The 138,041-nt window shown below is 46.9% G+C and overlaps 15 protein-coding genes, 3 long non-coding RNA genes, 5 other non-coding genes and 2 pseudogenes across 27 annotated transcripts in view; 15 read left to right on the top strand and 10 right to left on the bottom strand.

Moving 5' to 3' along the window:
- Positions 1–12,876: 12,876 nt before the first annotated feature.
- Positions 12,877–13,392, bottom strand: LOC104582297. The gene has a single exon (XM_010231750.1). The coding sequence runs from the start codon at positions 13,390–13,392 to the stop codon at positions 12,877–12,879; it is 516 nt and encodes a 171-aa protein (XP_010230052.1).
- Positions 13,393–20,506: 7,114 nt separating this feature from the next.
- On the bottom strand, positions 20,507–20,580 carry TRNAD-GUC. The gene has a single exon. It is a non-coding gene; the product is annotated as a tRNA-Asp (tRNA).
- A 160-nt stretch (positions 20,581–20,740) lies between these two features.
- Positions 20,741–20,820, top strand: TRNAL-UAG. The gene has a single exon. It is a non-coding gene; the product is annotated as a tRNA-Leu (tRNA).
- A 3,475-nt stretch (positions 20,821–24,295) lies between these two features.
- On the top strand, positions 24,296–28,127 carry LOC104581712. Of its 2 annotated transcripts, XR_002964822.1 has the most exons (5): positions 24,296–24,720; positions 25,336–25,470; positions 25,533–25,595; positions 26,571–27,638; positions 27,730–28,127. XR_002964822.1 is itself a non-coding variant. In XM_010230023.2 (4 exons), the coding sequence occupies exons 1-4, from the start codon at positions 24,460–24,462 to the stop codon at positions 26,793–26,795; spliced, it is 684 nt and encodes a 227-aa protein (XP_010228325.1). In that variant the 5' UTR covers positions 24,296–24,459; the 3' UTR covers positions 26,796–28,127. The 2 variants fall into 2 exon arrangements, 1 of the variants encoding a protein (XP_010228325.1); XM_010230023.2 differs by having other exon boundaries at positions 26,571–28,127.
- An 834-nt stretch (positions 28,128–28,961) lies between these two features.
- LOC100828625 lies at positions 28,962–36,701 on the bottom strand. The gene is made up of 12 exons (XM_003557500.4): positions 36,438–36,701; positions 34,542–34,900; positions 34,170–34,463; positions 33,548–33,725; positions 33,181–33,403; positions 32,788–32,930; positions 32,343–32,632; positions 32,036–32,248; positions 31,466–31,954; positions 30,668–31,324; positions 29,618–30,148; positions 28,962–29,495 (listed from the first exon to the last, which is right to left on the bottom strand). Exons 3-12 carry the CDS (start codon positions 34,437–34,439, stop codon positions 29,253–29,255), a joined length of 3,237 nt encoding a protein of 1,078 aa, XP_003557548.1. The 5' UTR covers positions 34,440–34,463; positions 34,542–34,900; positions 36,438–36,701; the 3' UTR covers positions 28,962–29,252.
- Positions 36,702–47,120: 10,419 nt separating this feature from the next.
- LOC100828321 (anti-sigma-I factor RsgI6) lies at positions 47,121–50,018 on the bottom strand. Its single transcript, XM_010230022.2, has 3 exons — positions 49,972–50,018; positions 48,635–48,857; positions 47,121–48,541 (listed from the first exon to the last, which is right to left on the bottom strand). Exons 1-3 carry the CDS (start codon positions 50,011–50,013, stop codon positions 47,121–47,123), a joined length of 1,686 nt encoding a protein of 561 aa, XP_010228324.1. The 5' UTR covers positions 50,014–50,018.
- A 3,792-nt stretch (positions 50,019–53,810) lies between these two features.
- On the top strand, positions 53,811–54,519 carry LOC106865691. The gene is made up of 3 exons (XM_014896300.2): positions 53,811–53,879; positions 53,937–54,033; positions 54,272–54,519. Exons 1-3 carry the CDS (start codon positions 53,811–53,813, stop codon positions 54,517–54,519), a joined length of 414 nt encoding a protein of 137 aa, XP_014751786.1.
- Positions 54,520–58,112: 3,593 nt separating this feature from the next.
- LOC100827507 (oxygen-evolving enhancer protein 1, chloroplastic) lies at positions 58,113–59,495 on the top strand. The gene is made up of 2 exons (XM_003557496.2): positions 58,113–58,425; positions 58,519–59,495. Exons 1-2 carry the CDS (start codon positions 58,195–58,197, stop codon positions 59,278–59,280), a joined length of 993 nt encoding a protein of 330 aa, XP_003557544.1. The 5' UTR covers positions 58,113–58,194; the 3' UTR covers positions 59,281–59,495.
- Positions 59,342–60,936, bottom strand: LOC112269690. The gene is made up of 2 exons (XR_002961547.1): positions 60,215–60,936; positions 59,342–59,547 (listed from the first exon to the last, which is right to left on the bottom strand). It is a non-coding gene; the product is annotated as an uncharacterized LOC112269690 (long non-coding RNA).
- A 1,533-nt stretch (positions 60,937–62,469) lies between these two features.
- LOC100825783 (basic blue protein) lies at positions 62,470–63,451 on the top strand. Its single transcript, XM_003561340.2, has 2 exons — positions 62,470–62,713; positions 62,903–63,451. The coding sequence occupies exons 1-2, from the start codon at positions 62,542–62,544 to the stop codon at positions 63,211–63,213; spliced, it is 483 nt and encodes a 160-aa protein (XP_003561388.1). The 5' UTR covers positions 62,470–62,541; the 3' UTR covers positions 63,214–63,451.
- Positions 63,452–64,026: 575 nt separating this feature from the next.
- On the top strand, positions 64,027–64,861 carry LOC100825475 (basic blue protein). The gene is made up of 2 exons (XM_003561339.2): positions 64,027–64,255; positions 64,366–64,861. The coding sequence occupies exons 1-2, from the start codon at positions 64,081–64,083 to the stop codon at positions 64,683–64,685; spliced, it is 495 nt and encodes a 164-aa protein (XP_003561387.1). The 5' UTR covers positions 64,027–64,080; the 3' UTR covers positions 64,686–64,861.
- Positions 64,862–67,968: 3,107 nt separating this feature from the next.
- On the top strand, positions 67,969–68,898 carry LOC112269990 (mavicyanin-like). The gene is made up of 2 exons (XM_024457583.1): positions 67,969–68,218; positions 68,426–68,898. Exons 1-2 carry the CDS (start codon positions 68,044–68,046, stop codon positions 68,725–68,727), a joined length of 477 nt encoding a protein of 158 aa, XP_024313351.1. The 5' UTR covers positions 67,969–68,043; the 3' UTR covers positions 68,728–68,898.
- Positions 68,899–69,608: 710 nt separating this feature from the next.
- Positions 69,609–72,736, top strand: LOC106865937 (small nuclear ribonucleoprotein-associated protein B'). Its single transcript, XM_014897980.2, has 2 exons — positions 69,609–70,550; positions 72,398–72,736. Exon 1 carries the CDS (start codon positions 69,749–69,751, stop codon positions 70,538–70,540), a length of 792 nt encoding a protein of 263 aa, XP_014753466.1. The 5' UTR covers positions 69,609–69,748; the 3' UTR covers positions 70,541–70,550; positions 72,398–72,736.
- A 3,654-nt stretch (positions 72,737–76,390) lies between these two features.
- On the top strand, positions 76,391–81,178 carry LOC100827194 (probable inactive leucine-rich repeat receptor-like protein kinase At3g03770). Of its 2 annotated transcripts, none has more exons than XM_010230020.3 (9): positions 76,391–76,650; positions 76,737–78,554; positions 78,639–78,772; positions 79,320–79,560; positions 79,650–79,861; positions 79,951–79,982; positions 80,095–80,206; positions 80,324–80,615; positions 80,751–81,178. In XM_010230020.3, the coding sequence occupies exons 2-8, from the start codon at positions 77,171–77,173 to the stop codon at positions 80,600–80,602; spliced, it is 2,394 nt and encodes a 797-aa protein (XP_010228322.1). In that variant the 5' UTR covers positions 76,391–76,650; positions 76,737–77,170; the 3' UTR covers positions 80,603–80,615; positions 80,751–81,178. The 2 variants fall into 2 exon arrangements, with proteins under 2 accessions (XP_010228322.1, XP_003557543.1); XM_003557495.4 differs by having other exon boundaries at positions 76,393–76,650; positions 80,697–81,178.
- A 14,474-nt stretch (positions 81,179–95,652) lies between these two features.
- LOC100825170 lies at positions 95,653–96,700 on the top strand (annotated as a pseudogene).
- A 199-nt stretch (positions 96,701–96,899) lies between these two features.
- LOC104581710 lies at positions 96,900–97,840 on the top strand. The gene is made up of 2 exons (XR_729819.3): positions 96,900–97,242; positions 97,447–97,840. It is a non-coding gene; the product is annotated as an uncharacterized LOC104581710 (long non-coding RNA).
- Positions 97,841–100,194: 2,354 nt separating this feature from the next.
- On the bottom strand, positions 100,195–101,357 carry LOC100824350 (annotated as a pseudogene).
- A 1,853-nt stretch (positions 101,358–103,210) lies between these two features.
- Positions 103,211–104,185, bottom strand: LOC112269853 (zinc finger A20 and AN1 domain-containing stress-associated protein 7-like). The gene has a single exon (XM_024457231.1). It carries the CDS (start codon positions 104,004–104,006, stop codon positions 103,509–103,511), a length of 498 nt encoding a protein of 165 aa, XP_024312999.1. The 5' UTR covers positions 104,007–104,185; the 3' UTR covers positions 103,211–103,508.
- A 196-nt stretch (positions 104,186–104,381) lies between these two features.
- Positions 104,382–109,841, top strand: LOC100826690 (ubiquitin-conjugating enzyme E2 2). 2 transcript variants are annotated; one of them, XM_003557493.4, is made up of 5 exons: positions 104,385–104,669; positions 104,863–104,888; positions 108,488–108,577; positions 108,653–108,741; positions 109,374–109,841. In XM_003557493.4, the coding sequence occupies exons 1-5, from the start codon at positions 104,545–104,547 to the stop codon at positions 109,500–109,502; spliced, it is 459 nt and encodes a 152-aa protein (XP_003557541.1). In that variant the 5' UTR covers positions 104,385–104,544; the 3' UTR covers positions 109,503–109,841. The 2 variants fall into 2 exon arrangements, with proteins under 2 accessions (XP_010228320.1, XP_003557541.1); XM_010230018.3 differs by lacking the exon at positions 108,488–108,577 and having other exon boundaries at positions 104,382–104,669.
- On the top strand, positions 106,813–107,011 carry MIR7723B (microRNA MIR7723b). Its single transcript, NR_127044.1, has one exon. It is a non-coding gene; the product is annotated as a microRNA MIR7723b (primary transcript).
- MIR7723A (microRNA MIR7723a) lies at positions 107,408–107,642 on the top strand. The gene has a single exon (NR_127005.1). It is a non-coding gene; the product is annotated as a microRNA MIR7723a (primary transcript).
- LOC112269854 lies at positions 108,748–109,359 on the top strand. The gene is made up of 2 exons (XR_002962034.1): positions 108,748–108,972; positions 109,063–109,359. It is a non-coding gene; the product is annotated as an uncharacterized LOC112269854 (long non-coding RNA).
- A 1,827-nt stretch (positions 109,842–111,668) lies between the features above and the next one.
- Positions 111,669–117,412, bottom strand: LOC100826375 (BTB/POZ and MATH domain-containing protein 5). Of its 2 annotated transcripts, none has more exons than XM_014897874.2 (4): positions 116,850–117,412; positions 113,695–114,070; positions 113,339–113,612; positions 111,669–112,093 (listed from the first exon to the last, which is right to left on the bottom strand). In XM_014897874.2, the coding sequence occupies exons 1-4, from the start codon at positions 117,287–117,289 to the stop codon at positions 111,909–111,911; spliced, it is 1,275 nt and encodes a 424-aa protein (XP_014753360.1). In that variant the 5' UTR covers positions 117,290–117,412; the 3' UTR covers positions 111,669–111,908. The 2 variants fall into 2 exon arrangements, with proteins under 2 accessions (XP_014753360.1, XP_014753359.1); XM_014897873.2 differs by having other exon boundaries at positions 111,669–112,113; positions 116,850–117,405.
- Positions 117,413–137,648: 20,236 nt separating this feature from the next.
- MIR5059 (microRNA MIR5059) lies at positions 137,649–137,724 on the bottom strand. The gene has a single exon (NR_126842.1). It is a non-coding gene; the product is annotated as a microRNA MIR5059 (primary transcript).
- Positions 137,725–137,900: 176 nt separating this feature from the next.
- The window catches only part of LOC112269967, a 1,122-nt gene continuing 981 nt past the window's right edge, over positions 137,901–138,041 (bottom strand). The window contains exon 2 of the mRNA XM_024457537.1: positions 137,901–138,041. This exon is cut by the window's right edge and continues 174 nt beyond it. Coding sequence (XP_024313305.1) covers positions 138,012–138,041 — 30 coding nt within the window. The 3' untranslated portion in view covers positions 137,901–138,011.

Genomic DNA, 138,041 nt, shown 5'->3' with positions numbered 1-138,041 from the left:
ATTTTCAGTTGAAAATCCGAGAGATGGATATACCCAAGACGGCATTCACCACTAGGTATGGACTGTTTGAGTACACCGTGATGCCTTTTGGTTTGACCAATGCACCCGCATACTTCATGAACATGATGAACAAGGTGTTCATGGAATTCTTGTGCAAGTTTTTCGTGGTATTCATAGACGACATCTTGATTTACTCCAAGAGCAAGGAAGAACATGAGCAGCATCTGCGCATGATATTGGAGAAGTTGAGAGCACACAAGCTGTACGCCAAATTCAGCAAGTGCGAGTTTTGGTTATCAGAAGTCAGCTTTCTAGGACACACACATAGTGTCAGGAGCCGGAGTAGTTGTTGACCCAGCTAAGGTTGCAGCAGTTACAGAATGGGAGGCACCGAAGAACGTCGGAGAAGTCCGCAGTTTCCTTGGACTTGCTGGTTACTATCGAAGATTCATTGAGAACTTCTCCAAAATAGCTAAACCTATGACGGAACTCTTAAAGAAGGAGAAGAAGTTTACCTGGAATGAGAGTTGTGAAGAGAGCTTCCAGGAATTGAAGAAAAGACTAGTGTCTGCGCCCATCCTTATTTTACCTGACCTGCAGGAGGATTTTCAAGTTTACTGTGACGCCTCAGGTCAAGGTTTGGGAGGAGTGTTGATGCAAGGAGGAAGAGTTGTAGCGTACGCTTCGCGGCAACTCAAGAGCCACGAAGGCAACTATCTCACTCATGACTTGGAGTTAGCATCGGTAGTGCACGCCCTGAAGACTTGGAGACACTATCTGATGGGAAAGCATTGTGAGCTGTTTACTAATCACAAGAGTCTGAAGTACATTTTCACCCAAAAGGAGCTAAATCTGAGGCAGAGAAGATGGTTAGAGCTGATAAAAGATTATAATCTGAATTTGCAATACCATCCAGGCAAGGCTAACGTGGTAGCCGACGCTTTGAGCTGTAAGGGCTATATAAATGGACTAACAGCTGGAGAGTTACCGCCAGATTTGTGCGAACAGTTCAAAGACCTCAGACTGGAAATAGTACCGGAAGGTTACTTAGCCACTTTGGAAGTACAGCCCACACTGCTAGATAAGATTAGAGAAGCACAGAAAGATGACTCAGAAATAAAGGAAATAAAAGAGAATATGCTTATCGAAAAGGCCAAAGATTTTCGTGAGGATGACCAGGGTAACATATGGTTCGGTAAACGCATTTGCGTACCGCAGGATCCGGAAATTAGAAAGTTGATTCTGCAAGAAGCCCATGATTCACCTTACTCAATCCACCCTGGAAACACGAAGATGTACATGGACCTCAAGGAAACATTTTGGTGGTCCAGATTGAAGCGTGACATCGCCGAGTTTATTGCCTTGTGCGATGTGTATAGCAGAGTTAAGGTAGAGCACCAGAAGCCAGTAGGATTGCTAAGACCGCTGCCTACACCGGATTGGAAATGGGATAAAGTTGGCATGGATTTTATCACCGGTTTGCCAAGGACCAGATCAGGATATGATTCCATTTGGGTAGTTGTTGACCGTTTAACCAAGGTTGCCCACTTTATACGGGTAAAGAACACCTACACCAGTGCACAGTTAGCGAAACGCTACATTTCCAGAATAGTGTGTTTACATGGAGTACCCAAGGAAATAGTTTCAGACAGAGGTACCCAATTCACCTCAAGATTTTGGGAACAACTGCATGAGTCTCTAGGAACGAGACTAGAGTTCAGCACAGCTTTTCATCCGCAGACGGATGGACAGACCGAGCGTGTAAATCAGATCCATGAGGATATGTTGAGAGCCTGCGCTCTAGATTATGGATCCAGTTGGGATGACAACCTGCCGTATGCGGAATTCTCATACAACAACAGCTTCCAAGCCAGCATAGGAATGTCACCGTTTGAGGCTTTGTATGGAAGGAAGTGCAGAACACCATTGTTATGGGATGGTGTAGGAGATCGTAGCCTATTCGGCCCGGATATGATAAGGGATGCCGAGGAAAAGGTCAGACTAATTCGAGACAGACCAAAAGTAGCTCTGTCGAGGCAGAAGAGCTATGCTGATTCCAAACATAGGGAAGTTACCTGCGAGGTTAACGACAGAGCGTATCTTAGAGTCTCACCGATACGCGGAGTTAAGAGGTTCGGAATAAAAGGAAAATTGGCACCCCGTTTTATTGGACCTTTCAAGATCTTGTCATGCCAAGGAGAGGTAGCCTACAAGTTGGAGTTGCCAGAAGCATTGGAAAGCGTCCACAATGTGTTCAACGTTTCACAACTAAAGAAGTGTCGCCCGGAGATGGCTGATACACCACTGAGGGATACAGTTTCACCTGAGGAAGTCCAGATACAGAGTGACCTCACCTATGAGGAGAAACCGATCAGAATCTTGGATACAGCTGAGCGACAAACCCGAAACAAGACCATCAGGTTTTGCAAAGTTCAGTGGGACCATCACACTGAAGAGGAAGTCACTTGGGAACGCGAAGATGATCTTCGACAAGACAACCACACCTCTTTGCTAGCCACACCAAATCTCGAGGACGAGATTCATCTTAAGGGGGTTAGGTTTGTAACATCCCAAAATTTCAAACCTTTACATGTGCATTGCATCCATGAGCATCATGCCACAATTGCATATTTGAATTCAAATTTGAATCTCAAAAAGGCTTTAAAAGATTTTATTTTAATTTAAACCCTAGGGTTTACACCCATTTGATGATTGGATCTTCAAACCAATAGGGTTTATTTATAAAACGGATTTATTGCATAAATGAGCTATCCCATAATTTTTGGATAATTATTTGGAGTTGAAAAACTATTTTATTTAAATAATTATATAGCCCTAAAGGCATTTATAGGGCAAATGTATTTTTATATATATTTTATTTTGAGGGGAAACTACTCCCAAAAGTTGTATCATGATAGAACATGATTTTACAAATTTTCTGGAATTTATTTGGACCAATTTGGAGTTCAAAATCAAAAGTTATCAAAGGAATAAGAAACACAGAAAAAGAAAAGGGCGAAAAGAAAAAAGAAAAAAACCGGACCGGTCCGGCCCACTTGGACCGAACCGGCCCAGCCCGCGCGAACCGCGCCCGCGCGGGGTCATCGACAGGTGGGCCCCACCTGTCGGGCCATCCCCTTCTATGGGCAGGCGCTGGAATCACGCCGCCATCGCCGCCCGCGACCTTCGCGCCGTCTCCGCTGGGACTTCCGTCCCCGTGATCTCCGCATGCCGCCCGAGCACGCCGCTATAAAGCTCTTGCTCCCCTCTTCTCTTTTCCCCTTTTCCCTGCTCCCAATTTCGCCTGCAGGCCGCGGAATTGCTCGCCGAAGCCTCTTCGCGCCGTCGCCGCTGCCCCGGTGAAGGGTTCGCGCCGCTGTCTCCGCCCGTCGCCGACTGTGCCGCCGTCTCCGCCTCGCGCCCCCGAGCCGCCCGCCACCCCGAACTGCTCCTCGCCGCCGCCACCGTGCCCGCCGGCCGCCGCCCGTTGACCGCCGCGCGTCTCGCGTCCACCGCCCGAGCACCCGTCGTCCCTGACCGCGCCGCTCGCGCCGACGCCCGCAGCCCAAACGGCCCCGTCCACGCCGCCACCAGCCGCCGCCGCCGCCGTCTCCCTCAGCTCCGGCCGACCGCGCCACCCCAGGGTAAACCCTAGCCCCCGCCCACTCATGTCGCGCCACGTGGCAGAGTGATTATCTTTTTCTTTTTCGACTAAGATTTAAAACTGCTCTTTTACAGAAAAGTCCTGTAGTTCAAACGTTCATAACTTTCAAACCGTTTGTCCAAAAATTATGAACCACACCTTTCTGGAATCCTTAGGAAATGCAGAATCTTTTTGCACTATCCAATTTCAAATCTGAATATTTGAATCACATTCTAATTGCAGAATAGAGTTTTATTCCATTTAATTCATAAATAATTTTAGAAGTCCTTTTTAATTGAAACCAGGGCCTAAAATCTTGTTTAATCATCCTCTGTCCATTGGGACAGAGAAATAAATATTTTGAATTAAATTGTTTTGCAAATGCAAATAAAACCTTATTTTAGGGTTTAACCCTAGCTTTTGCTTTTGTTTAAACCCTAATGCTTTTGTCTTAATTACTTATGCTTAGGATCAGTAGATCACCCGAATAAAACCAACCCACTCATGTCACATGTTTTGCTTTGCTTCATGGCATACATATTCTTTTGTTTGTATGGTGTGTTTATGTATGCATTGTTTGTATTGATTAGTTTTCTCGGAGAGCGAACTGTGTGACTGTGAAGAGTGTCTGAATACCAACTACTATCAAGGCAAGTTCACTTTGATCATTTACCCATTATTTTATTGTGCATTAAGTTTTATTAGTTGCATTGTCAGGATTATTATTGTATCTATGCTAGCTATGATCTGTCCTAGTAGTACAGGATACCTTTGCCATGACTTCACCACCAATTGCCATCGTAGTAGTAAAATGCTATGCTATGATAATATACGAGGGTGGTATTATTACAATGTGATACTATTGAAATTACAATATAATTTTCCTAGTGTATGGCAAAACAAGTAATTCAATGAACCGTCCTGGGTGGGCTACTTTGAGTTTTCGGATGTCGTGACGTTAGGTCCTTTTCTATGGGGCCCGCTGAGTCATCTCTCCGTGTGATTCGGGAGCGTCCATGGTCGTCTCCTCGTGCGATTCGGGGAGCGCCTGCGTCACAATGTGGGATGCCACCCGGGGTAACCAGAGACTGGAGTAGTTTTCCTGTTTAGTCGCTTCCAGTACAACCACATGGTAATATGGGCTCTGCCAGGATGGATGTAAGACATATGATCCTGGATCCGAGGGATTGTGTAGATGTAGCCGTATAGGTGGGAACGTAGGTCCCTCAGGTGGTCTGGGTGATTATGGTCTGAAAATTCCTGTAATCGATGCCGTTGCTACTCTACCCTGAGGACAGCAAGGGATTAACACGTCGATTTCTGTGGGGAATGTGTACAACCTCTCGAGAGTGTCAAACTAAGTACTTAGCCATGTCCCCGGTTACGGACAATTAGGAGCAACTAGATATGGGGGCTGTAAGGAAAGTCTCACTCATTCCAATTTGTTAAATAAAATGAATGGTTGAATAGGGTAGGTGCACTTGATGTATCTACTCAATGTGCTCTAGGTTAATAGGAGCATGGGTGTTTCTACCCCGTGTCCAATAGTGATAAAAGTATTTAATAAAATGATAGGATGTTACATTGATGCTTTTATGCAATTAGCCAAACCCCACCTAGCCAAATACTGCATATAATTGACAGGATCTGTTATAACCCTTTTGTGAACTTGCCAATACATTCAATGTATTGACCCCCTAGTGGCTGCAACGTTTAAATGTTGCAGGTTAACCAGGTGAAGAGTGAGGTGCGAATTGTTAGGATTACGAGTTTACATTCCAACATGTTTCGACTGTGGAGCTGTTATGGGACTCCTACATCTTCTGTTTTCCGCTGCAAGATTTTATCTTCTCCTAAGCTAACCCACGAGGTTATGCAATATGTAAGGTTCTGGATCAATGCGATGTAATATACTTTTGACCTTTGTATCTTGATATTACATCTTGAAACTTTGTGTGCTAGCGAGTCGATCCAGGGACTAGCACTGTAAGCACAGAGATCGAACCCAGTATGGGGGCGGTCGCTTCATAAAACGTGAGATCTAATCTCGGCCGTTCATGAAGATTGGACGGCTGTGATCGAGCATGGGGGCTTACCGGCGGCGCTAGGGTTCCGGCGGAACTCCGGCGAGTGCAGGGACGCGGCGGCGGGCGGTTCCGGCAAGATTTCGGGTCGTGGAAGCGCGCGGGGGGGCGTGGCGCGTCGAGACGGAGATGGGGACGGGGTCGGCGAGGCTCGGGGTGGCCGGAGATGACGCCTAGGACGGCGGAGACGCGGCGGCGGCGGCGGAGCTCCGGGTGGGGTCGGGCGAGGTGCTGCGGTGCGCGAAAAACGAAACGGAGCGCGTCAGTTTGTCCGCAAGGAAGAGAGGAGAAGGAGAGATGAGGTCGCGTCGACCATGACATACCGAGCGGTCGGCGGTGAGCTCGGGACGGCGGCGGGCGACGGCGAGTGACGGTGACAAATTCCGGCAGCGTGGGCGCACAATCGAGGGGGAGCAGAGGGGGAAAGAGAGAGGAGGCCAGGGGCTTTAGAGTGACGCGCGGGCAAAGTCCACTAAGGCTTGGAATCGCCTGGGAACGGTGATGGCGCGCGGGGACGGCGGCCGGGATGCGCGGCGTGACGCGCGGGCACCTTCCCTACGGGGAAGACGACCCTGACAGGCAGGGCCCGCCTGTCAGCGGCTCGGGCGCGCGCGTGCGGGCGCTCGGCCGGCTCTGGTGCGGGGGGCGCTGGACTGGGCCCGTTCGGCCCAATTCGGCCGGGCCGGTCCGTTTCTTCTTTTTTTCTTTTAGCCTTTTCTCTTTTTCTTTTTCTGATTTCTTTGATATCTTTTGATTTTGAACTTCAAATTGATCCAAATAAATTCCAGAAAATTTGTAAAATCATGTTCTATCATGATTCATCCTTTGGGAGTAATTTCCCCTCAAAATAAAATATATAAAAATACATTTGGCCTATAAATGCCTTTAGGGCTATACAACTATTTAAATAAAATAGTTTTTCAACTCCAATAAATATCCAAAAAATATGGGATAGCTTATTTATGCAATAAACCCCATTTATAGATAAACCTTATTGGTTTTAAGATCCAAAGCTCAAGTGGGTGAAATACTAGGGTTTAAAATGAAATAAATTTTTTTAAAGCCTTTTGAGATTCAAATTTGAATTCAAATATGTTATTGTGGCGTGATGCTCATGGATGCAATGCATATGAAAGGTTTTGGAATTTTTGGATGTTACATAGCCACTAAGGGGATTGCACGGGAAACGCGCACCCCATTACTGCGGCTCGGGTATAAAAGGAGAAGGAGGCGTGGGCGAAAAAATCCTTCGCACTCATTGCTCTCCTCGCCTCTTCGTGTTCCTTGCCCCTTCGTGCTCCTTGCGCACCTCGTCTCTCGCCTTCGAGCTCGCAGGCCGTGTCGCTTCGCTCGCAACCGCTTAGGCTTTCTCTTCATCCGCCCGCTCGAGTCCACCACAGCCACCATTTTCACCGAAACCCCCAAACCCTATATCTACTTTCCTTTCATGGCGTCTTCTTCTCCCGCTCCGGCCTCTGAACCTGCTGCTCAGGCGAAGGAGAAGACCAGCCCCGAGCGTGCCGCCTGGGAAGGTTTCGATGTGACCTCGGCGGACATCGAGTGGCTCCGCCGCTCTCGACGAGTCTCGGAGGGGGTCCTGTGCCGGATTCCCGGCAAGGAAATCGTTCCGACTCCAGAAGACGGTGAGTGCGTCGTCTTCCTCTCTCATTTTGAGCGCGGCTTCGCTCTTCCGGCCAGTGATTTCTTCCGCACTTTCCTCGATTTCTTCGGCCTTCAGCCGCATCATCTCCCGGGGAACGCCATTCTCACCCTCTCAGCCTTCGTCACCTGTTGTGAGGGTTATCTCGGCCTCTGGCCATCCGTTGACCTGTGGTCCCGGTACTTCATGTTCCGGCCACAGGTTCTCCCAGACAAAGATAATCCCGGCGCCGCAAAACCGATGACCCAATGCGGCGCCGCCACCATCGTCCCTCACTGTAACTCGGCCTTCCCAAGGATCCAAGGTCTTGAGTCATGTAAGAAGTGGCTCAAGACCTTTTTCTATGTCAAAACTCCTCCTTGGATGACAAGATCAACCTGCCAGGTTTCGAAGTCGGCCCGCCAGAGGAGAAGAGGAATTGGTCCTTCGACCCGAAGGACAGCAACCCGGAGGTCAACGAGATCCATGCCATCATCCTCGAGCTCAAGGAGGAGGGCATGACAGCTGACGATCTCCTGGCAACTTTTGTGTACCGGCGGCTGTGCCCGCTCCAGTGCCGGTTGCACAAAATGTGCTTCTACAGCGGTCAGCTCGACCCGGAACGAGTATCAACCGTCCGGCTTGACCAGATCGACATCCAGCGCCGGGTCAAAGCGATCGCAAAGACCAGCCTATCGGAGCGGTGGAGCTGGGGTATGCCGGCATACAGCCAGAAGCACCGAGCGCCTTCGATAAGTTCCTCGTTTAAATGTAATTTCTGCTCTCGTCCGATATAAAGTTATACCGGCCTTGCTTTAAATTAACCCGGCGGCACCTGACTTTCTTCTGCAGAGGTTCGCCCGTCAAGAGAATGAAGACGGGAGATCCCCGGACAAACGCTTTGCTGCCCCGCGCCTGACCGTCGACCATGAAGATCCGGACTCGGAGGACTTCATGCCGATTGCTCATGCCGGCGCTCGCCATACGGAACGTAAGAGTTTCTACCATCTTCTTGTAACTGTTATAATTCTCGAAATCAAAACGCTTATTCCTCCCTTATCCCTGAAATAGCTGACTCGGATGAGCATGCCGCTGAGGTGCCGGAGACGGCTGCTGCCGCTGCTCTGGCTCGGGAGAGGCACGCGGTTGCAAAGCGCCACGCCGAGAAGAGTCTTCATGGTCCTAAGCCGAAACCCCTGCGTCGTGTATGGTTCCTACTACCTCTACCCTTGATGCCGGCTTCCTTCTTCAAAATCATGAGAAAGACTGAGCTTTTATTTCTGCAGGGAGGCTTTAACGGCCACGCTGTCTCAGACGTGTATCGCGTCCGAGATTCCGGTAGCTCCCGCTTCCTGCGCCGAGGTTTCCAACCCGGCTGCGGGCGGGACTGAGGCTGCCGGGAACCCGACATCGCCCACCCGGGATGTCGGCCCAAGTGCCGATGCCGCGGTCGTCGGTGAGACCGAGACTCCTGCGGCCGGGGTCTCGGCAGGCGATGCCGAGACTCCTGCGACCGGGGTCTCGACAGGCGAGGCCGCTACCGAGACCGCTCCTACCTCAGCTACAGTCGAGACGTCGACGGAGCCACCAGCTTCGGAGACCCCGCAGCAGCCGGCTACGGGTCCACAAGGACCTCAAGGGCCGCAGCCGACACTGATGCCCCCTCCGTCTCCATCGCGGCCGGTGGACGCCCAACCTGCCGCCGCCCGGGCCGAGAAGGTGAAAGGCCCTACTGCGGCAGCAGGGTTGGCAGCTCAGGGCTCCGTTGCCCCGCGGTCTTCTGTCAGGCCATAGGAACTGCCCCTTCGGATGACCAACGGGCACAGCTGGGGGTCGTTGGGCCAGTCCATCATGGACTGGAACTGCACCGACCACTGCGAGGTGACTTCCAACTCTTTGCAGTTGGCTCGGCAAAGCCCGCTGGTGGGACCTTCGCTCGCAGCAACTCCGGAGTCAATCTCGGCCCAGATGTACCAAGCCCGGGTGGCTCTATTCGAGGCCGGCCGAGCCACGGAGGTATGAACAAGCCTTCATAAAACTTCAACTTCTAAATTCAACATAATAACCATATTCCTAGGTCCCCGAGGTTTAGGGCGAGTAGGAAATAGTCGGCCTGAAGCTTGTCCTGAAGAACTTCAAACACTTATTCCCCGAGGTTCGGGCTGGGTTTAGAATAGTCGGCCTGAAGCTTAGAATCCTTCAAACACTTATTCCTCGAGAATCTGACCGGGTTTAGAATAGTCGGCCTACAGCTTAGAATACTTCAAAGACTTATTCCCCGAGATTCTGGCCGGGTTTAGAATAGTCGGCCTGAAGCTTAGAATACTTCAAACACTTATTCCCCGAGATTCTGGCCGGGTTTAGAATAGTCGGCCTGAAGCTTAGAATACTTCAAACACTTATTCCCCGAGATTCTGGGCATTAACTTCCGTTTGCAGTAACCCTAACTGTGAACCACCTGTTTTGCAGCTCTGCATGAACAAGCGCACCTCCATCTTCAAGACTTTGCTAGCAAAGTATAAGAAGTTGGAGGCGGAGCACGAGGCGCTCAAAACTGAGCGCGAAAACCAGGGTAAGTACCTTTGACCAGAAAAGAATTTTTGTCCGAGTATCAATATTCTGCAAGTACTAACACCTGCTCCTGTTCACAGCCGGGGACGGCGCCAAAGTAGCGGAGCTATTGACGCGCGTCGCCGAAGTCCAAGGTAATTCGTCATTCGTATTCCGAGTTCCATCCATATTAGATATCAAGCTCTGTAATATGTGTCTGTTAAATAGATGAGAAGACTCGGTAGGCCGAACTGCACCGGGAAGAGGTGACCCGGCTGCAGGCGCAGGTCGCAGCACAGGCCGACACGCACCGAACCGAGGTGAATCAACTCACCTCGGCCCTATCTTCCCAAGCCGAGGAGAAGACCCGGCTGAAAGGCGAGGTGAAGAAGGGCAAAGACCTAGCTGCCCAGCTAGAGACTCGCGCCACCGTTGCGGAGTTGGAGGACGCCGAGAAGACCGCACTGCTCAAGGTCGTCCAGCGTGAACTCGCCAAGATCGACAACATGTTGACGAGTAAGTTCTCTCGACTTAAATTCCTCATCCGATTCCTTGTCTGAGTACAATGTGCCGAGACTCACTGCTATTTTTGTCTCTGCCAAAGTTCTTCCCCACATCCCTCCAGCATGCTCAAGAGGCCGTGAGGGTCGCCCGTCGGAAGAGGGAGCCGGCAGCAGCGGCGGGAGAGCCGTTTGAGTACGACTTGGAGGACTACCTGGTGAGCATCGCTAGCCAGGTTAGACCGCTCAAGTCGTTCGGCGTCGACATGCTGAACTCCGTCATCCGGGCCTTCCGCGCGCTATGGCCGGGAGAGGAAGCTCCGACAGACATCCCGACTCTGGCGAAACGCTTGCTGGAGACGGAGTCCCGGCTAAGCGACTAGTGGGAGTCTGCCGCTCGCATCAGCACCGACGAGGCGTTGTCGTTTGTACTATCATGGTACAACGGCATCAACCTTGATGTGCTGCAATCGATGCACGCCGACTCCCTCTACCTCACGGACCCGGAGCTGGTGGCGAAGCGTAAAGAGCGGGCTTACTCCTTCATCCAGTATGCCGACATGCATACGTTTGTGGAGGGCCCGACCTCTGAAGCTGACGCCGAGATGACCGACGGCGGAGAGGAGGAAGCTGCGGCCGAGGACGACGTTGTGGAGTCAGCCTCCGCCGGGAATGCTGCGCCGAGTTCCGGCACCAACCCCTCCGTCTCCTCTTAGCTTAGTCATCAAAAACCTTAGAAATATTAGATCCCTGGAATGCCGGGCGCATATGTAATCCAGATAATTTTGCTTGTAAGACATCTTGCTTTTAATTCAATTAAGTCTTTTGCTTATCGAATTCCTGACCGAGTCCCCGAGTTCATTTTTTCTTTTAGTGAAAATTTACAACTTTCGTTCTTTTGTCTGCCTTGCCGGCGTTCGACGTATGAATTGCAAAGCCATAAAACCACCCTTTCGAAAAAAGATAACTCGGAAAACTTGCTCGGCAACAGACGAATTAGTGTAAAATGCCGAGCTAAAATGACAGATATCTCGGATCGCCTCTTTGCTTATTTCCTTAGTCGTTTTTCGTGTGCACGGTTATCTTATACCCATTTCTAACTTGCCATGAAGCCGGGTTGCGGACAACAACGAAGTCATAGAGGGGTGTTGTCAAGACCGACACAGTACTAGATCAACGTAAGATTACACAACTAAGCCATGCCGACATACAAAAGAAAATTGTAACAGAGCAAATTAATGGCACAGAAGTCCCCGAGTTTCTTTTAAGAACCCGGTGGATAATTTCATTGTCTTAATTTTAACATTCAACATAAGGAAAAAATGATACAAATACTCAGCTTTTAGGTATAGAACGGACGGAGCAACGCTACATTCCATGGCCTCTTGGTCTCCTCGCCCGACAGATCCATCATGTTCGCCTTAGGATCTTGTGCATCTATAAGATAATAAGAATCATTGTGGAGTGCTTTGCTCACAACAAAGGGTCCTTCCCATGGAGGTGATAACTTGTGCATGCCGGCTGTGCGTTGCACAAGTCGGAGGACAAGATCTCCTTCCTGGAGAACTCGCGGGTTGACCTTTCGGCCGTACGCCTTAGGTGCTGTTGGTAGATGGCCGACTGAGATAGAGCCAATTCCCGTGCTTCTTCGAGCAGGTCGACATCATTTTCTCGGGCCTCTTTCACCTCGGCCTCCGTATACATGGTTACTCATGGAGAGTCATGCTCAATGTCAGCGGGTAAGACAGCTTCTGCCCCGTATATGAGGAAAAATGGCATGTAGCCTGTAGAATGATTGAGAGTCGTCCTGAGACTCCATAGCACAGCCGGGAGTTCATCTATCCAGCATCCTGGAGTGCGCTCCAATGGCTCGATTAGTCAGGGTTTTATGCCGGCCAAAACCATGCCGTTTGCCCTTTCAACCTGCCCATTGGACCGAGGATGTGCCACGGAAGCAACATCCAGCCGGATTTTCTTTTCAGCACAAAATCGCGCGAAAGGTCCCTCCGCGAAGTTCGTTCCATTATCCGTGATGATAATGTGCGGGTACCCATATCTTAATATGATATCCTTCAGATACGATACCACGGTCTTGCCGTCGCATTTCTTTATCGGCTTGACTTCGATCCATTTGGTGAACTTGTCGACCATAACCAGGATATGCGTTATGCCTCCTCGCGCTCGCTTGAACGGTCCTACCATATCCAAACACCAGACAGCAAACGGCGAAGTGATTGGGATGGTTTTGAGTTCGGATGCCGGCATATGGATCTTGCCGGCATATCTCTGGCAGCCATTGCACTTCCTGACTATGTCTTCCGCTTCCTGTAGCGCACTCGGCCAATAGAAACCATGTCAGAAAGCCTTGCCCACTAGCATTCTTGAAGACGCGTGATGCCCACACCCTAATTGATGAATATCCTGGAGTATCTCCTGCCCTTCTTCCAGCTCGATGCATCGCTACAGGATGTTGGTAACGCTCCTTTTGTAAAGCTCGCCATTGATGATGGTGTATGCTTTCGCTCTTCTCTGGATTTGCCTTGCCAACAGTTCCTCTTCCGGGAGACTCCCATCTTTGAGGTAGGACATTATCGGTTCCGCCCAGGCCGGCACAAGACGAGTGGTGAAGATCGGCTCATCCGGCTCGTCCATCTCCATTGGCTCAATTGCCATTGTTTCTGCTGAGTTAAGGCGCTCGGTACTCGGGTTACCGGAACCGCTGCCACTATCAATGTCCATGGGAGCGGCGCGGAGTTCTGAACTCGCCGGGATAAATATAGACTCTGATTCTGGTGATGGTTTGATAGATGGCTTTCGTAAATGCTCTAGTGCCACCCTAGCCGGAATGGCTTGTCGTGTTGAACCGAGTTTCGACAATGCGTCGGCTGCTTCATTTTCTGCCCGAGGTATGTGGTGAAATTCGCATCCGTCAAAATGGCCACTGATCTTCTGAACATGGAACCAGTACAGCGCCATGTTGGCATCCAATGCGTCCCAGTTGCTGGAAGCTTGTTGGACGACTAGATCGGAATCACCAAAACATTGGATCCAGTGAAGTACAATTTCCTTTGCCATTTTCAGACCGTGCACCAGCGCTTCATACTCGGCAACATTGTTAGATGCTGCAAAGTGAATCTGCAGTACGTACCTGAGCTGATCTCGCTTGGGCGAAGTCAGAACTATGCCGGCACCCAGCCCGCTTTTCATCTTAGAGCCATCAAAATGCATCTTCCAGTAATTGGTTTCCGGGGGCGGTGGCTCATATTCCATCTCTGTCCAATCCACCAGAAAATCCGCCAAAGCCTGAGATTTCACGGCATCCCGTCTGTCATACTGCAGCGCATAGGGTGCCAACTTGACAGCCCATCTTGCAACTCGGCCACTTGCGTCTTTGTTACTCATGATTTCTGAGACGGGTACCTCACATATAACTCGGATCTGATGTGCCTCAAAGTAGTGCTTTAACTTCTTTGCCGCGATATAAACGCCATACGCCATTTTCTGATAATGGGGATAGTTCTGCTTGGACAATGACAGCACCTCGCTTAAGTAATACACCGGACTTTGCACCGATTTTCCATCTTCAACTCTTTCCACCACAATGACGGCACTAACAACTCGGTTGGTTGCCGCGATGTATAATAACATCGGCTCCTTTTCCATTGGCGAGGCTAATATCGGTGCCGTAGCAATCATTTTCTTCAGCTCCTGGAAAGCTAGGTCTGTCTGTGGTGTCCACACAAATTTGTCGGTTTTCTTCATCAACTGGTATAGGGGCATAGCCTTTTCACCGAGCTGACTCACGAAACGACTTAGCGACGCTAGCCATCCCGTGAATTTCTGCACATTTTTTAGGCACTTTGGCAGTTTCATTCTTTCTATAGCAGCGATTTTCACGTGGTTCGTTTCTATTCCTCGGCTTGATACCAGGAAACCGAGCAATTTTCCTGCCGGCACACCGAATGTGCACTTGGCCGGGTTCAGTTTCATTCGAAATCTCCGCAGATTTGTGAATGTTTCCCGGCTATCATCCAGGAGCGTGGCGCTCTGTTTGGTTTTTATGACGACATCGTCGACATATACATGTATGTTTTTGCCGAGTTGATCATGTAAGCACTTCTTCATGCACCTTTGATAGGTAGCTCCTGCATTTCTCAAACCAAACGGCATAGTGCGATAGCAATAAGCCCCGAACGGGGTGATAAATGATGTCTTTCTTTGATCATTAGGGTTCAGTGGTATCTGATGAAAACCAGAATACGCATCCACAAAATACAACAACTCACACCCGGCAGTGGAATCAATCACTTGATCGATCCGAGGTAACGGAAACGGGTCTTTGGGACATGCCTTGTTCGGGCTGGTGTAGTCGATACACATGCGCCATACCTTGGCAGCAGTTGGGTTGTCTTTCTTCTTCTCGACCATGACCGGGTTTGCCAGCCAGTCTGGATGCAACACCTACATGATAAAGCCGGCAGCTAGAAGCCGAGATACCTCTTCTGATATGACTTTCCTTCTGTCGTCCGCGAAGCGTCGAAGGGGCTGCTTCACCGGTCTTGCGTCTGGTCTGACATGTAATGAGTGCTCATCTAACTCCCTCGGCACACCCGGCAGGTCTTGAGTTGACCATGCAAAGATATCCCGATTCTCACGGAGGAAGCTCCTGAGCTCGCCTTCCTATTTGTCCCCTAAGCCGGCACCAATGATGACGGTGCGGTCCGGGAACTCGCTGTCGACCTGTACCTTTTTTGTCTCTTTGGATGCCTGAAAAGCTACGCTTCCATGAGGATTGGTCATCGCCGGCATACCGACTTGTGCCGCTTGTGCCATTGCGACAGCTTCCTGCAATTTCTTTTTCTCGCCAGCGATGACCAGTGATTCGGCCAAAGCAGACCCGGCCACCGCGCATTCCATTGAGCGTTTGTAGTTGCCCGTGATAATTATGGTACCATTTGGTCCCGACATCTTCATCTTGAGATAATCAATGTGAGTTGTAGCCATGAATTTGGCAAGTGCCGGCTGAAAGATCGAGTATGTCACAGAGGGGGGGTGAATGTGACCAGTTTTAATTCTTTTTCAAAATGAAGACTGAAGATAGTCACAGTACTTCAACAATAGAGATTACACGTCAATTTTAGAGTTGCAGCGGAAAGAAGAAAGATGAACAGGTTTAGTAGCAGCAATGAAGACAGAACACAATGAATCAGTTATACTTCACAGAGAGTAAAAGTTGAGGAACGAAATCACCAAGACTGAAGACACAGGGATTTGTTTCCGAAGTTCAGATTGTTGGCACAATCCTACGTCTCCGTTGAGGGGGCTGAGTCACACAAGACTCGCGGACACACAAGTCCACCCAATCCTCTTGAGCTAAGACCGAAGTCTCGCCTAGTTACTCGTGGTAGATCTTGAGGTGACCTCCGGACCTTCACAGACTGGTTGATGGCCAATCACAATCTTCGATTGCTCTTCAACACTGACTCCTAGCCGTCTAGGTGATGCCAATCACCAAGAGTAACAAGCTTCAAGTGTTCGGCTAGAGAGGGGATCCCATTCTTCACGCTCAGTTCAGCTCTAAGGGTTTTATCGGGTGTTCTTCAAAACAACTCAATCGGGATCACCACCGAATTCCTTCGGGGTGGGTCATCTTATATAGCCTTGGCCACGGCTGATCTAGCCGTTGTGACCCGTTGGATAAAGTGAACTTTGAGCCTCCAGCTCACAGTTTATCACTTTATCTCACAACGGTTAGATTAGGTGGTCAAGCACGAAAGCGACAGATTTTCAAACACATTTGAACTTAGAGTGAAGACTTCACGCGAAAGTTTTTGTGAAGCCTGAAATGCTTCATTCTTCACTCCGACGAAAAACACACACACAGAAAATGGTTTTCGCCTAAGCTGAACGTGAAGAATAAGGTTTCACCTAAACCAGCTCCACACTTCAAACCCCCCTTAATAGTACGGCGTTCCTATACTCAAGTGAAAGAAAAAGCTAGGGAAAGACCTATGAAGAATACTATGCTTCACATTCTTCACCGTTCTTCACTGAGTTCTTCATACTTCGTGCCAGTACATGTACTTCAATTTTTAGGAGTCATCGATGCTGGTTAAACCAACTCTAACACTCCGTGTAACTCATTAGTTCCTCAACCATGTTATCATCATTCATCAAAACCCATACAGGGGCAAGGTTCCCTTTCACCGGCCTACCCAACAGTGCATGGTACGGGCTGCTAAGGTCCACCACCTCGAACACTAGGTTCTCGGTCCAACAGTTCTCCCTGGTGCCGAACAAGACATCCACGCGGATCTTGCCTACCGGGGCACAAGACACTCCCGACATGATACCATCAAAGGTAGTCCGGCTGGGCTCGAGCATGTTATCTGTAATGCTGAGCTTAAGCATCGTGTCCCAATATAAGATATTGATGCTGCTCCCATTGTCAATCAGAACCCGAGTGAACTTGACGTTAATGTCGGGCCCAATGAGCGTCGGATCGACCACCAGGGCATAACCACCAGGGTTGGGCATCACCTTGGGATGGTCTGCCCGGTTCCAGTTGACCTCCTGCTCCGACCAATACATGAATTTCGGAACCGCCGGCATAACAGCATTGACTTCCATTTCTCGCCTGCGCTGACTTTGCTTGTCAGTGGGCTCAGTGATGAAAATCATGTAGCTCTGGTGAGGCTCCTTGTACTCGTTTCTCCCGGCATACCCTGGGATTTCCTGTCCCTCCACCTGGTTGACCGCATTGTTTGCCTGAGAGGGTCCTTGGACCTGTGCATTTGCGCCTGTGAGGGGTGGAGGTGGGGGTAAACGACTTGCCTCACCCTTCTCGGCCCGCTGCATCCAGCTGCATTGCCGGGTTGTGTGGTTTGCCGGCTTGTTGGGGTTAGTTGTGTGAAAACGACAAGGCTGATCCAACATTACTTCGAAAGTATACTTCGGCTTATCTTGCCAGGGTTTCTTCTGTTCTCCCTTTTTGGCCCACTGCCCGTCTTCTGGCGCTGACTAAAGCCCGCATCTGGCTGATCCTGAATTGCGGCGACATGGGCTGGCCCATACCGATAGTCCGGCCTATCATCCCTTCTCTTGTTGCGATGATCTTGATGATCATTCCTCCGGAACGCCCCAGCGGGATTGTACATCGGCTGCTCCCTTTGCGGTTCTGCGGGCATCAGCAATGGCTGAGTCGGATCGCCAAGCGCGTACATGTCGGCTATCCTGATCATTTCAGATAGAATGACCGGCATCTCTCTTTCCAGCTTCTGTCACAACATGCTGCCATGCCGACATCCCTGGGCAAACCATGCTATGGCCTGCGATTCCACTATTCCTTCACAGGAGTTGCGGAGATTGTTCCACCTGGTCAGGTAATCCCGGTCAGTCTCGTTGTCTCTTTGCTTGCACATGGACAACTGCTGAGGACGATTCGGCCTCTTGTAAGTGCTGGTAAAGTTGCTGACAAAGGCTTCCTCAAAGTCAATTCAGCAGTTGATGCTGCCCTCCGGCAAGTTGTTCAGCCATATCCTTGCCGGTTCTACAAGCATCTGGGGTACGTAACGCACCGCCCATCTGCGATTGCCACCTGCCACGCTTACCGCCATGACATAATCTTCCAACCAATCTTCCGGCTTAGTACTGCCGTCATACGTTCTCGTACCCCTGGGGAGCTGGAAACCCGGGGTTGGTCTTTCCCTCATAACTCGGTTCGCAAAGCAACGCGGTCCTAGAGGACCTTGCTCTTCCAAGAGTTCGGATAGATATATTCGATCAAGTCGGTGCCGAGCGTCCAGAGGTGATACCTGCCTGTTGCCGACTCTGCCGCCGAGCGGGCCGAGGTTGTCGTGTTCTCGCCTGATATAACCCTCATCAGCCAAGGCCGAGTATGCGTCATCGTGACGATCATATCGGCGATCCTCATCTCGGTATAGGGGGTTGCGCCACGCACCCTGCTGTCTTGCAGCAGTATTGGGTGCCAGACCCCGAGGTCGGTGTCCGTGATTGAACGAGTAATGCTCCTGCTGATCTCGGCGACCACCGCCGGGACGCAGACCGCTTCGGCTATCATCAACCCTCCTGACTATTTGTCTCTCAGCCAAATCTGGATCACAACGTTCAAGCTGTTTATCCCGGCCTGAGTTGACACTTTTGTCTCGTTTTCCACCAGGCGAGGATGCTTGTTTGTCTACCCGGCCACCTGCGTCTGCAGCCGAGTGAATGACATGCGATGCACCGGCTTTGCCGTGCGTTCTCATGTATGCCTCGTTCTGCTCGTTAGCCGTTTGGAGCAGCTCTTTCACACGCAGTTGCTGCTACCGAAGTGCCTCTCCCGTGAGATTCGGCAACTCCTCAGCTGCAACCTTGGCAGCCTGGAGGTTTTTGACAGGGGTATTGTATTTCGACTTCAGTGCCGAGGCAAAACTCGCCGACACAGCTGGCACACCCCTGCCATCTCTTGTCATCTCGGCATTCAAGTTCTTGCCATAGTTACGGACCTCCCCAACTCTGCTAGGGTTAGTAAACGCAGTAGAACTAAGACCATGAGCTTTGTTATACTCACGAAGCGAGATCTTGAGCTGTTGTCGAGCGTTGGCGACGTCGACTGCTTCCTTTAGTAGCTTTTGCCTTTCCACCTCCAAATCAGCCTGTAGCTGAGCCGTGTTAACGTTCGACGCTACCGGCGTGGTCAGCCGCTCGATGGAGGCCTGGATCTGAGTCGGCTTCGGCGGCAGCGCCGACACGCCGGCTTGAGCAGCGACGTTCTCCGGCTTCTCCAAGGGGAGTTTCGCCATTTTGCCGGACTTGGCTGGGACCGCGCCACTGCCTGCGGCGTCCCTTCCCGTATCAGCACCATGAGAGGTCACCAAAACCTCCACACGGTCAGCGGAGCAGTCGGCGTGCCAGCCGCGAACCGTGCAGATGGCGGGTGGATCTTCGGCCATCACCACCTGCTCCGGGTACCTGCAAGGGCGGTCAGTAGCCACATAAACCTCGTGCATGCCGAAGTCGATGAAGCGGCCAGCGCAGGGGAGCGGTGCGCCGTTGAAGCAGCCCGCGTTGTTGTCGACCTTCCCAACCACGATTTTTTTTCTACTCCCTTCAGTTATTTCTATGCGAAATAACAAATTAATTCTAATGATACTAAAAAAATAGTGGGTTCCATCGTTTCTATGGTTCCCTTTTAAACGGCGAGGCCCTCTCTATACACCGGAGCCCCTTCTTTTATCAAAAGGTATTGTGAACTTGCATAGTTCACATTCTTTGGCTCTACCTATCCAAGACGAACTGGTGCAGGTAGTTTATTGAAACCCTTGAATTCGGAATATGGGAAAGTAGCTCCAGGTTGGGGGACTACTCCTTTTATGGGGGTCGCAATGGCTTTATTCGCGATATTCCTATCTATCATTTTAGAAATTTATAATTCTTCTGTTTTATTGGACGGAATTTTAACCTATTAGGTTTCTACTAACTAAAAGTACGAAGTCGTAGTTTTTCCATCCAAAAAAAGCCTTTCTAGTTTAAGTTCTACATTTCTAGACATTCTGGTAGTTCGACCGCGGAATTTTTTTGTTTCGGTATCTCTGGAATATGAGTGTGTGACTTGTTAAAATTGATCCTATTGATAATACATAGAAAGGGCCTGTTATCTAAATTTTCGTCGCATATGGGCTTTTCCTAGTGTTTTACTCTTAAGTATAGCTATGGTATTCTGAGTTCAATTGTCTATTCAACAAATAAATGGAAGTTCTATCTATCAATATCTATGGTCTTGGACCATCAATAATGATTTTTCCTTAGAATTTGGATACTTGATTGACCCGCTTACTTCGATTATGTTAATGCTAATTACTACTGTAGGAATCCTGGTTCTTATTTATAGTGATGGTATACGCTCATTCCAATCCTCAATTCTCCTTTCCAGATTCGGAGATAATGAATCGATTGGACGCGCTTCAAAGATTTGTTCCACTTTTGGAAGACCTTGCGTTATGTCACTCGATCTCGATTTTTCATATATAAACGTAACTAACCTATCTCCCTTGTAAAGGTTAATTTCTCCATTCATTGAACCCTAGTTCGGGACTGACGGGGCTCGAACCCGCAGCTTCCGCCTTGACAGGGCGGTGCTCTGACCAATTGAACTACAATCCCCGCGGGGTGTATGGCATACCTATCCTATCCTTAAATAGAAGAATAAGAAGATTCGATTCGTGTAGTTCGAATGTATATAGAACAGATTTCCTTTTTTCTATTTCCCACTATTAGATAGTGAGCATAAATCTCATGATAAGTCCCCTATTATTTGAAGTTAGCCGCCATGGTGAAATTGGTAGACACGCTGCTCTTAGGAAGCAGTGCTCAAGCATCTCGGTTCGAATCCGAGTGGCGGCATTCTCGAAAAAGAATACAATAGATTATAAAATGGATTCAATTCGAAATTTACAATTTTGTAATGGGACCTCTTGGCTATATGGTTCATCTGGGGGGGAGATCGAGCTTCAAGAAATTGTGAACGGTCTTATCAATACACAAATGTATAACTCCCCAGGAATTTCAATTGCGCTTATATCCATCACTGTAGGACTTGGGTTCAAGCTTTCCCCAGCCCCTTTTCATCAATGGACTCCTGACGTCTACGAAGGAGTGTGGTTCGTTCGACAAATTCATTCCTACCTCTATATCTATCTCCGAGGTGTTTGGGTTTTGCAAAACTCCATAGACATGCAGAAGAGAAATGCTATCCCCACTCCGACCAAGACAGAACTTTTACCAAAAGTTTATTGTGATCTTTTTGTTCAAATAACAATTAAGGTGAAGCAGGGTCAGGAACAACGAATCTCTTTATGATAAACAGATCCATTTTGCAAGTTCGTTATTACGGGTAGTTCCTACAAAGAATCGGACTAATGACGTATACAATGCTTGAATTATCGTGCAAAATGGATCTGTTTATCATAAAGAGATTCGTTCGATGTGGACTCTTGGGGAAGATCAGCCTGTTATCCCTAGAGTAACTTTTATCCGTTGAGCGACGGCCCTTCCACTCGGCACCGTCGGATCACTAAGGCCGACTTTCGTCTCTGCTGACCAAACTGGAGACCACGCGCTCTCCGGTGACGAGGAAGCTTCCCGTCCGGATGAAAACTCCAGCCAGAGCCGCTGCTGGCCTCACGGTGGGCGCCAACTGTCATGGTGGTGTCACCGCAGATGCCATAGGATGGCTTAACTTGGGGTCGATGGACGATGGTGGATCCGGAGGAGGAGGACGTGAAGAAGAACACGCACGAAATACGCAAGAACACCCAGATCTACCCAGGTTCAGAGCCCTCTTGTAGAGGTAAGACTCCTACTCCTGCTTTGTCGTATTAGCCGGGATAGAGAAGCTCTACAATGGTGCTCCTTGAGCTGTGTTCTTAGGGAAGAAGAAGAAGAAGAAAGGGGAAAAACCCTAGGATCCTCTCGCCCTCTACAGAGGGGTAAGGTTCTATTTATAGGCTGCACATGGTACACTGCCATGTGGGCCGAGTCTAACGTCACCTTCCTTGGGCCCCATGGGGCACGCGGCTTGGTTCCCTCCAGGCAGCACCACACGGGACAAGACAGCTTTACTTTTCCTGCCAGCCGACAGCGGGTACAACTATCCTCTGCCGGCTTCCGTCATAGATTCCCTTTCGGTGCTTCTTTTGTGTGGTCGCCTGGTACCGGCGTGCAGGCGCTGACCGCTTTTCCTCAAGTGATGATGGCACTGCTTTACTTTGTACCGCGTGGTCAGGATAAGACCGTTGAGGGATCTCAGCTGCTGCCAAGACCAACATTCTCATCCTTATCCTGCAAACTCATAAGATAAGATAGCCCTGTCGGCACACGCTCGGCGTGCCGGCTTAGCACTAGTTGTACTCCGCGATGCTGGCATACGTAACTATGCCGGCCTTATATCCTTTGTCTCGGCTTAAGTTATGTCGTCATGACCCTACCCGGGGTCATCCCCCCGACAGGGACGTTTTTGAAAAAGACAGCGGCGCCAACCTTTTCGGCACGGAGGGAGTAGTATAGTGTGTCAGGTACATGTACACCAAATGAAGGTACATAAACAAATATACTAATTTTATTCCCTAGTACATAGTATGTCGTGTACATGGACTTATGAGACGAGTACATGGTGTGGTACATCACATGTATTAGAAAAATAAACCTGTCAAAATTTGGTACCTCTTTTGAGACTAGTACATCGTATGGGTACATCACATGTACCTTAACAATTTTTAAGTACCTAACATATCAAGACTGTGTACATCATGTACCAATATAAAATCACAACACAAAAATTCATAAAATATAAGTACGTTGTCATGTACCCAAGGCACATGATGGTACTCAAAAATCACAGCACAAAAATTCACTACCCAGTGACTAACTACCTTCTCAACTAATTTTTAAAGATGAAACCACAAATTCACATGGTACGCCAAAATAACAGCACAAAATCATGGTACATGATGGATCCAAAATAAAAAATCACATGGTACTCCAAAATCATAGCGCAAAATCATGGTACACGATGGATCAAAAATAAAAAATCACATGGTACATGATGGAGACCGAGAGGGGCTGCAAGAGCGGCGGCTCGCAGGAGAGATGGCTGCTAGCGCCCTCGATCTTGGTCGGCGAGGGGACCATGGGCAGGCGCCGATAGCCGCGGACAGGAACAACGTCGGAGAGGAGGCTGAGGAGCAGCTTGGCGACCATGGGAAGGTTGGGGGACGCCTGGAGGATCTGCAGCGAGACGGCGGAGGCACCCATGCCGTCCTTGAGGAAGGAGTTCACGCCCAGCCATGGGAACACGGGGCACGGGGTCAGCCACATCCATGGCCGGTGAGAGAGAGAGAGAGAGAGGAAAATGACTCGTGTGAGAGAAGATGGACTTTAGAGTGGGGAGAGGAACGTGGGATCCATCTGCTAGTCGGCGTCACCCGGAGGTTTGGCCAGAAGCCTGGACAGAGGAATCTTTTTTTTTTATCGGTTGATTGGGCGCTCAACTTTAAATATAACACACAACATTAGCTCTACTACCAAATCAGGAGTTAAAAGCTCGTAGCTTGAAGTAAAAAACCCAGGTGCAAGCTAGCTGAGTCAACAAAAGACTTGCATCATATCTGCACAACCCAACCACCAAAGATATATCTTGTTTGCATGTGGATGATGGAGGCCACAAATTAATGTGATTTAATTAGGGCATCCATGAAGATCGACTCTTAATCTGAAATGTGCAGATGTGCACGAAAGCGACATAATAGAGAAAAGAGAACTGCGTCTTAGCCAAGAGTCGAGCAAGAGTCAACTAAGAATCGATCTTTTTATAGTTGTACACCTCGTATTTAATGCTAACAAATCATGTAAATCCGATTTAAGAACACAACCCATTATGTGTTAGTTTATCATAAACTTTACATAACACGTTGAGAGTCAATACTAAGATAAGTGGAAAACTGATACGGACTCTACCACTTTTTATGTCGTAAGTATAATGCAAATTAATTGGCAGTTGCATGTGCGCACGGTAATGGCAGACAAGAGATGTCCCCATGATTCCTCCAGCTCAGCTGGCAGAAAATTGGGAGTCGTCGCCCGTGCCAAGCAGTGCATGGCTCATGCTGGGGCCACTTTGCCTTCCGCCGGCTAGCGGCATCCTTTGCCAATTGGCGTAAGGTCCTTTCCGCCTTGGGTTGATCCAAGGCTCTTTCCGCCAAGTTAGATGGCACAAGCTAACACGAGTCGCTCCGTGGGTTTCCGTTAGACCATTTTGACTTCTTCTTTTTGAGTGAATTGTTTCTATCAATTCCATTCAGTGAGGGCCAGCCTGGGTTTTTGTTTTGGAAAGCAGGCGATTTTCTCACCGTTGGATCGTACGTTGATATCGGTGAAATTTGGTCGTGGGCTTTTCCTCTCTCTCTTGGGTCGGACAGCCATTTGCATCTCCTTCTCTCGTCACCCTCTCCCATTCTCCCGTCCCAGCCTCTCATCTGCAGCACGATGCCGCCCCCGCCCCTGCTGCGGGCTCGTCGCCGCAGCCCCTCCTACACCCTTGCGCCATCCCCAGCCCCTTATACTATGTTGCGCCGCCACGCGCTTGCCGCCGCCGCCCCTGCTGCGACTAGCTGCGCCCCTCCTGCTCCTCCTGTACGCCTCTCCGGCCTCCGCCGTCGACGCCCTTGCTGCTACCCTGCCGCCGAGCACTCGAGGCTTCTCTGCCCCTCCTGCTCCCCCGCAGCCGAGCACTCGAGGCTTCGATGCGTATGTTGTTTCATCTGGTTTAGTTTTGGGTTGTTTTGGCCGATTTTGAGCTCTGCTATTAGAACCTGGGGATGTTGTTCCATATGTTTGGCCTCGTTTCTGCATGTGTAATGTGTTTAGATAATGAAATTACCCCTGAAATTATGTACAGCGAGGACTAAGTACTAAGTCTAACTGTACTGTACTCGATTCATTTTTGCTTGTTTATGTGCATTTGATTTTATCTAATCTAGGTGAATCAACCATTTTCATTTAATCGTTTTTGACTAAACTGTAAGTGGGTGTCCCCCCACTTGATTTTGATTTTTTATTTGCATTTCTGAAGTCAATGTGCTCTGCATCTATGTGGTAATAGTCTGGTTTGCTAGTCAACTCCTTTTATTTTTTATTTTCTGCTTATATGGTGGTTTGCTAGTTTAAATCACAGTTAGATCACTATCATTTTGGCATAGGATTCATGTTTTCTATTGAAGTTGCATGTAGCTATTTCGGTCATGAGGTGTGTATCCATTTTTTTCAGGGATTTTGCGATTAACGTTTTGGTTTCGTGCCTGCTTGTTGTTTCTAAGTCTTTATCATTGATCTTTTTCTCAAGGTTGTGTATTCAATGCTCAGGAGTTTATAGGGGGCAGCGATGTTCGATCTGACCGGAATGATTGTAGTGTGCATTCAGACTCTGATTACTGTCCTTTTGGGGATGAGGGTGAACAGGCTGCTGCTAATGCGGGCGGACCCGCGGCCTGTGATTTTGTGAGTGTATGAAATAAGTTTATTGTATACCTTTTGTCCATCTCTCACTTTGTTGAGTGCAGGATGGTTATTCATCCGAAGATTATTCAGAGACCGACTTGATCATTGACAATATTAGCGATCTGGTATTTACATTGATACATGTATCTGAAAAATTCTTAATTATGATTTTTTTCTCTTTTTTTCTTATTAATTTCTTGTTTCTTAATAGTTGAAATCTTGCTTTCTGTCTAAAAGGAAACACATGGCTGCTGGTTGTTATGTTTCAAAATCATTTCAGTGGTTATTTCTCTCTATTGTTTCATCGTATGCCTCGGTAAATTTGTGTACACTGGGTTGTTCATCTCATTTTTCCTCATATCCCTGCCGAGCATTAAATTGATTATATGTGGAAGTGAGTACTTCAATAAACCATACCGTGGATAATCCCTGCATTTTGTAGAAGTAAAGTTTCAAACCTATAAACATTTCTAAAGGCTCACAATCTTAACTGTTTGTATATAGATCTTATATGGTCTCAGATTTTTCTTTCACTCATCAACTTGCATTTACAAAGCTTTTTTGTAGGAGTATATTGCACTTGCTAGATATATTAATGGCACTTGCACCATATAACCAATGCAATCATGTTGATACTTCTGTCAAGCTGCAACTCCCCACATTTAGCACTTTTTGCCCAACATTTTGCTAAACCTTTTGGCCATCATTTTCGTTATTAAACCCTGTAATTGTTCGATTTGCACAAAACAAGTTTGTCCAGTGATTTACCCGTAGCTTAAGCAAATTGCAGTTTTTGCTAATTTAATTGGGATTGCATCCAATTTATATTTTTATTGCACCTGTAGGATGTAGCTTACGCAAATTGCAGTCCATACAAGTGCAATTGCAGCGATTTTTATTGGGATTGCACTGCAATTGTTTAGTCACCAAATTGCAATTGCACTGCACTTAAATTAAATTGCACCAACTTCTAAATTAAATTGCATCCATATTTAAATAAATTTCTCTACCTCTAGGAATACTCTCTTTTTTCCATCTTCTTTTATGTCATAAGTTGCATATGAATTCATCCTATTGAGCATTTTGTTTTGCTTTTGCAGGGAAAAGGATCTCATGGCCAATCTGAAGGCCCGCTGCAAGTTGTCGATTTAGATGGCCTCAATAACCAAGAGAACATCAACGTTTGTCCCTTTATTCATTACGTTCTCTGTTCAAGTTGCTATGTTTTTTTCCAAATTAAGTTGATGTCTTCTATTGAACTGCAATTGTTCATTCGTCAAATTGCAATTGCACTGCCACTTAAATTAAATTGCACCCCTTTCTAAAATATATTGCATTACATCTACTGTTGTAATTAACAATCTTGTTGAAAGCAAAATCTGATCCCTTGCACCTTTCTTATCATTTTTCTCATTATCAGATGTTTTCTGCAGACAGAGGCCCAGGGCCTTCCCTTCTTTTCAGAAAAAAGATGTTTTCTGCGAATCTCACCTTTTGTATTCATAAGTGAAAGGCAAAAGCAATGTGGATGGAATTGCACTGCATTTAAATTTCAGCTGCATTGTTCATACTTCAGTAATTAGAAGTTTTGCAGAGTGGAATTGCAAATGATTTAGCTTAAGTTATTTTTCTCTACTTTTGTTTTGTCGGTAGGTCCTTAAGTAGAGTTAGAAAGTTGAATGTCACAAAGTTTATGTGTTCTGATATTCAAATTTTATTCTTTAGAATCTGAAACTTATGAAAATAAGATATGAAACTTTGATCTAGCTGTTTTATTGTGGATGGAAAATATCATTATTGCAATTGCATAAGGTTTCTGTTTCAATTGCACTATGCTTAATTTTGCAATTGCATGTACTAATGTCCTTGTTCCAATTGTACTTGTACAAAATTTGAATTCTGCTATCGATCTGCTATATGGGATTGTTTTCTTTAAGATTTTTATGATCGCTACCCTTTTCAATCTGTTCTTGTGGCTGTTACATGTTGGCATATTTGGGAGGCTCGTAAGGAGGACAAGAATTCTATTTCTCTAACTTGCCGTACAGCTACAGTGTGAAAAAATCAGTCTTATGAGGAGATGATTCAAGAGCATGTTTTGAAGCCTTGTCAGTCACCAAGGTGTGCAGTTCCAAGAGTTGTTCAGATGTGGACTCCACAGCTGGCTGGTAAGGTTTTCTTTAATGTTGATGTTGTAGTCTTCTCCGCCAACTCGAGTTCGGACATTGGTGTAATGGTACGAGAACATCTGGGACACAGACTCATGCCATGCCGTCAGTCTTTTCAAGATTCTACCTCAGCAGAATTAGCTGAAGCACAGGCTCTTCGATGTGCTACGGTTCTAGCTCGAGAAGAGAATTTCCACAATATTCTGGTGCAGATTATCTGTTCCTAGTTTGGAAGGTAAATGCTCCGGGTAGAGATTGTTCTTCCATTGGTCCTATTGTTGCTGACATTAAATTTCTAGTGCTATGTGTATTTTCTGTTTCTTTTGTTCATGTAAGCCGTTGTGCTAATGAGGTGGCTCATATGTTGGCTGACTCGAGTGACTTCGCTGCTTATTCTGTCTTTTGGCACTGCGTCCCTGGTTGCATCCAGGATGTTGTAAACAGTGAATGCTTCTCTATTTGAATAAATGAGCCAGCCTTCTCTCTCTCTCAAAAAAGGACCAGTAGTCGAAGCACACAAAGTTTTGGAACAAAAAGAACAGGCCCAGGACAGAAACTTTGGGTGCAAAAGTGACTGGTTTTTCTCAAAATTTCAGGCGCCTAGTTTCAGCACAGAAAACAGGCAACTGTTTTGGATCAAAAACCAAGCGTCTGGTAAATAGACAGACCCTTAATGGGAAATTGATTATTGGCAAAATGATGACCGATTGGTTCTCTGAAAATTTATTGACCAAAATTTTTGGTGGACTTGCATTTTTAGCCGAACAGAACCGATGTAGACTGACAACATAGATTTTCAAAAATAATAATAAAGGGAGCTAATCAGGGGAGAAGGCGGGACGGACGGGATGGAGTGCTTCTGACTAGGACCGAATTACTCGATCCAAATTCAGACAATCCAATTGTATTCGGTACTAGTAGTTCTTTCGGTTCTCGGTTAATATGTCCACACCTACTAATATGCAGTGTTTGATCAAGGTTAGGATAATGAACCGTAGTAGATCGTGGCAGCAAATGTTGACCTTGTTATTGTGAGGAATGACAAGGCTGTAGAGATTATAACAAAATTAAGAAAAATTGCTGGCAAGTCTCAACTTTTATAGGTGAGGTGACACGATCATCGATTGGAAGGAGACACGTACCACCAACTGGAATTTCAGAAGTTCACTTTGTTATTTTTATTTTACTCCAACAAATACACTTCTTCAAGATTTTATTTGATCCTAATTTTTGTAAAATCAGGTGCTAATTATACATACGAATGAAGATATTATATAAAGATCTAAAGATTTTTGCACCAACTAACCAATCAGAGGAGCATGGTAACCCAGGTAAAAAGGCTTCAAATAAATGAAACGGCAAGTGCCAACTGGCAGCCTGATTGCACATCAGCACCAGTTTATGACCATTAGTAGAAGTTACACAAAGCAGGGTGGTCTCATAGCTAGATGAGTCCATTTCTGCGATAAACAACAGCACAGGCTTTCAGAGTTTATTCGATGGAAGGGGCCTACAGTTAACAGGAACTGACTGTACACTTGAATGTACATTGGGTAGGGTGAGCCTAAACAAGATCAGTAGCTCTTCGGAGTTTGAGGCGGCAGCGGTTCATCGCTAGACCTGCGGTTTCATGATCCTCACGCTGGTGTAGAAGCGCTTGAAGTCCTTCATCGCTTGCTCCTCAATCTGGATCGAGCGGATGGAGGACGGAGCATCGATCTCTGGTTTGAACCAGCGGCTGGGAACGTTGTTGTCCTTCACGCAAGAGACCTCTGGTGCTGCACTCTGGGATGGTATGGCGAAGCCTGATGTCCGGGTTTTTGGACTCTGGGAAATGATGCCATGGTGCCGTTTCTCCTGCTCAAAAGATTATTGGTTCGGGATCAGATAAGTGATAGAAAATAATAGCGACATTGCAAATTTTGCATCTCTATATACAATAAAAATATCGTTTCAGTGCTAGGTAGCAAGAGATCAACCTGCTGCGTCTGTATGTCCCTGAGTGAAGGCCGTGATACATTGGGGGAGGTAGCTGAAGAAGACCAAGGTGGTGTGCTCTTATCCCCATCATGAGCAGGAACAGCACGAGCAGACGTAACAGATATAGGACTTGAACACGTATCTGGCATGAATGAGGAAAGCCGCATACGCCCAGCACTGTCAGGTGAATCCCCATGGCGGTCTTTTCCCTTGGTTGTGATCAGCTCGTTTGTTTTTGACTTCTGCTCGCTTTGAATATCACGAAGGGAAGCAGGTCCTTTTGTTATCTTAGCACCACCCCAGGCAGGACCTTCCTGTTTTGGTATGACAGGCACAACAGGGATAGGCGGGCTTGGTTTTGGGGTGTCATCAAGAGCACCACTCAGAAACAATGACAAGCCACCTTTCTTATTCTTCTTCTTTGATGAAGTTGGCCGGGAAGCTTTGTTCCCTGATGTACAAGAGATGGTTTTTGTGCTATTTAAAGTGACATCCTCCGATGTTTTCATTGGCCCAGTAGCGCTTGCTTCCTGCATGAGCATAGTATTTTATCAGTAATATTGCTTTCTTTAATATACTAGACAAATGATGGATAAGCAAAGAAAAGCACATATCTACAATTTAAAAAGAGTAACTTGTCACATCACGGATGGATGTACATCATGTTAAGCATGACTAAAGCTAAGAACTATAACGAAATACCAACAAAAACAGGGTCCTACTTCAAATTATATAAAGAAACAAGATACTCTGCGGGATCAAATACTTAGACTGCCATGGAAACAACACACAACAGGCAAACGTTGGCATGGCCACTCAGCGGGATCAAATACTTAGACTGCCATGGAAACAACACACAACGGGATCAAATACTTATACTACTACACTAGATCTTAATAGGGCAACAGAACATAAGGTTGGTATCAAGAGAAGCAAAGATACAACATCTTGATCAACCAAACCCACTAACATAATGCCTAACACAATATTTGATTCTGAAAGAACCTACGGATGAAGACATAGAAATCATGAGATAGGAGCAAGCAAACCTTTTCTGAAGAACCACGGATTGGTAAGACATCTGGAAGCTCCTTAATATGGTTTTGCTCCTTGGCCTCATGTTTTATAGGGGGGATATCAGATTGTGCTGCCTGCTTGCTGTTCTTCCTCTGTTTCTTAGATCCCTCAGGTTTTTTGTTTGCCCTTCCTTCTGGAAGATTAAGCAAAGGTATTGAAAATGCGTCTGATGGAAAGCCAAGCTCTGCAAGTTCACTTTCAAGGGCGACCCTAGACTCAAGCTTTGCCAGCTGTTGATCATCAAGCTGATGACCATCCAGTTGTTTAGCCTCAAGCATTTCAATCTGCTGCAGTTTCTTGCGAAGTGCCCTAATCTGCTTAGAGACAGCTTGTTCAGCATTGCTTTCTTTCTGAAAGAAGGTACCATAACTTGACGTTCCATATGATTTTGATGCAGGCTTCTGACTGTCCCTGAGCCTAGAGAACCCTCCTGCGTCATCTCCCTCTCCATCACTATCAACGACAGCAGGATAAGTAGCCGTCATTGTAGGAAGACGGCGGTGACTCCAGGGCTCTGAGGATTTTTCGTCCAGTAATCTCTCTAAGTTTGCAAGAATTTCAGGAGAAGCATTCATAATTGAAGGGGCTGCCACAGTGAAAATGTAATCAAGGTTGCGAACAGCTGTATCCTGCATCACATTGAATAACAGAGTACCAGAAGTCACTAAATGAAAATTAATTAGGCATGGACAAAGGATGACTGGCCAGAATACATATCAGTATGTGGCAAAAATGTAGTACATGTTAACTGCAGCACACCAATGCATTACCTCACAGTGCTTCTTGAGCTCCTTGGCTTCCAAGGAATCGGCAACTTCAAGAAGTTGTATAGCATTCTTTGGTTCCAATATATGCTGAATTGCAACTTTCTCACATAGGCTTTTCAGACTGGGTATGCCTCTACTCATTTCACTGCTGCTTCCAGATAGGTCAGTTTCAGGCTGGACATCATTAAAAAGAATGTCTTCATCGAGCTCTTCCATCGCACTGCTCCATTCTAACGATGGCTTTTTGCCTTGAGTTTTAGTTTTGGGAGGATACTCGGGATGATAAATACTAGAAAGAACAAGCATATGGGTTTCACCAACACAAACTGACGATGCTCGCTTAACACCATTCACTCGAGTAAACATTCGAGTCTCATCCTTGCGTGGTTTCTTTGCGTCCAACATAAACACATCACCAGTTGACGTAGCTAGTGCAGTCCAGTACTTTCCCGCCGAGATGCTTACAACATTCCTCCCACACATTGAGAATACCTGTGCAGAAATAGTTTAAATGTAAACATGAAACACACAGCTTCACTGTATAGATAGTACCACAACAATTAACAACCAAACCTGTTGGCATCTTAAATCAGGATCTGACGAAACCCAGCTGAAAATAGCACCATCAGCTGTTAGAGCAGTACTGTGCATCACTCCAGCAGCCACTGAGATCACATGAAGTCGCTGCATACGATGGAACTTCACGCTTGTATTTCCACCCTTTTTAAGACATCTAGCTATTACAACACGGCGAGGGGTCACAAGGCGATGCCCCCAAGTGAACACCTGCCAAAGAGGATGAGATGACCAGGTCTGTTAAACTTTCTTGGTGTCAGAATAATGTGTAACAAATATACAGTTCCAACCAGTATCAACTTACTTCACTATCAGCCCCTAACACTAGTGTATGATATTTTGCTGCAGATACACCTTTCAATACTTTTCCTTTCAAATACTCTACCATTCTTGGAATGCAATTGGATGCTGAGTTTGAAGTGCCATAGCCTAGCTGGCCCTCCTTATTGCAACCCCAGGTGAACACTTCACCAGTGTCAGCGACCGCAGCTGAGTGCTTGTTTGCAGCAGCTACAGAAATTATCCTTTGTTTAAGCGAACTAACACGCCTTGGTGTTGCTTGGGTGTCAACAGAAGGGTAACCAAGCTGACCCTCTGCATCATTCAGAGCATTTTGTTATAGACCATAAGGGCAATATAATAGTAGCAAGGACTATATCACATGTGTGCCCAAATCTTGTTGCTCTAATTCAAACAAAAAGTCCTTGATGCTGGAACGCATTCAAGATGCATCACATATTCACACATACCTCTGTTTGATCCCCAGGTAAACAATTCCCCAGCCTCTGTAGCAATCACCGTATGATGTTTGGCTGCAGCCACAACATTCACTTGTTTACGGCCTAGTCCTACTGTCACTTGGCGAGGGGTAATCACAGCCGTCGTCTGGCCACTGCAACAAAATGGTAGTTGTAGCAACACAAAATAAACTTCACCAACAGCAGGGGGGTGGGAATTTTAACACAGGAGAAGTCTGAGAACTCCGTGGTCAACTACTGTTGAAATAAATGTGTGCAATTTTGGCTTCTTTAGTAGCTTTAAATCTATACATACAAGACAAGTTACCATCAAAGTCATGTGGGGATAACCATTTTCATCCTTCCTAAGAAAAAGTTCATCCAGAATAATGTGTGATTGCTCACCTCTGAATATCCGGATGACCAAGACGACCACCTCGACCAAATCCCCATGTGTACAATTCACCATCAGAACTAACTGCTACACTATGGAACTTTGATGCAGCAACAGTTTTGATGTATGACCCATGCAATGCTTCTACCTTGCATGGTAGTTTTTGTATGTGGGCATTGCCAGTTCCCAGCTGATAGTTTGTTCCACTTCCCCAACTGAAGACTTCCGTTGCAACTAAAATGGAAAAAGATATGAAGATTTTGTAAAGCATACCCTAAAGAAATTGCCAAAAGGACATCATAAAACAGTACAGAAGCACCGAATTAAACTAAAGACAAATTAACTGTTTCCAGGAATAGAAGAGAGCTCCTTTGCTACCTGAATCCTGAGAATCCCCATTGGCCTGTGATACAGGACCAGAGAGAAGATCAATAGGTGTGCGACCCTTGGTGTCTTCCAAATTGAGGGATGCACCAAACTGCAGAAGAACACCAGCAATACACAAGTGGCCAAAGTGAAGTGCTCTGTGGAGACTGCTCCAGCCAGATTCTCCATCCTGCAAAGTTGAGTTTTAGTGACAGTTTACAAAAAAAAACAGTATGGTACTTAATAATAGAATCAAATATTAAAAGAAGATATACATTCTAGTAGTTACTCTTCACATCACACCAACGTGTTGAGATTATGTTTCTCAATGCCTTTCAAAGAAAATCCTTTCTACTCCCTCCGTCCAACAAAGGATGTCTCAACTTTGACTAAATTTGAATGCATCTATACAGTAAATCATGTCTAGATACATCCAAATTTTGACAAACTTGAGACATCTTTTGTTGGACGGAGGGAGTAGAATTATTATTTTGGACTACAAGCTTTCTCCTACCAAGGCATATTGTATGTAGAGTGCCCATTAAGACAGAAGTTTGATAGCTGTAATTAGGCAAAGAAAAGTGCTCAATAAAAAGGAGATGATAAGAAACAGCTACATAAAGGTGGTGCATACCCTTGCATCTGGATCAGCACCAGCATCTAGGAGCCTCCTCACGATTGGAAGGTGATTTCTCCATGTTGCAAGGTGTAGCGCACTAAGGCCAAATGCATTTCTACCGTCCACACTTCCACCACTCTTTTTCAACAAGGCCAAAGCAGATTCAACTTCAGTTATTGACCCTTGTTTTGAAACAAAACACAGATCCTTAAAAGAGCTTCCAGGACAAGGTCTGCGAACAGCAGCTTGCTTTGACGAGCCTGGCGGAGATACAGAAGTCTCCATGGCACTTTAGGAAAGCACAATTATCTACGAGATAGAAGCAGATCAGTAACCATCACAAAATTATCATACGATGGCATTTGTTTAATTTAAATGCTATAGTACCTAGAAAGGCTGGTCGACTGTTGAACTGCTTGACACAAGTATTTCACGACAGCAACAACTGTTCCAGTACTGTTTGACTAATGACTACTAAGCTTATCTTGGTCCTAAACAAAATACAGGTCTGTGTAATTACAGTACTCTCTCTGCAAGGAGAATTGGCAGAAAGTTGGATGAATATCCTCCCCACTATCTGAGACTGTTTTGCTATCCTAAAAACTAACCAGGTAACCTAGGACAGCATGGCACTAGATCTTCATCCTGAGCCCAATTATTTTATTAGAATTCCATGAAGTTACGATTCTATTTCCATCTCAAAATGGGATGCTAGATGAAGAAGCATCCATAGAATATAGATCAACCTGCACCATTTGTAAAATGAACTCAAATTAGTAAAACAATGTAATGTGGAAACTAATGTTTAACTAAAGAATGTATGCTCATGAGTTCCACAGTAGATCATTCCAGTGATGAAATTGTCTCTTTAAGATATGGGCGGAAGTATGAATCTTGTGAATTGATATAACTCAGCGTATAACCAACCTTTGAAAACAAATGTTCAGGACCCAACTTCAATAGAGAAATGGAACTTCCCCCTGACAGGCTGACACATCTTGCATTCCAGTCCTTACTTTTGAGGGGGAAATAACCATCCCATGCTAATTAAAATCTAGCGTGTCGATTGTACAATCTAAAAGGTACACTACTAGGTGGACATTTTTAAGTGCGCTAGTACTGTTATGGAATATATTTAAATTTGGTTGAATAGCTTTGGCAGATTTGGGTGTTTGGCCAACAGCATTTTTGCTCTCAAATAAATGAGGATAAGAATAGTATAATTTATCTAATAATCAAATTTACCAAACAAAGAAGCAGACTCTCCACAAGTTTTTTTGCATATCTTAAAGATCACCACAGAAACCGCAAACTGAGGCTACACTGAAACTACAAAATACACTAGTTCATATTGAAAATAGTCATCTGTATTGATTCAGGCTTCAAGTAACAAATCTTCAGATACAACAGTGTGATATACACCATGCAAGCAATTGAGCACGATATTCTGTCTAAAAGCCCTTACACAGTACCGTTTCAACTTCTGAATTGGTTCAACACAATTTAATAGTAAGTCCCAAGTAATGCTCTAATGATCGGCTAAAGAACACACAAAAGATCATCTTAAAAAACAAAGAACCCAGAAAAGATCCCCTCTAGAAAATAGATCAACTACCGAAATCAGCAATGAACAGAAATGTGATCCACTCAGAAAGAGACAGTTTTCTGTCCCAACAATAGTCAATTCAATGAGGAACGGCAGAAGTAACGCATATTTCACATTGCCGAGAGAAAGAGAGGGTAAAGCAAAAATTAAAACCAAAATAATAAGGGATAGAAACCAACTCGTATAAACATTTGCACACACACAGATGAATCTGAAACTGCACCAAAACAAAAGTGGAAGCCATCAAACGTAAGGGCCATTCTCATATAGATATAGTTACTCAGGAATCCCCACTGAAACATTCAGGATTAGCACCAAATCGCAAAAAAAAAAGAAAAGAACGTGTGAACATCACAATCCACCAGTCTTGAATAGAATTCCTATTTAAAAAAAAAGTCATTCACAAACAAAAATTAGCAAACGCATTGCCCTCTGCAAAATAACTGCCGCGCAAAATCGGATCACACAACCGGACCGGACCAGCATTGCACCGAGCAACCGCCGGGCAGAAAAACTCCTCCCCACGAAACGGATCTGCGACCAAACAAACCAGCGGCGAGGATCCAAATCCCTCCCCGCAAAACCAACGACGCCTCCTCCAGCAACATAGATTCGACCCACTCTCTCGTGCACGCCCGACCGGGGGAAAAAAGAAAACCATGGATGGATGTACTGACCTTTTGGATTGGACTCCCCGTCAAGAACACATGCTGTCCTACGTCCCTCGTCCCTCTATCTCCCCGGGGGAAGGGGGGGCGGGGCTGCGTTTATGTGGGGAAGACGGGAGGGGATCCCGGCGTGGAATATGCTCCGGACGCTGGGAGGAACTGCTCCCAAAACTCCACCAACGCCCTCCCTTGGCCAATTTCCTGGCGTGCGCTCGCTCTCGGGCCTGTGAGGTGGGGAAACAACAGAGAGAGAGGAATGAGATACGTGGTGATCTCACAGGAAAAGGAGATCAAATCCTTGCACGGTTCACTACGTCATTAAATTTGTTGATTTCTAGTTGGGGAAAAAAAATTATGTTCTTTTGCAGTATGGTCCCTGAGGTTGTTTGGTGTTGCTACGCAAGGGCTTTTAGCCGTGGAATGGGAAATTTGGGAAACAGTGTCGTGCACGCTGAAGAAAGGAAAGCCCGTGCAAATGCAACTCGTTTTTTGGGGTAATCTAAAAAAAAGGATATAGTAGTATTTCTGGGAAAAGTTTGCAAACTAGCTCAAAGTTTATCTTGACGAAAAATTCCATGCACTCCTAAGAAAACCAAAGGTAGTACTTTCTCCGTCCCGAATTAAATGGCATGGATTTTTATAAAAATCTACACAAAATCCATATCAGTTAATTTGGAACGGAGAGAGTATATATTTACCTGTTTTTTTTTGTGTGAGTATACTCTACAAAATTGAAGCTCTATTCCTCTACCAAACTTGAGCCCTTGGTTCTACGTATGTTAGTTTTTTTTTTTTGAAAGGACAGGTATGTTAGTTGGATATTAGAAAGATCCATCACTGGATGGAAGTATATGCTCTTGTTTCCTAAACTTCTTGACTTATTCCTTCCCACCATGCAAATATGGAGTATAGTACAAACGTTATTGCTACAGAAAAGTCGACTGATTTTAGTTAGAAATAAATTGACTTGTTGACCGTTTGATCTTAATCAAACGACGGCATATGGGAGGTGAGAAAATGGGATGCCATCTAAATCTTATGGCTGTCTTTCTTAAAAATCAATCGATTGATAGATAGCCACACCCTACCTAAAAATATGGAGAAAACCACACAAATCTATACCAATATATTAAATTGGAGTTGGTGGTGATGGTACGGACGTTGCGGTAGGTCTTTTCATCAAAATTACGAGGGACATGCCACTCCCGCACGAGAAAAAAACATTTCGCTTAGCTGTTGTCAAGCCCTGCAAAAAGAAGACCTCCCGCATCCGAGCCATCCGCGGCACCCCCGCGGCAGCGTCTCTCTCGATCGCACTGACGAGCTCCCCGTGGCACCGCGCCGGCGACGTCACTGGCTCCCTGCAATGCAACATGCCCATCCCTCCCAACGCGGCGGCGCGGACAAGCTCCCCGCGGCACAGCGCCGGCGACTTTTCTCAGTTTACTGCAACGCGACATGCCCATCGATCCCTCCCCACGCGGCGGCGCAGACGAGCTTCCCGGTCCCCGCGGCACAACGCCGGCGACTTCTCTACATCGCGACATATCCATCCCACCCCTTCCCACTGCAACGGCGCACCCTCCTGCGGCCCTCCTTCCGGTGCCCTCCCGTTACGACGAGCAGGCCGTTGCTAGCTAGCCTGCCAAAAAATACCAATGCGTCTCAAAACCAAACGTTACTAGAAGAGGAGTCATCGGTGACGACGGCGTCTATGGGAACAGCAGCAGTCTGCGGCAGCGACCACTGCAGAAGGCGGCGGCGCCGTGGGCCGCAACAGGAGGCGGCGGCGGGTCTGCGAGAAAGGAGGTGGCGGTGGCGGAGTCCGCTGGAGGAGGAGGAGGAGGAGGAGGCCACTTGATGAGGAACCAGCGGCCAGCGGGAGCCATGGAGTTTCAGGTAAGCCACGGGTATGGGGAAATTGGGTAACGGGGAGAATACGGGAGGGAGAACGCCGGAACGGTGTTTTGAACTGAACCAATTAAAAAGTTAAAATCTAGCAGGTGTGCCCGCGCGTTGCTACGGGTCAATAAAATCACAAACTATTTATTTTTATTTTCTGTGTAGGCAACTCATGGCGCTGTCGAGGTCGGCATGCGGGTGTGATGGCGTCGGTTGTAAGATGGAGTAGGAAAAATCATGAAAAAAACTGGATGAAAAGAAAATTGGGTAACGGGGAGAATACGAGAGGGGGAACGCCGGAACGGTGTTTTGAACTGAATCAATTGAAAAGTTAAAATCTAGCAGGTGTGCCCGCGCGTTGCTACGGGTTAATAAAATCACAAACTATTTATTTTTATTTTCTGTGTAGGCAACTCATGGCGCTGTCGAGATCGGCATGCGGGTGTGGTGGCGTCGGTTGTAAGATGGAGTAGGAAAAATCGTGAAAAAAAATTGGATGAAAAGAAAATAACGGGCAGTGGCATATTGATTGTAATTTTAACTGGAGAAAAAAAAATAACGATCAGTGGCATATTGGTTGTAATTTTAACGAAGTTAACCTACGGCGACGACCGCGACCATATCATCACCACCAACTCCAATTTAATAGATAGTAATAGATATATTAAATTGGAGTTGGTGTCGCGGTACGTCACGTCACCGAAATTACGTCCAATATGCCACCTAATACCCCAGGTCCTGAAGTCGTCCGTCTTCGTTCATCCTCAGCGCAAGCCCCCTCCTCTCGTTCTCCCACACGACACAAGTGCAAGCTCCCGTTCTTCTCAGTCCCCACACGAAACGGATTTCCCGCACGAGAAAAATTATTCCGTAGCAACGCACGGACACTCTGCTAGTCCTAATTAAGATTGTGTTGTAATTTAGAATTGTTTTCGCAACACCGCCATCCATATAAATATTACTGACGTGGCATAGGACTTGGTTTGATCGGGTATTTCTATAGATTAGAGTTGATTCAAAATTGGCTCGAGATACTCCCGCGTCCGAGAACACATGCATATGCGGTGCTCTAAATCTGGATCTCGCGTTAGGCTGATCTGTCCATGGACAGAGTGGCGATGCATGTTGGAAGGGCGAGATCACGAGCCAGAAACCAAACCAAGAGGCCGGGGATGGCAAGCCGGTTATTTTTAGTCCAAACCAGTGTGTTAATCATGGCCTTTACTAATATACTAGGTGCCTAGACAAGGCATGCACATATGCCTAATATCGACTTATCATTAATTTGCTGCGCTTGATTAACTTTCCAACTTCCCTTGCTAACATCAAGCTCCTCTAAGGTCAGCTTACCGACAAGCTAAGGTCGTACGTGCACATGGCTAGGCTGTATATGTATGGGCAAGTTGCTTGTAGTACTTTTAACCGTAAAAAGAGGATAACGTCTCGATTGTTCTATCCTTGAATCTGCTCAGCTAGGCTCGACTCGATTCAACTCGTTAAGATAATCGAGCTCATTCGAATCAACTCATTCATGTTAAAATGAGTTCAAAATTAAACACGGCTCGACCCATGTAACTCACGAGTTAAGCTCGCTAAACTCATGCATTAAGCTCGTTAACAAGATTGGGCATGCATATAACATATGCATGGTCTATAAAATTTGACTATCTCAACATATGGTACATCTATACATATATCGCTCAATTTAACCATAATTCACGCTCTTAACATTTCCAACTTCACAAGATTAGACCAAACATTGCAAGTAGTTTAACGTTACTAGTATATATGCAATACTGCAACTTAATATAGTAATCCAAAATACATTAAAGTGTTCATTAAGTTCTAAAGTGTTAATATAGACAGAGTTAAACGAGTCTAATGAGGATCTGTATTTTGTATGGTTTTTACGCCCTGTTTTCCTTATAGATGAGGTCAATTAATATTCTTTCTTCTAATCGAATTGCAGGGACCGAATCGTTGTGTTCTGAAAGTGACTCGATACTCAACTCCATTTCCGTTAACGAGTTCAAATCTAAATTCGGCTTGACCTGTTAGGCTCCGAGTTCTGGGCTGAATAACGAGCTACTCTTCGGTCATGGATGCATACACGAGACGTACGTTGAGTACACTATCACGCAGCGTACTTAATTACTCACTTAACGTAAACGTTAACACTGAAGACCCGTACGCACAGTACTAGCTAAGCTTAGCTATGACCGTTGAAATATATATAGGGCACTTGCCAGATCCAAAACTAAGCTGAGAAAATCAACTAAGTGATCGGTGACTTGCATATTTAGTTGGACTATTCTACAAGCTGGGTTGAAACTAATTAACTATGAACTAAACAATGCGAAACTACAGAGCGAATGATATAATTAAATTGCATGCACCTCGCCGAGGGCCAAAAAAGGTCTTCGGTAGCTCCTACCTCGATCTATAATTTGCATTGCCGCCGTCGACGCATCCCACAAAATGAATGCATGAGAAAGAACGACACCTCTGTTAGCTTCAATGTAAGCTCCACCAAATACGAGTTCCTCTCTGCAATTAAAAAATGAAGAAGAAGAATTTCTCTCTGCTGGAACAAATTATAATTGTGGTGCTACACTAGTATGGTTCGCTGCTGATGCAAAGAAAAATAAGTTCGTTGCAAATCGGGTCACGCATGTAAAGGATTTATAATTTTAACGAAGTGTGGTACGGAGTACCAACTTTTGATCAGCTGAACTTAAGCATGCATGTACGGCAAAACGTACGGGGGGATCTCACCAACCAATTAAACGAACCTTCATTTGGGAGGTCAACAATACATACCACTCTATCCGGTTCTGGACGGAGTGAGTACCTCTTCTCTTTTTCAAAAAAAAAATTAACATACTACCGAACCAATTTCTAGAACCCGGACGGCCGGACGCCGCTTTCATCAAAAAGGAAGCTGTAGGATCGCTTTTCTTTCGGATACTTTATGACCGCAATGAAGCAACTGGCTAGCTAGTGATCACGCAGCAATCGGAGCACACTAGTGCTACCCTTGGATTATGCCAGATGCGCTGCCGTGAGTATATTCCAAGGAGGCAGGGGAACAATCCAGTTATCCTGATCTCATTGTCCAAGCATCGTGTCCCATGGCTTTCTTGGACAGAGACACCATATACTATATAATGAGAATGCTAATTAAATTGATTAAACAACACAAAATGAGATTGTTGGAAAGTATATACTCCGTACATGGCAGGGCAATTAGCCCGCTATCTCCTCAATCTCTTCCTCCATGTAGCTACCTTGCATATAGGACTAGCTTGGAGATCAAGCCTAGTGATTGTACTTGCCTTGTAATGCTCCTTGTAATCTGGTGATTGATCACCTGTGATAACATATATAGAGACAATGGGGCCTCCATTGGAGGTAAAACACTTCAGCGAATTTTACATGGTATCAGAGCTCCGTCTCCTCAGATCTCATATAAAAAATGTCATTGTCTACCTCTATCTCCGCGGGCCTCTTGGCGCCCATGGTTCCTGTCACCGAGAAACTAACTCGAGACAACTACCATGGGCGCTAAAAGGCCCGCGGAGATAGTGTGAAATCATAGATGATGTGTAACATTGGCAGGTGTTTTAGGTGAAACATTGATGTGGATACTTTGGATAATATGGATATTTATATGATGACTTGTATCTTGTTTGGACTTAGAACTTTGCTAGTGGTGTGTTGATCCATTAGTTTCTTATGTGAAAAATATGGCGTGAGTTGTGTGGAACTTATCCTGAGTCAAGTCGTGAACTTGTACTCGTACTGTTTATTTGTGTGTTCGCTTTTAGGTGTTGCCAGAAACTATTGGAAATATGCCCTAGAGGCAATAATAAATTTGTTATTATCATATTTCATTGTTCTTGATAAATGTTTATTGCCCATGCTATAATTGTATTGATTGGAAACTCAAATACATGTGTGGATAAATAAACAAATACCGTGTCCCTAATACGCCTCTACTAGATTAGCTCGTTGATTAAAGATGGTTAAGGTTTCCTAACCATAGACATGTGTTGTCATTTAATAACGAGATCATATCATTAGGAGAATGATGTGATGGACAGACCCAAACCTAAACATAGCTTTTGATCGTGTCACTTAAGTTTAAGTTGCTTATGTTTTATTATGTCAAGTATTATTTCTTTAGACCATGAGATCATGCCACTCCCTAGTACCGGAAGAATACTTTGTGGGCATCAACCGTCATCTCGTAACTGGGTGATCATAAAGGTGTTTTTCAGGTATCCCAGAAGGTGCTTGTTGGGTTGTATGGATCAAGACTGGGATTTGTCACTCCTTGTGACGGAGAGATATCTCTGGGCCCTCTCGGTAATATAACATCCTAATGAGCTTGTAAGCATGCGACTAATGTGTTTAGTTGCGAGGGTATTATATTACGGAACGAGTAAAGAGAACTTGCCGGTAACGAGATTAAACTAGGTATGGCGATACCGACGATCAAATCTCGGGCAAGTAATATATCGCGAGACAAAGAGAATTGGATACTGGATTAATTGAATCCTCGACATAGTGGTTCAACCGATGAGATCTTCGTGGAATATGTGGGAACTATTATGGACATCCAGGTCCCGCTATTGGTTATTGATATTTGATCATGTCCACATGTTCTCGAACCCGTAGGGTCACACACTTAACGTTTCATGTTGCTTGGGTTAGATGAGATAAATGATGATAATATCGAATTATGATTCGGAGTCTTGGATGGGATCCTAGACGCAACGAGGAGCTCCGGAATGTTCCGGAGATAAAGATTTATATATGGAAAGTTGTTTTCAGGGTTCTGGAAAGTTTGGAATATTTCCCGGTTTTGACCGGGAAGCTTCTAGAAGGTTCTGGAGGGATCCGGAGGGTTCCACCTTGAGGCCCACCTATCCCTGGGCTAAATGGGCCTGTGAGGGAGCACCCTGGCCTTAATGGGCCGAGGGGCTAGCCCACAGGGCCCATGCGGCCAGGAGGAGAGTCCTGGCCGCGGGAGAGTCCTGGCCGCATGAGAGTCCTGGCCGCCGGAGAGTCCTGGCCACGGGATAGTCCTAGCCGGCCACGCCTCCTCTACCCCTATATAAATAGAAGGGGGGGCAAGGGAGAGAGACAACCCCAAGCTTTCAGTTGGATCTCTCTCCCCTGAGCCCTCCTCTCCTCCTCTTCTCACGCGCACGGCGTAGCCCTGCCCGTGAGAATATTCACCATAGTCACCACGCCGTCGTGCTGCCGGGATCTCGTCTACCTCTCCCTCTCGCTTGCTGGATCGAGGAAGGAGGAGACAACGTGAAGCTGAACGTGTGGATACCAAGGAGGTGCTGTCCGTTCGGCACTGAGATTGATCTCATTGAAAGTTCCACTACACCAACAACGATCTCGTGATCGTAACGCTTAGCGGTCTACGAGGGTATAGTGTTCATGATCCCTCTCGTTACATACATCTAGTATATATATTCTTGGGTTTTCTTCCGCACTTCTCGTAGGAAAATTTTTGTTTCCTATGCAACGAACCTAACAGAAACATGGTCGATGACGGGATCGAGGGACGAAGCTTGGGAGAAGTTGAGGTCGAGGGATCAATGTCATGCGGGACGTTCGTGTGAAGGAAACAATGAAAGTGAACTACGATGATCCGGGAGGGCACCGATTTGTCGTACGTTGTTTATACCGAAGATGTACTGTATTGGAGATATTTGACACGTGATGGTCGAGTTTTGAAGACATCACAAGAAGAGTTGATGACATGGAGTGGCATCGACGTGAAGACATGTATGTCCAGCCGTGGATGGATGAGAGCTGTTTAAAGATTAAACAGTAGCGTCATCAAGATGGCGTCCGATGGAAAAGTAGTCCACAAAAACGTTGTGCGCGTCGTCGATACGAACAACTTTGCTTTTGGAGTCATCTCAATCCGAGGTCGTATGTGGGCCCCACGAGCAGAATAACGACCGGGACAGAGAAGTTCGTGTTGGATTAGGACTCGGTTTAGGGTCGCGAATTTTCCCTTATAAATAGAGGTCATCCTAGCTACGATTTTTGCAAGGACATAACGGAACTCAGAGCTTTAGATCTAGATCAATTCTTGGAGAGTTCTTGGATGCATGGTTGCATTTTTTGTAATCGATCGATATCGTTGCAATAAAGAGATTCGTTGGCGGTGTCATTTCTGTTTTTCTCGGATCTTCGTGGATTCTTCGTGCTAGATCTTTCTAACACTTTGCGGCAGGTTTATCACGAGTTCATAATACTTTACTGCAGATTTACCACGAGATCAAGGAAAGATTGCGATTACTTCATCTTTCTTGTTATTCCTCGAAATCAATTATAGATTAATTCTCGTAACTTTCTGTCAGCTGTTACTAATTTGATCATATCTTTTGATTGGTAAGTCCAATTGAGCTGATTCTTATTGCGTTGGTTAGATAATTTTAATACCTTTCTTTTGCATACTCATACGTATTTTTTTGTTCATCCAATCAAAAGTTACGGCTCTTTTACTATCATGGATAGAAAGGTGATTTAGGGTTTGAACTTTCGGAAAAAGTTTTAATTTGCTTCCGCGCAATCATTCACCCCCCTCTGATTGCTTATCTCGATCTCACAGATAGAAGTAGACGATGCCATTTTTTAGATGAAATATGAGGAGACGGAGCTCGGATACCATGTGAAATTGGTTACAGCGTTCTACCTCCAATGGAGGCCGCATTGTCTCTCTATATATATTATCACAGGTGATCAATCACCAGATTACAAGGAGCATTACAAGGCAAGTAGGAGTACTACAATCACTAGGCTTGATCTCCAAGCTAGTCCTATACAAGGTAACTAGATGGAGGAAGAGATTGAGGAGATGGCGGGCTAACTGCCGTGCCACTTTCCATCAAAATTAAGGAACCCTGGATGACCTTCAAGTAGCTCTCCGGCACCGCTGGATGCACTTTTTTTCGCGTCTCTCTACAGGGTGTATATATGTAGTCCGGGCGCGGGCGCCGGCTAAGGCGAGTCGACCGGTGCATTTTCGCGCACCTCTGATGCTGATTCTGGCAGTTATACCTGGAGATATCTTGGCACACAGGTGCATTATTGCCACGGTACAAAGGAATGATTCTTGCGTCATCCAGCGACTCCAAGCATAAAAATGTAGGTGTAGGATCGCCATGCACCAACCGAAACGAATAATGGATAATCCTTTGGAAAGCCGTCGTCGAGTCACATCATTTACAAAGTGATATATACACATGCATGTTTTTTTCCTTTTTTTGTTTTGCATCGGAGTAACTTGAAACTGAGAATGCCAACAAAAGAAAGATCACCGGAACGTATGGATCAACAAAAGATCAATATTTTCGAGTGCAGATATTGTGAGACTCGTGGATGTTTTTTTAGAGGATACTCGTGGATGTTTGCCTTTGGGTGGCGGTCCGGTGCTTTCTTCACCGCCCAACGAACCAAACGCCAACGTATACGGACGGCCGTGTCCAAGAAAAAGAAGCGGCGGGTACATTACATTCCACGGGAAACAGGAATATCTCCATATTCGGATGGGCTAAGGCAATGATGGCCACCTAGGTCCACGTATTGGGCCGTGGGCCGATCGAGGAGACATATATGGACATCAAGCTCGGAGCCTCGGGTGGGGGTGGAGTGGGCTGCTGCTGCGCTCGCTGCTTGATGGGCTTAGTGTCGGGCCAGGGCAGAGAGAGGTCCAGTCCGTTGCGGCGGCGGCGGCAACAGGAGAGGCAGAGGAAGAGCAGCGCGAGCTGTTCTAAAACAGAAGGAGCAGCGCGAGCACGAACACCACACTGATGCCCGACGTAGTGCAGCAATCTCTGCTCGATCATCAGCAGATGGTGTCACCCGCGAGCCCATGGTTTGGATTTCGGTTTCTACTATACTTTTCGCCCCTGAACGAAATTGCCGAATTTCGGAAAAAAATCAAAAAGTTTTGGACAAAAAGTGCAAGTCAAATTTGGAATTTAAATTTAAGAATACTAGTTAAATGGGCTATCAAATACCAAACAAACAGAAAGTGTTACTCAGCTCACTGATAAGCTCTATAGTCAAAAGTCGGTACTATTACTGGAGGTAATGAGTTGTACAATTCGTCCGCACCCTCAAATAACTGAGGGTATTCAGGAATACAAATGCATGGGAACTCAATAACCGTGCAGCATTCGTGGAATAAAAAAGATGGAACCTAGCTGGTCATGAGTCATGACACCAACATCTAGCATACTGAAATACTGGCAAGAAAGGCACTGGCACTCAAAATACAAAAAAGGAAGAGTTTTTTCTCCTGAGATAATAGCTTTTGTGTGCTGCTGATATTTCCCTCACCAGGCGCTTGCTGCTCTTCGTAAATCACCTGAAAGCCCATACAAAAAAACATCTCAAATTTCTATAGAATGGACTGTTATGATTAACAATTGATCTTAATTACCTCATACACAGATTAGTACCAAGATCCATCATAATATCCTCTAAAAAAAGATCCATGATAATATAATATCACAGACGGTTCTGATCTTTCCAATCTTCCAATAAACTACTACCGTATAAAGCAGGGTTCCTTCCAAAAAAAAAAACTCTTCAAGTTGGAATTAATTAAGGAGATGACATTGATATACTTTCACAGATATATATGTCCCAAAACCGTTTGTATATTATCCTCCCATATTTCCAATGATACATATAATGGGTCAACAATTAGATCAAGACATACAGTACAAATGCGAAGTAATATGAATGTCCCTACACCTTGATGTCTAAAGTGAGGTCAGATGACAATGAAGCATAAGAAGACGACGCCGCATCCACCGTCAAAGTGTGCACGGTGGGAGACTCCAGGTCCGGGTGAGTGACCGTGAAGTTGTACTCGCCGTGGACGAGGTCCAGCTCCGCCGCGCCATTGCAACCCGTGGTGACCTCCAACGGGTGCGTCCTCCACTCGGCGATGAGCTTGTCGACGACATCACCGACAGGGAGGTTCCGGAAGCCGTTGTCGGTGAGGCACATGACGTAGCACCCCTTGGCGTGCCATGCCGCCCACATCACCATCCCCTGCACGGCCGGGTGGCCATAGCCTTCCCTCAGCACGGCCTCCAGGTAACCCGCCTGGTTCGGCCCCGCCACCACGTCAACCTCCGTAAGCCAGATAGGCACCATTAGCTGCGCCAGCATGTCCAGCGTGGCCCTCATGAAGGGGATGTTCGGGGCGCCGAAATGGCTCTCCAGCCCAACAGCCAGCTTCATCCCCAAGTTCCCAGGGTAGAATCTGATCTGGTTCATCTTCGCCATGTACTTACTTGCCAACGCGTTGGCGTCCATGGGCACCTCCAACGTGTTATACTCGTTCATAAACAACAGAGCCTGACGGTCAATCTGGCCCACCTGGCTGTACAGCTGGGCGGATACGTCAGCGCCGAGCTTGCTCTCGTAGAAGTCCCCATGGAGGTTCTCGTTGACCACGTCCCAGGCGATCACCTTCCCGGCGTACCGGGACACGACGGACCGGACCCGCTTCTCCACGGCGGCCCTCAGCCGGTCCGGGCTCAGCGACTCCACCCAGTTCATCTGCGTCTTGGGGTCGTCCCAGACCACGTTGTGGCCGCGGACCTTGATCCCGTGCCTCTCGGCCAGCCGAAGCATGGCGTCGGGGACACGGTAGTCCTCCAGGTTCTGCCGGGGCTCCGTGGCATACCACTTCATCTCGTTCTCGAAGGTGGCCACCGTGAACCGGGACGCGAACCACTGCTCGTAGGCCGGGTTGCTGAGGATCTCGGGAGTCATGGCGTTGCCCAGCGGGAACCCCGGCCGGAGGAGGTTGATCCTCAGCTTGGCGTTCGCGAGAGGTTCGCCGCTGGACCGTTGCCGGGCGAGGATTTTTATGGTGCTTTTGCGGGTTTTTGAGGTGGAGATACTGGCGTGGGCGTCCCATTCGGGGAAGGAGAAGGGCTGCAGGGAGACGCTGTCGACATAGATGTCGACGGCGGCGCCGTCGGCCTCGAAGAAGAGCTCCGCAGGGCCGGAGGTGTAGGAGGTCATGCCGCCCTTGAGCATGCTCCAGCAGCCGGACTTGGCCACGATGGAGCCGCCGGCGATAAAGGCGCCGTTGGGGGCCTTGAAGGTCGCCTTCACTATGGCGCCCGTGCCGGACGAAACCTGCAACCATGCTGCACACATACATATATTGGAGCCAATCAGCCATTGATTGACACACAAAACAATTTTTCAAAAGTTGAGAAATTCAGATACTTATGGTATACCTGAGAGGGAGTAGTGGTGGTTGGCTTCCATGAGGAACTTCTGGGAGACGCTGCGGGAAGGCTGGGCTTTGTTGCTCGTCTCGGCGAACTTGTTGCCGGACGGCGAGCTGATGACGCTCGTGTTGACGCCGAACGGCACCGACCAGCCGGCCAGGCCGTTGTTGAACTCGCTGTTCTGGATGATGCCGCCGTTGTACAGAGGCCTCGTCGGGTTCTTCAAGCACTGCACAAGAAGATGCACGATCAGGATCAAACATTTGCTTAAGTACACAACCATTGAAATTAATGCTTTGAATGTGATACTCCCTCCGTCCAACAAAGTATTTCTCAACTTTGACTAAATTTAAATGCGTCTATAAGTTTGGTTTATGAGTCCGAGCTGCCCCGCGCTGTGTCACACAGCCCAAAGGCCTTTTTCTTCACGTTTGGCTCGTGAGCAGTTTGGCCCAGAGGAAAATATTCCACGATTATGCCGTTCCGCGTGAACCGGCCAAATCGGCCGACTCACGCGGCTCATTGGACGCGAGCGGCCTCTCGCGGGCGCAAGGCAGGCAGCGGGCGAGGTCGGAGGCAGCCGGCGAGGTGGGGCAGGTGGCTGGCGTGGCGTGCAGGCGGCCGGCGAGGTTAGAGGCGGCGGATAGGGCAGCGGCGTAGCAGTCCGGCAAGGTTGTAGGCGGCGGAGCTGCTGCTGCTGTAGCCGGCGAGAGAGAGGGCGAGGTCAGGAACAGCGACGAGGGAGATGGCGAGGTCAGGGACAGCGACGAGGGAGATGGCGAGGACGGTGGCCGGCGACGTGGGAGATGGCGAAGACGGCGGCCGGCGACGAGGGAGATGGCCTGGTTTCCGGCGGCGCCCGTGGCCTGCGACGAGGTCTGCGGCGGCGGCCGTGGCCGGAGATGAGGGAGATGGCGAGGTCTGACGCGGCGTACGTGGCCGGAGATGAAGGAGATGACAGCGCTCGGCAACGACCTATCGAACCAAACATCAAATTTGGTTGGCTCCATTCATCTTAACCAAACACAAATTTTGGTTTGCCCCGTCCTTAAAATCTGGTTGAGACCAACCCATTCTCGTCTACTCACCAACCAAACACACCCTAAGTCATATCTAAATACATTCAAATTTTGACAAACTTGAGACATTTTTTATTGGATGGAGGAAGTATATTACTCGCAAAAACACCATCTATTGTGAAACCCAGATAACATTCCTGCATGACTAATCTGTCTTTTCGGCCAAGTGTTTCTACTGGTAAGCAGCAAAAAGGTGATTTCTTCTGTGTAAACAAGCCAATTTTACATCCATCGATCGGGCAGAAAAAGAAAACAAAGACTTGCCTCAATGCTCGCCGTATGATCATACGGAACCGACTGGACCATCCAACCTGCATACATAAACATCATGGCAAATACAGCTTCAGAATTATATTCTTTTACAAAATAGCCAATAGGATGAGACTTGAAACCTTTCGAAAATTAGAGCTATATACACGCGCGTAGAAATAAACTAGAAGCAGAGACCAACCTTCAAAGAGGGAAATGCATAGCAAAAAGGTCAGCAAATTCCCCGTGAAAACAACCATTGCGTATGTACCTCCTACGACTAAACTAGATAGACGATTTTACTTGAGAGAAAGCGAGACGGAGATGTGTGAATATATACAGGCACGGGGGGATTGTATCTTTGGTATTATACGTGGATGCAGTAAAACCTTTCTATTTTATGGGCTTGTCAATCGACTTATCAAATCCGTATATTTAGGTACTTCTATATATGCAAAAACTTGGCAAGATATTTTTGGAATATTTTGCACGTATATATGTATTGTATCAAATCATAAAACAAGATGAATTGCTGAGCACGTGGGTATTTTGCATATATTGCAATTAATAAATACATACTTTTTGCGAAATAATTAATAAATACATACTACTCATAGAGGTATATATATAAGATATGATTTGACAGAGATCATCGAAACTATATATCTATTCTGAATTTCTGATACGATGGATCCAAAATTCAGTTGAACCATGTAAAGAAGATCATGTCTCCACTGCACGTTCTCTTCTAATGAAAACATTGTTACACGTGGGCACGGTGCGCCGGGTTCGATCTTTGGCATGCAGCACGTACTTTTTGAGCACGAAAAGAAATCTGGACTTTCCTAGATTAAGTGCATGCGAATCGGTAATCGATACTTTCCCTTTGTTATTAGGCTTTCAAACCAATTTGGATTGCTGCCATAATAGTTTTCAGTTGTGTTTGTCTGCTCTGTCCATCCAGTTCTGAAATATAGTCAAGCTCTTCACTACTCCTGGCGTGTTTGGAGATGGCCTGTTTGTTGGGTTTTGTGATCTACGATGGGGCACACACACCAATACCTGCATCATGCATGGGCAGCCATCAAGTGATCCAGCAAAACATCTCAAGGTGCTTAATATTTAATTCTTAAGCTTGTCAAAACAGGTCATCTCTTTGTTGGCTTACATTTTTCGTTCTGCTGTAGCACATCAGAAATATCATCTGAAGCACCACTTGAGAATTCAAAACAAGGGCTTTGGAATAACATCAACCCCCTCTGGGACCATGCATGTGGACAGAGTTCTTTTCTAGTATAGCATCTGCATCATTTTGTGGCTGTTGGTAGCCTTGCTTGATATGTTTGTATCGTTCCAGCTTTTCTGTTGAGTCCACCATTCAGTTTTTCCATTGCTGGACGTTCCTGCTGTCGATAAACAAGATTATTCATCTGCAATGGTATCTGAAACTGACAATTGATGGATTTGTTATATGTTTTTTTTCAAGAGCTAGCTGAAGAAACTAGCTAGCCAAAAAAAAAGTTTGCTTTAAAAAGTTAAATATGTGATGAAAACATTTGTATACACAACTCACAAGCGGATATGCTTTAAGGAATTGTTGCAAGTGGATATGATGGTAGTTTCCTTTTCTGATCAAAATAGCAAGACTAAAGAAGTTGGCTAGCAAGAATAAAGAAGTTGGCTTGATCAAAACTAGCAAGCTACCCACATATCCAATAGCAGTTTCCAAAGAAAACATGCCACCTCATCTTGCAATTCTTGCAGTCTTGCTATAGACAGAATCAATTCTTAACACCGATCACGTCACATCATAGGCATATTTGTTGGGCAAGGGTTTACCACAGGTAAAGGATTGAACATTCGTTTTCCTATTAGACGGCTGAACCCATTTTCCTTGCAATCAATCTTCATGCTACAAAACAAAGCAAAGCCCAGTACCAATTGGTCTTTCCTGCATTATAAGAATGATTCTTGAGTAAGAACTGATTTTGCCTCTTTGCACAATAGAGTATAATATTAACAAAATGGTTATTGAATAAGGATTAAACTGCACTCTGGTAAGTGGATTCATAATCTGAAAAATGTCTTTGCAGATTCATTTACCTATGCATGACTACCTTTCATTTGGGCTGGTTGAACAATTTTAACTGATAATTGACTCCATCCTTTTGAGGATCATTGGCGGCAACTTCTTGCAACCCACGAAGAGTACAGCCTCAGGATTACGAATGAGCCACACAGCTCTGAGCAAATGTAATCGCCGTCTCTCCGCTTCTTAAATGCCATAGCAGCACACACACAGCAAAGCCTACAAGTTCACATTTTCCGTAAGGGCATGAAACAAGCATGGTATGCATCGCCAGAAGGTGTGAGAACATAATATGCAAATCATGGTAACTACGGTATGGCTGCTAAAAAGGTGATCCCTATATATGGGGAGAATATTTCAAGTTTTTTTTATTCTTATTAATTTCCTTATTTACTAAGGAATTTGAACCCCCTCCAGCCACCCCCTTTATGGCATTTTCCCTAGGAATTCTTACAAGTGGACATGATGGCAATTCAAGAATAAAGAAGTTGGCTTGATCAAATCTAGCAAGCTTTCCCAGTACCCACCTATCCAATAGCAGTTTCCAAAGAAAACATGCCACCTTATCCTTGCTATAGACAGAATCAATTTGTAACACCATTAACGTCACATCATAGGAAAATTTGATGGCAAGGATTTACCACAGGTGATTGAACCTTCGTTTTCCTAGTAGATGGCTGGACCCATTTTCCTTGCAATCAACCTTCATGCTACAGAACACAAGCAAAGCTAGTATAGTACCATTTGGTCTTTCCCTGCATTATAAGAATGCATTCAGTGTAAGAATGATTCATGAGTAAGAACTGATTTTGCCTCTTTGCACAATAGAGTATAACCAAACTGCGCACTGGAAAGTGATTGATAATCTGAAAAATGTCTTTGCAGATTCATTTACCTATGCATGACCGCCATCACCTTTCATTTGGGCTGGTTGAACAATTTTAACCGATAATTGACTCAGTCCTCTGGATGATCATCACTGGCGGCAGCTTCTTGCAACCCACGAAGAGTAAAGCCTCAGGATTACGAATGAGCCACACAGCTCTGAGCAGTAACCGCCGTCTCTCCGCTTCAATGCCATAGCAGCACATACACACAGCAAAGCCTACAGGTTCACATTTTTCCATAAGGGCAAGAAACAAGCATGGTAACAACTAAAAAGCATGGTTTGCATCGCCAGGAGGTGTGACTAAGAACATAACATGTAAATCATGGTAACCACAGCGGGGCGACCCCATTAAAAATTTGAACTTTTGCCAAATTTCATTGATAAAGTGTTCCAAAATTAAACTAAAATGACATAGTTTGCCGGTGAGCTTGCCGGCTCAATCGGCCTCCTTGTCAGAGAGCGAGAGGAGCTAGCGTCTGGAGCTGCGCCTCCGAGCGCCACTCCCCCATCTTCCTCTCATGCTCGTTCGAGGCTTCTATGGATGTTATATACTCCCTCTCACATACTAAATCACCGGCACTTATTATATGTCGGAGGGAGCACTGCAGGTACTCAGGTCTCTTCTTAAGGATTTTTTTTTCTGAATGTACAGGGAAAAGTACGGGACTACTAATTCCGCCAACGAACAGATTCTTCTAATTGCGCTTGAAAGGAACAAAAAAAGGCAGCGGCTTAGCCCTAGGGTTTCCTCCCCCGTCTGTTACGGCGCCGCTGTGAACCCCTAGTTTGCATATCTGCCGCTGGTCCTCTGCCAGTGGCATGTCTTCACGGAGTTATCGGGGTCACCCAGCGGCCTTGGTTGCTTGCAGCAATAGTATGCGCCGGCGGTGGAAGGTTACTGCCGGCGATGATTCATCCCCGTGGGCGTCTCTGCACGAGGATTTGGTGAGCCTAATCAGATGGGGAGTGCTAGCCGGCGACTTCCGGGACTACATCCGCTAGATTTTGGTGACTGGCACGAAATGTCATGCAGTTTGCTATTCAGTTTACAGGCTAGCTGATCTTATGATGAGAAGGACCGTCCCTCTGACATCCATAGATGGCAATTATACCTGGGCATGGGTGGCCCGGCCCGAAGCCCGGTGTACCGGGCCAGGCTTGGGCTTCACTTTTCTGGGCCCGAAAGCCCGAAATGGCTTAAGTTGAGTATTTTTTAGGAAAAATAAGTATAAAAATACATTTATTTATTCCGAAAATAATTATTTTAATGCTTAAATGACATATTTTTGGGGTTTCGGGGCCGGGCCGGGCTCGGGCTTGAGGTTTGACCTTGTAAAATGGCAATGCACTCTTCGTTGGTAGGACTAGGAGGTCACTCTGTGTAAGCTCTAAGCTGTTTCCTACCAATGTGCCTGACACCATTGTCTTGCGCGAGTCCAAAATTTATCTAGTCAATACCACCTCAGTAATGCATGGCACATTATCACAAGCAACGGATGGAGTAATAATCGCAGAAGAAAAAGATATTCCAGATCCTTATTATAGCATCATGTGCCACATCATAACTCGCTGTTCTCGTTTGTAAGGTTATCTTCAAAGGAAACCCCCAAATACTCCCCATTTGTCCAAATCTGTCCATGTGAGGGTCCATGAGCAAAATATACAACCCAATGAAACCCCCATTTATCCAAAAGCGATCAACACTCCCCATTTCTTCCCCAAATTTGGGGAGAGTACGGGGAGTCCCCATTTGTGCAAAACTCATCTAAATATTGTCCACTTATCTTCTTGGATCACATTTCAGAGACTCATGGAGAGATAAATGAGGGGTTGCCATTGGACAACTTGATATTTTTCTCACCTCCATTTGTCCAAAGGCCCCTCAAATGGACAAATGGGGAGGACAAATGGGAGCTCGCCCTTGGAGATGCCCTAAGGAGATGCCCCCATGAAAGGTGAAGAAAAAACTCCGTTATGGTGCATAAATGGGTTACCGCACCATGATGGATTGGAGGCGCCGCCTGGTTTACCGACTGCTTTTATCTATCTAGTTATATTATCTTTGCATGTATATGTTTTTCTGCACTGTAATAAATTATTATGTTATCGTTGTGTCTCTGATAGATGTTTTTCTGCACTGTAATGAACATTATTACTCCACTAGTACAGTGCCCGTGCGTTGCCACGGTCTTTTAAACATATGCACACAGAATTTACGTTTACCGAAAAAGACGTCATAATTTGACATTCAGTCGAAATGAATGGAACAATGTGTATTAATCAAAGTGCCATTACTTCCTAAATGTACAGTCAAGTGTGGTTTGTGTGCTGCACAAACTGTATTATATTGACCTAGCACTTGAACACATGAACAAAACACAAAAATACTACAATTGAAATAACCCATATGCACTCTAGTCCAAAACAAATACTTTGCTCATCCAATTCAGACTGGAATAACAAATAACTTCCACAAACATGTTCAGAGATGCTACCATAAAATTTTAAGAGCATGTTTTCCAGAGGACTTTGGAATATCCAAATCTCGCCGAACTAAACACACTAACAGGGTTACTAAGATAAAAGGATATCGTGCATTGTTGTGGTATCCGAGCATATTTACTGAGATTGGACAAAAATGTCAACTTACAAAAATATGGAGTAAAAGCTATGCAGCGGGTATCATAACGTTAGCATCTGAAAGGCCATGCAATTCGCCATGATTAAAATCTGGAAACTGGACTGTACATTCAAAATATCATAATCCTGTAATGAAATCAACCTAAAGACAAGTACACAAAGCACGCTATACATCTAATATGGTAGTTGAACTCCTCCGCAAGAAAATTCTTCACATAAACGATTTAATAATATTTCTATGGTAATTCCTAATTTACTGACAAATCCCTAAACCCACATGAATGTAACAAAAGATCCGCATAGGATTACCATTGTTGCACCATACTATATATGCAAGTGGCAAGAAATGTGAGGTTTAGTGAGCAAGCCTGAAAAAACAATAAAGGTTTGCTAAATTTTGTTAGCTTGCATCCAGCAAAGAAATCTACCAAGAAAAAGAAGAGTATATTCAAATTCCTTTTACTTTCATTTAATTCCATAATAGTTGATGCTATTAGGATAACTTTGCTTGTTGCAGGAATTAATCCTGTTGGCATCTTGTTTCGTCATGTCCTGAGGTCTAGTGATTTCAGCTCAGGAGTAAATAAGATGTTGGGCAAAATTGCACTGAATGCATCAGACATAGTTCAGGGTGAATTACAAAATGACTCATGAACTTGATTTGTTTGACTCTGAATCTAACAAACATATGGCATCATTTTTGAACAGCCAAAGTGAACATCTCTTATTCTATGACATATATCTGAACTCCAACAATGTGACAATTGATTTAAGCACGAAAGCTGCAAATGGAAATAAATCACATGTCAGCATTAGGATAGCAATAGCAAGGTTAGTTTATTTACAGTGCTTAAGAAACAATGGGAGTATTCAGACTGAAGGTTGTACCAAGGTTGAAATTCAGATCAAGATCATTCCTCTTATCCTCTTAGACATCAACTTTAAACTCTATATTTCTGGCATTAAAGTGCCATGTGAACATTCTCATGAACAGGAAAAATTCCAATGCTCAATTCGAAACAGATGAGTAAGGGTAAGGGCGGGGGGAGCACCGGCCGCGCCCGCGGAACGCCGAACGATTCTGCTGTTGGCTGGCTAGGTTGCCGCCACGGCGAGTGGCGGCGGGACGACAACAGTGGCCGCGAGGGGGTAGGACAGGTAGCTGGTTGGTCGTTGGTGGTGGTGGGAAAGGGAGAGGGAGAAGTTAGTCAAACTTCAGTGGTGGGCAAAGGGAGTCCAGGCGACGGCAGGAGGATTTGGGAGAGGGGATGGGAATATGAGATGCTGTGACGGCAAGGAGATGCGTATGGAGATGCGGCCGATGGGCAAGCCTACTGGTCGCCTGCTGCTGTCCACATCTGCGGCAGGGGCTGCGCCTCGTTCTACGGAGACTGTGCTGGTCCTCGGTGGTTCTGCTGCCGGCGTCAAGGAGTCGGTCCAGCTGGTCCTCGGTGGGGGCCTTGCCAGCCACGACGAGGTAGCCGCGGGCCGCGTCGGCGCGGCGGTCGGCAGATGGTCTGGAAGCCCGCCGTGAGTACTTGGAAGCGGTTACGGAGCCCCGCGACGGCGTGCGCGGCGGTCCATGGAGGCCAGACGCGCGCGGAGGTGGCGGCGCAGTTCGAGCCCGTAGCAGGAGAGAGGGCAAATTGCGGAAAAGCCCAGTTTTTTGCAGGAAACCCAGTTTTGTCCGGAGTGCGCGTTGATTCTTGAAAAAAAGAAGGGCTAAAACGCAAAACCGGTCCGACGGACGAAACCCAGCCACGAAAACACTGCTGCTTTTATTATTAGGTACAGATATCTATTTAAAAAAAAAAGGAAAAAAAAAAAGGTCTGACACTACGGGCTTCATCGGGAGGTGAGGCCATTTGGAAGGGCTCGAGAGCCACGATGTGGCCCGGCCAAGAATCAGAACAGAGCGCTTCCGTTCTTTTCTTCTTCTTCTTCTTCTTTTTTTTTTTTTTCGAGAAGAGCGCTTCCGTGTTTGCTCTGTTTTTGCGTGTAGTGTAGCGGACGGCGGCGAGTTCGATCGCCAGCCGTACTGTTCCGGCGACGGCGGCTTTAAGACAGCGGAATATTGTGGTCCGAGTGTTTAATGGAGCATGTTCGAGTTTTATCGAGCAATGTGCGGGATCATTATGTTTGGTTGGTTGACAAGGTACGAGATTTAATTTGTTCGCGAGCAGTGGTCGATCGCGGTGGGTGCCGTTCATGGCGGCTGCGGTGGTCTCTACACATTGCGCTTCCCCGCGTACGTTCATGACATTCGGCGGCGAGATTGAGAAACCGTGGAAATAACTTATTCTGTTGATGCCGGGATGGGCAAGAGGAGATGGCGACGGGGCGTGCCGGTGCGCGCGCTGGGCGCGCCCTGGGCCTGGCTTTGCCCAGGAGCCTGTGGCTGTGGCTAGTCCGGACTCTGGATGGGCAAAGAGGAGAAGAAATGACTGGCTGGTGGCCACGGAAATAAACGGATGATATTCTTATCCAGCAGCCACCAATGGGAAGCCGCCTCTTATCCGCGCCCCCGATCCTTGCCCGCGCATAGATAACACTTGACCCGCCCTGACAACACGCCTCTCAACCACGAGCTCCACCGATCCCCCCCTACCAAGCAGCAGCCATGGCAGCGTCTCTCCAGGCCGCCGCCACCCTGATGCAGCCGGCCAAGATGGGCCGCTCCGCCTCCTCCTCCTCCGCCGTGCTGCTCCCTTCCTCCGCGCGCCCTTCCTCGCACGCCGCCCGGACCATCTCCTGCTCCCTCACCTCCGACCTCCGCGAGGTCGCCACCAAGTGCGCCGACGCCGCCAAGCTCGCCGGCTTCGCCCTCGCCACCTCCGCCCTCCTCGTCTCGGTAAATCTAACTGCCCATGGATGTTTCCATCACTTCATCTTCTACGCCTCCGGTCGCTAGAAACTAACGGAGGGTGGGCATTCTGTCGAGCAGGGCGCGAGCGCGGAGGGGGCGCCGAAGCGGCTGACCTTCGACGAGATCCAGAGCAAGACGTACATGGAGGTCAAGGGGACGGGGACAGCCAACCAGTGCCCGACCATCGACGGCGGGGTCGACGCCTTCCCCTTCAAGGCCGGCAAGTACGAGATGAAGAAGTTCTGCCTGGAACCCACCTCCTTCACCGTGAAAGCCGAGGGCATCGCCAAGAACGCGCCGCCCGAGTTCCAGAAGACCAAGCTCATGACCCGGCTCACCTACACGCTGGACGAGATCGAGGGGCCACTCGAGGTGGCCGCCGACGGCACGCTCAAGTTCGAGGAGAAGGACGGGATCGACTACGCCGCCGTCACGGTCCAGCTCCCTGGCGGCGAGCGCGTGCCGTTCCTCTTCACCGTCAAGCAGCTCGTGGCCACGGGGAAGCCCGAGAGCTTCAGCGGGCCGTTCCTCGTGCCCAGCTACCGTGGGTCCTCGTTCCTTGACCCCAAGGGCCGTGGTGGGTCGACCGGGTATGACAACGCGGTGGCGCTCCCCGCCGGAGGCAGAGGGGATGAGGAGGAGCTGGCCAAGGAGAACGTGAAGAACGCGTCGTCGTCGCAGGGGAACATCACGCTCAGCGTCACCAAGAGCAAGCCGGAGACCGGGGAGGTCATCGGCGTCTTCGAGAGCGTGCAGCCGTCCGACACCGACCTCGGCGCCAAGGCGCCCAAGGACGTCAAGATCCAGGGCGTCTGGTACGCGCAGCTCGAGTCTAACTAGAAAAAGGATCGGTCGATCATCGGAGAAGAACACTTCCTCCGTGCATATGCGTGTACGTGGGTTGATCGGTGGAGAGAGAAAGGCAATGCGCCATGTGTGTATGTAGTAATGCGAACCTGGCCCCTGCTGTTGGTTGTAATTTTTAGCCTTTGTAATTTCTTCCTCACCAACTGGTATTGATCCCCCCATGAATCAGCATGTGTGATGTGCCTCTACTCTCTGCTTGTCTTCACAGGATTACTTCATTTCTTCTGCCTTCTTTGGAATCTGCAGAACATCAACGAATTTGCTCACCCATACTATATATATGCAAATAAAAATAATGGATTTGCTATGAAAACTCAATTGATTTTTAGTTATAGATAAGTCGACGTGTTGACCTTTAGATCTTCCAACGGCAGTGCGTGGGAGGTGAAAAAATGGGAATGACGTCCAGATCTTAATCCAGCGGCTCTAGTGCGTCAAATTAGACATTTTTTTAAAAAATCAATCGACCAAGAAATAGCCACGTCCTAAAAATAATTTGCGCATCGGTTGGCTGGCGATACAAATTACGGGCATGCAGATCATTACGATGCTAACAGCCTCATAGGTGCGTGGTGTACATGCTTTTCGAATTTTGGAATACTAGCCGAATGCCCGTGCGTTGCAACGGAATAACAAAATAAAATGCTACGTTCGAAAACATTTTATATAAGTTACTGTATCTAAGTTCATACACAATTATCACTAAATTTGTTGTAATTAACCAGCTATAACATGCTGCAAAACACGCATCTAGCAAAGCTAATTCAACTAAATTATCCCAATTATACCATCTTGTCATTATCATCCTAAACACAGTTTAAGGGATGAAACTATTACAAAGCTCAAAAACAATTCCCTAACCATTTACTCCTCGCACACGAACAAATACAAAGAGAGAACAACTGACCGCCAAGCAGAAACCGTGAGCAGAGGCCGTTTCTCCCATGCCAGCGCCAAGAACGCAGGTTGCAGCTCCACAAGTGAATATTTGTACTTGCAATCGTAGTTCAAAGGAAAGATCAGCCTGGCTCATTGCATAGTTGCTGAGACGGGCATAGGTTGCTCTAACCTCTAATGCCCTCCCCAAACAGGCACCGCTTCATTATCACCTCGTCAGGCTCGACCAAGAAATCAGACTCGTCGAGCTTGTCAATGGCCGAAGCAATGAAACAAACTCGAAGTCCGCCCCCAGAAGCTTGGCAAAGTCGCGCCGAAGAGCACAGGTTGCTCTGCGGGCTCTGGCCCCAAGAACGGCAAGGGGACACCTGAGATAGCGGGGGAAAGAGGCAGAAGGACCTCGTATCTCTCCTCCATCGCCCTGCTGAATCTTCCGACCAGCGGAGCAGCACTCCTCCCCAACTACGCCCCCACTCCCAGCCGCCGCCATGGATCTTCGCAAGCGAGCAAGCGAATCAGAGATTTGTGAGGCTTTGCGCGTGCGATGACGGCGAGTAGTAGGGGCAGCGCATGAGGACGGCGGCGGATGGGCTGCGCGGCGGAGGTATGACGGCTGGGCGGAGCCGCGGAGGGGAGAGGCGGCGGCAGGTTTTTCTCTCGCGGGACTCGGGGAAAGAGGGACTGCGTGACTGCGTGCGATGGCGAGGGAAAGCGGAGGGCGTTTTTTTCCCAGCGAGGGGGCGGACCGCGGACGCGGGGGCAGACTTGACAGGGGACGAAAATACTAGTGGAAAAACGGTCCGTATTTTTTATACAGCTAGATATATAAATATTCAAAACGAACATCCGTTCCCTTGTGTTCCGAAACAAAATGGTACTCTGACATTTGTGATGAGAGAATGAGCGAGGGCCAGAGGAGGAGTAAGGACCTCGTGGTCGATGGCACAACAACCGCCGCTCACGGGCCTCGGTAACAAGAAGCGTGTCGAGAAATATGGGAGTAATCTTTTACAAAAATGGTTCTATGGAAAAATATGGACTTTTTTAGGCGGAGATACATCCATATTTGGACCAATTTAAAACAATTAATATGGATCGGAGGGAGTACCAAAATCTGTGAAAAACTATAACAAACCCCTCGAACCCCTCGAGTCGTGTCTCCATGAAATCGTAGCCCCGAAATGTATAGTTTTCTAAAATTTACTCTAAAAATACGGTTTTTGTCCCGACCACCGAAAACGGACCCAGGCTGCAACTCGCGCTGCGGTCACATCGCACACGTGATTAGCGATACGAAGGGGTAGACGGATATTTGTGGCACGTACATCGCTGGCAAAAAAAAATGCTCCAGTGCCCAACATCAAGCAATTTTCATCAGGGGAGAACTACTACTAGTAAATCATCCAAAGACAGTGAAATCTTGATTATATATACGTCACAGCAACTCACTTACAGAAAAGATATCTTGCTACCAGGGCCGTATCTAGGAATTTGAGGCCCTAGTGCAAAATGTAAAATGAGACCCTAAAATTATGGTTGCGCGAGAACTCATGAACACGAAATCATCTTAGATTGCTGCGATGTGGATTTGTCGATTGCAGCGGAAGATGACTGCGGCGGGCTGGCGAGGCACGGCCGACGAAATCTCGAAAAATCAGTTAAATCAAATAATCATAAGCCATGCTGATCTGGAGATAGGTGAATTGTTAAGACTTGCCGTTGAACGGATGAACACTTACAAGAAAAAACAGACCTTTTGCTTTTTGCATTTCTCGTCATGAGTCCATTTCTTTTCTATTTAATTGGTCTAGAAATCTGCATGTATTATTAATTAAGGATAGCTAACTACTATTAGTATTAATATCAGACTTGCACCTTCCACTTTGCGGCCATGCTCGCTACATATATAAAATTTTGTGGGAGGAAACAAAATTACATTTTTCTGGACTTGTACATCGCAAACTACACTCGCCATCCCCGGCACCAGAAGAAGCAACACCAGTAGTAGCCGCCAATGCCAGCAGACATATTTCGATACCGTATAGCCAAATCACGGGAGAACACGTCGACCCCCCACGAAAGTCGCTAGGGGAAACAACAATGCGCCAAACGTTGTCTTTGGCCACGCTACGGTCCGTTTCACCGACCCAGCTAATGCCGCCATGAGCTTGCGCCTGCTTCCGCCTAGTAATCGCCACAGGGATCACCGAAACAATCTGTATAAATACATCCGATCTTTGTGCTTATCTTACCAAGCCATACAGTTTAACCATCGATCAAGCTGAGCTAGCTTCATCACTGTAGTATATATACCCAGTTAATTACTGATATCACCCAATGGCTTCTCGGCAAGCAGTGGTGCTCTTGGCTGCGGCGGCCATCGCCGTCTCCTTTTTCTCGGCGCCAGCCTCCGCCGAGGTCTTCATGGTCGGCGGCGACCCCGGGTGGACCCTCCCGTACCCCGCGGACTGGACCGAAGGCAAGACCTTCGCCGTCGGCGACAGCCTAAGTACGTACCAAATGCTATCACTTACTATCTCCGTCCCGAAATAAGTGACGTGGATTTGTATAAGAATCTATATAAATCCATGTCACTTATTTTGGGACGGAGGGAATACCACTGCTGGAACTTAAATTCTCCCGCAAGCGTTGGAGCTAATTTTCAAAACCATCTATGATCGGCCGAATGTAAATGCAGTGTTCATGTACTCGCCCGGGAAGCACACGGTGGTGGAGCTGGGCGGGCCGGCGTTCAGGGCGTGCAACGTGACGGACAGCAACTCGCTCGGCTCCTGGACCACCGGCAGCGACACGGTGGCGCTCGACAAGCCCGGCAAGAGGTGGTTCGTCTGCGGCGTGCAGGACCACTGCGCCAAGGGGATGAAGCTCGTCGTCAACGTCGGCGCGCCGGGCCCCGACGCGCCGCCAAAGTCCTCGGCCTCTTTCGTCGCCGGGGCCGTCTCGGCAGCGGCTGCGGGCGTCGTGGCCGCGGCCGCGCTAATGTTCTGATCAGTACTCACCGTCGATGGATCATGGATATAATCGCCGGTGTGCGTGCATTCTAAGAGTGTCTTTCCTTTTCTTTTTCTTTGCTTCGATGGATTTTTATCATGTACTATGTTGTCGATCAGTCGTGTTTGAGCTCTAGCTACCAAAGGTGGAGTGGAAGGTCCTCTGTCGAAAAGTATGTACGGCAGGTCGGGCTATTGAATCCCAATCTATATATTAGTGGTGTTATTAATAATTTGATGAATAAAAATGGTTGCAATATTTGTTACAGAAAAACGGTGTTTCTCTCTAAAAACCGATAAACGGTGTTGAATTTAGAGTAAATTTCACAAAGGTAGTCTTCTCACCAAGCCCCACTTTTGCTAATTTGTTCACAGAATTACAGGCTTCGTGTCTAATTGTCTCACATCACCCAAAACGACGGCTTACATGATTTTGACAGTATTTCTAACAAATGGGTCCCGTATGTCAGACCCACGTTTTTTTCATTGAACCCGTTGCCTTTTTTTCCCTCGTCCTCTCTTCTTCTAGCACACAGAAAAACAGCCCGAGAAATTGATCAAGGGACAATTGAGGGACTAAAAAGAACATTTACGTATTTTTCAACAAATTGAGGGACGAAAAATATACTTTTCTCATAATTAAACAACGGGAGAAATTAATGAAAAATGCATTGTCTCTTTCACCGGCTAGCTAATGCATGCCGCCATGAGCCTGCAGCTTAATTGTTCTAGCTCGCTGACTTGTTCAATGTGCTATATACTACTATATGTGTCTAGCTAGCAGTCCTGGACTCCTGGTACCATCTATAAATGATGCAGTTAACTGTCAAGCCAAGATCTAGTTTGATCAACTCCTGCAATACACATGGCTTCCCAGCGGCAAGTGCCACTGCTCACGACAGCGGCTATCGCCTTCCTAATAATCCTACCGTGGCCGTCCTCCGCCGAGGAATACAGGGTGGGGGGCGTCTTCTCGTGGAGCCTCTTGTACCCTTCCAACTGGACCGACGGCAAGAACTTCACCGTCGGCGACAGCCTAAGTAAGTATCAATGATCTCCTCTAAACTTTAATTTCGCCCTCGAATCGACCAGCAGAGATCAATCTCTCGCTAATTATTCAAGTGTTTCTTACGACGCACCGCGCGCGCAGTGTTCCTGTACCGTGCCGGCAGGCACACGGTGGTGGAGGTGACCGGCGCGGGGTTCAGCGCCTGCAACGCGACGGGGAAGGGGAACCAGCTGGGCTCCTGGAGCTCCGGCCGCGACGCCGTCAGGCTCGACAAGGTTGGGAGGAGGTGGTTCATCTGTGACGTGGAGGACCACTGCACGCGTGGCATGAGGCTCCTCGTCACCGTCGCCGAGGACAACGCCACGTCGTCGGCGGCGGCGGCGCCCTCTCTGAACTTTATTGATGTTGGCGTCACGGTGGCCGTGCTGGTGATCGGCGCCTCGGCCGCGCTCATGTTTTAGCTGGGTCGATCATCGACGACGCCCCCGCGATGGCGTGATACGACATCAAGTATTGACCTGTTGTTTGTTGCTCCTTGACTTATTAGTTATGGTTATCTTTGTACCGGATTTACTTGTTTGGCTTTGTGGCCAACTTCTTGCTTGGTAACGACGAAGACGGCATTTCTTTAGGCTCAGTTTGGCATTCCCCAACTTGTTGTGTTCAACTTATCTTATGATTTACTGCGAAAAAATACACACGAAAGTAGAGAAAAGTTGGTTATATCCAAACACGAAAATACGGAAAACCAGGTGAGAAAAACGGGATTATGATAATGGACCGCGATACCAAACGGAGCCTAGTGTCCTCTATCAGGCAATCAGCAAAGCCTTTATCATGTGCTATTCTAAGGTACTCTTTGGAGAAAAAAAAACATGATGTACAGATGGACGGTAATGTCACGTGGCTTACGGTAGTTTTGGGCATATTTTAGTGGACACCATCTAATCGCCAAAACAATTAAAAATAAAAAAAAATAGGAAATTGCGCTAATTGTAAGTTGTGAGATGTCCATCTGCTATTTTCATATCCCTTTTAGTTATTCTTCTTAATACGTAAAAATTTACTTTTGCTTGGATTTTTTGTCAAATCAATTGTTTCCGCAGCATTCACGGGAATCTGATGCTTCATTCCTTAATTTCATTTTCCCCCATCGGTGCACACATGTTACAATTACAATAGTTAGCAAATGTCCCAAAGGGCAACACGCGAGTTATCATCTAGTACAATCAGTCTTAGCTATGCCACACTTAAAATTAAGCAAAGTGTAGCCAAGAAAATGAGTGGCATGCACAATTGTGGTGAACTTTAGCAAAGATGAAGGCGGGCAATAAAGTGTGGCAATTTACAACCATTGCAACTAATTAAATACACGGCTAATAATTAAATTGCGGCGGCCTAAGTTTAAGCAGGTGACGACTTTAGGTTAACAACCTCGAGAACTCCAAATTCATATACTATAGTCTAACATTGCTCGGTTCAGACTAAAGGTGCAAACGGGATCCCGCGAAAGTCCCGCTTCTAGTTCAATTCTCAAATCTCCTATTCAAATTCTGAACAAAATTTCACAAAACCACTGTTGTAGGGGATAGGGTTTCACGGAGCCACCATCTCAGGGGTTCGCATCAGTTTGCCACTACTGTAGGGACAATAACTATCAGTTTGACCAAATCTCACGGATTAGTGCATTTGACATCGAAGTGACAAGTTGGGCTCGTGTGTAAGGTCTTTGCCATTTTCAACAAAAACCCTGACTTTTTTCTTTTTCTTCTTCTTGACCCATCGTCTTCATTAAGGGAGCAGCAGCACCCAGACACGGGAGCCGCGGGCAGGCGGCGCGGGCCGGCGGCTTCTTCTCCAGGCGCGGGCGCAGGAAGGCGGCGCGGCCACGTGGCACGAGTGCGGGGAGGCGGCGCGGCGTTGCGGGCCGGCACGGGCGCGTCGGCGCGGGCGCGGGGAGGCGGCGCGGCGGTGCGGGCAGGTGGGCACGGGCGCGGGGAGGCGGCGCGCGCAGGCGGGGAGGCGGGCACGCCCGCACGGCCGAACGGGCACGGGCACCGGGAGGCGGGCACGGGCGCAGGGAGGCGGCGCGGGGAGGCGGACGGGCCCGGGGTGGCGGCGTGGGCAGGCGGGCACGAGCACGGGGAGGCGGCGCGGGCAGGCGGGCACGGGCGTGGGGAGGCGGGCGCGGGCAGGGGGCAGGGAGAGCGAAGTCAAGCCTCCTCCAGACCACGAGCAAAGCACCTGCATCCGAGGCGGCGCTCTGCGCCATGGGCCTCGTCAGCACCGGCGAGGTGGCCGGAGAAGGGGAAGAAATGGAAAAAGAAAATTAATGAAAATAACATGGGGCTAAATGGATAAATTGGATGCCACATGGAATCTTACAAGTGGTCCCAACTTGTCAGTTTTGCTCTCAAATGCACTAATCCGTGAGATTTGGGCAAACTGATAGTTATTGTTCCTAGAGTAGTGGCAAACTGAAGCAAACCCCTGAGGCGGTAGCTCCATGAAACTCTAGTCCCTGAAGTGGTGATTTTGTGAAATTTACTCAAATTTTGAATAGAAGATTTGAAAACTGAACTAGAAACGGGACTTTCGCGGGATCCCGTTTGCATCCCTAGTTCAGACCATTCTTCTCCGAATCAACTATGCTAATTATAAGCCTCACATTTCAATGCTTTGATTGGTTATTAGCTCTATGCTTTAATTGTTCGGTTTTACTATTTCTTAGGCCACTGAGAAATAATTATTTCTTAGTCGATGATAACAACTTTTTGATTCAATCATTGAGATTCGTGTAAGATTAGTGTAGTTCCGATGGATAAGAAAATCTTCATTGGATGGATACGATTGGTGACTGCGAAATGACTATTTTTCACGCGAATGAGAAATAGACACTCCCTTAATTGTTTAATTGGATACAGATCCTAGCAGACCTCCGTAACTTATGCTATTTATTAATGCTATGATACTGTCTAACTAAACAGTCTTGCCAACCCATTGAGTGATCTAGCTGCAGGGTTTTGATTACCAACGATATTTCCGGCTATTCCGGTTATTGCTCGGTAATCGCATTTCCCAACCTCCTCCTCCTGGCAAAATAATGGGTTTATCTGAAAAAAATCTCGAACTTTTTAATTTAAGCCACAAATAAACATGCGACGTCTTTTGACTAGGAGAAATAACTCCGTCCACTACGTACATTATGACTTAATTTGCGGAATTACGTATGTGTGATACATAATCAACTTGAAAAACAAAAAATTAACTGAATTTAAGATTTGGTAAAAAAAACTTCACGGATAATGTACCGGGATTTTCTTATTACCATGGTCACCGCAAATTAAACCTGGACCTCGGAGAAAAAGGGAATCCCATAGCCAAAACCTTGGCTACCTGAGCATCTATATATGTAGGATACGAGGGATGATGTGCATGGAAGATGTCAATACCCCGTAACCAAATCCCCAAAGAAAACGTCAACCCTAAAGCCGACCGAGTCCAAAGTCCAAACTCAAATACAATGCCTTGTCTCTTGCCATACTGCGCGTACATAAGCATCCCTGTCCGCCGATAAGAAGAAGAAAAAGGAACACTCCGTCTCTTTCACCGGCCAATGCCGCCATGAGCCTGCAGCTAACTCGCTCCAGCTGACTATTTCAACATGTGCTAGCTGTTCTACCTAGCTAGGTACCTATAAATACATGTGCCACGGCACTCCTCTTGTCAATCCAGATAGCTAACTAGAGCTGCGATTAACTAGCCAGCTCAGAGTAGCTAACCATCTGAGCTAGCTGCAACATTATAGCTTCGCAACACATGGCTTCCCGGCAAGTGCTGCTCATGGCCGCGGCGGCAATCGCTGTCGCCGCCGCCATCCTACCGGCACCGGCCTCCGCTGAGGTCTTCAAGGTTGGGGACGATGCCTTGTGGACCCTCGGGTACCCTGCCGCCTGGACCAACGGCAAGACTTTCGCAGTCGGCGACAGCCTAAGTATGCATGCACACATGCACCTCTCTCTAACTTGCAGTCTATCACTGAGGTTTTGTTTGGATGTAAACATTAAAAGGCTTGGAATTGCATTGATTCCAATGCCAATATGGCAAGATATTGATATTGGGATTGAACGTCAATATTTCTGTTTGGATGTTTAGGCATTCGAAACCTAAACTTAATTCTAAGTGTTCTTCTCCTCGGCAGAGTTCGTGTACCCCGCGGGGAAGCACACGGTGGTGGAGGTGACCGGCCAGGGCTTCAAGGAGTGCAACACGAACGGGAACCTGGGCTCCTGGGGCTCTGGTAGCGACACCATCAAGCTTGACAAGACGGGGAGGAGATGGTTCATTTGCGGCGTGGGCAACCACTGTGAGAAGGGGATGAAGCTCCTTGTCACCGTCGCTGGTGCCAACGACAAATCATCACCGGCGACTTCTCTCAAGTACAATGTTGGTGCCGGGGCAACCGCACTGGCCGCCGGTGCCGCGGCCGTGCTCATGTTGTAGGCCAATCATGGGGATTGGGCCAAGCAACACCCCATGACATGACAGTTGATCGATAGACCGATGGACGGCTTTGTTTGCCAAGAGCATGAACAACATTCTCACTATTGTTACCAAAATGTGCCATTACATGGAATGAAGAGTTCGATAAATAAACAACGTTTTGTTGTCTAAGTCTTCTCTAAAATTTTCCTCACTGCTACAGAATCATACTTAAATTTTAAAACGTAAGGCATATAACTTTTGTTGACACGATCAACCTTGTATAACAAAAAAGGTACCAATATATATTGTGTCAAATTACGATCATTTGATTCATTGTGAAATATATTTACAAAGTATTTTGCATCAAAACCTCCATCATTGCATTATACCCCACGACCTCATAATTGTAAGGATGTCGATGGTTTAGATTTTATTTTAGAAACAACATGAATGGTTTGGGTTTTTTATCACATGATTAAGTTTTTGGAGATTTGTATGTCGTTGTACACTTTAACAATATTAAGACCGTGTGAATTGATTGATGAGAGGCAGGGGTTTTCCTCCTTTAAAAAAGGTGTTTTCTATAGAATCTTTACAAGTGTTTTTTTAAGAGGATTAAAAGTGTTTTTTATAGAATCTTTACAAGTGTTTTTTTTAAGAGGAATAATAAAATTATTCATTGGGAATATGAATAACCTTGTTTTTCTAGAAATATCCTTTTTTTTTGTTCAAGAGGACATTTTTTTTTGAGAACGTAGAGGGCATATAATTTTGAGGTTTTGAGATTAATGGAGCTAGCCCATCTCGAAGGCCCAGGCCCGCTTCCTTTGGTGATGCTCCCATCGAGTCCGTGACTAACCGACTATACATAACATGGAAAAAGCCCACGGCGTCATTTCCAATTCCACCCTCTTCTTCGCCCCCTCCAGATCTCCGACCCAACCCATACAAACTCAAACCCCCACGAAAACCCTCCCCCCTCTCATCGCCGCCGAAACCCTAACCTAGACGCGCCGCCGCCGCCGGCCCCCCCGCCGCCATGTCGAACCCCAAGGGGTCCAAGATGCTCCAGTTCGTCAACTACCGCATGCGCGTCACGATCCAGGACGGGCGCCAGCTCGTCGGCAAGTTCATGGCCTTCGACCGCCACATGAACCTCGTCCTCGGCGACTGCGAGGAGTTCCGCAAGCTCCCGCCCTCCAAGTCCTCCAAGACCACGGGCGAGCGCGAGGAGCGGAGGACGCTCGGCCTGCTCCTCCTCCGCGGCGAGGAGGTCGTCTCCATGACCGTCGAGGGCCCGCCACCGCCCGACGAGTCCCGCGTCAAGGCCTCCGCCGGCGGGGGCGCGCTCTCGGGCACGGGCGTCGGGCGCCCCGCCGGCCGCGGGATCGCCACGGGGCCGCTGCTCCAGGCCCAGCCCGGCCTCTCTGGCCCTGTTCGCGGCGTCGGCGGACCGGCACCCGGCATGATGCAGCCGCAGATCTCGCGGCCCCCGATGCCAAACCTCTCGGCGCCGCCGATGTCGTACCCGCAGGTCGGCCGCCCGCCGATGCCCATGCCCATGCGCCCTGGTGGCCCGCCGCCTATGCAGATGCAGTTCCAGCGCCCGCCGGGGCCGCCTCCTGCGCCGTACCCTGGGGGCCCGCCGCAGCAGTTCATGAGAGGGCCACCACCCATGGGGCCGCCACCGGGGAGGCCAGGGATGCCAGGCATGCCCCCACCGCCTGGGATGAGGCCTATGCCGCCACCGCAGTTTGGACAGCCTCCCAGGCATGGGATGCCACCACCGCCGCCTGGTCCACAGCAGCCTGGACAGAACCCCCAGCAGTAGAACCTTTGAGGTAAAGTTCACTGCTAGAATCCTTGCATTTGAATTCTAAATTGTTAAATTTATCTTGCTAGTTGCCATAATACTCTGATATGCTATTTATTCAGTTCAGTTGGGTGAACTGTAGGTGTGCTTTAATTTGTGTTGATGCTCATAGTTAAATGTACTTTGAATTTATTGCCGTGGGAACGTATTTTGTTGATCCTAGTTCTAGTGTTCTGCACAATGCTTAGCCGATGTGATCTGTCGTGTGTATCTGAAACTTCAGTGTTCATGTTCCTTGCTAACTATGTTTGTTGGCCAGAATTCTTAATGCGGTGGCTTTTCTGATACCTAACAGTCATGTAATTTGTGTGTTTAGATACTTGTATATGTTTGTGAAACTGTGATATTCTATTGCTGGTATTAAATCTGTATGATAGTTTTCCTGTGTACATAAATCTTTTTCATTCCAGATTAGTTTCACTTCCTCCTCTAGCCTATAAGGAGATAGCACCGTACCAGTTGTTATGTGTTCTGCCGTCATGGCTTACCTATTATCAACTGAGGCAAGATGCGGAATTGTTTAATATCTTAGCCATACATGTTCAAAGCAAGTACAATGCAATAATGGGTTTGTCCTATGCATAGTAATATTTGCTAGAAAAGAACGATCTCGTGTTGGATGGTGTACGCATAAGCCTTGAGGGAAATTGTCAGATATATTTGGATGAAGCAGGACTCAGCTGAGTAAAGATAACATTATTCATGGCAGACTGGAATACTACTTTCAGACTTGGGAGTTTAGCTCTGAAACTACTTTTACTACTCCCTCCGGTTCATATTAGTTGTCGAAATATTACATGTATCTAGACGCTTTTTAGCCATAGATACATCCATATTTGGGCAAATTTGAGACAATTAATATGGATTGGAGGGAGTAGTTAAATTTCAGCATGTTAGGAGCGAAGTCAGAATTAGGATTTAGTATTGTCTACTAATTGATTAAAATATAGTATATAAGAGCAAATCCGAGAACTTCTCTTTATAGCGTTGTTATGAGAAATTCTGATGTTCTCACAAAAGAGCGTTAATACGGACTCCTGGAGCGTTAATTCATTTAGTGTTCTCTTTGTTTTTCAATATTGCAGTGCCAATGAATTCATTCAAATGATCATTGAATTTGTCATAATGACACAACTCTAAACCATAATCTATCAGTAAACTCTCCATTCGATAACCTGTTTGTCTAGTGTGATGATTAATTCATCAAGGTAGGTATTCTTTGTGTTGACCTTTTCCTCTAGGCCCTATTCACTGCCTTAGTACTGAAGGTTTTCCAATGACTCTGTCATTATGAATGTGCATCCTGGTTTTGCTTGTCTTTGTTTGATTACCCTCTTGTGGATGTTGTATCTTGTGTTGCAGTAATTCTTTTACATAATCCTAAGATGATCTTGAACGATCGCTTCCTATTAGCCCCAAAAGCTGTGATTTAGACTGATTTAGGCTGGGCTTTTAAGCATTTTTCGCCCCCCTGGGTCTTGGGCCCTATAAGCAACCTAGCCCCCCCCCCCACCACCCACCCCCCCCCCCCCCCCCAATCTCAATTATTGCCTCTGTCCCTGGCTTGTAGAGCTGAGATGAATGCTATTAACCTTGGAGAACAACGTTTGTATCAGGGATTGTTGATAATTGGATGCAATGTGTTCTTATATCTTTGTAGTAAAAAAATAGTTCCATGCAGGGTTTTTGTTGTAGGCCAACAGTTCTAAGCTAGATGGAATGTTTTGCAATTGTATTGCAGCTTATCATTGCACACAATTTAGTTGATGCATATTCTTGCTGCATTTGGTGCTGAACTTTCAGTTTCCTCCCCAGGTTCAGTTGTTACTATCCCACCTCCTATGGAAGATTTGTCTTGAGAAGCGAGACAGGCCTTGTCAGCGTAGCACTCTTGCTTTTGATGGTGAGGAGATGGACTGTTTCGGATGCAATGTACGTAAAAGAGGCTGGAGCTTGTTTAACTGTTGGGAAATTGTTGAGTTAGGGACATGGTAGTCTGTTTTATTCTGTCGGATCTTGTTGCCCGATGTGCTTGCACTCGTATTGTGTTTTCTGCAGATCTTTCTTAGCACAATTGACTTCAGATCGTAAATTGCCTGGCTTGCAGCTTGTTTGTGTATCTGTTTCATTTCCTTCTAACTTTTTCCTGAACAATGCTGTTACTCCTGGCTCTGAATTGCCAGTCTGTGGCTGCTATGTTGCACCTGGAATCATAAAAAAAATAGCCTAATTTTTGCTTGCTATGCATACAAAATTGTCGTGGCTTGTGAGCTACTTGAGGTGGACTTGCAAAAAAAAAAAACATGACTCCCGTTCGAGTCGAAAAGAAATGAGTTGACTATGAGCACAAGCTTGCAAGGAGCGAATCGATGTACAGTAGGTCATTTCAACTAGTTCAGATCATTACAGTGAGCCAACCCAATCCAAATACGAAGATAGATGCTTTTGACTCGCTGCAATTTGGATTCAGATCATTACAGTGAGCCAATCCAATTCCGAAGATAGATGTTTTCAACTCACTGCAATTTGGATGCCGTCCCAATCCCAATTTCAGTGCTAGATACTTGTGAAGTTGTATTTGGTCAGGTATCTTTTGGAAGGCCGGGGTGCAGGCGTGCAACCCCATGGCAGCTGCACGCGCTGGAGCCTGGAAACCTAGAAGCCAAAACAGGTGTTTGTTTGTGTCATGATCGATCTCCAACGATGCATGGCTCACAGCCACATGCCATGATCCATGAGTGTACAACTCCCCGATGCCATGAGGCGACAATTCTACGGACGGCTCCTTGGCGGACCCTGGCCGGAGCAGTCAAGTCTGATGAATAATTCGTCGGTTGGAATCGGGACCCCTAGCTGATTGATGGATGATACATACCATGAAACAGGAATGAGACTTGCTAATCTTACTAGTAGAATCATCTGCAGTGCCAACGGCTCTCTTCGTGCACTCGGGCTGGGTGTCTGCTACGCATTTGGTGTTGCTGTAGATATAAATTTATGATTTTGTACTAAAAGTGATATCGTCTTGCTGATATCTTGACACCGTTTGATTTATTTATCTACGTTGATCATCCGGTAGAAAATGTTTCCGAAATTACACTCCAAACTGGTCCCAAGTGTTGGAGCTTTTGTCCAGTGCTAATCTTTACAAGCAAACTAAAGGAGTTCTTGCCTTTAAAATTGGAGGATGCTTTATTTTCCACTTACGAAGCTTTTTTACTATCGACATATAACCAAACTGTCCCCGGTTAACGCTGAGGAAGCATGAGATTGATGCACGGCGGATGGTCGTAGCAGCAAATGATTTCTTCCCGAGAAAGCGACGGAGATCGGTCACCCGGCCCATGCATGCAACCGACCGAATCTAGCTTTGTTTTGGTCGACTTTGCCTGTGATGTGAGGCGGGGGCGGATCCGGACTAGCTAGGATGTTTAGAAGAAGAAGACATTGACTATCTATCTTATAAGTATCAAAATCTGCAAGTATAGCACCATTAGGTCTATCTTAACATCCTTCTCCTTCGGTTTCTGGTTCCGCCACTGATGTGAGGTGTATTGCGCAATCGAGTGCTCTTGCTCGTAGTCTCGTATAGGAACCATTGGAAACAGCAGCAGCAAACTGGAAAGGAAAAAACATTTGTGCATCCCTTTCGAGGGCGGGCCACTGCAGATGCTCTTGTTTCAGCTGGGCCGGACTTTACAGAATCTTTGCGGTAACTTAAATTTATTTAAATATGGATGTATTTAGATCTAAAAAAATGTTAAAATACATGTAATAAAAAATCGGACGCAGGGAGTACTATGCCAACCACCGGTCGGCTGGGGTCCGGGGAGTTCTCACTACTCGCCATGTCGACCATTTCCAGATTAGATTTTTACTGTTTGCTGATACAGACGTTAGCTCATGAAGAACAGCAGCGAATTGAAGTGTAGCAAAAAAGAATCAAATGAGCGGTGGCGCCAAATTAAGGAGGCGATCTGCCACCTACCCTATAACGGAGAGAGACGCAGCAACGTGATTATACATGGCACCACCCAAATTAAATACACTTTTTGTTCTTTTCCTCCATCTCTTGACCACCACTGCTTTTCTTTCACACACCGTGTGGCAGGCCAAAAAGGATTTTTGTTTCTAGTTTTTACATTTCTCTCTCCAAAAGTAACTTTTTTTTTTCTTTCTGGTGCTGCAGATGTGTTATGTTAGGCTATGTTATATGCCTAGGTGAGATCGTCTCTTGTGAAATTAGCTAACTAGGCATCTGATGGTTCTTGTGAGATATTTTCTCTCTGTGTTTTCTCTTTTATTCTACTGATGGATCTACCATATCAAGATTGAACTCAAAAATTAAGCCCTTTTTTTTGTTCTCAGAGATTCTTAGAGAAAGAAACTCAAATTAAACAGTAGGAAAAGGGGGAATCCCTACGGGAAAATGGTGATAGCAAACAACAGAGAAAGTAACAATCTATGTGATCCAAACACCACACTCATATGTCACACACAGAGATTCATATTACATAGTAGTACAATGCACATGAGTGGTAATATTCTAGCATGGACCATGCTTTTAGTAAAACCAACCCAAACAAATCAGATTGGCTAATGAGCACCAAAAGCATCTAGTGCTATGTGCTAGCTTCATTTTGTCTCACATGCATGAGTGTGTGCACCCTCCTAATAGGACATTTCACTCAGTACCACAACTCTGAATCTCTGGTCTTACTCCTTGGGAGGCCCCATTAAGGTGGTTGGCTAAGAATATGACTATTTATTTTAATCACAAGACAACAGTGAGTGACTGAGTGTGGTCACCAAATCTGACAAACATCCATCCAAGTCAATTTGGGAGGGCGCACACACATGCACCTAGGATTCCAGTTTCCTTCTCAGGGGCACAGTACATTTGCAATGCAAATCTCTCCCTGTCCCTCACTCCCTTGGTCCAATTTTACACCACATTATTATTTGTTATATTATACTGTAGTATTTGTTTATTTCTATTTTCTGGAGAGCCCTTCACCCCTTGAATGAAAGGGTTGGTGCATGCATGTTTGCCACCTAAGAGAAAGTGATGCTTCCATTGTCTTTCTTGCTTTAGGCAAAAAGCAAAGAAATGAAATGCAGAACAAAGTAGTACTAATAAACAAGGATCTCTACCAACCTTGTTCAAGGTTTGACAAGTTATGAAGCCACGAGAAAAAAGTGATTACACCTAGTTTTCTGACAACTGAAATATCCTTTTGCCAAAATAATGGCATCTTCAGATGAGTTTATACGTATAGTTTATAGAAGTTTTGCACAAGTTCACACTGAAACAGTTTTTATTGTTCTCTGAAATATCTGAAAACAGTGTTCATACTTAACATTCTCCTTGTCATTCAAGATGGGAATCAATCGAACGAACGTACAGAAACATGTCCAAAAAGTAAAGAAAATCCAGCATAATGAATGAACCAAACAAACTATAGTTCACAATGTGATAGGGTGTTTCCCTACCACCAGCTCATTTTTCACAGCATTATTGATTGTACTGAACACCTTGACCTACCACAGCACAGCAGACAGTTACACACCAACTTAAAAAACAAGACACTAATCTATCAGAAAACAAAACAGGGATGCTTTTAATCAAAATAATGCTTTAATCAGAAAAGGCCAGGAGAGCGTGCTCTTACATTATCTAAAAAATTGCTCTAACAGAAACTTGAGCATGAAAAAGGAGACCAGGAAATATTATCCCAGATCAAAAAGGCACAATCAGAAAGGAAAAAGCAACCATGCATTTGCCTGCTGAATTTCATATGAGAGAATAGTAGGAGAGGGAAAAGGGGGCACTGGGCTCACATCTGATTGTCCCTTTGCCAGCCTCCATTTCTCTACAGCTCAACCTCTTGGAGAATCCTTGTCCCTTTGCCCCATGTTTGTGCCACCCCGTGATGCCCAGCGGCAGTGGAGTATAGTAGAGCTAGCATATGATTCCCTCGCAAACCCCCAAAACTTGAACCTTTTTCAGTTTGTATACATTCATCTGCACTGTAGTGTTAGTGCTGCTTCAGTTGGCTAGCTCAAAGGTGAGGTTTCCTTGAAATTACTTTCAGCTCTCGCAATCCTGGTGCTGAAGTGGCCAACTTACTTGTGGCTATTTTTCTCTTGCCAGTTCTTGAAGAAACCAATGCAAATCCTGGGAGGTTTCTTCATAGAGAGGGATTAACCTGCAGATATTGGTATCTTGTTCTTCCTTGCTTTGGGGTGAAAAGAACCGGTGGTGCAGCACTAGCAGTGACCAGTGAGTCAGATCTGTGTGTTGGATTGCAGCACATTGTTTTTCTGGTGACCAGTAGCTATCTTCAATAACTATACAAGCTCCTCTCACCTTAACTTTTCTGAGCCGAGCTCGGCTGCTAGCTAGCTGCTGGTGCCTCCATCCATGCTCTCAAGCTCATTTCATCTTTTGGCTCCCAGTAATGTCCAAGAACTTAGATCAATCTTCTTGCTCCCAATAGTTAATCCTAGATTTTAGGACCCTTGATCGAGCCAGGAAAGCTAGTGGGTAGAAACAGATTGAGGTTAGGCTGAAGGAATCTTCAGAAAATGGGTGGAACCCATGCTCTGCTCCTCCTGCTGTCGGTGGCAGCGGCGGCGCTGGCAGCATTGGCTCCGGGAGCCACGGCGCTTCAGGCCTCGCAGGCGTGGTCTCTCCTCAAGCTCCGGCAGCTGCTGGGCGACCCACCGGCGCTCAGCAGCTGGCGCAACTCCACCGACTTCTGCTACGGCGGCGACTACAAGACCGCCTCCGCCTTCGTGGAGTGCTACGACGACAGCGTCACGCAGCTCCACATCATCGGCGACCCCAGCGCCGGCGCCGCCCGGCCGCTGCCCAAGACTTTCTCCATAGACGCCTTCTTCACCACGCTGTCGCGGCTGCCGGACCTCAAGGTGCTCACGCTCACCAACCTCGGCCTCTGGGGTCCGCTGCCGGGGAACAAGATCTCCCGCCTCGCCTCCCTCGAGATCGTTAACGTCAGCTCCAACTACCTCTACGGCGAGCTCCCCCGGGGACTCTCCAGGCTCCCCAATCTCCAGACTCTCGTGGCCGATAACAACATGCTCAGCGGCGGCTTCCCGGATTGGCTCTCGGGCGGGGAGAAGCTGCCGCTCCTGGCCGTGCTGAGCCTGCGGAACAACAGCCTCTCCGGGACGCTCCCGGAGTCCGTGGTCAAGGCCATGCCGTCGCTGCGGACGCTCGTGCTCGCGTCCAACAACATCTCCGGGAACCTGCCGGACCTGAGCGCGCTGGAGCACCTCCAGGTGGTGGACATGGCGGGGAACTCGCTGGGACCGGAGTTCCCGCGGCTGGGGCGGAAGGTGGCCAGCGTGGTGCTCGCGGGGAACAGGTTCAGCGACGCGCTTCCGGAGGAGCTCCTCGCGTCCTGCTACCTCCTGGAGCGGCTGGACATTTCGTCGAACAGGTTCGTGGGGCCGTTCCCGCCGGCGCTGCTCTCCCTGCCGTCCATCGAGTACCTTAGCATCGCCGGGAACAGGTTTACCGGCAAGCTCTCCGGCAACGCCTCCTGCGGCGAGAACCTCCGCTTCGTCGACCTCTCGTCGAACCTCCTCACGGGGAGCCTCCCCGCCTGCCTCGCCGCCCGGAATAAGGACTCCGGCTCCATGACGGTGCTCTTCTCTGCCAATTGCCTCTCTGCCGACGGCAAAGACGATTCCCAGCACCCGTCGCCGTTCTGCCAGAACCAAGCTCTGGCCGTTGGGATAGTGCCTGAAAAGGCACACAAGAAGCCGGGCGCGAAGGGCGGCCTCGTGGCCGCCATTGTCGCCGCCGTTCTCGGCGGAGCGTTGGTCGTCGGCGCCGCCATCTTCTTCGCGGTGAGGAAGGCGAGCACCCCCAAGGCGCGGCCTCCCCGGAGACTGCTGGAGCACGCATCGAGCGCTTATCCATCCAATTTGTTCGCCGATGCGCGTAAGAACATCGCAATCTCTGAAGAATCTGAGCTTCAATTTTTCAGAGTTGATGGACTGTTTTCACTGTGATTGTGCCAAACAGGTTACATATCTCAGACAGTGAAGCTGGGGGCTCTTGGCATTCCGGCGTACCGATCATTCTCGTTGGTCGAGCTCGAGGCGGCAACCGACAACTTCGAAGTCTCTAGCCTGATGGGGCAAGATGCTCATGGCCAGGTACATCCTTCTGTTCCCTGGAAATCTACTCAATTTCAGAGCTCCTATATGGAGCAATACACACTACAGTTGTTTCAGACAAAGTACATCTTCAGCCTTCAGGTAGTTGTGTTAGAAGATTCCTTTCTGGGGTATGTTATTAGCTTATTATGGTTGGTAGTGTTGCTAGTTGTGCCCATTAGATACTTTGTGCACATGATTATTGTTCAATTAATGGTATCTAGGGAAAACTTGTATGCTTCTGTTTATCTTCTTGTCATTCTCCTGAATGAACTATAGTAGACATATTATAGTTGGGAGCTACTCTCTCCGATCCTAAATTGTTGTCGAAATATTGCATGTATCTAGACGATTTTAATAATAGATACATACATATTTGGACAAATTTGAGTCAAGAATTTAGGATCAGAGGGAGTAATCAGTAAACTATGAACAAAATAACTTTTGGAATTGTTGGTGAACATCTCAACATCTGTACCATTTCAAGTACAATACTTTCATTGTTGATCAAAGTACTAAAAAAGGTTGTTTGTTATCTCACTGCCAGATGTACCGGGGAAGGCTAAGCAACGGGACACCGGTAACAATCAGGACCCTGAAGGTCAAAAAGAGCCAGTCCTCACAAAGCTTCAACCGTCACATCGAGATGATATCGAAACTCAGGCACCGGCACCTTGTCAGTGCGCTCGGGCACTGCTTCGAATACAACCTCGACGATTCCACGGTGACGCAGCTGTACCTCGTGTTCGAATACGTGCAGAACGGGAACCTCAGGGGCAGGATCTCACGTAAGTCTCCATCTCCTCCTGTGTTTTAGCACCTGGCATTTCATCACTGATGAGCTAAGAATGAGTCATGTATACTTTTTGATCTTCAGAAGGAACGGAAGGGCGAAGGCTCACCTGGGGGCAGAGAATATCAACCACCATCGGTGTCGCCAAGGGCATTCAGTTCTTGCATGGAGGGATCATACCTGGCCTCTTTGCGAATAACCTGAAGATCACCAACATTCTTCTGGATCAGAACCAGGTTGCAAAAATCGGCAGCTACAATATCCCCATTCTATCAGAGACGACTACGAAATCCGAGGTATACATAATTCAGCCAACTCTAGTGTCATACCGCCAAACTTTGAACTAACACTGTTGTTTGGTACCATCTTTTGTGGATGAATGTAGGGAGGAGCTGGAAACAAGTATGCATCTGATAGGTACTTGAAAAATCACAGTGTTATTTATCCATGTCCCATGTATACTCAATGAAGTTGATGTTACTGAGTTTTTTTTTTTTTTTTTTTGTTGTTGCAAATTTACAACTTGTAGGGTACCCAATGGTGATAAGATTGACATCTACGATTTTGGTGTGATACTACTTGAGGTTATCTCAGGCAAACCCATCAGTTCCATATATGAGGTAGAAATAATGAAAGAACAGGTATGGTTCCCTCAAGTCCCCTCTGAGCTTCAAACTGCACTAGTTCACACAGTCTACTTCTGAACCTAAGTTGTAGCATTGCCACACAACAATCACCTGATCCTGGCTGTGCCGCAGTTGCAATCGGCGCTGACAGCGGAAGGACCGAGCAGGAGGAGGAGCTTCGTCGACCCGGCGGTGAGCAAGGGGTGCTCGGACGAGTCGATGAGGACTGTCATGGAGATCTGCCTGAGGTGCCTGGCCAAGGAGGCGAAGCAGAGGCCTTCGGTGGAGGACGTGCTGTGGAACCTGCAGTTCGCCGCCCAAGTGCAGGGTGACTGGAGAGGGGACTCACGGAGCAGCGAGGAGTCCCCTCTTTCGCCGTCCAAGGTCCCCGCAGAATCAGCAGACTACTGACGAGTAGGCAGGGGTAGGTGCCTGTCTCTTGCATCCAGTTTGCCATTTGCACAGAAATTCAGGCTTCTGAATAATGATCAGCATATGCAAACAGGACCTGAATTCTGACTGAAATGACATGCTGCCCGTGTTCTTGGGCATCTAGCAGACTAGCAGGGTGAGGAAAAATATCGGCAAGCTCGTAACGAAGAATGATGTGAACACTTACCAGTATGATCAGCATGGTTGCAGGGGAAAACTGCACATGATAAATTTCAGGCAAACTGTACAGCAGCTGCAGCTGAAGCTGGACCGCGTGATACAGATGACATCGTTAGTTGAATCTCGTATCCTGCATTGCATCAGGAGGGCCTTTTTCTTTTCAGAACATCAAGAGGGCTTTGGATCATTTGAGTAGTGACCATGTACATAAGCGCCATGGTATTTGTTTTTCCTCCTCTGATAGGACTAAATGTAACATGTTGAAGCAGTAGTAGATATTTTCGTTTTGGGTTGGGATGCAAAACAAGGGAGAAAAATTTTGTAACAGTAATTGTGATATTCCAATAAACCATTATTGTGTTGCTTAGACTTCGATCTTTATGTCTCATCAATTACCCCTTTTTATGCAAAATGACTCTTAACTTATATATTATCTTAGACCACGACATAGCGTTTATGCAAAAAATAATAATTGGTGTATCACGTTACTGAGACGTCCGTTAAGGCTCCGTTCGTTTTAACCATTTTCCCACAAAACCAGAGTTATTGGCAAGGACCCCCACAAAACCAGGGGTTGGCAAAATTGAGGAGGATTTTAGTTCATTTTCCTCAAAATCCCTCCCGATCCCCCTCAATCCATGCGGAACACCTGGAAAGATCACCATTTTTTACCATGTTCCAGGAGAAAAACAAAGTGTGAAATAGACACCAGACCTCCATTCTCGTACCTCAACGGCTCAACTTGAACCGTACAGTTTTCTTTTTTGAGGGAAACTTGAACCGTACAGTTAGTTCCCAGCGCAATATATTGAGGTAATAAGACCCGCAGTAACTAGACCTGAAAATGGGGTCAGGTGATCCAGCATTTGTACTGTGGATTCACTTTTGGTCAAATGCGCTCCGGAGCAGCCATGTGTCTTGCCCACGTGGCAAAGTCGCGCACGAGGGCTTGGTCTATTTACAAAAAAAGAACCGCATTTCCCATACGCTCTTGAGAAAACCCCCAAACATTATTCTTCTTCTCCCCACGAATCCCCGCGGTTTAACCCTAAATCAACGTATCCCCGATGCTACGAGGTAGAGGGCGGTGAGGGAAAGGACGGCGGCAAGGGAGGAGGGCAATGTCATGGTCAACATTGGTGAGCTTGGGTCCAGCCGACGGGCTTCTCACGGAGGCGGTGGTCTCGGAAAGAAGGAGAAGATTTCACTATATGAAGAGGTACGGGCTAGAATAGAAAATAGGAAGAAAACAAGGACATTCTTGCAAAATTCCATTCACCTTGGATTGTCTGGGATGAGAAAGAAAGTGTATTTCGATCACATGGGCTAAAATGAAAAAAATAAATGAAAAACCACCTAAACAGCCAGCATGGCAGTCAGCATGTCTTATTCGGACTAAACCGGGCACTAATCACCCGCCTAAACAAGTTTTGGACCACCTGGCCCCATTTTTCAAGTTCTTGTATGAAAATACCGTGCACTTCAAGTTCTTGTACTGCGGGTGCTATTACCTCCAATGTATAAACTCTTTCGTATATTCCACGCTTACAAAATCTTCTTTACCTAAATTGGAGATCCCCACTAGCTATTTCTCTCAACATGTAAGCATGCCACTTCATTAGGCCTATCATAATGGCATGCAAACCATACCACCTCATCAAATCATGCATGTCCTTTTTTAAGCCATGCATGTATTTATTTACATTTTTGTATTAATCTATAATTCAAACCATGCCATCTCATCAATTAAATCATGTCTCTTTGGAAAAGTTCTCTTTTCATACATCATTTTGTCATGCATGCCACCTCGTCAAGTCATGCATGTTGTTTTTTCCATCAAGTCATGCATGTTCTTTCAAGGAATACACGTATTCGTTTTAACTTTTGCATTAATCTATCAATTCAAACCCTGTCACCGCATAAATTCAATCACATGTTTTTGGGGATAACTTTTCTCTTTTTATACATCATTTATGCTATGAAATAATAAAGAATATGTCGTACAATTTCGTTATATGTTTTTAATTTTATATACTCTTCCGTTGCTAATTAGTTTCACTCACGTTAACAGAACATTTCCACAACAACGTGAGGGGCATCATCTAGTTAACTAAAAGACTGGCATAAAAAAAGCTTTAAATGCAACTTAACATAGAAAATTTACAATTAAATTTATGCCAACCGAGAGAAATGCGAGCTTGCTGTAGAAATGCTCGGAAAAGATTGATAATCAATATGTCAATCTCATGTGGAAATTGCATGTTGGGACCTTAAATTTAACACGCATGTTCAATTTCACCCGTTAACTTATTTGAAAAGCATGACGTTAAACTTTGCAAACTAATTCATTTTAATCCAAATTGACGAATTTAGGCTTGATTTGGCTACGCCGGCAACTAAAGTGGACATGGTTGGTTGCGGGGAGGGGGTCCTTCTCACAATTTTTTGACCAATAGAATCTTCCGTTTAACCCTTGGAAGAGTTAGGTCGCGAACCCAAGGTCTAGCACGCGCTTGGAAGAGGCGACAACGGTGATATTTTCACAAAACCCCCTTCCTCATCCTTTGAGACCATCCTCCCTGCGGCCATGATATGCTCTTTTCGTCTTGGAGCCAGGACATGATAGAGTCGCCTCCCTCGCCGGTGAGGCCAATTTCAACCCGGCATCGGCGAAGGGAGCGGGGGAGGCAACGGGAACGGGGAGATGACTAGGGCGTCGGCTGCAACGAGGGAGCAGCAGGCGATGCTTCTGGAAAGAAATGTTTTTTGTGGGACATTCGGACTCCGATTTACTAAAAATGTATTTATTTCGTACTTTGGCACGTGTCACGAGGCTCCAGCAAACCTTCAAAAGGTCAAAAACAAAACGGAAACAAAATTTGAAACAAATTCGTAGAGACAGCACGGCCACTCTAGCGATAAAATTTAGTACTAGTAAGTCCTGATGGCAAGCTAGCTAGGAATATTTGTTGGCAAGGAGGAGGGACGCAAGATCCATCTCGTAGAGACAGCACGGCCAGTCGAGCGCCCCCTGAACACGCCTCGCAGAGCCGTCCTCCATGCTGATGACAAGCCTGTCTCCTCCCGCGACGCCCACCACGACGGTGCCGCTCCTCTCGCCGAACCAGTCGAGCCGCAGGCGCATCTGCGAGGGCAGCCCGTCCCGCGGGATCACGGCGCGCCGCGTCCAGCCGTTGGGCCCGTGGAAGAGCCGGGTGGCCGGGATGGCCGGCAGCACCGACACGGATATCACCCGCTCTTCCAGCACCACCAGGCTAAGCTCCTTGCCCGTGGACGCCAGCATCACGTCCCCGTCCACGCGCTTGTTGAACTTGTACTTCCACGGGCCGTCGAACACCCTCATGCTCCCCTCGTCCGCGTGCAGCGCCAGCACGCTGTAGCACGTGTCCGAGCCGCACAGCCAGTGCAGCATTCGGCCGATGACCACCGGTGCGGTGTCCGTGCGGACGTACCGGATCTCTTGCTCCTCCGGGACGGCAGCCGTCGCCACAGGGCCCCATGCGCCGGGCATCATCACAGCTGACTTGTCTGGACCCGACGGAAAAGGCGAGGATGAGAAGAAGAGCTGGCTTCTGGTGACCCCGGTGTATATGGAGAGATCAACGGCGAGCAGCTGGAAGGGCGCCGTCGCCGTTGGCGTGGCGTCGAGCAGAGCGACCGAGTGGACGTCGTCGATTTCCTGCGGCGGAAGGAAGCTGCGGCGGCCGGTCATGGGCTCGCAGACGCAGAGCTCAATGATGTCGACCTCCGCTGCCAGTGCCCGGCGTGAGCCTGAGCGCCCTCTCTTGAGGACGACGAGGCCGCCGTGGCAGGCAGCGGGCTTCCAGCCTGGGAGCCCGCCGCAGCAGGCTTCCGGCTGATCCGGTCCCAGTATCGCTGCTGCTGATCCCTGCACGGTGGGGGATTCCACGAAGCGCGTGGGCATGCCGGTGAAGAAGCCCAGGAGCAGCGACGGGGCGGCGGCCCAGCGGCGGAGGAACGCCGGGTCGTCCATGCACGACCGGAGGAACCGGCTGCTGGCGGCGCAGCGGATCACCGTCCCGTGGTCGCACCGCCTCAGCACCTCGCGCACCAGATCCGCGGGAAGACTCGCCGACGACGCCTCCATCGTTTTTCTTCTCCTTTGGAACTTTTTTTTTTTGCCTTTGACAGCACAATTAACTCTGTTGGGTTCTTCTTCTTCTTCTTCTTTAAATAGACAAGACAACAAACAGAGTTGGGGTCGGGCCGTCGGGCACGATATGGCCGCCGAAACAGAGTTCCTTCCCGTCCTGTTTACGGATACAGGAGCTTATTAAGCTGTCTGAGTCTGACATGCATGGACAGGGAAACTTGAAGATACTAGTAGAATTTATTTACTAGAGAGCGCCAATAATTTCTTTACTCCTATATGAAAAATTAATCACCTTTTTCTATTGTTAAAATAATTACTCATTCGTTTTTTTCTCATGCAAAACCATAATATACTACAATCTTCTATACCTAAATAGGAGATCCCCACCAGCTATTTCTCTCAACATGCCACCTCATTAGGCCATCATATCATCATGCAAGCATTTGCCACCTCATCAAGTCATGCATCTTCTTTTTAAGTCATGCATGTATTCAATCTGTAAATTCAAACCATGCCATCTCATCAATTAAATTATGTTTTTTGAAAGGTTTTTCTTATTTTATACATCATTTTGTCATGCATGCCACCTCATCAATTCAACAAGAATACTTCCACATTTTGTTCCCATTAGTTTTAGTTAATTTAAACATCTACAAAGTAAAAAATGTATCATACAATTTCATTATGTTCTTTCAATTTTAAATACTCTTTCATTGCTACATAATTTCATTCATGTTGCCTGAAAATTCCCGCAACAACGTGCGGGGCGTCATCGACTAAACTAAAATGTTAGCCACCAAAATTCGAAATTACTAGCAAAATATCGCTAATATATACCACGTGAGTAAGAGTTATGTCTTGTCTAATTTATCTATCCTAAATTGTATAGGGCGTACAACCGTGATTTCGTCGCATAACGTGTGTTTGTGTTCTCTTTTGGGAAATCTCGAATGAGCCAAGTTGCGAATGTGAGAGGCTCCAAAAGATCCATAGGGCATGCCTTCCACGATTGTCTGTCGAGAGAGATGACGCAAGGGAAGGGCGTCAAATGGATGGTGCTCAGAGAGGGACGGGCGGCCATTGGTTTAGCGCTAAGATGGTTGTGTGCTGATTGAACCAGAGGACGTCGCGACACGGCACAAAAATGACTAAATGTTGTGTGACGCATTGGTAGCGAGGACACCAAGGACATGCACAATTAAAGCCCACGGCCGTCACATACGAGAACAAGACGTCGATGATCGAAGCCCCCAACGGGCGCTCGGCCGTGTGTCCGTGGCGTAGGTGGTAACGGTGCCAAGCCATCCAAGGCAGAAGGCAGAGAAGTTAATATTATTATTTTTACGGGTGAGACAGAGAAGTTAAATTAAAAAGGGTATGGCTATTTCTAAGTCGGCTGTTTTTTAAGGAAAAAAGTCTTATATCTCAGTCGACGTATCAGAGTCATTGGATTAGATCTGATGCTCATCTTTACTCTCTCATCTCTCATGTGGTACCGTTGGATTAAGATGCGACGATCAAACACGTTGATTGATTTCTACTTACAAAGCATGCGACTTCGCAGTAGCAAAACCGAATAAAAGAATTAAAACATGTGAAGGGCAATTAAGATTAAAGAAGGACCAATTGGATTGGAAAGAAAACACATAGGGGCATGAGACATGTTTCTGAGCCGGGCTTCAGGCTTCAGCAACGAAGGGTCCTGCGATTTCGTCATGAAATGGGGGCAGTGTTTTTCTTTTCCCACGAAAAGCAGGCGTGCCGATAAATAACCTGTAAGTGGTCCGTGCGATCAAGGTATAAATAACCACTGGATCCAGAATCTCTGACCCCAAAACAAAAAAACAAAGAAAGCCATTCCCCACATCCCCTCCCAAATCCCCCAAGCACAGGGTCTTCTCCTTCCCTGAGACTTGTCCCCTCGAGACTCAAAAACTCGTGCCATGGCGGAGTCGGAGGAGTCGGTTTGGGCAAGCGTGTTGCCGGAGATCATGGAATCAGTGATGCAGCTTCTGAATCCCGGTGACCTCGCCTCGTCGGCTGCCGTGAATCGCCATTGGCGCAAGGTCGCAGGGGAGAAGATGCCCCCAAAGTGCCCGTACCCCTGGCTGCTGATGGCGTCCGCGAGCGGCTCCACCTACCTCGAGGTGCACGGAGGAGCGCCTCGACAGCACCCGTACATCCCGGGGGCGCCCGCCGTGAGCGGCTCCTCTCTGGCTCCTACTCTGAGGGATGGGCGCTCGTCGGGCTTGAGCGGCCCCGCGGATACGACCTGCTGAACCTCCACAGCTTCGACCGCATCTCACTGCCGGCGGATCAGATTCTGCGGACTTGGGGCCCGTTGCAGAAGATCATGGGTTCTCGGGGTTCGCCATCGGAGGACGAGACCATACCCATCAACATCAGGGTCGCGACTACATCCGCCGCGCCGACGACCCCCTCTTCCAGCGGCGCCAGCGAGTACATCGTGGCCGCTTTGCCCATCGCGATGGACCAGGTTTACTTCTGGAGCCGGGGCATGACCCACTGGTCGCCGCCGGTGCCCACAGAGCCGGACCTGGAGCAGACTTGGTCCATCCTTCGGCTCCAACACAACCGCGCCGAGGACATCATCTACTTCGCGGGGCCTGGTCGCCACACCGACACCGAGATTCGCTCCTCTTCCTTCTGTGTGTTAACTGATCTCGAGGAACTGTTCTGGTACCGGCCTGGCTACAATGACGCCGGCGATCTCACTGTGCGGGTCCATCATACGGTTACGACCGATCGATGGGAGAATTGGTTCGAGGCTATCACCCGCTACCTCGTCGTGTCGAGTTCAGGCAGGGAGCTCCTTATGGTAAGGAGATCAATCTCCAGATACAGCGGCACGGTGTTCGTTCAGGTCGTGAGTCTGGAACAGGGACCGACCGGGTCTCGATGGAAGGACTACCAGCTCGTCGGGGAGGTACTCTTCCTCGGCCGTGGTTGCTCGAGGGCTATCTGGACCGGCATACCATCGCCAGGTTACGTCTATTTCATCGATGACGTTGACGTGCTCAAGGATCTGGATGTGAACCAGCGCGACACGGGCCGTTCCCACCACAGGAGGGTGCAGAGGGCTTTGCCGCGTCTGCCCCAATACGGCCCGTGGATTTGGCTTCATCCACCTGCTTCCGAGGACCCCAAGACCGACAGTGTTCCCTGATTCCTCTTGGACATCTCCGACGATCCCTTGATTCCGCTTCGACATCTCCGACGATCCCCTAATTCCGTGTCATCCGTTGGTCCCGTTGGCTACTGGTACCAGTGATCTCGACAGTTTTGCATATGCTTCTCATTTGACCCCCGACTCATAGTATTTCTGTATTGCAACTATATCCAAGTGTTCTGCTGCATCCATTTACAGACTTGGAATTGTTTTGGTGGCCTGGTGGCCGGGTATTTGTTCTTGTGGTTTCCCTTTACATCTGTCTGCTAACTATATCCAGGTGGTTTGTTTTCTGATTTTGCAAGCTGATCAAATTGGGTGATCTTGCAAGCTTGTCAAATTGGGAGTTGTTGTTTTTCATTGAAATTGATGCCAGGCTGCATGTGGGTGGGTGGGTTGTCACCGGGTTTTTTTTCAATTGATGTGTAGCTCCTCTTTGGTTGCCAGGTTAGTTTTTTGTCGGTGTTTCTATTATTTCAAGTGATGATTCTTTCGATGCTTGGGTCCCAACGCAAAGAACAAATACACACTATAGCTTATTTTTCCATTTCTTTCCCGGTCTTATTCTTGCTTCCTTGCTTGGTTAGTGTTATAACTAAGTAAATCTAGTATTCTTGTGGGTGCCTGTTTGATCCAAACCTGGAATTGTTTTTCATTGCTGTACAATTGCTGATTGTGTTGTATTACTAGCACTCACCTAACAAATCTTATCCAAAATCATCTCCATCTCACTTAATGCACGATTTTGGATGCTCTGTTCTACTATTCTTTGATGCACTTATGTTACTCGGATGATAATTGTAGCGAAGCCACTCTGCTTTCATTCTTTCTTTCTTTCTTTTTGACCTTTGACAGTCCTCTTGTTTTGGTTTATTGCTCTTCTCATGTAGTTGCTTCCATCTTCATCTGGGAAGTGGGAACTTTAGTGATTCAAAATTTCTTGTATTCTAGAACATGGCACCGTTTGATATTTGTTTCCAGTAGCAGTAAACAGCAAACGCACAAATGTTGAAGCTGACGCGAAGGAGTCACCTCGCGAAGTTCCTTATGTATGCTTTCTGTGGTTCAGAAAATCTAACTCGCTCAAATTACTTCAAAGATCTGGAAGCAAGGCCTTGGACTAGTGTAACTTACTTGAGTTTTTGGGTTGAAATTTAGTTTGTTCCGTTTTCGCCGTTCTTTTTTTCGTGCTTCATACCACTATCTACATTGTGAAAATTGTGATCCTCCATTCTGGGATGTGCTACGGCCTGCAGGGTTCCATGGTAAAGAGCTTCTCGGGCCTCGAGGTTTCGGAGATCCGAAATATATGATCCAGTATCTGAAAACAGGTTAATCAATGGTGTAGCCTTTTGGTGCTCATAAGGCCTTGGTTTGTATTTTTAGTCACAAGTGGATTGGTATTTGAGAGTATTGGGTGTATCAAACCCCTTTCCACTCTAAAACACACAAGTATGAGTTTTTTTAATTGACACATAAATAAGGTGTTTTATGGAGAAATCTTCTTCCACTCTAAAATATGCTAGTACACGCGAAAGAAACTGCCCTTTTTCACCTTGTTTCGGCCTAACCTGCCTGCCCCAACCCGGTCGTGCCGCCGCTGGCCATTCCTGGCCTCTTCCGAGCTCTGCCCGTACCACCGGTAGCCTCCCCGAACCCATTCCGACTGAATCAGGGCATGTGATGCATGCTACACGCCCACGCCGCAGACGGCTGCCGCCATCGATTCAGTCACCGTCACCCCTGACACCCCCCCCCCCCCCCCCCCCATGCACGCAAATGATTGCTCCAGGTCTGAGAAGGGGATGAGATGCATGCGTCGGTGGGGAGAAGAGAGAAAGAAGGAAGGTGGGAGGCTGACAAATGAGGTCCACAAAGACGGAAGAAAATAGGAAATAATCGAGTTCACGAAAGCCGTTGAAGAAGAGGCAAAAATTATTCACAATTTTATCTCACCTTTTTGGAGAACTAGTTTTAGATAAATTGGTGAAGACGAGGCCCATGTGTCAAGCTTCTTTATATTTGGGCAACCCTGCCACACGCATAGCTGCCACTATCACTAAAAAAAGTTGTAATCTAAAATTAGGTCTGTGGAGGGGAAGAAACCCCCGGTATCGTTTGAAAGAAGAAGATTTTCTCACACAGGGCTAAAAAATCCCCGAACATCATGCCCCACCCATACACAGCGGCACCGCGGCGCCACGTGAGATCAAAGCCGGCCTTAGACCTATGCTTTGGTATGGGACAGACGAGGGGATTTTTTTTTGTTTGCGAACGAGCTTCTAGCGTAGTGGCTAGGGGCTCTAGTAGCACCCATCTAGTCCTAGGTTCGACTCTCATTGGGAACGAATTTCAGACCGGAGGGTTAATCTTTGCTCGTCTCGTGACTAGTTCGCTCGACGTGTGGTTGGTTTTCGTGAGAAGTTCCCGCTATTTTTCAAGAGAAAAAAAAACCCAAGTTGCCGGTGGTTTTTGCATGAGTACATGATTCATCCAGTTTTTTCCTCTCTTTTTCCTAGGAAATGCAAATATCTTTCCTACTTATAAAGTTTGAAGTTGGTGGTATCTTGTTTGTACAAACTCATGAGTTAAAACTTAAAGTCTAATCCTCCCTTACGTAGTCTTGACTGCTGCCTGTTCCTCTTCAAAATGCATGAGTTTGGGTTCAAAGTTCAAATTCAACAAGGCCTATCATCAGGGTTTTGATATTGGTTTGTAAGTTGACTATCATGTTATCTTCGGTTGTAAATTTTCCTTCTTCTTGACGATTTCGTAGCAAAAGCACGAGCACAAAGCTAGTAAATGTAACGAGCGAAGTATCCAAATTATAAACCATTTGTGTAGCAGTACATTTGATTTGTGCTTGCACCTTGATCGTGCACGTATTTTGGGGTGCACACATCATCTTTTCATTATCATTTGCTCATGTCCCATTAAATCCGTATCTCAAAAACAAATCAAGTGCTAGCTATACTACTTTACTGCTGCTACTACTACGCTGTTTTTTCTTCTTTTAAGTACCGGCTCTGGTGTGCTGGCATCTTTAAGAATTATAAGAAGATAAAAAAAAGTTGGTGTTCTGATCCGGGAGTGGATAGGTTGAATCAAATTAAGCCAAATTTGCATTCGAATTCTTTTACTACCTCGAGATTCTCAAGATGGAACAGACTGCTTTTTTTCTTTCTTTTTTTGGAATATATAGATGGAACAGACAGCTAAGCTTTTCGAAGTTACTACTCCACTAGGCGTTAATTAATGACGGGCCCACTCCTCTAGACAGTCATGCACACACGCCGCGGCGCCAGCTGCATCTGCAAACGGCGAAGGGGATTAGAATTTGGAACAAAATCATCATCAGATCAGAGACGGAAGGACCAAATGATCTGTCGGAGCAAGCAAACGGATTCATGCAAGATCATGTCGTGTTACTTACTTCTCGGCGCCGGCGCCGGCGACATGCCGCAGATAGAGCCGAGGCCGCAGGCCATCCTGCAGACGGGGGTGGGGTCGATGTCGTCGCCGTCGGGGCTGCAACCGGCGGCGCACCGGACGTCGCAGAGCGGGCACCTGCGCCCGGAGTAGCACCGCCGGAAGCAGGCGCAGAACTCCTCGGCCGATATGGAGGCCGGCACCAGCATGGCGAGCACGCACAGGGCGGCAATGGCGGCCGCCGCTCTCTTCTTCCCCTCCATCGACTCCTTCCTGCGACGATGGCTTCTATTCCTCTAGGAACTATGTGAGAGGAGAAATTGCTCTGGTGTCTGCTGAGACTAAATCTGGGACTATGCAGCCACGCGCACCTATTTTATAGCGCTGGAGCTCCGAGGGCAATTTCGACATTTGGCTCCAATAAATCGTGATTTGCAGCAAATGAAGTGGCCAAGAGAATAATTTCCTAGCATTGCCGCCAGATTATGCGGCCGAATGAATGAGGGTCAAGTCGAGTATCAGCAAAGCTCCAGCCCAATTCTGTCTTGGTATTCTGCCTCTCGATCTATGTATTGTTCACTTGCCCCAAATGGTGCATCATTCATTCCCTTGGAAGAAGTAACCTTGGACCTTAAACCGATTAGACAATGCCATGCTGCTGCTCGTCTTGTCGAGCTGTCCGTGGTTAGATGTAGAAAGAATAGAGAACGCAGCTCTGATGCAATGCTGTTTATATGGGATGTCATAACGTGTGGGTTTAGCTAGCTGTACAACTACAAGGAGCGAAATCATTGAAGGGTATATCAGGTGGGATGTTGCTTAAGGGGGTATGTAGCCTGGAATTAATGATGTTGATGCTGCATGACAAACAGAGCTCATAAAAATAAATGCTTCCAAGCCACACCAGTGCTAAATAAGTAATTCCTTCATGAGAAAATTACAAACATCGATCGATCAAATCATGTATCCAAGGTTTCTTATAGTTATTGATAGAGATATAGATACTAGTACAGATCAGACATTTTTTGAGCCCTCTAGTTGCACACGGAAGGAGACAACTGCGTGAGAATAATACTAAACCGTGTGTGTCCCAGGTATAACCGTCTGGGATGTTAAAGAATGCCCACGGACAGTAAACCCTAGTTGCATGTCTGATGTGAAGCACACTTTAGCCTGCACATGCCGTGTGCTATGAATAATGCACAGAAATCACATGTGGTTAGTGCATTTCCAACAGTGTGTGCACGAAGAGGACCGGATGAATGTCCGTCGGTGCGTGTGAGCACTCATTAGGAGTTGGCGGGAGGTGGCACCGACGGTGAAGAGGAGGTGAGGATAGACATGAGCTAGGCAGAGAGGCAAAGGCAGGTGGCGGAGAGGCGGGATGAAGTAATTAATTGTAGTAATAAGCGTAATTGCTTTCAATTAATGGTCATTAATTGCTTTAATTGGTGGTCATCAATGGTATATATTATGATGTTCTACGAACAAGAATATCTTTTTTTCGGATTAAATGGGGAATCCGGGAGTAGAATTAACCTAGGTCGCCTAGCCCTCGTTTGAAATGAGGGTTGTGTACCCCCGTTCGCATGAGGTTATCCACACACTTTTTTGACAGGCCAATAATGTGTACTTTGGGTACCTTTTCTTGCCAAGAATAGAAAAAAGGTAGACTTTCCTCAAAGTCTCCCTGTTCTTCTCTGGATACATAGCCTCCTGGCAATTTGTCGAGACATGTATCGGAAGAACTGCGGGGAGGTGCTGCCAAACTTCTGTCTAGAATCTATACTTGTCACTCAAACGACCCAAGCTATACATATCTCGGTAGGGTTTAATTAGATATGTTTACCTATCCTATTCACCAAGCCTATGCCGCCCATTGAGCCACGCTAGATGTCAGCGGTAGGGGCAGGCGAGTGGTGACTAAGACACTCAATCCAATTTTTAGGGGAAGTCGCACCGGTGGTTTCATTAGTGGATACAAAGCAAGCTTGTTTGTTTCATTAGGTGGAGACAAATCAGGCTTAAAAGGCCCACGGTTCGGCGTTCGAATTTTTTTAGGGAGAAGAACGATGTTCCCGATCAAGTCTGATTGCGGTCTCTTTACTGAAGATCGGCGGTATTTCGTGTTGCAAAGGTTGATATCATGAAGAAGAAGATGTCTTTAAGTTCATTGTAATTCTTAGTTACAGGAGTTGCTTTGTAATTTCTTGGTTCTACGATCCAAAGCATTGTACCTGTAACGATTGTGAAGTTTGAATAAAGTTATAGGCTATTCTTAAAAAAACGATGTACCACGAAGAACAACGGCGCATCACAGCTCCCATTTAAAGAAATATAGCAGAGACTATGCACGACAAAGAGGCGTCTACTCGTATGACTAATTTGTCACTATGATTTTTCTTTTACTTACTCATCTGACTTTTGGGTCATGGTAAATTAAAACTTGATTCCCAATTGATTTACTCTTTAGCTGTAGCATAATCGTACGAAATTGATCTTACTTGATGCACGAAATTGATCTTACTTGACGCATTTCCGTCAAACATAACTCGAGGGTAAATCTTCTTACGTACGGAACCATGCATACACCAGCTGGCTGATCGATTTTAGGTACTTGCTCCGTCCAACAAAAATATCTTAACTTTGACCAAATTTGAATGTATCTATACATTAAGTCATGTCTAGATACATCCAAATTTTGAAAAACTTAACATTTTTTGTTGGACGGAGGGAGTATATGTATTTTTCTAAGTCAGCCGACAAATCCTCAGGCAACTTATCATGTGAAATGGGATTTTTGTTGCAAATTTGAAAATTTTCGTCCAGCTGTCCATTCTGGATCCAACGGCCGGGACGGAAATTTTCAGATTTGCATCAAATTCCCATTTCACCTGGTACGTTGCCTTTTAAGTCAACAATCATGATTATTGATTTCTTTTCACTCTATCAAAACACTGAGTAGCTTCACGTTCCAAAAATTTGGTGCAAATTATCTAGAAATAGCAAAGATGAATGGAGTTCCACAGTAAGGTCTCGAGCCACCAGAGTTACAAAAATGTACTAATTAAAAGGGGAAAGGGCTGTCATCAACGGCCATCGTCCCTTAGTTGGAAATACAACAGTGATGTTTCTTAGGACAAGGAAGGACATGGATGCATCAGCTTAGACCATCGATCTATGCAAGCAGTTTTCGAACTAAATCTAGACAAGATCGAACAAGTATAGTAGCCCATCTATACAAGCCTTCAGTTAGCTCTTGCCGATCGACCGTATCCATCGGTCGCGCGCTGCACCTGAACATGTACATACTCCACGCGGCGCCACGGATCTTCCGCGCCAGTCCGGGGCCAAAACCAGAGTCAAATCCTGACGATCTTTGGGCGCGACGACAAGCGGGTTCTGGCGCGCGATCTGCTCGCGTCCGGCCGCCTTGTAGTCTGTCTTCTTGGGCTCGCGTCCTGCAGCAGCGCCGGCGGCAGCAGGCTGGGGTTTCGGGAACCTGACGATGATCGGCGCGAGGCGAGACTTGGTGGCTCTGTCGAAGGCCGCGAGCTTGAGCAGCTGCTGCTGTTTGTAGCACCTGGAGCAGAGGTTCCTGGTGGCCGCGCTGCCGCCGCTGGCGGTCTGCTGGCTCGCTGCCACCGAGATCTTCCTCGTCCCACGCGTGGCTGATTGGCTCTGTGTGCGGAGCCATGTTTTCCAGGCGGCATTTTAAACCGATCGATCGGGGGTTTGGACTCTCACAGTCTTGCTCTCGGTCTCGGATTTGGTAAATCCAACTCCGAGTCACGGCGCAAGCGTCACTGGCAATCCGGACCCCCCGATCCAATAGGACGGCTTCCTCGGAGAATTCTCGCTTGACTACCGTGGTCCCATCTTTCGTGCCGTCGACCGACTTGGACTTGATCTCGATCGTACGTACACCGAGTCGGACTTAGCCATCACTTGGATCGATCGAGCATAAGTGCAGAGCTAACCCAGCCGCTTCTCTCCACCAAAAAAAATCACAAACAAGCGAACCATCCATTCAAGAGCTGATCGTCGCCGGCAATTAACACGCGAGACCAATACACGTACCAAAGCAAATTTAGGATGGGCTGCAGCATGAGCCGTCTCGCCAAGGCCACAATCTCGCTCGTCATCTTGGCCCTGCTCTTCATGCCCGGCGCCATGGCAGCCGCCGTCGCCAGCTTCGACGCCACCCGCAGCCAGCACCTACCGCTCCCCCGCGGATACCTGCCCGGAGAGCGTCGCCTTCGATGGCGAGGGCCGTGGCCCGTACAGCGGCGTCTCCGATGGCCGCGTCCTCAACTGGAACGGCGACAAGATCGGCTGGACTACCTATGCTTACGGCCCTGACTATAGCAGCGAGATGTGCACCGCGTCCAAACTTCGCCCGAAGACCGTTTCGCCCGGAGACCGTCGCAGAGAGCCTTTGCGGCCGCCCGTTTGGCTTGCAATTCCACCACAAGTCGGAAAACTTATACATAGCCAACGCTTACAAGGGGCTCATGCTGGTTGGGCCTAACGGTGGAGAGGCGACGGTGTTGGTCAATCAGGTGGATGGTGCGCCTCTCCACTTCACCAATGGGGTTGATGTCGACCAGATCACTGGCCAAGTCTATTTCACAGATAGCTCCATGAACTATCAGAGGTCACAACACGAGATGGTTACTAGAACGGGGGACTCGACGGGACGTCTTATGAGATACGACCCGCACACAAATGATGTTACCACATTGCAGTCGGGCATCACATATCCAAACGGTGTTTCTATCTCACATGATCGTACGCACCTGGTGGTTGCCTCTACCGGCCCATGCAAGCTCCTAAGACACTGGATGAAAGGGCCCAACGCTGGCAAGACCGAGCCGTTTGCCGACCTTCCAGGCTACCCTGACACGTGAGACAAGACAAGAGGGGTGGTTACTGGGTGGCGTTGCATCGTGAGAAGAATGAGCTTCCCTTTGAATTTGGTAGCCATCTGCTCGTTGTGAGGGTCGGGCCCAATGGGAAGATACTTGAAGAGATGAGAGGACCCAAGAGCGTGAGACCGACTGAGATAATGGAGAGGGGCAACGGAAAGTACTACATGGGCTCCGTCGAATTACCGTATGTCGGCGTAGTCACACATAAATAGGGATCGATTTAGTATATTTAACTCTCTTTTTTTCCTTATTGTCCTCCTATGTATTTACGATCCAATGCAATGAATAAAAACATGCTTTATTTTGACATGCAAGTGTGTATTTTATTTATTTATTTATTTTATGACAGCATCAGATGCGATATGACCGGCATTTTCTCCCTTTTACCGTCGAACTTACCAGCACACTGCCTGCCGTTCCACTGAGTCACTGACCGACGACCTCCTCCGTGCGCCTCTCGCTAACTAACGCTTTCTCTCGCTCTCTCGATTTCTCGAAGCTTCCCCAGTTCCCAGAACGCAACCAAGCCTTTCCCGACACGAGAGTCAGCCGCCAGGGTATCGAGGTTCCTAGCTAGGGTTCCGGGCGGGGACTGGCGGCGGCGGAGATGTCGACGCCGTCGAGGAAGCGGGCAAGCGGCTGATGCGTGACTTTAGCGGCTGCAGCAGGAAGTCCTGCTGCAGGACCCGCCCGCGGCGATCAGCGGCGCGCCCCACGACAACAACATCATGCTGTGGAACGCCGTCAAATTCAGGTGCGTGGCTGGTTCCTCTGCCCCCACTCTCTCGGCCCTCGCGCGGGGTGCCTTTCTCTCCGATGCCCGATGTTCTATGGTTTGGTTGGGTGTCCATTCCATATATTAGATAGGCACTTGGTTTTGATTTTCCAGCAATTTATGCGGTGATGTTTGTAACGCTGACTGTGGATCCTGTCTCGTGCGGTGTGCTTTTTTCTGCAGGCCGGATGGCGCGCCGTGGGACGGAGGTGAGGGGCTCGTTGGTTTCATGATCTTGCTCTGATCTGCTTGGTCTGTGGCTTCTAGGTCCTTGGGGATAGTTTTACGGTGAATTCGTAAAGTGGAACATTAAATAGCTCATGGGATGTTTAGGAATTTTGTTTGTCCTGAGACTGGGAGTGAGGCTAAGTTGTTTTTAGCTCTTGTTTGTGTTCGATTAATCTGTTATGTTTGTTTTTCGTGGAAATGTACCGTATGTTTGTTGGGGTTCCCATCACAGTTTTGCCGCACTAGTATGTCTGTCAGAAATGTCTATTTCAGGCTAAACCTAAAAACTCCCTACCTGTTTTGTTTTTCCTTAAATCGGAAATGACAAAATTTGCATGTTATGCTTTAAGCATCTGCTATGTTCCCAATTACACTCAAGGTGCACCAAAACTTTTAAGCAGAAACTTGAGCATTTATATGAATTTTACAAGTATTAATTTTGTCAAGTTATATGCTTATGGTTGTAGCTGATTTGAACTTGCACAAAAAATGTTATTTCTGTTTTATCATCAAATCTGGTCCGAAGTCCCATCTATGGCAGGTGCAATAGCAGAAGTTTATTTTACATTAGACAAGCCTCGTACTTGCATCAAGAAATACGTTTCCTATTTAGCTCCGGAATGGGAGTTCTGCTCCATGATGAAAGACATTACACTTTATTTATTTATTTACCATGCATCATTCTAGTGCTATTTATTTTAGAAGAAGACACAGTAAACCCATTATGCAAACTGTAATTCACGTTTTTAGTTTGGAATAACAATCACCTGTTTTTGATGGCATTACTCAATCTTCCTATTTATATTCTAGGGAACTCAAACTTGCGTCAGATTCATTTTGTAATGCATACTAGCAGCAAGTGGTATTTGCATGCTCGCAATTGCTGACGTGTGTGGAAAAACTTTATCCATAGGTACCCCCAGACCCTCTCTCCTAAGATGGATAATGTTCCGCTCCATGGATTCTGAGTGTGAACGTAGGGATACAACGAGCTGTTCCATCCCCATATACACGTTTGCACATGACAGAGTAGAACAAATGAAGTAACACATATTTACTATTGTTTATCAGTAACTCATTTGGTGGTTGTGGTCCATCACATTCAGACCACGCCCCCTATGATCAAACAGAAACCATATTTCTGTGTACAGATTATGACAACACATCCTCTTAAAACTCTATCATAATTTTTTTTAGTGAGTAGCAACGCACGCACATGTATTGTGCTAATAACCGAAAAGAAATCATTTATGGAGTCAACCATGCTGCCATGTGGCAGTTTTAGTGCATTAAACATGCTTGTGTATTGTGCATGTATATGTGGCACAAGATGAACTAATCTGATAATAGCTCTCTGCCTACCTTATGTAAATTTGTAATTTCGTCTTAGTATCGATAACACTGAAGTTATATTCAATTATTCATTATGTGGAATGAGGAAATAAATATCTCCTTTTCTTAGTCCAACCTTTTCGGTTTGCAGCCCCATTTTCTGTAGCCAGTCTTTCGGCAGGCCAACTAATCAGGTCCTCCCTTCGCCCCATAGGAAATTCGGATACATCCCAAAACCGCTGTATCAGTGGTGTATCCTGTCTGGATACGTAGAGATGCCCAGATACACAAGATACATATCCTCCATGTATCGGAAGTTTTTCTATTTTTCAGAAAAAAGAAAGTAAGTTCTGATACTTTTTGTATACAATCCAATACCTTTTGGATGCACCTGACATTACTTGTACTGTTACGACTATACCACCTATGACGCCGATTCAGTCTGATGCTAGACTAGTCGTTCAGAAAATCGACGGGAATTCAATGTGTTAGTAACCAGAAACCAAGGTGTTGGACATCATTTTGACCTAATATTTTGGGCTGTCTTTTTGGCTTTTTACTTACAGCCAGTTGTAGTAGGCTACCGAGCCAGCTAAGATCCTTTTTTGTTCACCGTTTAGGCTCATGGAACAACCGATATTTCAATACAGGCTAGTTGTAACCAGTTGCATTGTAAAAGGGAGGTGTTGCATTGTTGGGGATAACTCAGCACGTAAGAGTTAGGTAGTTTTAGTTTAGTCAAGAGTTCTGTTTCGATACTATTAAGTTGGTTTTCTCTCCATCGGCTAGACCAACACATTCATTGCCTATTGGTGACCCCAACAATTCCTTCTCTATGTATAGAAGAAGGATTGTTGGCATTACCCATGAATTCAATCTGTTGGTCGAGCCGACACAAGAGATGACCAAGATAGTAGTTTCAAAAGTACTCCCTGCGTCTTTTATTGTGGGTATGCAAACATTTCGAGGTTTAATTTTCACCATTAATTAGACCAATAATATGAAGTTTTCTGTGCCTTATATCAATGGAATCATATTCAAAAAAAGTTTTCCATGGTATAATTTTGCACATAACCCACATATTACTGCTGTAATTGATGGTTCAACTAAATTTTGAAATGTGTGCACACCCATTATATGGGACGGAAGGAGTAACAAGCTCTTAAATGCGGAGTCATCCTCCTTTAGTAGCAATGTGCACTGTAGCAGTAGGCCTTGTGGCTACAAAGAAGGGTTGTACTTTCCCTTTTCTTGAACAAAGGAGGTTGCATTGCTGGGGATACCTCCACATGTAAGGGTTAGGTTCCTTTAGTTTAGTTTAGAGTTCCAATCTGAAACCACTATCTTGGTCTTCTCTTCTGTCTGCTTGACCAACACATTGATCTCCTATTGGTAACCCCAACAATCTCAATGATGGAGATACATACAGCAGATACATAAGGGGGAGGAAGCTAGGAAGGCACATACAAGTAGTACAAGAGTAGCTAAAGAAGATAGGCCATCTGGCCATGGCTTGGCATTCTGTAGCAGCAAACCTTGTGCTTGATCAACCTGAGCTCCTTGTGTCCGGAGGAAGTAGAGGTCTTGAGGAGCTGCAGTGCCATGACATGGATGAGGCGGCGCTTGAGCGAGTAGTCGTCGGCATCGTGCATCACGACGGTCCAAGCGATGCAGAACCTGCCGGCGCCAAGGTAGACGAGGCTGCTTTCCGGCATGAGCCCACACAGGTCGCCGGTGTGGTTGTCGAGGACCCAGCGGGGAAACGTGTCCTCCCACCTGTAGCGGACGGCCGGCGGGGATTGGTCCATGTCGACGGCCAGGAGTCGGCGGCGCTGGAAGCAGTGGCCGAAGCAGAGGCCGTCGAGGTCAGGGACAAAGACGCCGCGGCCGCAGAAGGGCAGCTCCCAGTCGCCGTCCTTGCGCCAGGCCTAGGCACGGCGGGCCGTGTCGAGGGAGTAGGTGCCCCGGTCCTTGGCCGAGACCCAGAGGCTCGTGCCGGCGGCCAAGTAGGCCGTGAGCTGGCACGTGGGCAGGTGGGAGCTCACGCAGCGGAAATCGGGCGGGGGCTCGGGGAGAGAGCGCCATTCTTGGGTGAGGCGGGCGGCGCAGACCTCGCCGGAGGGCTGCTGCGCTTGGGCGAACACACCGTGATGGCGCTGGAGCGCGTAGATCCGGCGCCCTATCGGGACGACGTAGCTGCCGCCCATCTTGTGGTGCTGCAGCTCCGGCCCCGCCGAGGACACCAGGCCGGACCGCGTGTCGTAGGTGACGGTACGCCTCTGGCTGCTCACGCCCACCATCGTGGCGCCGCCGACGGTGAGGGTGAAGTCGATGCGTTCCATCTGGCCAACCAGCTTGGGGATCTCTCCCGCGGGGCTTGGGAGTGTACGCATCTCCATCTGCCTCTCCCTCTCCGGACGTGGACGGCACTGTAACAGATCTTTCATGTTGATGTGGAAGACAAGGTACGCCTTGTTGCTGCTCTCCATCACCACAAGGACGCTCTTCCGCTCGCCGCCGCCGCCGCCGGCCATCTTCGATTCAAAGCGCCGGTTCTAGGTTTTGCCCTGCCCAGTGTTATATGGTTGGTTCCGACTTCCGAGTCCGGTTCCGGTTACTATTGCCACAATTAATTCTTCTCCGACTCCAATCTCATCTTTTTGTATACAACTCAAATCCCTCTATCACTGGAATTTCCAGTCACTCTTTTTTTTCTCAAAAAAGAAAGAAAGAAAAGAGGCATTTTTTTTATTTTTGATATCATACGTGTTAGCCAAAAAAATTTATTTCGCTTACAAAATTTTCACACACAACTTTGTTAATTACAAAAATAGATTGTGACAGCTTGACAAAATGACTGACTATACAAGAAGTCAAATTCAATGTTTTCTGCAAACTTCTACTTCACATGAATTTAATTTGCAGGATCTGGAACAAATGGGCCAAATTAAACAAGACAGGAAAACGAATTATAGGATAGTAGATACTAACTGATGTCCTCTCACTTCTGTAAACAGCAAACTGTCCAAGCTTGCAGAAACAAACAATTAGAATTTGAAGGAGGCAAACTTACCGCATTACAGCAAATGAAATAGAAAAATAGACCAGTCCCTCAAATTCAGCAAGGCTGATGCATATGGGATTTTCTCTGCTACACCAAGACTGATAGGAGAACGCAAACAAATTCGTGATTGGAAAGAAATAAACTCAAGGAGAGTTTAATAAGCTTTCTTTGATCTTATACAGATGGTTTGTTGATATGTCAACACTAAAATTAATTATATTGCTATTATTCATACAAAATCCATGGATGGTGGATATCAGTTATGTGCATAATAACAAGCATTTATATTTTTATTTCTCATATTTCGCTGAAATTCAGATTCTTGATTGTTTCAGAGATATGGTTTCTGACATTTGTAGTTTCAGTTTTACACTTCATTTTGACATTCCGGTTTAGCCCATTAAATAAAATAGTTGCATTAGTGCTCAGCAATGCAAGAGCTACATCCTCAAAAAGGAATTTCGTATTAGAGTTGAATTTTCTGCAAGAGTACAAGATGCTAGCCATTAGAGGATAGGATGTTGTCTCAAACATTTCATATTTCTTTTTTGAAGATGGTGAAAAATCAGCCATATTTGGTTGATCGGACCCTTTGGGCTCTTGACTTGTGGGAGTTTTTTTTTGCAGGGGACCTGTGGGAGTTTTGGCCTACAGATTGGCTTCACACGAAGCTTTCGCTCGAGAAAGAAAAAGGGAACCCACTCAAAGAAAAAAAGAAAGAAAAAGGGAAATGTGTCGTCCGGAAGAAGCTCTGGTCAACATAATTTTTTTCTCAAAAAACTGTTTCTTACATTTTTACTAGCAAAATGCAAATTAATTTTGATTCTTCATGCCGACAAATAATTGTACATTGCCTCTCATCTTATTGTCAAAGCTGACGGGCGCCGCGCCTCCATTTGACACAAAACCTAAATGAGCAATGAGATACAGCAGGTGCTCAACTTCGCAAGGATAGTGAAAAAACAAATTCACCTGCCAGTTCACTCATTAATTAAGATTGGCATGGCATGATGTGTGCGCCTCCACTTTAGGCCTTAGACGTGGGATTCACATAGGGCCGCAAACATATTTTTGTAAATATTACCGTGGTCAAGTCTCAAACTTAAAACTCTTTGATCTAATACATGTGGAGTATTCTCTTCGTTTCATAATTCTTGTCTCAAATTTGTTTAAAAATAAATGTATCTATTTTGAAAAAGCGTTTAGATACATGTAATATTTCGACAAGAATTATTGACGGACGGAATACAATATACCTAACGTCTATAAAAAAATATAGAGCAGTCATGCACCAACAAAAAACATAAAAGCAATTCACTTGTACTTTGACATCTTCAAGAAGTGCACTCCGGCAAACATTCAACTAACCCTTTATCATGCGGGATAACATGTTTTCTTGATGTCTTTACATCCTCCGTCCAACAAAAAATGTCTCAATTTTAATTAAATTTGAATGCATCTATACATTAAGTCATGTCTAGATACAACTAAATTTTGACAAACTTGAGACATTTTTTGTTAGACGGAGGAAGTACGTGATATCTACTCTAATATACATACGAGAATAAAATAAAATAAAATCAATACATGCTGGAGAAAATAAAAGAAAATAAAATCAGGGTCAAATCTTGTCGAGCTTGGAGGGGGCGACGAGCGGGTTCTGGCGCGCGATCTGGTCGCGCCCGGCCGCCTTGTAGTCGAAGCCGCAGCCGTGGCCGGCGGCGTGGCGGTGCGCGCCGCAGTAGGTTCCCCCGCAGCGGCACGCGAACCCCAACAGCCCCACCTTCTTCCGGCACGCCTCGCACCGGTTCTTCGTCGCCGGCGCCGGCGCCACCGTCTTCTCCGTCCCGGCAGACCCAGCGGCAGAAGAAGAAGAAGAAGTTGAAGTTTGCACTGCCTTTTCTTTGATCGTGACCGACGCCAGCCCAGAAACAATGCTGTCCACCGTGGGCGCGGCGACATTAATCTGCTGCTCCTTGTAGCACTTGGAGCAGAGGTTGCCGGTCGCCGCGCTGCCGAAGAAACCGCAGCCGCCGACGCACAGGGCCGGCCCGCCGCCGCCGTCCGAAGAAGCTTGAGCAGCGCCGCCCGCCTGCTGCTGCTGCTGCATCCCCGCCATTGCCGATGCACGAACCGTCAAGATCGAACGAACGGTTCGCTTGGTTGCTCTGTTTTCGCCGGGAAGATTGATCGATGCTGATGCTTTTGGCTTGTGCCTACCGGTGTGGCCTTTTAAGGAGGTCGGGCGTCGGTGCTGCTCGATTCCGACATAATCTCGCTCTCAGGCTCGGCATCGGCAACGGCAGCAACGCGATTCCGAAATCCAACGACAGGCTGCTATCGGACGGTCAAAAAAGGTCGAGCGGACCTCTGTCACATGGCCCCACCGGTCAGACAGTTAGAGACCGAACGGAAACAGGGGCCCACAGCCAGCGCGTGGTTGACGCGGTCTCCTTTTTACGCGGTCTCCTTTTTACCCGTGCGCCTCTCGCTTATAACTAAACACTTTCTCGCCCTCTCTCGAAGCTTCCCCGGTTCCCAGAACGCAACCGAACCTTAATTCGATCCCGACACGAGGGTTTGGCCGGTCGGCCGCTAGGGCATCGAAGCTCCTACTACCTAGCTAGGGTTCGAGGGGTGGCGGGGCGGCGGCGGAGATGTCGACGCCGTCGAGGAAGCGGCTGATGCGGGACTTCAAGCGGCTGCAGCACGACCCGCCCGCGGGGATCAGCGGCGCGCCGCACGACAACAACATCATGCTCTGGAACGCCGTCATATTCGGGTGCGTGATCCCCATCCCACTCTCCCCGGCTCGGGCCTCGCGCGGGGCGGCCTCTCTAGGGTTTGGTTGGGGTGGGGTGTTCCCTCCATGTAGATCGGTCCGTGGTTTTCATTTTAAAGCTATTTATGTGGTGACGATGTCTGCCGTGCTGACTGTTGATCCTGTCTCGTGTGTTGTGCTTATTTTTTCGCAGGCCGGACGACACGCCGTGGGACGGAGGTGAGGCTTGTTGGTTTGATCGTCTTGATCTGACCTCTAGATTATGGGATGTTTAGTGCTTTGTCTGTGGCTACCAGTTCCTTGGCGTTAGCACGTGGCTACTAGTTCATCGTTAGTTTTTGTCTATGGCTAATAGCACATCGGATGTTTATGAAGACGAAGTTTGTTTGTCCTCGGATTGGGAATGTGGCTGAGTATTTTTTAGCCTGCTTGGGTTGATTAATTTGCTATGTTTGTTCTTCGTGGAAAATACCGTTGTATGATTTCTACTGTATGTTTGTTGGGCGTTTTCCATTGCAATGTACCAAAGTAGGTCTGTTAGAAGTGTGTATTTCAGGCTAAACTACAAAATCCCTACCGGTTCTGGTTTTCCTTAAATTGGAATCTTAAAACATCCGTTATGTTCACCAATTCCACTCAAGCTCTTTAAGCGGAAACTAGGGGATTTGTATGAATTCTACGGTAATTAATTTTGTTTGAACTATAGGCATATGGCTGTATCTGCTTTGGAGTTTCACAAAAAAAAATGGTATTTCTGTTTTGTCAACAAACGTGGTCCTAAGTCTTAACTATCACATATGCAATAACAGAAGTTTATTTTAGATTACGACAAGCGTCATACTTGCATCAAGAAATAGGTTTCCTATTTAGCTCTGGAATGATGGTTCTGTTCCACGATGAAAGACATTATGATTTGTTTAATTCTTCTTTGCTTTCAATCATTTTAGTGCTATTTATTTGAGAAGAAGACACAGTAAATCCATTATTCGAACTATACTTCTCATTTTTAGTTTGGTATATGAATCTTTCTTGTTCTAGAAACATCACCTGTTTATAATGGCATTATTCAATCTTCCTATTATATATATTCTAGGTAACAAAATCTTGCGTCAGCTTCATTTAGTTATGCATACTAGCAGCAAGTGATATTTGCGTGCTCACAGACGTGTGTGGAAAAACTTTATCCATAGGTACCCACATACCCTCCTAAGACTGTTCCATCCCCATATACACGCTAGCACATGATAGAGTAGAACAAATGAAGGAACACATCTTTACTAATTACTACCATAAATAACTCAACTGGTGGCGGCAGTCAATCACATTCAGACCACGCCCCCCGTTGATCAGATAGATGCCACATTTATGTGTATATTGATTATCTGATCTGAGACAGCACATCCTCTTTAAACATCTATCATATTTTTTTAGTTCATAGCAACACAAGCACGGTATTGTGCTAGTAACCGTAAAGAAATCAGGTATGGAGTCAACCATTCTGCCACATGGCAGTTTCAGACAATGCTTGTGTATTGTGCATATATTTTTGCCACGTGATGAGCTAACCTGATAATGTAAATTTCTAATTAAATCTTAGTATTAGTAACAATGAAGTCATATCATTATATGGAATGAGGAAATAAATATATCCTTTTTCTCAGTCCAACCTTTTCGGTTTGCAGCCCCCCCCCCCCCCCCCCCACCCCCTCTTGAAGGAACTTTTTGTATACACTCCAATACCTTTTGGATGCACCGTGACATTACTCGAACTGATACGACTAAACGGTCTATGACGCCAATTCAGGCTGATGGTATAGTAGCCACTGAGAAAATCTACACATGACGAGAATGCAATGTGGTGGTTGTAACCAGAAACCCAGGTGTTGGACATCAAGGTATTTTGACCTAATATTTTTGGCTGTCCTTTTGACTGTTACTTGCAGCCAGTTAAAGTAGGCTATCAAGCAAGCTAAGAGCCATTTTTCTTCACCATTCAGGCTCATGGAACAACCGACATTTCAATAGTCATATTAGGCTAGTTGTAACCAGTTACATTGTAGCAACAGCTCTTCTGGTTATTCAAAAGGAGGTGTTGCATTGTTTGGGATACCTCCACATGTAAGAGTTGGGTTACTTTTAGTTTATTAAGAGTTCTATTTTGATACTACTACCTTCATCATCTCCTCATGCAGCTAGACCAACACATTGATATCCTATTTGTAACCCCAACAATTCTGTAACTATTTATAGATGAAGGATTGTTGGGGTTACCGATGGATCCAATTTGGTTGAGCTATCGAAGAAGAAGATGAAGGTAGTAGTTTCAAAATGGAACCTTCAATTGAACTAAAAGTACTACCTCTGTTCTTTGTTGTGGGCGTGCAAGCATTTTGAGATTTAACTTTGACTATTAATTAGAGCCATATTATGTAGTTTGTTTGCCACAAAAATTATACCAATGGATCCATATTCGAAAAAAAATCAATGGTCTAGTTCTTATGCACATAATCCACATATTATTGCTGTAATTGATGGTCAAAGTAAATTTTGGAATGTTTGCACACCACTATTATGGGGCAGCGGAAGTAACCAAGTCTTGCATGCTGAGCCACTCTCCTTTTGTAGCATCGTGCATTATAGGCTGTAGCATTAGGCCTTCTGGCTACAAAGGAGGGTTTGTGTTGCTGGTGATACCTCCACATGTCAGAGTTGGGTTACTTTTAGTTTTAGTTCAGTTTAAAGTTCAATTTTGAAACAACTATCTTGGCCTTCTCTTCTGTCTGCTAGACCAACACATTGATCTCCTATTGGTAACCCCAACAATCCTTCATCTGTATATGCAATTATACGATAGCTAGTTTTTTGGTTATTTGCCTATATAATTGAAAGAATGTTGGGGCTGCCGATGAAATCAGTCTGTAGGTCCAGCCATCACACAAGAGGGCCAAGGTAGTTGTTTCACAGTTGCACCTTCAATTGATCTAAAAATAGCCAACTCTTACCTGTGGAGGGAGCCACCTTCCTTTTATAGCGTCCTGTTACAGTACAACTGACTACAACTAGCCTACTTACTGTTGAAATGTCAGCTGTTCCTTGAAATCGGAAAGTGACCAACAAGGGCTCTTAAACAACTGGCTTTAAACAGCACGAAACTTTGCTAAAAATATCTTCACGTCCAACACCTTGGTTTACAACCACATTGCGTTCTTGTCTTGTTTAGACTTTCTCAATTGCTGGTTTAGCTTCAGCCTGAGCAGGCATCATAGGCATGGCTGTATCAGTGGAAGTAATGTTCTCATCACCTTTTCCTTCCAGGTGGTCTTGCATAATTTGGCTTTTGTATCTACATTTTGTGACGCTTCCGTCTTGTGTTGTCAACATTTAGATAAAGCATGGGTTGTCACAGAACAATTCATAATTTCATACTTCCGTCTACTGTGCTCTTGTATACAGTGAATTATGACATGGGGCACATACGTCAGTTTGCACTTGAAAATTCTTAGCCTGCACTCTTGTGTATGACATTTCTTGTGTTATGCATGGCGGTTTTGATGTTTTAGATGTTCAGTTTTTATGTAGCCTCAATCATCTAGTCTATAGAAGTTATGAAGGCATGTGGAAATTTCAGTGCCTGTGTTCTTAGTATGTTAGTATATCATGTTTATTATTATCAATTGATTTTTAATGTAGGCAGCAATTCTCATGATATAGTACAACCAAAAAGTCTCAACTAGTCATGTTTTACCTTTCCATTTCAATTAATGCTATTGTGGTGGCACTTGAAAGTTCACCGACATTTGATTGTCTCGCATCTCCAGGCACGTTCAAGCTTACCTTGCAATTTACAGAAGATTACCCCAACAAGCCACCAACTGTTCGGTTTGTCTCTAGGATGTTTCATCCAAATAGTAATCTCTCTCTCTCTCCAGTTGATTCGAATACCTTGTAGAGAAGTGATTTAACATCATATTGCATTGTTGCAGTCTATGCAGATGGGAGCATCTGCCTGGATATTCTACAGAACCAGTGGAGTCCTATATACGACGTTGCTGCCATATTGACTTCTGTTCAGGTACCTTTCGGTCAGGCTAAACAAACTTCATTTATGATTCCTATTGAAGATCTTTGTGTTTACTACTAAGCATGTTTAATCACTTGCCTAAATATTTTGGAAAGCATAGCAAGAATGGAAATGTATTCAGTAGTAAGACCTAATTTAGTTGTGTTGGTTTACAGTTTCCACTTTCCAGGATAAACTTTTGTGTGAACTTTGGCCCACCTTGGTCTAGTTGCATTGCATACGGTAGGGTTCTATGTATACTGAACGCTGGAATTTGTTTTTGTCAGACAATTTAAATCGTGCCGAAGTAAATAAAGTTTGCTAAATGTACAGGTAAAGGGAACTCATCTACCTAAGCTTGACCAGCTTAAAATTGCAAGAAAAAGCTTGTTAATCCGGAACATGATAGTGAATTAGATTCAAGTCAGGTTTCATTACTGTACCACTCTTTGCCATGGAATGATTAACCATGGTGCCATGTTCTAATCTTTGATGTAAACAAGTTAACCAGAGACCCATTTCATGGGTTGTTTCCCTTGCACATGCGCCATTTCCCAAATGGCTGCAAGTCTCGTGTCTGCATCATGCCACCCAATCTGGTGCTCTGATCAGATCATTGATTCCTTTCAATACTTTCTTTGCAGTCCCTGCTGTGTGATCCAAACCCCAACTCTCCAGCAAACTCGGAAGCGGCCAGACTGTTCAGCGAGAACAAGCGAGAGTACAATCGGAAAGTCCGTGAGATTGTGGAGCAGAGTTGGACTGCTGACTAAGTCAGGCAGTGCCAAAAAATCTGCAATAAGCACAACTTGAAACCTGTGTTTTCTGGCCCTCTATAGTCATCGCAGTTGAAACATTAAACACCTCCAGTAATTGCTTGTAGACAAAAATTCTCCGGTGATTGTTTGTAGACTGTCATGATTCGGTGTTCTGGCTTGCTACGCTGTTTCCTTATGTACTGCTGTTGAGTACATGTGGACTGCCTCATGAATTGTTATGGTAACCTGCATATTCTGTGTAAAAAGCTATAGCCTGGAAATGGTTGATGGACCGCACAAGATCCTCGCTCATGTCGTGTAACTTGATAGCATAATCTACTGAGTTTGTCTGCCTAGGGAGACTTTTTTTTTGAAAGGGGGACATTTGGCTACTGCTATGCTACCTGGGTATGAAAATATAGCAAAAAAAGATGAGTTAAAGGTATCCAATGCAAATAGCAAAGGCAACCGTGTGGATTGTCATAAGGGAAACTGAATTTGTTCGTATTCCGTCGTGGTTTTGTGTTCCGATCATTCCTTGTGCTGCTTCGTTTGCTGTGCTGCTGACCCATCTCATGATTAAGGCGTCCTGCATTAGACTAAATCTTAGTCAAAGTGCATAATTAAGCAGCCACACATAGATCTCTAAATACTCCAATCTTCTGGGTACACATTAAAATTGCATTTAGCATCACTGTGGATCGCGCGTTACTCCGTTTTTTTTTTTGAGGTCACGCATTACGCTGTTTCTCCGGCCAGCATAGCACGACAACTCCACAACCAGAGCCTAAACACACCAAGTGACCAAGATAATTAAGGTAACGCGCATTATTCAGGGCTGGAAGGGGAACATTCAAATGCAATGCCGGCCGTTACGCACTCGTCGAGAATGAAGAGCACGTACGCCGGCGCTGGAGACGTTGCCGTATTCGGCGAGGACGTGCCTGGAGGCTCGCATCCCCTTTTCGTCGAGGCTGACCTTGGCCTAGACCATGTCCAGCATCGCCGGGTGCGCCACCCAGAAGATGGAGTTCCAGTCGTCGAGATCACTGCGGGCACGTACGTCCCTGTGGATGCGCACCGTGAGCCCGGGCTCCCGGAGCGTGGCGCTTGGGGTCGGCGCCGACAACCACCAGGGCCGCGCTGTCGCCGAAGAGCGCCTTCTTCCTTGGTTCCCAACTGAAAGCTTCGTGCGCGCTAGCCAACGCAATCAAAGAACTGATCCTTGGTTCCCAACTAAAGAGCTTACCTCGTGGGCAAGATAATCCACTTATAATTGCGGTAACCGGATCTCGAACTTGAGACCTCTTGATTCTGATACCACGAAAAGATTCATGCTCTAGCCAACGCAACCAAAAGACCGAATTGATGGAAGGGCAAGACCTGAGGTTCAGGCTTCAACGCTGCGACCGGCGTCCAGGCCTAGAACTTGGGCTCTCGGAGATGGCCGTAATTAATGAGGTCCAGCAGGCCGCTCGTGCATGCAAACCGCATAATCCGTGGCAATGTCCCTGACGTGCAACAACACGCACGCGCGGAATCTTGTTAATCGAGTCGGGTGAATTTCACAAAACGACCTCGCTCATCGATATGCGTGGGCGTCGATGGCGCTGTTATGCTGGCCACGCGTCTCTCAACACTATGATGCCGAAATCGCAGGCTCGCAGCCTGGCGCTGTCCCGGCAACGTCTCGACGAAAAGCAGCCTGTGCAAAGGCGTGCCTGAAGAGGGTTGGGCTGCTGAGGTTTCCATGCCGCACCGGCCTGCGTGCTCGACTATAATGCCGCCGGCCGTCAAGATTGAAAGTTTGAAACGCCTGTCAGTCGTTACTTACATGACTGCATTTTGTGTTTCATGCGTCCATCAACTTCTGCTCCGTTCTTCCCATGCAGTGTAAGGCTTTGATTTACGATCACTTTAAAAGCAATTTTTTCAGATCAAACAACTTCTACTCCGTCCGATCCTAAATTGTTGTATCTAGACGCTTTTTAAGAATAGATACATCCATATTTAGACAAATTTGCGTCAGGAACTTAGGATCAGCAGGAGTAGTTTATTTTTCTATGGTTCATTACAGCGTCTACAAATCCTACCAGATAAATCATTCTTTCTATTTCATTTGAGATCAAAGAATACAACTAAACTGATCTGTCAGCATCATCTGTAGCTACTGCAAACACCAGTTGCAAAAACAGCACCTCCATTTCTTCCTTAAGTGCAGGTACCAACGCAGCAATGATCCAGCGAAAGATCCAAGATCAAATAATGCATTAACTATGAACAACATATGAATTAAAGTGTAAAAAAGGTCAGAAGATGAGATGAGATACAGCTAGTAGAATCTTCTTTGGAACATACAGAACAAATCGATGTCACCATTTACACAAGGGGTCCTAATCAGGTCAGAGTTCTGGGTTGCTTTTAGATTCTTGGCCGAACCCTCCGGCCACTTGTATCGCCACCATCTGAGAGCTGCCCCCAGACGCTCTGGCTCTTCCCCCCACTAATGCATGGCTCCTCACACCCTGCAACAGTTCTCAGTATCTCGGACTGAAGTGCTGGGCAGTTGTCTTTGAGGTAATCGAACCCGCTGGTCCGGATCACAGCTGCAGAGACATAAGGGTATCTGGAATGTTATGGAGCTTTATAAACTTAATTGCACCATGAACCCAACCTAATTGTCGAAAGACAGTATGTGAAAGCGATAATTTTCTAGGCACAGTAATGGGGCAAAACATAATTAACACACCATGAAATTGGACAGGTCAAGAGAATTTCAACAAAGATGTGAAGGCAATAGTAACAGAAGAGCTGGCTAAAAACTAGATTTTGGTTCATCTAACTGCATTATTATTTGTCAGCAAACCTACCTAATATACCAAGATCCATAGGTAACAAGTCATGTTGAACTGCTGCTAATGATAAAACGTAATAGTCCAGCTTAGCAGCCCAAACATATTTATGCCTCGGTTAAACAAGAAATATCACTATACCAGCAATAATTGCTACCTACAGTATAACTTCAAGTCGGGTCTAGGCAAGATTCAGCTCCCAACTGTACTACCTACTAATGTCGAACAAATGCCAAGACCAGAAACTAAAAGCATGCACATATCACCTCTCGTTGAAATGGTTCATAACTTTGCTGTTCCCTCCCTACTTTTAACGTTCTGTAAGCTGCACTGGGAAATCCCTAAAAGTAACCTGCATGGACTTTGCTCATCTACAAGTTGCTTACTTAAATGCCTAGCAAGTTTTTCAACTGATGCGAATTCAGGTAGGAAATATTGGGCCTATAAGATGCAATGCATTTAAGTCGGATCCTTCCATATTCTAAAAATTTACTCCCAACTGCAGACTCCTAATAATGCCACATCAGTACATGATATCAATTAAAATTCTAACCATCAGATTAATGCCAATTGATAAAACAACTGTAAGATCTACTAATTGAAATGCTACGTTCAATCCTGAAGGTTGGGCTAATTGGCCGCAAAAAAGGTTCAGTTGCACTACACTAGTAATGGACGGATGCACCGATTAGTTCAACATTTGCATAGGGTAACCCATCTACATTTCAGGAACATACAGTATTTTAATAATGAGTATTGACTAATACTGAAAAGAAACCAGAAAAATCGACTCCAATTGCATTGCAAATTTTTAATATACTAATATTCTAGCTTACACTAGCATAACATAATTAAACCTAAAACCCAATACCAAATAAATACAGAGTTCATACATAAACCAAAGAAATATGGCGTTCATAAATAGAGTAACTAAAAGAGCATCCAACAAGCTTGTAGCAAAGAGGACTTGCTACTAGTTTTGTATGAAAGTCTTAGTACCTGAAAGGTTTTCTGCAGCAAATTTTAGGCAAACGGCCTTAAGCTCCATAGCATGGTGATCATCAGCCAATGCAAGAGTACTCGCAACCGAGGCCACAGAAATTCCTTTGCACAAGTAAGATTCACATAGCAATTTTAGCCTTTCCAAGTCATACTTGTCTGCCGCAGCCAACAACTTTGCTGCCAAAGTATCAAAAATAGAGCCCTCGGAGCTTGATGCATCCAGCTCATAATCATCAACAAGCGTATCTCTGTAGATGAAATGAAGCATGGCCTGCAAGGAGTATTCAGATATAGTAAGGACTTGCTCTCAGGTTACTGGAAGAACATTGCTAACAACTGAAGTAGATACACACCTTGAAAACCTTTGGCTCCATGTCATCAATAACAACCACTTTCAGATCATCATTCTCATCAATCTTGTCCTTATCTCCAGCCGATTCATCATCAAAAAGTCTAGATCTAAATACAGAAGACCGTGCAGCCAACACCAATTGATGGGCATGAAACTTCTCACCCCTCACATTGAGAATAATATCAATTCCTTCATTACTGTCCAAAAGCAAACCGAAATCGTAGCCGATGTCAGAGTCCGGAACCTGAATGGAGTGTGGTCTAGAGTAATCAATAGTTGACACCACAACACCCACAGTGCAATTTATCTTCAAGCAATCATCTTTAAGAAAATCCGACGTCTCAAGAGCAGTTCGTCGAAAGAACCTTTTGTAACCCCTGAAATGTAAAGGAAAGGACTGAATATCATCAGAATCCAAAAGCTGCTAAAGACTATACTTGAGAAGAACTACAAGCCACACATTGCAGTTTCCCCATAATAAAGTGAAATTCATTAGCCATTACCCATCTGAACATATCAGGTAGAAGATGTTTGTATGTTAACTGACTGTGCAGTGAAATTAGTTTCACATATGTTATCGGTATGCATCTAAACCTAAGAGTATTTAAAATCAATTACTGAAGTCAAGAATGATTACATGATCCCTAATAATTGTTGTCTAATGAAAGAAAATGATCTTTTGAACTACATGCATGTAAACGGAATCATCAGCAGCCAAGTAGTAATACCACAACCCTGCCCCACTAAGTCCCAATGAGACAAAAGAATCCAGTACAGTGAGTTCAAACAACAGATTATCAAATGTACCCAACCAAAAAATTCGAAACTGGTAGCACAAAATATTTATCTTGCATAAAAAGTTAAAAGACTTAAGGAAGTATCTACTTCCAGGGAATGCTCAAGATTACTTCAAAACAGTAAGTGTTAAAAGTTCATAGGTCCACCAAAAATCGGAAAACACAAAAATTTCCAGATAACTTTGGTAAACGGAAATTCGTCCAACTACTTTGAATCGAAAATAATATGTTGGGAATAAAAAGCCAAAAACCTAAAGAATTGTGGCTGTGAAGATTCAGAAACAAGACCTGTTGGCTTCTGCTTTCGATGCTAGTAACTAGTGACTAACAACCAGTAGAAGCACAACTTTTGATGCAACTAGGATTGGTGGCTTTCATTTTATACTGTAGTCCAAAATGTGAAATTCTGACGTTTGGCCTGGAACAGAAATCTACTGCAACCCACACAGCAAGTCTGGGCAATTTCCTGATGTCCACTAACAAAGTTCACTTTGTGATGCCCTAAGTTGATGGTAGAGCACACGCCAAAATACAAGTATACAACAATTCAAATTACAATCTTAATGGGTAAGAATAGGTAAGTAAATATCACGCACATGTCAAAACGATACTAAAGGACTTAAAGCAGTGTGATCACATGGTATGAAGAACTATTCCTATCACATTCTTTTCACACAACACAATCCACCATGGAACTCCTTTATCAACAAAAGATCTAATCTAAAACGAGTGTGCTGCGAAACTTGTGATGCAAACCAAAGTATCAACGATGTATTCTTAAATAAAAAGTTTAACTGGTGCGGGTGCGTTTGTGGTTGGAAACATGTTGTTTTTCTTTTGGGGAGTCCACATGCAGTTCTCATGGGTCTCAGTAGTTACCTTCAAGACCTCTCTGTGTAAGGTTTTTGGCCTGGTTTTCCTTATAAAAAAGGGACAATTCTATTATTAATGAATTGCAGGAACAGTCAAAATGGCGCGTGGCTTCTCATCTAAGAGAAGTTCATTGCCCTCTGCTATAATGAAGGAAATGAATTGGGTGTCAAGTTGGAGAAAACTTACACACCACATGCAACAAAACACTAACCAGCAGACTTGCCAACATGTGTAAACCCAAAACTATTGAAACCGTAACCTAATCAAGTGTGTGTGTGCTTTAGCATGAAGACATTCAAAACTCAAAGCATCAGTTCACTGTAACAATGATATAGTAGCAGACAAATTGAATTAACACAAGCTCGGGTTATTGGACTCTTTTAGAACAATATTCGATACAATTATTGCTGAACATGCCAGCAGCTTGCATATAATGGTATTCGTAAAAGCGAGCCACGCTGATCCGAAGCCATCTGTATCATTGGCTGCTATATATCACGTCAACACCTGGTCATCAATAGCACACATGACACAGCCAGACACACCCATTGGGATAAAATTAGTTCAATTGTTATCTTTAAGTTTCTTGAACTGCAAAGTTAGTTGGATCTGGTTGCTTAATTTGGCTGTATCTCTTATTAAATATAAGGTGTTAGGGGATGAACCTTAACAAAAGTCAAGACATACGCTACCACTGAGATTAAGCAAGGAGATGAATTAGTTCTTAAGTATCTCAAATCTCTTCCTTCCAGCCGACTCTACCTCTTTATCGCCCTCTCATTTAAGGGAAGTTCATCAATCAAAATGGGATGGCCATTCTCTCTTACATTCGTTTGTCCCCACCATTGTGCTTGTGATCAAGGCAGTCGATTCATAAGTGCAACTCATTTTACCAAATTGATAGCACTACACTAAAACCATATAATACACCCAAAATCAGGACTGAAAAATCATACCTGCACCTTGTTTACTGTAAAGCATGCAAACAAATCTAACAGATCCAAACCAGATAATTCAAATAGCAGCATGCCATTGGATTGAACCGACCAACATAAACTAGTGGGAAATACTCATAGCTGTAACAGAACACTAAGATGGATACCTAACTATCACCAAATTATAATGATATCCTCTGCGCACTGTAAATTTACATGGATACATACCAGTGCCTACAGAGGTCGACATCAGCTGAACATGAAGCACTATACTAAAGAATTTTGCCACCTACCTACATTACATATCAATTCACCACCACACCTAGCCATCAAATAGAATCCGATCCAAACAGCAACGTACAACCAAAACCAAACAGCAACAGCTAAATGTAAAAGTTGTTCATGACACAAACACAACTACAAACCGAGACATGCCAAATTCGTTGCTGCATCAGAACTACCTCCACTAATGCCAATCGACCAGCAGTGTGACAGAAAGTCGTAGCAAAGTGAATTCAAAACATGAGAGATATTCAGAGGCGTCTGCTTACCACATGGAGCCGCGGTACTTGAGGGTGTAGGGCCCGGACTCGAGGGAGCGGTCGAAGTGGGAGTGAACCTTGTGCTTGCCCTTGCCGCTCTGGTCCTGGAGCGTGAGCTCGAAGAGGGCGCGGACGTCGGTGCCCTCGGAGGCGAGCGCGATGAAGACGGAGACGTAGGCGGAGTTGTCCTCGGGGTTCTTCCCGTCGGGGTAGAAGTAGATCGCCCACTGGTACCCGCCTACGGTGAAGGTCTCGCTGGCGATGTGCTTCCCGACGCCCATCCCCTTGGCGAGGGAGTAGCCCTGGATCACGAACCGGTGGGAGCCGTTCACCGTCTCCGTCACGGAGCGCGAGCTCGTCGGGGACGCCGCCATGTCGCGCGACGAAGGGGCGGAGGCGGCGGGGGGAGGGCCCGGCGGCGGCGAGGCGTCGCCGGCGTCGTCGTCCATGGGCACGGGATTGGCTAGGGTTAGGGTTTGCGGCAGGAGGGGGGATTGGGGAATTTTTCGGGCGGAATGGTTTGGTTTGGTTTTGCGGGTGACGCGGCCGTTGCGTCGTCGGGCCGTCGGGGTGGTGGAAGAAAGAAAGGAAAGGTGCAGGCTGTGAATATAGCTGGCCAACGGGCCGGCCCGGGCCTGGCCCGGCACAGCCCACGACTTAACCGGGCCGGCACAGCCCACGACTTAACCGGGCCCACCACTTATAAACGGGCCGTGCCGTGCCGGCCCGTTCCGGCGAAATCCAGGCCCGGGCACGGCACATGAGCCCGGTCGGGCCGGCCCGGGCCCGTTAGCCCATTAGGCCTCATTTCCAGCCGCAGCCCAGTTGTGCTTTTTTTTGTCTTTTTCCACCAACCAGATGGATAAAAAGCCAACCAAATCATGTTGGACACAAATGCTAGTGCAGTTTGGTGGTCTAGTCATGCCTGTGCACGTTGAAGGTCTGGAGTTTGACTCTTGCTGGCATCAAATTTTTCCATATTGTGCTATTTCCTCATGTGTAATGGTTAAACGGGTCAGGCTAGGCCGGCCCGCGGGCTTGATGCAAAGGCCCAGGCATGGCCCAAGGCGGGTCGCGGGCCGGCACGGCTCGTTTATTTCCGTGCCGGGCCGAGCCCAAAACGGGCCGGGCACGCCGGGGGCTGGCGGGTTTTTTGAGAAAGCCCGGTCCGTTGCGCAGCTATAGCTGTGAAGTGCAGCTGACTAGGCGGTTCGGTCGGATGGGTGAAGCCAGGCGCGTGTTCTGCATTATACCTGGGCAAACTCCGGGCCGGGCCGGGCTTCATAAAAGCCCAGCGGTCAAACCTGAAGCCCGAGCCTGGTCCAGCCCGAAACCCCCCGAAACCCGAAAAATAGGCCATTAAAGCATTAAAATAATTATTTTCAGAATAAATAAATGATTTTTAATACCTATTTTCCTAAAAAATACCTTTTTAGTCATTTCGGGCTTTCGGGCCGGGCTTGGGACTGGAAAGTAAGGCCCGAACCCGGCCCGGGACGTTGGGCTTCGGGCCAGGCCTGCCGAAGCCCGGCCGGGCGGGCCACCCATGCCCAGTATAGTTTGGATAGGTGCCCCGCACCAGGACTGCAGCCGCAGTGCAAATTTTGAGCCGTTTGGTCTCCTGGGCCGCACGCGATACCTGCAGCCCGCATGCAAAAATAGGCCCGCGAGCCGGCCGTTTTTCTCCTGCAGCCTCGTCTCTCTCTCTCACGGGCGAGCGCCTCCCCCGCTGCTCTTTCTCTTTCGCGGCCCCTCCCCCGGCGTGCTGCCCCTTTGCGGCCGGAGCGCCGCCCTCTCCGCCGCCCCTATGTTGCCGGCACGCAGCCCAACCGCGGCCCCTGTGCTTCTGGAATCTGGAGCGCCGCCCCGCCTCCTGCCCCTCCATCGGCGCACGTCCCTCGGCCCTCCGCCGGCACGCCCTTCCTCCGCCGGCCATCCTTCTCCTCTGCTGGGCCTCCCCTCCTCTTCTGGACCGTCATGCGCTGCTCCAGCGCCGTCCGCTGGCCGCTGCTCTGCCGACTGCACCGTCGTTCCCCAAACATTGGGCTGCAGTGGAAATTTGCAACGCTGGTGCTAGCATGCCAGGAGCAGCAGCCCCCGTGCGGTGCAGCCCGACGCCTTGCAGGCGTCCAAACACGCCCTCAGGGGCGAGGCGGCGAGACTTGCACGAGACAGAAATTAATTAATGGAAGGCGCTGAAAGCTCGCTCGCACATTTTCTCTAGCGTGTATGACACATTTAAAAAAGTGTAGCTACTCCTTGTTAAAAAAAATTAGGTACTCCTTGCTAAATGATTAAACATCAATTATCTTAGAGTGTATTCTATACCCACACATTTTACTCTTTTAGTGTAGCTACTCCTTGTTAAAATAAATTAGGTACTCCTTCTTGCTAAATGATTAAACATCAATTATCTTAGAGTGTATTCTATACCCACACATTTTACTCTTTTAGCAAAATTTCTCCGTCTTATTCCATTTAGAAAACTTTTAACATGATTTTACCTCTGTTAAGATTTTTGGACAACTCCGCCTACGTCTACATCTCATCACCAGGTCGGATCCACCTGTAGGACGCCATGTGGCCAACTTCACTCGTTTTCGTTGCCATGTAGAAGGCCGTATCGGGTGTAACTGCCCCTTAACGGGACGGACTGGAGGGTGACGTGGCGACGAAAACGAGCCGGGTTAGCCACGTGGCGTCTGACAGGTTGGTCCGAAAATACCATCTTTTCTTTTGTGGGTGGGGTCCGAAAATACAATCAAATGCCTTAATTCCCCGATTTGGGTTTTGTGAGAACGACTGCCCGAACAATTGTGATTTTTTTAGATTACTACTAACAACCGTTGTTTCGTGAGGCCGACTGGCTTCGTGAGCTCTTGATGGACTTGCCGATTGTTGAAAAACCAATACCGGCGATTCTTATGAACTGTGACAATCAAACTGTGATAGTCAAAGTGAACAGTTCTAAAGATAACATGAAGTCATCAAGACACGTCAGGAGACGTCTGAAATCTGTCAGAGCAATGAGAAATTCCGGAATAATAGCATTGGGATATATCCCAACGGCTAAAAATCTGGCAGATCCCTTTACAAAGGGTCTATCAAGGAATGTGATAGAATCTGCATCAAGGGAGATGGGATTGCGACCCACGTGAGTTACCATGGCGGTAAACCAACCTATGTGATCGGAGATCCCGTGAATTAGGACCTGGGAAACAAGTCATTGGATAACTGAGGACAGTGTACATTCTTTATCCCACTTCGTTGACGATGCATTACTCTCGTGTACTGTATGGTAGGTTTTTTAACTTAATGTGTTCTAACGCGTTGCATTAATTTGCAAGGGAGATACTGTCCTACGGAGTAGTCTCTAAATAACACACCTATATGAGCCTGACTGTTGGTCGCAGTCTATGAGATTTGGGTGGTCTCTAGTAAGCTCATGAAAAGGCCTAGAGAATGACTTATATGCTCCACACCGCAGGGTAGCATTCGGCAGCCCAGTACCAGACAACAATTTAGTGAAGCTCTAACACAGAAAACTGACAATTCAAGGTTTGTCCATTGTTCAGTTGTGCGTGAGTGAAGCAATTTGTTTAGGTGGATGTTCAACCTTAACCGGTCTCCACTGAAATGCTGGTATATCAAAAACAGAGTTTTAGATCAACGGCAATTTTATATGTGCTTATGAGATATTGTGGGGGATTGTTGGAATTTTGGGTTAGGCCCAAGGCCCAATCTGAAATTAATTCCTGGAAAGTCTCAAAAGCCCATTCATATAGTGGAATGAGGAAGTGGGAATAGTCCCACATTGCTAGTTTAGGGGGAGTTGGACCAATATATAAGGTATGTTGGTTCTCACCTCTTGAGCAAGTGAGCAAGGGAAATTCCTACGCGCGCTCCTCCTCCTCCTCCTCCTCCTCCGCTCGCCTCGCCTCGTCACGACGCGCGCGCGCGCGCCGCGCCGCGTTTCGTGGATCGAGTTCGAGTTCGAGCCGTGCCGGGTCGTGCTTATCTTTTTGGCAGTCGGAATCCGTTGCGGACGCGTAACAAATCCCGATAATAGCGGAGTCGGTTTTGGTTTCCTAAACCGAACCGAAGTCCGCCTGCGTGCCTATATAATAAGACTACCCCGGCCTCCGGAAAAACGACGCGACAACCCTAGCCGTCACGCCCACGATCCAATCTCGTTGTTCGCTGCCAACTGCTGCTCCATCCCGTCGACTGCGTGCACAGATCGCCGGGAGAGCAGGCCTCCGGAACCCCGACCTTCGAGATCCTGACTGGGAGACGGTCGATAAGGTTTTTGGGGAGCGTTCTCACGCGACTGCTCGCTTCTTCACGTCTCTGTTTCGTCGGCATCTTCATCGCCAATGGCCGACGACCTCGGAGATCCCGCGGCTCAGGCTGCCGCTTTAGCTCAGCAGCAGCAGGCTGTGAAGGGGCGCGTAGAGATAAACAAAAACTTTTCCTACGCGAACTCCCAAGATCTAGCCGAGGTAGAAGGCCACGAGTATTACCACTAGACGCGCAGTTGCGGATTATTGATGCGGCGCCTTGATGCAGTGCAGTCCCTCGATCCGATCCAGCCGATCCAATCCCGCGATCGTCGAAGTGCTGAACGTACAGCACCTCTGCCGGTATCCACACGTGCGAGGAGGAGCTCCGGCGGCGGACTGCTAGGTCCGGTGCGACGGTTGAACTGAATCGGGCTAGGGTTCTCAACGCATGAGAGTGGAAAAACCGTGCCCCTTAGGCATCCCACGCCCCTGCTTATATATCGAGTGGAAGTGGGCTCCAAGCCTTGTGGCCCATCCACCCTGCGAGTCCAACTCGCATTGTCAGCCCAATTCCAGTTCGGGTCCAACCCGACCAAATACTTGCTTCCGCTCTTAAGTGTGTGACCCCACAGGCTCATGGCGACTTGGACACGATTGGAGTCTGACTCACAATCGATCAATCGGTAGCGGCTCCTAGCAGAACGTGCCGACTCCCAAGTACCATCGAGTCATGACGACGTACCTTCCAATGTGACATACGTCTTAGTCCCTTTTGCCTCACGATATACCTTGTCGAACTATAGGCGATTAATCGTCATCCCTTTAATAGTTCAACTCTCTTCTCGATCTGTGATATACGATTCATCCGACTAACTCTTAGTCGATCGACCCGGTTAACAATTAACCAAGTCGCGCATGGCCATGCTTCCTGAATCATATCACTCGAGAGGGCCCAGAGAATATCTCTCCAGTCGGAGGGGCAAAATCCCATCTTGGTTATCCACATCACACAGCTTGATTCTCAGTCAACCCGAACTCTGCCTTTATAACTGCCCTGTTACGGAACAACGTTTGACAGAACCTAAGTTGGTGATCCACAACTCGGATTGTGCGATAACCTCAGGTCTAAGGATTACATTGATTGAGACATGCAAATGACGACCTACTCGTTGCATCTCAATATGGGTCAGTCCGACTCGCTAAACTCTTTAGCCGAGTCCGTGTAAGCTGGAATGACATCACCATGCCCATGACAAGTGGAACCGAGTCATCAGCCAACTTTCACATTAGTCTAGGTTATGTGTCCAGCACAACCTCAATGACTAAGGACAATTTAGTATGAACAACATGAATACATAGTTCCACAATCAAATCACATATTCAATGATACATATCAGATGTTCAAACAAGGACAACTCAATAATATTTATGAATACATTGGGAATTACATCATACATGATTGCCTCTAGGGCATATTCCCAACAGGCTGCACAACTCCAAGCACAGCAGCAGGCTGCCCAACTCCAAGCCAGGCAACTGCTGCTGCACAGGCGCAAGCGCAGGCACTGGCCGCTGCTCAGGAGGTAGTCAAGGCTGCAGCTGCTACCGGCGTGAACATCGACGCCACCGGACTCGTCACCGACCTCAACAAACAAACACAAGAAAAGAGCACAGCACCGTACGTAATCTGCTCTTTCTTGCTGATTTTGATTAGTAGTTCTATTATTCATGCCGTGAAATTAGATGAGTTTTATTGCTGTGCGTTGCTATTTAATTTGTCTAGTTTGCATGATATAATGTGCTGCATGTTTTACACACTGTCTTTCTGGATTAAATATTCATCGAAATTACCTAATTTATCAACAGGAACCACATATTCTTGAAGCCATGACGAGAAAAATACTTTCATGGACCTTTTCTCTGCTGACCCGACGATTGAACACAGTAACATAGTAGATCTGTTTGAACCAAAGGTTTCGCACGAAATGAATGAAGGGCTCTGCGCAAATTTCAGCGATGAGGAGATCTCGAATGCTCTGTTCCAAATTGGCCCACTAAAAGACCCTAGCCCGGATGGCTTTCCGGCGCCCGTTTCTTCCAGCGCAACTGGGCCGTCCTGAAGGAGAAGATCACCGCTACAGTTAAAGATTTCTTCGCGACGGGTGTCATGCCAGTCGGGGCAAATGATACCGTCCTGGTAATGATCCCCAAAGGTGAACAACCTGAAACCATGAAGGACTTCCGTCCTATTAGCCTGTGCACTGTTTTGTACAAGATAGTCACTAGATGTCTGGTGAATCGACTATGGCTGATCCTTGGTGAGATTATCACGCCCAACCAATCAGCCTTTGTTCCTGGCCGACTAATCACCGACAACACGCTAATTGCCTTTGAGTGCTTTCACTTTATTGAACAAAATAAGAACCCGGATAAGGAACACTGTGCTTACAAACTTGATCTTTCAAAGGCCTATGACAGAGTTGACTGGAATTTCTTGGAAACTATACTCACGAAACTGGGTTTCGCTGAGATTTGGATCACGTGGATCATGGTGTGTGTGAGGTTGGTAAAATTCAACGGCTCATGTGGTGAGCCTTTCGTCCCAACCAGAGGGCTGCGACAGGGAGACCCCCTATCTCCCTTTCTCTTCCTGTTTGTGGCAGATGTATTGTCAATGCTCCTGCACCAGGCAGTGTCCGAGAATAGATTAACCGCCTTGAAAATTTGCCGCAGAGGACCGGGGATTACACACTTGCTCTTTGCAGACAATAGCCTGCTCTTTTTCAAGGCAGATCCGCAAGAGGCCACCCAGATCAAGCAAGTGCTAAAACGCTACGAACTGAGCACGGGCCAGTTAATAAATCCTGCCAAATGCTCTCTGCTCGTGGGGGACCAATGCCCTCTAACCGTCCAAACTGAAATCAGAGACATCCTTGAAGTTGAGCAAGCGGAATTTGAGTCCAAATACCTCGGCCTCCCAACACCGGAGGGTCGTATGAACAAAGGAAAGTTCCAAACTCTGCAGGACAAATTGACAAAAAAACTTACCCAGTGGGGCGAAAACCACCTGTCCAGCAGTGGAAGGGAAGTCATGATAAAGGCAGTTGGTCAAGCTATGCCCACGTATGTCATGGGCGTCTTCAGATTGCCGGTTGGATTGTGTAATGACCTCACACAAATTATGAAGGACTATTGGTGGGGGAAAAAAGATGGAAAGAGGAAAATGCCCTGGATCGCCTGGGATTCAATGATGAGACCAAAATCACATGGCGGTATTGGTTTCAGGGATATGCAGCTTTTTAATCAGGCCCTTCTTGCAAAACAATCTTGGAGACTCATCCAAAAGCCTGACAGTCTGTGTGCTAGGCTCCTTCGAACCAAGTACTACCCTGAAGGAAACATTGTGGACACTATTTTTACTGGCAACGCCTCATCTTCTTGGAAAGCAATTGAGCATGGGCTTGAACTTCTTAAGAAAGGAGTGATCTGGCGCATTGGCGACGGATCAAAGGTTAGGATATGGCGTGATCCCTGGATCCCTCGTGTTTTCAGCATGAAACCCATCACACAACGAGGGAATTCCTGCCTCAAGTGGGTGTCTGACCTACTAGAGCCTAATGGCGAATGGGATATCACAAAAATTAACAGATGCTTCCTCCCGATTGACCGAAGTGAGATTCTGAAAATTAAAACCTCAATCATGCATGGAGAAGACATCTTAGCATGGCAGCCGGATCGTTATGGAAGATTTTTTGTGAAAAGTGCGTACAACCACGCTCTGCAACTCAAAATGTCTGAGCAGAACGTGGGTGCGACCATCAGCATGCCTGACGCCAAGGGCCAATTTGGAATAAAATTTGGAAGGCTAATGTTCCACACAAGGTGCAGATTTTTGCGTGGAAGGTTGCAAGGAACGCAATCTCAACTAAACTGAACCTGAAACACCGAAACATTGACACTCTGTCTGTTTGCCCTATCTGCGGCACTGAGGATGAAGACAGCTTCCACGCCTTGATTAGATGCCCTCATGCTAAAGCTCTGTGGGAAGCTATGCGCGACGAATGGGCCATCCCTGACATGGAGAAATGGATCAAAAATGAAACAGAGTGGCTCCTGATAGCTCTTAGTAAGACTTCGGATATGCAGACTACTGTTGTCCTTATGACAATGTGGAGAATCTGGCATGTCCACAATGAGATCACTCATGCAAAACTAGGCCCACCAATCGAAGCTTCGAGAAGATTCCTGGGAAGTTACATTACGACCCTCCTTCTCTGCAAACAACACCCGAATGCCGATATGTGCAAAGGAGAACAAGTTGTAAATCTCACTGGCCAGAAGGAACGAAGGATGAATGCAAATGAACCAAGACCTAGATGGAATCCTCCTGGTTTGGGCACCACAAAGTTGAACGTCGATGGTTCCTTCGTCATGGAAACTAGAAAAGCGAGGATGGGGATGATCCTACGTGACCACAACGGACAACCACTCATGGCGGCCTGTCGTGCTCTCAAACCCTGCGTCGATCCCCTTGAGGCTGAGCTTGAAGCCTGTGCGGAAGGGCTGCATTTTGCCCAACAACGCACCGATCTTCCGATTTACCTGGAGACTGATAGTGCAGAGGCAATCGCCCTCATTCAGAACAAGGAAAAGGACACTTCCAGATACCGTAACGTGCTGATGAGGATTAAGGACATGATGACTGGTGAGCAACAGATATGCGTCAACAAAATCTCGAGATACAAAAACGAGGCAAGTCACTTCCTAGCTAGTTACGGTAGGAAGAATGATATTACCTGCTGCTGGCTGGGTGGTTACCCAGTTGAGCTTGTAAATGTGTTTGTTGGGGAACGCGGTATGCTACGCTAGCACAAAATAAAAATTTCTACCGCTTCCGCCCGGATCAATGCTGTAGATAATGGATCACGAGATTACCACTAGACGCGCAGACCCGTAGCGGAAGTAGAGTCGATGTAGCGCGTCGATGCCGAGTAGTCGAACAGCCTGCTCCTCCTCGCCGATCCCACGAACAGTTCGTCCAAGCGCCGCAGGTGCAGCGGCTCCGAGGTATCCACACGTACAGGGAGGAACTCCGTGCGGCGGACTGCTAGATCCGATCGCACGGCTTTGGGCGTGGAGGTGCGACGGCCGAGTCTAACTCGCGTCTGGACTGGTGTGTCCCTAGACGGGTTGGTCTCCTCCACTTATATAGACGTCCCTAGTGGGCTCAACACTTGAGGCCCGTTAGGAGTCTAAGCCCGATACGAGTTGGATCCGATCCAACTTGGTTCCCACCCCTTAAGCGTGTGACCCTTCAGGTTCGCGGTCAGTCGGACACGACTACGAGCTCGGACTGCGGGCCCGAGTAACACCTTACTCGTCCACTGGCACTGACTCAAGTCGATAGTTGGTAGCGGCGCCTAGCAGCACATGTCAACTCCCGAGTAACCACAAGATATATTGACGAACCATACAATGTGTCATATGCAACATTCCTTTTGCCTCACGATATGTGTGTCGAGCTCAAGGCGAGTGCTTGTCATCCTTGTGGATAGCTCGAGTCTCTTCTCGTTCCTGTGATACAGATTCCCGAACGGGTTAACACTTAACCCAAGTCGCATGGCCATGCTTTCCGAATCTGATCACTTGAGAGGGCCCAGAGTTATCTCTCCGAACAGGAGGGGCAAATCCCATCTTGATCAACCATGACTCGCAGCATGCTTCTCAGCAAACCTGAAAGCTACCTTTATAACCACCCAGTTACGGAGTAGCGTTTGGCAACCCCTAAGTAGGCCGATTCACATCCCAAGCTCATGCGATGACCTCAGGTCTAGGACTGGCATATACATCGTACTTGAGACTAACAAATGACAATCATCTCATTGTGTCTCAGTGCGGGTCTGTCCGACTCAACAATCTCATTGTCGAGTTCATGCTATCAGTCGGCAACACCTTGCCCTATGACTTATGAAACATAGTCATCATACTGATTCACATTGCTAGTTTAGATTATGTGTCCGCATAACCTCAATGACTAGGGACCATTAGAACAACATCATAGAATAATTAGTCTCACAAACAAATCACGTATTTATTGATACATATCAGTGACCATGTTCAAGGACAATAACAATAACTCATGAATACATAGGAAATAACATCACCACATGATTGCCTCTAGGGCATATCTCCAACAGTGTTGAACACTGAGTGTAAGCCAAATGATTAATATAAACAAAACAAAAAAAGGGTAACGTACACATCTAAGTTCTTAACCAATTAAAGTAACTTCAACATTAATCATCTGGTCCACATATTGCTAATTAAGGAGGCGGCGTATCTGGTGAAAACCTTCATTCGATGCAAACTTTATAAAAGAGTTAAATGCACGGTGGGTCCTAAAAGTATTGGCGTGGTATCATTTAGGTCCTAATAGTATGAAAATGTAGTTTTGGGTCCTAAAAGTACTTCAGGTGTGTCACCGGCAGTCCTAAACACGCCTGAGCAGGCATGACCTGCCCACGTGTCCCGTTGACCCATTTTGACCGGCCACGTAGGATCAAGAAAGGAGAGTTAAAATTGCATATTGCCCCCTGAACCACATTCATGATGCCCATCTCATCCTTCTTGAACGGCTTTTGGTAGCTCCCGCTTGCCGCGATGAGTGCCACCAGTGCCCTTGCGGCGACGTCCTTCTTGGCGACTAGTTTGGAGTTCTAGATGAGCCTCGGCATGGCGTCGCCGACCTCCTTCCTGGCCTTGCCGACGTTGCAGCACAGCTCGGACAGCGCCATGGAGGTCGACGGAGTTGAGCCTGGCGGCGCGGCGGAGACGACGGCCACGGCCACATAGGAGGCCGGCACAGAGCCGACGAATTCCGCGAGCGAGTCGAGCGCCACGGCGCAGAAGGCGACGGAGGCGGGGGAGGATGCAGTCGGCTTTGGATCCAGCCACACCGTCGGCGGCATCGGAGACGAGCAGGAGGCGCGCATCGGCGGCAAGGTGGGAGAGGAGGTGGCGGTGGAGGAGAGGAGCGAGACGGTATGAAGGTGGCTGAGGTGAGGGCCGCCGCAGACGGAGAGGATCGCCCAGTGCGCGGAGCGAGGAGCGGCGCAGAGGGCGGGAAGGCGGCATGCGAGAGGGAGACGGAGAGTGAGGAGAGGGAGGCGGAGATGGAGGGCCAGTGGCGGCGGAAAGCCGGTGAGGAGGCTGCCGCGACAAGGAGAGAGGCGAGGAGGAAGAGGAAACTATGCGGGGGATTTCCGGGGGGCAATATGCGAAATTAACTCTCCTTTCTTAATCCTACATGGCCGGTCAAAATGGGTCAACGGGACACGTGGACAGGTCAGGCTTGCTCCGGTGTGTTTAGGACCACCGGTGACACATTTGAAGTACTTTTAGGACCCAAAACTGCATTTTTATACTATTAGGACCTAGATGACACCACGCTAATACTTTTAGGACCCTCCGTGCAGTTAACTCTTTATAAAAAACATGTTTAAAAGTTTCAATTTTTTTTTACAAAAATATCATATGTTGGGAGTGTGATGTTCTACAAAGCAGCAAAATTTTAAGTTCAAAGTCAAAATCATTTGGAAGGAATTAAAAAGAGAAATTTACGATGAATAGTGTCAGACATTGAAAGATCACTATTCATGCAGAATTTGTTTTTTTTTTCGCTGCTACCAAATGCCATTGGGTTTGGATTTGAAATTTTGCACATATATAAAACACCACTTTTTTTAACATATGTAATTTTTTTGAGAATTTTAAGGAGATTAGATCGATCATATATACCGTTAACTAAGAAGTAGTACTAGTAATTATTGAATGAAGTGCAAGCTGGTTTGGTCTCTGATAATTAGTGTGTCACTCCTATGTATGTCGTGCAGCTGGTTCACTTCGCCGGGATGATGGCCCTCGCCATCGTGACAGTTGTGTTGGCCACGCGACTACCCAAGGAGTTCATTGAAGGAAACGGTGGCGAATACTGAATCTTCGTTCCCGTGTGCATCATCTTCACCATCTGCTGGTGGTTTATTGTCGGTGTGTTCAATAACGACGAGCAAATGAATGTGGTTTGTCTTTATAATTATTTTACTACTGCCAAATAAGAGAAGTCCTTATATCTCAGTCGACCAATTAATGTCAACCATTGGATCTTCTCACCATGATCCATGCTCCACTCCTGCTGCCCTGTCCATTGCATGAGCTTATATATGGACATTTCTGTGGCTTTCTTTTGTGGCTTTTATGATTCACATGCTGAAACCAAAAACCAGGATATATTTTTGACTTGCCTTTTCTTATGCTAGCTACGCATTTGCAAGATAAAACGTTCATCATAACAGTAGGAGTGAAGATCAACCTTAAGATGATGATGGAACACTCGATAAAATGCGGGAAGGAAACAATGACAGTTGCGGCGGTACATCAAATTCCATTTATCAGCAATACGGCCACAATTGGGGAAAATTCTCCATTTGCAAGAATCTGGAAGAATAGAATGACGATATAACTATTTAGCCAAGAACAAAAAAAACTAGGAAGAAGCAAAAAGAGTATAGATAGTAGAAGTAGGAAATTATTTGGCCAAGTTGACATTGGAGATGATCCAGTTGCACAAGGGTGTAATTTGCAACTATGCCAATAACTTTTTTTTAGATAATTGTATCAATATATCAAGAATTTAGTATTTTGGAAATGAAAATACCAAAAGAGAAAAGGAGAAAGAAATAATCTAGCTAGTTAGGAAGTCAAATATTCAACCAAGTTGCGTATTGACAATTAACGGTTCAAAGAAAGTCTTGTCAGGATCACCCTGGGTACAAACGATGAGAGGGAGATTCGGTCCACATGGCCGAGGATGTCCCATACTCCCATGCCTCCAGACCGAGTCATTATCGAGCCATAATCCAATTCGAGTCATCACTTGGCCATCAAAACAGGGGTGTTACCTACCCGTGTTCAGCAGGGAGTTTGGGCACTTAACTAGTTAAGTTTTTAACTAGGGTCGCTAATCCCATCACCTATACCGTCTTTTGTAATAACTAGCCTTTGCCGGACGATGTAAGGCAAGGCTACTACACACCTTCATATGTGACCAATTAATCATCACCATCATTATCCTCCCATACGAGCAATCATAAAAGAAGGAGTAGGGAATTACCTCACCGAGTTGAGTGCTTGGACCTGGGTAAATTAAACCTTGTGTTTGTGTGAATGCCGTGCCGATCCACCTTGTGCACAAAACGTAACCCCCGTAATCACTAAGAGTATGTCTACCCCAGTTCCTACATGTCGACATTTGGCGTCCACCGTGAGCCTGCAGGTGCTAGCTTGCAGGTGCTATAAACGTGTCAGGATCGTCTCCGACAACCGGTGGAGTGGTCGTGCTTTTTGGCACGCTCGACTTCGTGGCCGGCAAACATGACGGGTCACCCTGCCGCAGTCGTGCTCCCCGTGATCCCACCACATACCTTCAGAAGCTTGAAATTCCTCGCTGAAAAGCTCGCCATGTTGTACTTTCAGGTTCCTTGGAGTTCTCCTCCGGCACCGGGTGTCGCGAGAACGTCTTCTTCAGCATGGTCAGCGAAGACGCACTCTTACCCGTTCTGGACAATGAATCCAGCGGGTACGAGACTTCTGACAGTTGCGCCCTGAACGACACGATCTATGGATCTAAGCGGCACTACTCCAGCGTGCGAATTCTAGAGATCCTATGCAAATACATGAAGGTGTGCCCGGGGAGTGTCCGTTTCTTGGAGTGGTGGCAACTTCTTTTCTATAAACCTTAATCTTTGATGACTTTTTCCCGTCCTAGGCAACAACCTCTGGCGTTCCGACAATAGGGAGGCATGCATGCAGCAGCTGGCCATCGACTCGTGCGTGGTTTCCCCAAGGACTGCAGGTTGTTTTGATGCTGAGTTGTATAATAAAAGGGTTTTTTACTTCTGTGCCTTCGATTCCTTAGTTCTACTCAGTTTTGCTCAGACCTTAGAACACTACTCGCTTCTACACTCCTCCTTTGCGCAAATGCTCGCTTTTACCATCACGGAGCACCTTCTCACGGTCAACTCAGTCAAGTCGTTAGCTGCTGACAGCCGGGACTGGGTATAAGCCTAACGGGTGGGACCAATGCGCGCTGCTGACTGTGCGTCGGGCCAGGCTTCGGCGAGCTTGACTCTGGCCACCGCGACGACGGCCTCTGCGGCGTGGGGATCGGCGCGAGCATGAGGACAAGGACCGGGACGGGGACGTGGACGCTAGGATGTGCCGCTAGGACGCGCCGCTAGGATGCTCTCGGTCGGTGCGACGGATGCTAGGATGCGCCGCCGTCGCGCGCTCACGCCACGGACAAGCACAACACAACCTAGTTCATATATTCTAACAAGGGCTTACATTAACGACATTAATTTTGAAAAAAAAACGCCGATCGATCGCTCACTCCCCGGCTTCGTCTTCAGATTCCTCCACAGGCGGCGCAGGCCCCTCGACAGCCACCTCCACAGGCGCCTCCGCCTCCTCCATGTACGGGAGGCCGTGCATCTCGCCGGCGTGGGGGAACGTGGTCGTAGTGTTGGTGTACACGTTGTACAGCGTGAATGCGATGAACTCGCATCCACACCAGTACACGCGGCCAAAGAGGTAATCGGCGTCATGGCTGTTGGTGAGGTGCACCAGGAGGGCAGTTTTGACGCCGTGCTCGTGGAGCCTCTCCAGGCGGTACATTGGAGGACCACCGGCCTCCAGGATGACTGAAGCTGATGTTGAGGAAGTTCCTAGCTAGCGCCATGGAGCTCCGGCCACGCGACATCGCCCACACCTGGAGCGTCCGCTCCACACGCACGCCAGGTGGGAACAACGCCTCATCAGTGAGGGGTGGCGGGTTGAAGGTGAGGCCTTCGAACGCCATTGCTTGTCGTCAGTGGGGGCGTTGGGCGGCGGGTTGAAGAAGTGGAGTGGAGAGCTGTGTAGAAGAAGGAGAAGAATGGAGAGCTGTGTAGAAGAAGCAGAGCCATGGCGCCGGGTTAAATAGAGATGGTGACAGGGGAAGGGGAGAGGTTTTCCGGTGATCGGTGGGCTTTGAATGTGGTTGCCGGCGCAGTTTGAAATGCATGGGAAACTAGCGTACATGGAAAGTTGGAGTGAACTAGCGTCAATAGCATGTGTGCGCGGCGGCGCGGCACAGTGAGAGCGATCCCAGCACGTTTCCCACTCACTCTCAACAACTGCGAGATCGTCCCGTCGGTTTCCTCTCCCCACTACTCTCTCGGTCCCGTCGGCTTCCTCTCCCCACTACTACTTATGTGCGTGCCCAGTAAACCGATTCTCTCGTCTCCTCTGATCTCATCTACATTCTTCCTCTCGCTCTCTCTTGAGCTCTACCGCTTCTCTCCACCATGGCCAAGGACAAGGAGCTAGTAGACGGTACCGAGAGCTCGGCCGGTGGCGGGCATGGGCGTGAGCTGGCCACCACTCCGCTGTCTGGCACCCGCCGACATGCGCCGGCGGCATTGTCCCATGCATTGAGCATGGACGCCGCCGCTCGTCGCAGCCGCTCGCCGCCGCCAAAGCGTGCCCGCATCGATGTGGACGTCCCGTGCTCGTCCTGCGGCCGACTCCCCCTCAACGACGATGACGACGACGAGGAGGAGGCCGAGTGCGAGATCAATTGGCGCCACGCCGAACTCCTGCACACGTACCAACAGTGTGTGCAAGATCAATCGGCGATGGCGACGATGCTGCATAATGTTATCCGTTATTTATCTCTAGCTGCATATGTATATGTTGCTACGTATCTTTATTTTTATTCCTATTTTTTAATCGATATATATATATATATATATATATATATATATATATATATATATATATATGAAATGTTATCCATTTTTCTCTTATATATATGGGTATGGTAACGGCATAACGTTGTAGTATTTTGAATGAAACAACGCTGGTAAAGTAAGGCCAGTCACAAATTGATTTTGGTCTGAATTTTTTTTCCAATCGGCAGAATAGGCAAAAACAGTAGTTTAGGTGCAAAAAGAACTGAAATGCGTTTGGACCCGGTGCATTCCAAGTTTTTTGGAATGCCAAGGCAAAACCATGACTTTGTTATATTGGTTCCACATCGATTTGTGCGAAGTTTCATTGAATTTTGAATTATGAGCCGAAAAGGCTGAAAATTCAAAGAATGCACGAAATATCGTTCCTGAACTCCAGAAAATCTGAAATTTGGAGAGAACATCAAGGATGAACACTAAATGCTATGAAAATCTTCTTGGACGAAAATTGTGAATCTAAGTGCTGATTGAGGTAATAGTTCCCTAGATTTGTTTGAATTTGAAATTCAAAAAATAGGTAAACAATTCAGATTTGAACAAGCTTTGAGATAATGACATTAATAGGCATATGTGACTAGTGTGCAAAGTTTGAGTTCATTTTGAGAAATTTTTGTGATTCAATTCCAAAATTTACATCAAACTTCCAACATCTCCTTTAGAGATTCTAAAACATCTGAGAGAGATGTGCTACTTTGAACATCATGCATGTGATCACAAATTGATTTTGGTCTGAATTTTTTTTGGTGACACGTATTGACAAATAAAGAGCCCATGCAGGTTTTTAGATTTTTCCGGATAAAATTTCCTATTATTATATTTTTTTTCAATTGGTAGAATAGGCAAAAACAACAGTTTAGGTGCAAAAAGGATTGAAATGCATTTGGACCCACTGCATTCCAAGTTTTTTGGAATGCCATGGCACAACCATGACTTTGTTATATTGGTTCCACATCGATTTGTGCGAAGGTTCATTCAATTTTGAATTATGAGCCGAAAAGGCTGGAATTTCAAAGAATGCACGAAATATCGTTCCTGAACTCCAGAAAATTTGAAATTTGGAGAGAACATCAAGGATGAACACTAAACACTATGAAAATCTTCTGGGACGAAACTTGTGAATCTAAGCGGTGATTGAGATAACAGTTCCCCCATATTTGTTTGAATTTGAAATTCAAACAATAGGTAAACAATTCAGATTTGAACAAGTTTTGAAATAATAACATTAATGGGCATACGTGACTAGTGCGCAAAGTTTGAGTTCATTTGGAGAAAGTTTTGTGATCCAATTCTAAAATTTACATTAAACTGGCCAAATAGTTGGTCTGGTCAACAAAAGTCAACTTTCTCAATTTTTTTTGAAATTTCGTCATCTTGCATAACTTTCCATTCGGATTGCATCTGTGCTATCAGAGTTCAGTTTGGAGGAAGTTCAATTTCAAAGCTTCCTACAAAATTGTACATTCCAATGGGCTCAAAGGGCAAAAAGTGGCTCTTTCTTCCCACCGGTAAACAAAAGCAGCTCATCTTCCTGACCGCTCTTTCTGCCGTCCCATCGCGACACCGTCGCTTCTCAGCTCGGCCGCTAAATCTTGCCACCACGACCTCGTAGACATGCCGAAGCTGTATCCGCAAACCACACATCCTCTCGTGTGCTCTATTCTGGCCGGAACGCGAACAACGTTCGTGCCGTCTAGAGCACGCTCATGCGCCGCTGCTTTGCGCCGTCTTGGCCAGCGTCCTCCACGAGCCTCGCCACCTTTCCCAAGAGACCCGCATCGGCTTGAGAATCCTTCCTGCAGAAGTAATCAACCCGAGGTGCCTCCAATCGCTGCATCACCATCTTCTTCCTCAGCTCCTACCGGTTGCTGCCGCCGAGCAGATCTCCTTCTCCGGCGACCGCCGGACTCGACCGCCGCCTCCCTCAGCTCCACCTGATCACTTTGAACCTTCCGGTGATTCTCATCCCAGCCTCGCGTGGTCCGACTCATCACCGCGTCGCTGCTCCTCTCTGCCTGCCACCCGCCGGCGTTGAGGTTCTCACGCAGTACTTCTCCACCCCTTCCAATGCCTCCGTCAGATTCGTGATGACCTACTCATTCTTTTGCCTATTTCCTGCCTCTCCCGTGCTCTGTATCGCCCTGCCTCCTAGCAGAGCCCTCCACCACCATAGACCGCACGATCCCGCGGCCAGCAAGATTTCAGCAATGAGAAGCTCCAGTGCCACCTCAGGGTGAAGCGGTCTTGCGACGGCGGCAAAGCGTCGGCGAGGCAGTGGCCAGAAGCCGCCTGATTTTTCCTTTCGACGGTGGACCCACTTGCAAATTAATCATTTCTTCTATAGTCAAAGGGATCATTTTCATGTTGCTTCAGCTCCACATGTCAGTAGCTAGGTTGGCCCCACTCGGCAGAATTCAACCTGGCCCCACCCGTCAGGAGGTAACGGTCAAAGGCCTTGAACGTTAACAGGTCCGCCGTGAGGACATTTGCGAGCATTTGCCAAAGAACGAAGTGTCGAAGCGAGCAACGTTTTAAGCCTTGGGCAAACGTGAGTACAACTAAGGAACCGAGGGCACAGAAATAAAAAACCCATAATAAAGATCATTATTCTTTCAGAATAAAAGAATAAACAGATCCGCTATATATTCAGATCTCATCCTCCATCCACCAGAACCTACTTCAGTTCAGAGCAGAGACGATACGTCTATGAATCATCGTGTGTCAGGTCGATCTATAGCTTCACAAGCCCGTTTCGATAAAGGAACGGACCGGCCGGCCTCTGCTTCATACGTAGACATATATCGCAGAATCAGCCGACCCAGCTTGCTAGGTTTTGGATGGCCGCCACATCCGACTCCGGCTCGCCGAACCAAGAGCCCGAGTTCCACATACACGCAATGGACGACACCACCAGCCGTCGTCGTCCACCTCGAGCCGTCCCTCCCATACGCCAACAGATTCACCCGCCGGCCGCGTTCGCGGTAATCCATCCTAGCCGTCCTGCGACGACCATGGCGGACGCCGTGGATTCCGACTCCGGCTCCGACCAAGACTGCCCGGATCAGGAGCCAGAGTTCGTCCTTCACGTGGTGGACGACCAGCCCCGGCCACCGCCCAGCCGTCCGATCCAATATCTGCCACCGGCGCCGCTGCCGGCGCCGCTCCAGCAACCTCAGTTAGCCAGCAACGATCGCCGGTACTGGATGAAGCATATGACCCTCTTCCTGTTAAGGGTACGTACACACATCTAAATAATAATTAACCAATTAAAGTACACCTTCAAAATTAATCATCCGATCCACATGCTGCTAATATTTAGGAAAATCGTACTCCCTCTGATACTAACTTGTTCTCATGATTTTAGTTCAAATTTGCATCAAAACCATAACAAGAATTTAGGATCGGAGAGAGTATCATTTAGCTCTTGCTTTCTCTCTATCCCCTGTCCCTCGATCTCCTGTCCCTCGATCTCTCCGGTGTGGTCGGTTGGGTCTGAACAACTTAATTTGTATTTCAGTTATTTCATAATGGAAAGGAACAGATCCCGGGTTGAATATTCCCTCCGTTCCTAAATTCTTGTCATCGTAAAACTACGGCAAGAATTTAGGGACGGAGGGAGTACAATTTACTAGTAGCAGGACTTATTTAATGAAGTGCAAGCTGGTCTGGCGATAATTAAAATGTCACTCCTGTGTATATATGTCATGCAGATGGTTCACTTCCCCGGGATGATGGTCCTCGCCGTCACGACGGTTGTGTTGGCGGCGCAACTACCCAAGGAGTTCACCGAAAGCTACGGTGGCCAATACCGAATCTGGGTCCCCCTGTTAATGGCCATAACCATCTCCTCGTGGTTTATGGTTGGCCTGCTCAACAACGACGAACAATCTGATGTGGTTTGTTTTGGTCGCAGAAGCCGTGTCGGGTATCACTGATTCCTTAACCAAAATTAGTTCAAGATCTCCAAAGGTGCCAACCCGACGACACCAGTGGTCACCTCAAGAGGGAGGAAGTCGGCACCAACAACGAGACACCGACTCGGGAGGAAACAGGGGCTACTATCGGTGGGATCCCCCCACCCCCACACGCTATGCCCGCAAGGAGGATTCGCTCCACTAGGCTCGATCAGGATAGTCTATGAGTGTCCTCTGTAAAACTCTATGAACTGAGTTATCATCCATGCATGGTTGTTGTAAATAGAATTTACTTCACGCGCAACAATTGATGTCACAATAAGCACGCTCCATCAAGTTTCCGATCATTGCGTTGCCGATCGGAACCAAACAATTGATATAAGCAAACACTTCTGAATACTCTTACGAGGCCCCCACCTCGCAGTGCCAAGACGGCGGCCGAAGAGGCGAGGGAAACATCAGTGCTCTCGTCCGTACATTTTTATTCTACTTGTTTTACTTGTCTCGTGCATGCGTTGGCACAGCCTCTCCTGGGCCGTAGGTTGGGCCCTTCTTTGGGGCCCAAATGCCAATGGAGGTGGTGTTGTGGATGAGGCCACCGGGCATGTAGGTCATGGGCTCATGGCGCTGCAATCAGAGGATACGGTGATGGCATGGGAGGAGTCGCGACACTGTTTTTTGGCACGGTCGTACATTGCGGTTGGTTCTTCCACGGCGGTGGCGGAGGTCATGGTTGAGATCGAATGGACGGCTTCGCCGGATGAGGCGGAGGACGAGGAGGCTATGGCGGCAGTACCAACTTCGATGGAGAAGCTGGTGGTGCTGCCCAGGCCGTTGTTCAGTAGCAAGTTGAAGGCAATGGGGAGGTCCTCAATCTTGGAGGCAGAGCCACAATTGCAAATGCTTCTGGCATGGGGCTGCTATTATCAAACCTGAGGTGACACGAGGGCGATAAGTAAGGATGTTGTTTATTACTATCTTGTAGTCATTTTTGACATGTTATAACAGAGATTTGTTTGCTATTTGTGACTTCGATAATATTATGGATGTGTGCATCGATTTATACAGAGGCCGAAGAATGTTTTTTTTTTCGAGAAAAAAGAAATAAAGAAAAAGAAGTGCTTGATGTCGTCATGTAGGGTTCAAACACCAGTTACATGC

The sequence above is a fragment of the Brachypodium distachyon genome, chromosome 1, assembly GCF_000005505.3.
Source record: "Brachypodium distachyon strain Bd21 chromosome 1, Brachypodium_distachyon_v3.0, whole genome shotgun sequence".
Classification (NCBI taxonomy): Eukaryota; Viridiplantae; Streptophyta; class Magnoliopsida; order Poales; family Poaceae; genus Brachypodium; species Brachypodium distachyon.
Note: the sequence above shows the minus strand (reverse complement) of the source record. Positions and strands in the feature narration are given on the sequence as shown.

Excerpts from the sequence above, each read along its gene's own strand:
- LOC100825475 (XM_003561339.2), top strand. The coding sequence starts at position 64,081 with ATGGCTTCCCAGCGGCAAGTGCCACTGCTCACGACAGCGGCTATCGCC. Across the intron at positions 64,256-64,365 it reads CACCGTCGGCGACAGCCTAA|TGTTCCTGTACCGTGCCGGC; the intron begins GTAAGTATCAAT and ends CCGCGCGCGCAG.
- LOC104582297 (XM_010231750.1), bottom strand. The coding sequence starts at position 13,392 with ATGGCGCTGTACTGGTTCCATGTTCAGAAGATCAGTGGCCATTTTGAC.
- LOC112269853 (XM_024457231.1), bottom strand. The coding sequence starts at position 104,006 with ATGGCGGGGATGCAGCAGCAGCAGCAGGCGGGCGGCGCTGCTCAAGCT.
- LOC100826375 (XM_014897874.2), bottom strand. The coding sequence starts at position 117,289 with ATGGACGACGACGCCGGCGACGCCTCGCCGCCGCCGGGCCCTCCCCCC. Across the intron at positions 114,071-116,849 it reads AAGTACCGCGGCTCCATGTG|GGGTTACAAAAGGTTCTTTC; the intron begins GTAAGCAGACGC and ends TTTACATTTCAG. Across the intron at positions 113,613-113,694 it reads TGGAGCCAAAGGTTTTCAAG|GCCATGCTTCATTTCATCTA; the intron begins GTGTGTATCTAC and ends TACTCCTTGCAG.
- LOC106865937 (XM_014897980.2), top strand. The coding sequence starts at position 69,749 with ATGTCGAACCCCAAGGGGTCCAAGATGCTCCAGTTCGTCAACTACCGC.
- LOC100828321 (XM_010230022.2), bottom strand. The coding sequence starts at position 50,013 with ATGGTCCAGTCGGTTCCGTATGATCATACGGCGAGCATTGAG. Across the intron at positions 48,858-49,971 it reads ATCATACGGCGAGCATTGAG|TGCTTGAAGAACCCGACGAG; the intron begins GCAAGTCTTTGT and ends CTTCTTGTGCAG. Across the intron at positions 48,542-48,634 it reads CCACCACTACTCCCTCTCAG|CATGGTTGCAGGTTTCGTCC; the intron begins GTATACCATAAG and ends GTATGTGTGCAG.
- LOC100828625 (XM_003557500.4), bottom strand. The coding sequence starts at position 34,439 with ATGGAGACTTCTGTATCTCCGCCAGGCTCGTCAAAGCAAGCTGCTGTT. Across the intron at positions 31,955-32,035 it reads CTGATTTAAGATGCCAACAG|GTATTCTCAATGTGTGGGAG; the intron begins GTTTGGTTGTTA and ends ATTTCTGCACAG. Across the intron at positions 30,149-30,667 it reads TCCGTGGTTCTTCAGAAAAG|GAAGCAAGCGCTACTGGGCC; the intron begins GTTTGCTTGCTC and ends ATGCTCATGCAG.
- LOC100827194 (XM_010230020.3), top strand. The coding sequence starts at position 77,171 with ATGGGTGGAACCCATGCTCTGCTCCTCCTGCTGTCGGTGGCAGCGGCG. Across the intron at positions 78,555-78,638 it reads CAATTTGTTCGCCGATGCGC|GTTACATATCTCAGACAGTG; the intron begins GTAAGAACATCG and ends TGTGCCAAACAG. Across the intron at positions 78,773-79,319 it reads GGCAAGATGCTCATGGCCAG|ATGTACCGGGGAAGGCTAAG; the intron begins GTACATCCTTCT and ends TCTCACTGCCAG.
- LOC112269990 (XM_024457583.1), top strand. The coding sequence starts at position 68,044 with ATGGCTTCCCGGCAAGTGCTGCTCATGGCCGCGGCGGCAATCGCTGTC. Across the intron at positions 68,219-68,425 it reads CGCAGTCGGCGACAGCCTAA|AGTTCGTGTACCCCGCGGGG; the intron begins GTATGCATGCAC and ends TCTCCTCGGCAG.
- LOC104581712 (XM_010230023.2), top strand. The coding sequence starts at position 24,460 with ATGCCGCCCCCGCCCCTGCTGCGGGCTCGTCGCCGCAGCCCCTCCTAC. Across the intron at positions 25,471-25,532 it reads GACCCGCGGCCTGTGATTTT|GATGGTTATTCATCCGAAGA; the intron begins GTGAGTGTATGA and ends TGTTGAGTGCAG. Across the intron at positions 25,596-26,570 it reads TTGACAATATTAGCGATCTG|GGAAAAGGATCTCATGGCCA; the intron begins GTATTTACATTG and ends TTGCTTTTGCAG.
- LOC100825783 (XM_003561340.2), top strand. The coding sequence starts at position 62,542 with ATGGCTTCTCGGCAAGCAGTGGTGCTCTTGGCTGCGGCGGCCATCGCC. Across the intron at positions 62,714-62,902 it reads CGCCGTCGGCGACAGCCTAA|TGTTCATGTACTCGCCCGGG; the intron begins GTACGTACCAAA and ends ATGTAAATGCAG.
- LOC100826690 (XM_003557493.4), top strand. The coding sequence starts at position 104,545 with ATGTCGACGCCGTCGAGGAAGCGGCTGATGCGGGACTTCAAGCGGCTG. Across the intron at positions 104,889-108,487 it reads CGACACGCCGTGGGACGGAG|GCACGTTCAAGCTTACCTTG; the intron begins GTGAGGCTTGTT and ends TCGCATCTCCAG. Across the intron at positions 108,578-108,652 it reads TAGGATGTTTCATCCAAATA|TCTATGCAGATGGGAGCATC; the intron begins GTAATCTCTCTC and ends GCATTGTTGCAG.
- LOC100827507 (XM_003557496.2), top strand. The coding sequence starts at position 58,195 with ATGGCAGCGTCTCTCCAGGCCGCCGCCACCCTGATGCAGCCGGCCAAG. Across the intron at positions 58,426-58,518 it reads CCTCCGCCCTCCTCGTCTCG|GGCGCGAGCGCGGAGGGGGC; the intron begins GTAAATCTAACT and ends TCTGTCGAGCAG.
- LOC106865691 (XM_014896300.2), top strand. The coding sequence starts at position 53,811 with ATGCGCCGGCGGTGGAAGGTTACTGCCGGCGATGATTCATCCCCGTGG. Across the intron at positions 53,880-53,936 it reads CGTCTCTGCACGAGGATTTG|ATTTTGGTGACTGGCACGAA; the intron begins GTGAGCCTAATC and ends TACATCCGCTAG. Across the intron at positions 54,034-54,271 it reads CGTCCCTCTGACATCCATAG|ATGGCAATGCACTCTTCGTT; the intron begins ATGGCAATTATA and ends TGACCTTGTAAA.